The sequence below is a fragment of the Amblyomma americanum genome, chromosome 10, assembly GCF_052857255.1.
Source record: "Amblyomma americanum isolate KBUSLIRL-KWMA chromosome 10, ASM5285725v1, whole genome shotgun sequence".
Classification (NCBI taxonomy): domain Eukaryota; kingdom Metazoa; phylum Arthropoda; class Arachnida; order Ixodida; family Ixodidae; genus Amblyomma; species Amblyomma americanum.
Window position 1 is genome coordinate 94,418,878 of NC_135506.1, and position 127,434 is coordinate 94,546,311.

General features: G+C 48.0%; 2 protein-coding genes across 2 annotated transcripts; one reads left to right on the top strand and one right to left on the bottom strand.

Moving 5' to 3' along the window:
• Window positions 1–5,249: 5,249 nt before the first annotated feature.
• Window positions 5,250–45,476, bottom strand: LOC144108557 (uncharacterized). The gene is made up of 10 exons (XM_077641764.1): window positions 45,288–45,476; window positions 41,199–41,388; window positions 39,485–39,555; window positions 36,839–37,052; window positions 32,750–33,116; window positions 31,855–32,132; window positions 27,670–27,852; window positions 24,553–24,783; window positions 11,271–11,584; window positions 5,250–8,053 (listed from the first exon to the last, which is right to left on the bottom strand). The coding sequence occupies exons 1-10, from the start codon at window positions 45,413–45,415 to the stop codon at window positions 7,921–7,923; spliced, it is 2,109 nt and encodes a 702-aa protein (XP_077497890.1). The 5' UTR covers window positions 45,416–45,476; the 3' UTR covers window positions 5,250–7,920.
• Window positions 45,477–46,406: 930 nt separating this feature from the next.
• Window positions 46,407–112,533, top strand: LOC144108558 (uncharacterized). Its single transcript, XM_077641765.1, has 9 exons — window positions 46,407–46,588; window positions 58,004–58,136; window positions 59,851–59,906; window positions 60,996–61,347; window positions 76,341–76,707; window positions 78,604–78,899; window positions 104,406–104,636; window positions 109,588–109,901; window positions 112,323–112,533. The coding sequence occupies exons 1-9, from the start codon at window positions 46,479–46,481 to the stop codon at window positions 112,450–112,452; spliced, it is 1,989 nt and encodes a 662-aa protein (XP_077497891.1). The 5' UTR covers window positions 46,407–46,478; the 3' UTR covers window positions 112,453–112,533.
• Window positions 112,534–127,434: the final 14,901 nt, after the last annotated feature.

Here is a 127,434-nt window from a genome sequence, read left to right on the forward strand (position 1 = left end):
ACATACCAAGACGAGGGATTGGCCAGGGCTCAGTGGGGAGACCCCATAGAATAGGTTAAACTGGTTGAAAGCTAACGATTGTGCCTTGGGTGAAATTTCAGAGTAATTAAAATTAAAAGCAAAAATAAAATATCGCGAGAGAATATTTGAGAATTAAATGTATGAAAATATCCAAACGCTCTTTTAAATGCGAAAATTTTTGAAACAATGAGCAAGAGAATCTGCCGGTAGCTGTTATATAATTGGATTCGACTTAATCGATCGAGGGGTCCTCTTCACTTTGCGCTATGCATGAATTAGTTCTCACGCAATCCGCGGATTCTAGTTATAGCGTTGCTTGTTTCTTAATGGGACATATCTACATAAAGTAGGAAACAATTTTCCTATGCACATGACAAACTGAATTGAACTGCATGCCTGCTGTGGACGTTTTTTTGGGAAACTACCTGGAACGCTTCTGGCCAGTATGTTTAATTTGTATTTCTTTGACGGGGGTCTTTGACGTGCCACTGGAGGGCTGACCGCATGGTCTTTTTTTTTTTCCACCGGCACTTTGTCCTTCATTTCAATGTCACGGATAAACGCTTGCTAATTCATTTATAATTTATCAGCGGAGAGGGACTTTATCGCCTCTTTCATTGTTCTGTCTGGCACTGTTTCATAGCTGTTTTCTGATGCCTGTAATTTTCATGGATGGAAAAGTCGGTATCTTGAAGTTTGTTTCCCCTTTTTAATATTGATGTTCTGGCTCTAAAGCGTAGAAGCTTGAAAACTGAAACTTCTTAATCCAAGCTTAAATGCTTAGATATTCAAGCTGCTTTCGCTGATAGGTAAGAAACTCAAAGGCAAGCTTGCATACTGATTACCTTTGCCTGAACAAATACGTTCGCCAACTTGTCAGCGCTTTTGATCTAACTATTTCTCTCCCTCAACAGCATCGAACAGGACGCAGTTGCATGCGCAGGACTTTGGAGTGAAGGTGGACCCAACATGGCTTCTCAATGCAGGAAGGTGTCTGTGACGGTCGTTAATAGAAGGGCTCGCTGGGCCAATGAACAATTTTCAGCGAAGTAGCCAATTCTGTAAATCTCTGCGCATGCGCCCTGTAAAAAAGGCATGGTATGGCGAGTTACGTAGACTGTAATTTTCTGTCCGGCTTTAATGATACTGGAGCACTGTGGAGCCAACTTGCGAACGCGAGAAAAAAACGACTCGTCAGCCTACTTCATAACTTCATAAAGTACCAGCGAAATACGAGGACGTGGGCACAAGACAGAGGTAGCTGACATTCACGAGCGCAGAGAAATTTAAATGTTGTTTACTGAAACAAAAATAGCGAAACAAAGCACCCAAAACATGCAAATTTTTATCACATGCCACCAAATGACGTGCAATAATGTCATACTCTTTTAATGCAGCGAAAGCAGTTATAGCTTTGGCTTAGCAATGTAGCCCTGCATTCAACTGTGGAATCCACAGCATCAGGAGTAAGGGCTTAATTTGATTAGTGATGGAGGAAGAGGAAATGCCGGGAGGTTATCCGGAAGAATAACCGGTTTGCTATCATGCACGGGGGAGGATTAGTTAAAGGTTTTAATTAACCTAAAGGAATTTAATTCACAATGAAAGTCCCTGCATGTAGTTAACTATTAAAGTGCCGTACGTAGGCCATTTAAAATATATGACCGACGTTTTGAACCTGCTCCTGACAAGCTGCACCGTCTAGTTTACTATTACAACGCTATTTTTTTGGTTTCGGTTTTGTGTTTTGATTTTCTAACTGAGGACGCTACATAAAAAATGAAACTTTGCTCACTGAGGATGTTACGTAAAAAATGAAACTTTGACAGCACTTAGTCGCCCGGTCACCAATTATGGCGTCTATTTCGCGGCGCGCTCCTCTGAGGCTACACTGAGCACTTATGTCGATCGATTCTAAGTCTGTATATTTTAGAGCATTAGTGGTAAGTTACAACAACATACAATCGTTCCAGTTCTGTTTCGATATCGGCACTGTCCGAGAGGCCCGGGACATCAGCCCGTCCTCGCACTTGTTTCCTTTTACCATTCACGATGTGATTTGTGTAGTGCGCTCAGTTTGTAAATGATGTGAGAGGTTTTATTTGGTGCTTTAGGGTTTGAAACATGCTGCCAAAATACTTTAGCAAATGCGTAGGCAGATGCTTGATTATGATAATGTCGAGAAAGCCAAGTCCCTTTCCCGCGCCATAGACCATCGGTCTTTACGTGACCGACGATTTGGACCCGCCGTCAAAAAATGAAGTCTGCACTCCTGGGCAAGTTGTGCCGTCTAGTTAGCTTCTGTAACACCATCCTTTTGTTTTTAGTCTAGTTAAGTTTTTTCAGTTTAAAACGCGAGGAGGTTACGTGCAAAATGAAACTGACCGGACATAGTGGACCGGTCGGCAATAATGGTGTCCGTTGTGGCGCCCGCTTTTGGAAGGCGAAAATATACACTGAGCACTTGTTTTTTTGTATAGCAGCAGTGGTGGCTTAGAAAACCATGTGGATTGGTCGGATTTCGGTTCCGATTGCGAGACTTCATCTCAGAGGCTCGTGACAGCGGCTGCTCGTGCGTGTTTCGTTTTGCCGTTCAAGTTGTATTTTATGCGGTGCACTTCATTTGCAAATGATTAGAGTGGTTTTATTTGGTCGTTTAGGGTATTTGCAACCTACAACCAAGATATTTTACCCCATGCACCAGCAGAGTTTTGGTTATGATGATGTCAAGAATGGCCACGCTCCCGTTCACCCATCGAACACATTTACTACTGCTGTGTTTCTAACCTCCCCCCTCTTTATTTATTGCCGCCACAGCAGTCTTCAATTATCATCATCATCATCATCATCATCATCAGCAGCATCATCATCAGCCTGACTACAGCCACCGCAGGGCAAAGGCCTCTCCATGTGTCTCCAATTAACCCTGTCCTTTGCCAGCTGCGTCCACATTATGCCTGCAAACTACCTAACATCATCCACCCACCTAACCTTCTGCCGCCCCCTGCTACGCTTACCCTCTCTTGGAATCCACTCCGTTACCTTTAAGGACCAGCGGTTGCCTTGCCTTCGCCTTAAATGCCCTGCCCAAGCCCATTTCTTCCTCTTGATTTCGACTAGGATGTTAACGCGCGTTTGTTCCCTCACCCACTCTGCCCGCTTCCGGTCTCTTAACGTTACACCTATCATTTTTCTTTCCATGGCTCTCTGTGTTGTCCTTAACTTAAGCTGAACCCTTTTCGTTAGCCTACCCGTAGGTGAGTAGTGGTAAGATACAGCTGTTGTACACTTTTCTCTTCAGGTATATTGGTAAACTGCTATTTATGATCTGAGAACCTGCCATATGCGCTGCACCCAATTCTTATACTTCTAGTTGTTTTCCTCTCATGATCCGGATCAGCTGTCACTACTTGCCCTAAGTAGACATTACCACTTCCAGCACCTCGCTGGAAGCCAGTCCCAAAGGCAGTGCGGGGTATTGCTACAGTGGTGCTTCTCCGAATACGCGCTCCCATGCGACCACGTGACAAGAAAAATGCGGCGCCCGACACGGCTAGCGTTGACAATGAGTCCAGCCGACTTCTTCCAGTAGTAACGACCCTGCGACCATGCACTACCACGCCTGGCGCCACGCACGGGTACGAGAGGCTGTTAGCCATCCGCGCGTCGCTCTTCTGCCGACGGCGCGGGTGCCGCCGTTGCAGGTGCTGACCTTCGGGAGGCCATTGAACAAAGGCACGGGATCCCCCTAGTCGGCTTGTTGTACAGCCTTGTGCTCTTGATTAAATAAAAGCTAGCTGCGTTTGGATATCGGCGCCCACTTGCCGGAAAAGATACATTCGGGAGATTTATCCTTCTGACTCGGCCGAGGATGGAAATGAAGAGAGGAGACGAAGTCCCCTTGAATGGACGGAAAGGGCGCGAAGACGGCGGGAGAGGCTATTTAAAGCGCTCAACACGTCTATTGAGCAGCGGTCTCTGAGACATCTCAGTTTTTAATTTGTTTGCATTTGTTTGTAACCAATGTTGCAAATATGTGAATATAGTTTTCTCTTGCTTCTTCTACTCCCCGCCTCCGGCCCGCGTTCCTTCCTCAAACGGTACAGCGGCAGTGTTCCTGTACCCAACGCCTGGTGAAACACGCTACTAGCTCGGTGAGGCGTAACACTACTACCCAAAGTTGCTACAAACCGAATAATAAATAGAAAAATGTAGGAGATGCAAGTACTCTCTCTCTCTCTCTCTCTCTCTCTCTATATATATAACGAAACCAAGGTACATAGGGGAATGTTTCTAATCGTTTTTTGTATAATTTGAAGTGGCAATTAATCGGTGTTTAAAGAAAATTACTTATAAAGCAGCAGAAAAACAACCATGCCGCCGGTGGGATCCGAACCCACGACCTCCGAATATCAATTAGAAACGATTAGAAACATTCCCCTATGTACCTTGGTTTCGTTGACTGTTGGCTTCCTTAATATATATATATATATATATATATATATATATATATATATATATATATATATATATATATATATATATATATATATATATATATATATATATATATATATATATAAGCAAGAACAGAACGAACTGAGAATGAGTGTAATGTGCAGCACATCCCGCATCTACCTTCAGATCCTGTCCTCACGCGACTGCTTTCTCTAGTAACACAGCAAACATAATGCTTAACTTGAAAGGCCAAGGAAAGTGAGATTTATTATGTACGCAGCTGAAAATCGCAAGACTGCTAGCTAAAAACCTGTGAAGCATTTTGAGTATCTTATTTTTTTGTAATCAAGATTTCGCTCAATGAAAGGGCTAACTTTTGTTTTGCTTTTGATCTTGTTGTGTTAAAATGATACTTAACCGATAAATCGTGGAGATGTTTTGCACACACAATTTTGGCGTTTTTTTCGTTCGGAAGCATAATCAATTAGCTACAGTTTGATATATTACAATGCGCAGTGCATTTAGAATTTCTTCAGGACATAATTTTTATTTTGAGACAATCAAAATCGGCCATTTTTGTGCGGCGGGAAAAGTTAAATTGTCACCTGCCAACCGCTGCTGGTGACGACCAACTGGCGTGGTTGCCATCTGAAATAGAGGAGAGGAAAAACCCTTCTCCGCGTTTAGTTGAGGCGATAGTGAAGGCAAGTGCGAAAAAAGAGATTGAGAGAGAGGGAGGTGGCGACAGGTGGTGAGATCAGATTTCGTTTATTCGTATGGGCCCAGCTATCCTAGGATACAATGCAGCAGTGGGTAACAGTGCACGGGTCATAGGCCATGGCGTCCTGTATTGCTCCGCACTGGATTTTCAAAAGTTAGCAGGGTTAGCTTTTTAATCTTTCAACTGTACAAAACAAGCCGGAGGCATCGAGATTCTTGAGTTTATGTATTCGCCCCGTGATTAGCTTCTTGTTTAAGTAACAATAAGAGCGGCCCAAAATGCGGGCGGAGCTTCTCTACAGACCTCAGTTGTTTTATTTTCTTTACCACATAGTGTGAACCAAACACGGTCCAAGCAAAAGAGGCAGATACAGAAAATGCACAACGCATACTTATAGGAAGCCAGATGAGATGGAGTCACGCACAAATACTCCATACAAGAAAGAAACCAATATACAAAGTCAACAACAAAGCGCATCATCGACATCGCCAACTGGTGGTTCATATCACTGATCGTGGGCAAGCAGAACACAGGCAGAAGTTCGTTCCAGCCTCTGTTCGTGTTAGGAAAGAATGAGTAATTATAGACACACGTACGAGCAAATATTGGTGAACATAGTGTTCATGCTTATGACTAAACTTTCTAGATGAGTGTTTAATTTTGTATTTTTGCGGATCTATGCCTATTTTCGAAAAATATAAGCGGCTAGTAAGTTCCATTCAAGCAGTTTGCCTCCTTTCTTTTAAGCACTCCAGCTGTTTTAAGAACCCAACCAGGCGGACTTACATCGTTTTCGTTAAAAAAAAATTATCGCACGACAGCCTTAAGGCGGAGTGCCGATGGCGCTAAAAGCTGGAAACCTGTGATCATATCTCATGGGAGAGTAGCATAGCCCTGCCGGCGGCGGATATTATGCATGACTCTTCTCTTTATCAATGGGAGGCCATGTTAGCCAGCCGAGACCCTGTCGTCCAGACCAGGGCCGTGGAGTGGGCCACCCAGGTCGCCATCAGCCATGGGGTGATGGCCATCTAATACGAAATCGTCCGCACGTGCTTTTTAACGAAATATTTCAATTCATCCATCTGGAATAGCTCAGTCCTCCTTGGGATATTAAACGTGTACTGAAACGCACAGCACACGAGAGCCATTGCGTTTGGCCTCCAACCAAACGCGGCCGCCATGTCCGTGTTCGAAGCCGGATACTACGACATGAAGTTTAATATGCAGAGAATCGAGCTTGCTCTGAAGAACGGAGGTACCCTAAAGATTAGGTGGGCGGATGATACTAAAATTATGCGGGCACACGGTGGATGCAGATGGCAAAGTACACGGTTAATTGGAGAGAAATCGAAGAGGCCTTTGCCCGGCAGTGGGCGTTGTCAGGCTGATGATGATGATTGCTCCGGCTAAGCAGCAGAGTGCGCGGCGTGTCTTTCGTTTCCTCAAAAACAAATTACCGCGCCGTGGAAGACGGGATAACAGAAGGAGGGAAAGGAGGGAGAGAGATAGATGCGCCGTAGTGAAGAGGCCTTGATTAATTTTGATACTGACATCGCAGAAGCAAGGGCGCTCTTTGAACTTCGCCTTCATTGAAACGTTGCCACTGGCTAGAGTTTAATTATGCGTCCTCAAACACCCCATTAGAAACTGCCACAGAGGTGGCGAAAACCAGGGTGAAATTTCGCGTCCTTTTGTTCAGCAGCCAATAGCTGTAGAAGTTGGTGCACGGCAGCAGCGAAAGTAATGTCCAAAAGTCGTAATTTATTCCAACATCCCCACGCTCACCAGAAGACGTTGCCCTGAGATAAGGCTGGTTTCTTTAACGATGTTATGGCGGGAAAGTATCGAGCGCCGACCAACCTTGTTAGCCCCCTACTCGTCTTGCTGTTAGGATGCTACCTTCGGCATGCACTTTGTAATTTTTTACCACTCTGATCGGTGGCTCACTGTTTTCTCTGCACCGTTTTACAATTAATGCTAAACAGTCTCCCCGAAGTAAGTTGATTTATTCCGAGATAATACGTTTACTGCCTGTGATTGGAAGTTCACCTTCGTATCTTATCTTGCTACTTTAATGTTAACTTGCAGACAACAGTAAACAGTTTTCCTGCATCGGTGCTACTAAAGTGGAGGTTCCTACACCACCCCACCTTGTGATAAGAAATGAATTTCTGATTCGATCTGAACGAAATACACGTATTGGTTGCCAGTCAATGAGTCTTTAAAAGCTGCCATTCTACGCATACGTACGAAACCCACTCTACTAGGTGCCTGTAAATAGTATGTTGTCACTCATTACTGCGCTTGACATGCTTAGTACGCGGATGCTTGCCATGCTGAACGATATTGTAACATGGGTCCAACAAGACGCTGTGAAAATCGGCTACCCTACAGGTGGTCCCTACGTTGAACTCAGTGCATTCGTCTTCTCCGCCATACTTCTCCAGATGTCTCCTGTGCCTTTCCAGACATACACCGGCCTTGTCAGGAAGAATAAATAATTTTCAGAAACACAGGTGCAGAAGCGACAAAAGTGGCCTATGTGAGCTCCTAATGTTAGACGCTTACCACCAACACTTAAAATTACATCAGGAGCGTGAGAACAATTGAATTTTGGCTTTTATGAAGCGTCGAAAGCCGCCTAGACGTTGGCCGCTCAGGGACAGCCAGAGAGGCACCGCCGTCATGAAACACGCACAGACATCGGCGCACAGTCCTCATCCCAGTAGGTTTGCTAACTCGTCGCATAATTTCACGCTGCCCGTGACCTCGGTGCCGTTGGTGAAGAGGAAGCGTGACCCTTCTTTGGCTGGCGGCCACGCGTGGCCTTCCTTCAGGCTGGGCACCTTCCTGGGAAAGAGAGGCGAAGGTTAGTTTTCAGCAAATGATTTATACAGCTTTATTGGGCATCTGAATAAATTAGCGCTGTAATCTGATCGCTGAGATTAGGCGTCCATTGTTTAAGGCGCTGTTCGCGCGTTTGAAATTTCTCCAGATTCTTTTTCCTCTAGCATAATATAAGCATTGCAGATTGGTCGAGCTCTCCTGTTGTTCAGCGTGAAATCGCTCTCGGATTTCAATTAAGAGGGTTGCTGGTTCACGATTCCTCTAGCCTCACAACTAGTGTTGAGTCTGTGGACGCGCGCAGTGGTCATGATCCGCGTAGAAATATGACGATGGGTAAACACGGACGATGATGATTAATAATTTTTTCTAGGCGGCCGCGATGGATCAGTGGTTACGGCACTCGTCTGCTGGTCCGAAAAACGCGGCTTCTACCCCAGCTGCGACGGTCACATTTTGATTGAGGTGATATGCTATAAGCCCGTCTACCGTGCGATGTCAGTGCACGTTAAAGAACCCCTGATGGTCGAAATTTCCCGAGCCCTTAACGACGGCGCCTCTGATAGCCTGAGTCGCTTCGAGACGTACGTTGAACCTAAAAAAAAACCATATGCCTTTTTCGGCACCAATGAGTTGAGTTCCCGTATCTGTCGTTCCAAGTAGTCAGGGGGAGTGCAGATAACTGTGCAACACCTGACGTGCCGCGTTGTACAAAGGTCTCGAACATAAGAATAATCATCATTAATGGCCTTGCACAAGTATATGTTATCCTTGCACTACTGGAGAAATGGGCCTTTTCAGGGTGTTTATAAACGCAAGGTCAAAGCGCCAGACGCGAAAGATAATGCATAAGGCGTGTTGGTAGATGGCTCACTGCGAAACCGAGGCCTAGGGACCACACTATAAGACTATTTGTTTATTATTTATTTGTTTATTTATTTAATGTACCATCAGGGTCCCAGACATTACGCAGGGGAGTGGGCTACATAGGATAAAACAAAGCAATGAATACGATACAGCTAATGTTAGTGGAGCACAAATTTAACTTTCTCTTGAATATACAAAGTTAGCTAGTGCATCGCGAAAACGTAGCTTGTCTTCAATGGCTGCAATATCGAGGGGAATGCGGTCCCACTCGACGGAAGTCCGAGGGAGGTGGGACTGAAAATAGCCGTTGGTACGGAATTTTGCAATGCCGTCCTTGTGACGATGGTCAATGCCACGGGAAATCAATTCGGGTGGCGAAATGAAACCTTCATGCAGCGCAACGTGGTGATACACATTGTGAAGAGTGGAAAGGGTGGGACAGAAAGGTAAGCTTTCATAGCTGCAGTAATACTTGCGGTGCGGTTAAAATTGGAAAGTGTGGAGAGAATGGAATTATTTTGGATACGTTCGAGAAAAGTTATAAGGTTTTCATACATAGGGTTTTACGTGGATGCTGCGTATTTAGAAGATTTAGGTACGATGGAGCGGCTCAGAAGTTGGCACATAAATACCCTAACATGGGATTAGCTTGATCAGTCACGTATACGATATGGGTACGCCATGGTAAGCTTCGTGTGATATGAACGCCCAGATAGTTATAGGCTGGGACAGAATCAAGAGGAATGCAATATTTAGGGGTTGACGGTAGCTGCGCATCTCGGCGGAGGGCGCGTGTAGATAGTGTTCGGGAATTTACATGCGCCCATAGCAGCGGCGCAGGGGAGCTCCGGCGTGCGGACGGACCAATTGTGGAGCGTTTTTTCCCGCTACTTTTAAAGACTTGTGTCGTGAAGACAAGAAATGACTCCGTGACCACCATTTGGAAGGGAATATCTAAGCACGCTAGCATCAAAGATATGCGAAGAAAATTGAGCTCGACTTTCCTGCAGTCTGCTCGTAAAAACGGCCGAAGGCGACGGTACATGCATTTCATGTCTTGTTCTGTTCTAGCTGATTAGGACAGCATTTTCCCACAAACTAAATCTCTATCTCCTTATAGAGTACAGCAATCTAGAGATATACGCTACCATGAATTTCGCTTTTGTGCCCCACTTCAGGGCAAGAGCCTCTCCACGCATACCGCTTCAGTTAACCCTGCCTGTTGGTTGCCGCAGCTGGCACAGGATAGGGTTGATTGTAGAGATATGGGAGGGGCCCCTTCCCTGCAGAGGGTACAGTCAGGCTGATTATAATATTGTCCCTCTAATTAGCCTATTCGGGGGCATTGATGAATTTGAGAGTTAAAAAAGACCCAGGGAAGGTACGAGAGTCTTCGTAGATATAGCGGATTGGTTTCTGAGAGGCGGCTGTGAATACGAAATAAGAGCGAGTTTTGTTATCATGTCCCGCTCATGACATTGAAGATGTGAGGCCCGGGGGACCTCTTTCATTACCCGGAGCTATTCGTGTGAACCTTAATACGTTGAAGCAAATTGAAACTGAGACAGACAGACCATATCCGTGGCCTTTACCGGAAGGAGGCTGCACAAGATATTATAGGAATATTCCGAAACGATGAACACCATGGGCATGTTAGAGCAATCTAAGACAAGAAAAGAGAAACTATGGTTAGAGATTCACTGTGTCCACTTTAGGAAAATGGCCTCTCCCATATCTCTCAAATTAACACTGCCCTGTACCAGCTGCAGCCACTTTTCCTCTGCAAACTTCCTAATCTCAATCACCCTTCTGACTTGCTGCAGCACTCTGCTATACTTGCCTTTACTTGGAATACATCCGGTTACCCTATTGGACTATCGTTATCTTGCCTTCGCAGTGCATACCTTGCCCAAGCCTATTTATTTTTGATTTCGATCATGCTACCTTTACCTCGTGTTTGGTCTCTGACCCACTGCGATATTTCCTCTGCCTCAATGCGTTGTGCAGTTTCCTTCTCAGAGATCTCAATGGAACTTTAGTGGGCGAGAGGTGAATGGGAGAGGGTGCTCTAGAGTGGACACTTAGTCGAGCTGACGATTATTATATTCTGATGTTAGAACTTGAAGCGCGTTGTGATGGAATAGTGGAAAATACTTGAAAGGACTCTGAATTCTGAATCGAAGGGGGAAGTATTCTTAAACCAACACTTTTGCATCTCACTAAAGCCGAAAGGTGGAAGTGACGGCCAGCATCGAACATGCTATCTTTTCCTCATTAGTAGAGCACATCAGCAACTGAATTATGGCACCATCGGGGTGACTGCGACCTTTTGGGTGAAACCCCGGACTGTTCTCACCCTTGTGAAAGGAACTGGGCGACCTCTGCGGTGCTCAGAATTGGCTCGAAGAGCGGCCGTGAGCCGCTGTCGACCATGTAGTGGTAGCCGTGGGAGGCTTGCCTTGCAGCTTTGCGCGTGCCGCAGCCCGAAACGGCAGCGGCCAGCTGCAACATGGTGTCGTCGAAACTTCCGCCTTTAAGGTGTTTCTCCACATCTTTAGCGAAGCTCCCGGCCAGGTATCTCGCGGTGAAAGACAACAGCGCATCATTTGTTGAAGCGCTGCCGTTGGCCTCGGCTTTTGGTCTTATGTACTCCTCGATGAGAGTCCTGGCCTGCAAACCCATAAAATATCGCGCAGTGGAAATCTGAATTGTGGTTTCTTTTACAAAACCCAGAACGTCCTGTTTCGATATCCTGTAGCTGATTTTTCTAAAACGAAACACACTGGGTTTCATGTGTCGTAAAGATGGTATGAAAAAATTGCGAGCGCGTTAAACCAATAAACGCCGTCGCAGCTCAGTTCGTAGAAAACTTAAGGACAGGAACGACGCGACCGGAGACAGAGTAACATGAGCCGTAGGTAGCTGCAAAGAAGACTGTATAAATTAATTTGCATTTCTACAGTCATTAGTTCCGCCCGTGAGAGCACAAAAGAAAAAAACAAGCAGTAAGCAGTAAGTAATACGGTACTACGCTCCTCGGTACACACGATGTCCGGCTGCTTAAATAGTCCGAGATACCGAGATGCCAAGCTAGGAAACCTCTGAACTATATCAATGTCCAATCAAGGAGTCACTGAAGATTACTTGAGGAGCCATCCACTGCAGCAGGCAGCACTGTTGCCACCAGGCGGTGGTTCCGGTGGCGAGGGCTCGCTATTCCGATGGCAATGTCGATGATGGTACCATGACGCAGCACTTGTTGCAGCGACAATGATTCCCTACCAGCTTGAGCAGACTCCGCTGAAGATGGGCCTTAACCAGGGTTAACTTTGAACGCCCATTTAATTGTAGGTCAGCATGTCAGAGGACGCCATCCTCTTCTGCCTGCGGCTACTCGTGGGAAAACACAGCTTGCTTCGCCCGCCGTCGCGATTCTCCGTCCAGGGAAGACTGAGTGACTGTCTTCCGAGGCGACGTTAAGCTCGTGCAGCCCAGAGCCACTGCTGGATTATAGCTTCCACAGGGATGAAAGTGTGCTGGGGGCATAAAGAGGTTGGTTGTTCGCAGTTGTCCACGCGTCGCATTTTCTTAGGCCTTCAGACTGCGTGGGTGGGTGCAAGTAAGGTGCTCTACAACAGCAGGTTCACGTCCAGGAGGACTTGGGACGTCTCGTTAAGTCCCAGAACAGCGGCGTGCAGCATCTTAGGGTACCATCTGACCTAGAGCACTGCACAGGCCTACTTTTCGAGGGCCGACCAGGCCCGGGCCTGCTAACTCCTTACGTTATCTGGCGCGGGCTCTACCCTAGAAAAGGTCTGTGTAAACCCGGCCCGGCACGGCCCAGCGTGGTCTTATACAGCTGGCTCAGGCGCCCAAACGCGCCTGTGCAGGTAGGGACATTGCTCCCGCGACGCCATCAGCTCAAGGGTGAAAGTACAAAAGACGGTAGGATATTTCACGTAGGATCAAGACACGGCGGCATCGGGGAAGTTGCCTTTATTCTAGTCAGCCACGAAAGTGTTTGAATGCACACATATATCAAACAAGTGAAGTATGATTATTAATTTTATTTCTCTAGAAAGGAGAGGGAAGCCGCACAGAGCTCCTGTCAAAAAGCTTGATGAGGCGACTGCCTCTGTTTGGTCAGCAAGGCGTTTTCTGTAAAATCGGTCTCACATTTGGAAAATACCACATGCATGCAATACACACAGAAAAGAAATCCTACGTGCAGTGAACATAATAAATCCGACGAGTGCAAAGTAGTTTATCTACGACCATTATATGGTCACGAAGGGGTGACTGCACTCCGGAGAGCAGAAAGGCTGCGAAAATGGTGTCTAAACAAAACTCTTTATTTGGGCTGACTTGCGCCCACAATGGACTGAATCACTCGGCGGCGGCGTAGCAACAAGACTGCTCGGCGGTCGTCGAACAGGATGTCCGCCGCTATCGGCCGTACCTAATTTAAAGCTGATAGCGAACTTTCTAGATAAAGCGTGCAAAGTTACAAGAACATTATGGAACAACGTAGAATCAGCTCTGCCTGGCTCCGATCAACCGAGATAAATCTAGTAGCGTCTTGCGTCGCAAACAAAGCGATAAAGTTGTGTGGAGGCAGATTTGAAGAATGAAGAAACACTGCAAATGTTAGCAGCATTACTCCCCTCTCAAAGAAGAATCGGACCCGAACGCATTAAAACAAATAATGCGACTACTAAGAGATAAGACTGATCTTGCTAAAATAGAGTATGGGAATGCAGCGTCCTTTAGCGCGCATAATTACGGCTTCAGACGGACTACATGGACAACTTCTGGTCGTACGCGGCGTCGCTGAGATGCAGTCATTGCGTCAGGAATGAGTTCATAATCCAGTTCACCTAGCCGACGAAGAACCTTGTTAGGGCCGGAATAGCGGCGCAAAAGCTTTTCACTCAATCCACGGCGGCGAATGGGCTTCCAAACCAGGACTTTGTCTCCTGGCTTGTATTCCGCGTTGCGCTTTCGTAGGTTGCAGCGTCAGGTGTCGGTCCGCTGCTGGTCTTTGATCCGCAATCGGGCAAGCCTTCGAGCTTCTTCTACGCGTTGAAGGTAAGCGGCGATGGTCGACGTTCTCTTCTTCAGTAACGTTGGGCAGCATGGGCGTCTAGCGTGGTCGTTACCTCACTGCCAATGAACGAGCCTAAAAGGCGTCATGTGGGCGGTCTCCTGCACTGCGGGTGTTGTAGGCGAAGACGACGTAAGGCAGGATGGCGTCCTAGGTCCTGTTTTTCGGCATCGATATACATGGCGAGCATATAGGCGATGGTTTTTGTTCTGCGGATGGTATGCAGTTGTCCTCCGGTGGATGGTTTTGGCTGTAACGCAAGATGGCTTGCGTTAGTTCCTACGTGAATGCTGTTTCCTCTGTCCGTGATGAGCCCATCGGGGGCGTCGTGTGTCGCAGAGAATGCACTCCAGAAAAAATTTGTCGACTTTTGCTGTTCCGTTCGGTAGGGGTTATGCCTCGGCGTGGCGGGCAGGTAGTCAGTCGCTATGGTGATCCACTTATTTCCAGACACTGACTTTGGGAAAGGATCAAGAAAGTCCATGCCGATCTGCTGAAAGGGCCTTGAGGGGGGCTCAATGAAATCCTGCTGTTCGGGTGTGAGGGGTTTTTCGTAGCTGACAATCTCGGCAGGTTTTCACATAATGTGCGACATCAACAGACGTCGCGGCCAGTAATACTTCTCTTGAATGCGGCAGAGAGTGCGAGTAAACCCGATATGTCCAGCTGTCGGCTCGTCGTGTTAAACCTGTATAACTTCTTCGCGGAGACAAGCAGGTACAGCAAGGAGGCAGGCTGTTTTGTTCGCTGCGAAGTTCTTTATGAGGACATCATTCTGTACACAAAAGGAATAAAGTCCTCGCTTGAATGTGGCAGGGGTGTAGAAACTTTGCCTTACAAGCACTCGATTAGGTGTTTTAGGTCGGGTTCCGACGTTACTGCTGGGAAAAAGAGCTGGAGCTGATGAGTCCCAGGAAGGCGTCCTCATCGTCGTCCGGCGGCGGCGCATCTACACGGGCGCATTAGAGGCAATCAGCGTCAAGGTGTTTGCGTGCCGACTTGTAAACGACGGTGACGTCAAACTTCTGGAGGCGCAGACTCCACCGAGCGAGGCGGCCAAAGGCGTCCTTCAACTTGGCAAGCCAACACTGCGCGTGGTGATCGCAGACTCCCTTGAACGGTCGTGCGCACAGGTAGGGGCGGAATTTCGACGCAGCCCAGATTATGGCAAGGCACTCCTTCTCAGTCGTCGAATAGTTAGCATCGGCCTTAGAAAGGGAGCGGCTAGCGTATGCGATGATTTTCTCCAGCCCGTCACTTCTTTCAACGAGGACGGCGCCTAGGCCAACGCTACTTGCGTCGGTATGAACTTCAGTATCGGCCGTTTCATCAAAATGCGCAAGGATCGGTGGGGACTGTTAACAATGCTGAAGTTCTTTGCAGGCTTCCTATTTAAATGGCACTTCTGCCTTCGTCAGTTTTGTCAGGGTCTGGGCGATGCGCGATGAGATTCTCCCAAATCGTCGGTAATATGCGCCCAGTCCGAGGAATATGCGCGCTGCTTTCTTATCGGCCGGCGGTGGAAACTGTTCAATAGCAGCTGATTTCTCCGGGTGTGGGCGTACTCTTCCTTGATAAAGATGTGGCCTAGTAACAGCAGCTCTTCATAAGCAAAGTGGCACTTCTCTGCTTTCAAGGTTAGGCCAGACGATTCGATGGCGTCTAGTACTGTTCGAGGTCTATTGAGGTGATCGAAGTTCGAGGCGAAGACAACCACGTCATCTAAAATATACCAGACAAATTTGCCACTTCAGGCCTGTCATTACTGTAGCCATTACTCGCTGAAACGTCGCTGGTGTGGGACAGAAACCAAATGGAATCACCTTGAACTCGAAGAACCAAACCGGACAGATGAATGCCGTCTTCTCGCGATCTCTTTCATCGACCTATAATTGCCAGTAGCCGCTCTTGATGCCCATCGATGAGAAATACTTCGCGTTGCTGAGCCGGTCCAGTGTGTCGTCGATGCGGGGGAGGGGGTAGACGCCCTTCTTTTTTATGTTGTTCAGGCGGCGGCAATCAACGCGAAATCGAAGCGCACCGTCTTCCTTTCTCACTAGTATAACCGGTCTCGCCCATAGACTGTTTGATGGCTGGATGACGTCGTCGCGAAGCATTTATTCTACTTGATCCCGAATTGCTTATCGTTCTTTGACGGAGAGGTCGGGCGTGCTGGTCGGTTATAATGCGCTGCTTGGCAATCACCGTTTGTCGGACCTTCGGCGATGACGAAAAACACTCGCTGTAGCTTTGAAGCAGATTGCAGATCTGGCATTTTCTGTTCCGGGGCAGGGCTGGGTTCATGTCCAAAGTGGGCGAGTTCTCATGGTCAGGCGAATCTTCTACGAAGGGGCCGGGAGGGCGAAGGAGTCTCGTACGTCGAATATTTCGTCGACGAAGACAATCGTCGTTCCTCTGTTAATGTGGCGGTATTCTTCGCTGAAGTTAGCAGTACTTCGGCCTGGCCACTGCGGAAATGTTCGATGCCTCTTGCGATGCTGATTGCATGGTCTAGAAGCAACTGCATGTTCTCCTCGATGATTGCTTCAGCGTTAATGGCGTCCGTGGCACCTACCGTCTAGATAACGCTTAAACGGGGTGGAACGCTCACTTCTTCCTCCAGGACACTCAGGACAACGTGATTTTTGAGAGTTTTGATTGAAGGGATGGTCTCGTCCGGCGAAAGCGTGATCAGCTTGGATCGCAGGTCGTTGATCGCCTGATGCACATTAAGGAAATATATGCCCAATATGACTTCGCGGGAGCATTGCGGTAACACAACAAAGGACGCAGGATAGGTATGTCCTTTGAAAGTCATTCGCGCTGTGCATCGCTTTGATGGCGCAATGAGGTGGCCCCCTGCATTGCGATTTTTGGGCCGTCCCAAGCGCTCATGACTTTCCTCAGCTGCGCAACGAAGGTTCCATTCATCACCGAGTAATCGGCTCATGTGTCGACAAGAGCGGTAACTTCCCGGCCATCGATAGTCACTTCTAAGCCGGATGTCCTGGCTCTTGCATTGCATTTCGGCCTCCGCGTCGGGTCAAGACTTCGTCGCGTATGCGAATCATGGCTGGGGCGTGTCGTCAAAACTTTTCTGTGTGGCTGCGTCGTTTTGAATGCTGGTCGCGTCGTGGTTGGGATTGCGATTGTGTGCGGCGTCGGTGCAGCGAGTGTAGCGTGTTCATGCGGCGTAGCGGGTGCAGCGTCTTCATGGGGCGTGGTCGGTGGAGGATCTTCGGCGTTTCGCTCATAAGCAACTTCACCTAAAGACGTTGCTGTCTTTAGTTTCCCCTACGGGGGCTGAGAGACGTTCCTCGTAACGCGGCTGCGTAGTTGCGGCGTGGCGGCGCAAAGCGCTTGGTTGACTGTAATGGTGAGCGCGAAAGGCGGTTCGGCGTGTACTCCTCTCGACGCAGGTACTCTTCGATTTCCTGCAGACGTTGGCCGAAGCTTGGTCGTAAGACGTCAACAGCAAATTCTCGAAGACCGATACGTCGGTACGGGCAGTGACGAAGAATATCGCCGGCCTCACTGCAATGGAAGCACAACGGCCGGTTGCCGGAAGTCCTCCAGGCGTCGCATTTCCTGGCGCTTCAGCATCGCTCATAGGCTGGGCGGGCGGTGGCAGGGAGGCGGTGTTCGGGAACAAGTGGTTCATATCGGAGAGGACGTAGGTGTTGTCGTTGGGACTGAGGAGTGCGTACTACAGCGGCGTAGGTCATGGCCTCGGGCTCTGTGGCCGTCTGGGTTCCAAGTGCCTGTTGCACTTCTTGCCGTACCACGTCCATCAGAGTCGCTGCTTGTGGCTGTGGGGAGGATGGCAGTATTCGGCGTAGCTCCTCTCGGACGATTTCGCGGATAACTTCCCGCAAGCTGTTGCTGGTGGTGGCCGGCGTGTCCGAACGGATTGCACAGACAGGAAGGGCGGCTGCACTGCCGAGCCTGGACGTCGACGGTCTTTTCGATCGTGCAGGCTTCTCGCATGAATTCGTCGACTGGTTTTGACGACTGGCGGACGAGGCTGCCAAAGTTTTGTTCCTTTACGCCCCGCATTAAAAGCTGAACTTTCTTTTCCACGGTCATATCAGAGTCGGCGCGGCGAAAGAGGCGATTCATTTCTTCCATGTAACCGCGGACGGGCACATTCGGAAGCTGGATCCTGGACTCGAGGAGTCGTTCGGCTCTTTCTTTCCTCGCAAGTCTGGTGAATACCTTTACGAGTTCCTTTTGAATAGCTCCCACGTCGTTAAGGAAGACTCGTGGTTTTCATACCACTTGCGTGCTGAGCCATCCAGTGCTAAAATGACGCGCCAGAGTTTCGTGCCATCAAATCAATTGTTGAATGATGTCTTGCGCTCATATTGGTTCAACCATTCACGGGGTCTTCACCTAGGGACCCATTGAAAGTTGCGGCACCCGCGGCTGCTGCAGCATGACCTGGGTCGACATCTTTGGCGAATTAGTGGTGTTTGTTGCTGTGTCCTTGCACTGACTGGTATGGTCCGGCAGGGTCCCGAACTCAGGCTCCTCTCCCTGGAGACGTTAGCTGGCCCGCTGAGCTGCTGGCTCCTCCTAAGGTGCGAAGCGCAGAGGGCTGGCGTCACGACTTGAAGGGGGCGTCCGGAACATGGAATGCTTCCCAGCGCCTCCACCAGATGTCACCAAGTGGTGACTGCACTCCAGAGAGAAGAAAGACAGCGAAAATGGTGTCTAAACAAAACTCTTTATTTGGGCTGACTTGCGCCCACAATGGACTGAATCACTCGGCGGTGGCGTAGGATCAGGCGTGCTCGGCGGTCGTCGAACGGAATGCCCGCCGCTGTCGGCCGTGCTCAATTTAAAGCTGATAGCGAACTTCCCAGATAAAGCATGCGAAGTTACTTGAACAATTCGGAACAACGTAGAATCAGCTCTGCCTGGCTGCGACCAGTCGAGATAAATCTAGTCGCGTCTTGCGTCGCAAACAAAGCGATAAAGTGGCGTGGTGGCAGATTTCAAGAAGGAACAAACACTGGAAAGATTCACGGCAATACCAAAACCACAAAAAGTTAAAACATAGCGACTTATACAGATGCATGCTGTTATAAAATTTAATGATAAAGCAAGATAATTCTGTAAAGCTATATTCCTCGCATACTGTACAAGCTGCAACAGAGTAACTTATACAGGTACACGCTACCAGATATTTCAGGGATAAACCAAAAAAATTCTATCCAACTATATCCCTCGCTTAGTGTACAAGGGCACCAATCTGCAACACTATCTACAATCTACAGGGTAGCGCCGCGTTGGCTCAGTGGTTATGGTGCTCGGCTGCTGGCCCGAAATATGCGGGTTCCTTCCCAGCCGCGGCGGTCGGATTTTGATGGAGGCAATATGCTAGAGACCTCTGCAGTGTGCCATGTCAGCGCACGTTAAAGAACCTCAGGTGGTCGAAATTATGCAAATCCCTCTACTACGGCGTGCCTCGTAGCCTTAGTCGCTTCGAAACATTAAACCCCATAAACCACCACCGTTAAACAGAGCGACTATTGCATATGCATGCCATCAGAAAAATCAGATGCTAAGCAGGGAAATTCTATTCAGCTAAACTCCTCTCGCACTGTGGCCACATGACGGATAAGTGCCATGAAATGACGACAGGAGACGTACAAAAACTTCTTGTCAAACGTATAGCAGGTACTATAAAAAGAACACATTTTAAGTGGAAAGGTACACCTTTTGTTTTGAAACAGTACAACGCAAAATATTACACTGATATGTAACAAAAGCGATGAAATATTATAACATTTAAATCAAGACCGGAACACTGCTCGACAATCACATACTTTTGTGAAAAATCAAGATATTGTCCAGGGACTCCGCCTTCAACCATGTGCGCCTCTCGTTTATCACATACCCTGCTGCAATTAAATTTCTTTCACTGCTGTCGCTGGCATGCATAACGCCTTTCTGAGACGAGCGCTGCAAGTTTAGGCAAAATGTTCTGATGAGACCTCCACCATTGCAGTACGTCAGTGGTGTCCCCACCGCCGTGGCACTGGGTAGATAGATATTGCTCTAGTTCGTCGATTGGTTCCGGCACTGCTTCTATGTCGCACCATTCTTGGAACTCGTCCACACACGCACGCTTTGATGGAGGGGCTAAGTTGTCTTTCGCGTCAGCTCATTCTCTCGTCGTCTCGTTCGCCAGCCTTTCTCGGACACAATCAAACACTGCGCTCTTCTCCTTACCAGGAAGCATGAAAAGCTGTAGAAATTGTGGCCACAAGAATGTTGCCGTCTTGTGCACTTCTTCGCGGTGCAGCTTGTCTTCGAAACATGTCTTTGCCCTGTCCTCAAGTTTCACAATAAATGAGGTGTCACTAGGATTCACACTGAGGTGTCTCGCAAGGTTCAGTCATTTCTGTAATTCCTTGCAAGGTTCAGTTATTCCTGTCATTTGCCGACGTATCTCTTTTTTTTCGCTTTTCATTTTTATCTCCTCCTCCACTACTGTCGCAGCTCGCGTCCACCCTTCAGAATTTATTACAACCACAAGTGAAAACTTCTACGTACGTGGTCAAGCCGGTCGTTACGACAGAACTGACCCTTCCCCCATTTGTTTCCCCAAAGCTTCCCTCGTGCAGCCGCACGAAGGCCGATTCACGTGCCGCATATTTTCGAGAACGGCGCGGTTTGCTCTAGCTAGCTTAACTAGCAGTGTTTCCTTATTGTAAGAAAACAGAAGTAAAGGAAATGCGCGCAAATGCCACAGGCTTCCAAGAACCGGGAACGAAATATATATAGAACACCCCCGACTAACTTCACAAAAGAGTGCCCACGAAATCCACGACCCTCTTAATGACCAGCGGCCCAGCAGGGAACCGCAGACTTGGACACCAAGCGTCCTGGTACTGAAAGTTGCCGCCACAGCCACCATGCATCTGCGAGTAAGAGTGCCTCACACCCGCGATGCACGCTCCGAAAGCGTAACCTTATACAAGCTGGCAGGCACCCGTACCGGGCCTTTGGAGGGGTGGGAGCAGGATGGAGGCGGGAAAAGGGAGGTTGGCTTTGAAAGAATACGTTGGAAAGGTCTCCTGAACATAGTTCTTGTTCTGTTTGTTGAGTCCCCGCGTGCTGGCTTTCGCGGAATAAATATTCGCGGAGTACGAGAAACACAAAGGAAGGCCCGAGCAGCCTGCATGTGTGGTATCGACAATAAATCATTGGGATTGAAACGTGACAGTGTCTCCATAGCTAGCGCTCATTATCCGCGTTACCGCGTGTAATCGCGATTTCATGCTCCCGTTTCTCCTTTTTATCTCCAGTAATGGCATTGCGAAATGCGGAGATAAAGCCCAACAACGGCACTTGCTGCCTTAAAGCTGCACCCATAGGCACGCGCACGCAGACCGGATGGACAAACAAACAAAAGCACTCGAAGTATTCGCCTTCTGTAACCTCCCTCACACTCTAATAGTCGTCGGTTCCTTGAGCATCTTCGGCCGTACCAGTAAATACTTCCTCCCCTCTGCTGTCAGAGAACCAGAAGGGGAAAAATAAACCCGAAATGGACAGAGTCGTCCCGATACCCGGGTAAGTTTAGTGGGGTAAGGAGCGCGTGGTCGACTGATTTCCTCCCGGAACCCTTGAATAGGCCTCTGACACGAATGATAGTGGCACGTTATCTGTTGCGGCGAGAGAGACTTAAACGAGTGGTTACTCAACCGGGCCCGCAGGAAAACTGCGTTGCTTGAACCACGGGCTGCGTCGGGCTTCTGGATGGGCCTTGGCCCTGCCCGGGCCCGAAGAAAATCTACTTTGCCCGGCCCGGGCTTTCGTGTTAGCCTGGGACGAGCATTGCTCTAGTCTAGCCAAATGGGCTGCAGCCTTCGATGACGAGAGACTAACAGCATGCTAGACTCTACCCATCATGCTCATGAGTGTCGGTGCTTTTGGCTGCGGTGAAGAAAATCGGAGGGAGCGCCGTTCTTCGTAAGAACCTCGTGGATTCGGTTCAGGAAGTTGCATTTATCAACAGACGTGCCCGGGTTGGTTGCGGTGACTTAAGCCCAGCGCTGAAATTTTACTTGCTTGCCAGAGAGAGCTCGCCGTTCGGCTGAAGCTTGGAAGGCGTAGAGTATGCCTCATTTTGACTGATATATACACCCCAATTGCTAAACCCATTCTTCAGCGGCTTCTCGCGGCAGTCTACAAAAAGTAGGCAGCTCGTGGTGCTACCGAAAGCTCCGTGGCTATCATTAGTTACAGAATTATGGTAGGGTTCAATGCTTCAGTCTTGTGGTGGGCGTCCTCCGGCCAGAGTCAAAACCGGTGGTTGAGGCAGTGCTATCGACAGTTAGCTTGATGTCCTGATGTTGTTAAGTGGCGGCCAGCCGAAGAATGAGGCGCGATGAACGATGGACAACAGATGATTTATTGGCGGATGACATTGCGCGAGCACTGCACAGTTCTTCGTCGTCGTCGCACTACCCGGGGCCACCGAGCGATCGTCTCGATCGGTGACAAAGAGGCGTACGAAATGGCGATGACCTTGACGGTACGGTTGCACAGTAAGGAGAAAGTGGTGGGGTGCTGGCCGCCGTGATGAAGGAGATGGCCGAATAATTACTGGTCCGCGAAGATACAGGTCCGCAGGTTGCCAGCCGAGGCCCCAGGGCGCGCCGAACTGCCTGGGCAGGGGAACGGTGTCTTCAGATGCAAGCGGCGTCTCGAGTCGGAGGGTTCGCTATGTCGGGTCCTTCTGTCGGGTTCAGTTGGTCGTGTCGAGTAGTCAGGCCGGAGTAGGGGGGGGGGGGGGGGGGGGGGGGGAGGGGACAACGGCGGGGGCGATTCAGGTATGAAGAACTGGGGCACGGCTGGGCGATGCCGACCAAGAACTCACGGCCGACAACCACAGCAGACGCAGGAAGCCGATGCTGCACGACCAGGATGCCGATGATCGCACACAGCACCTCCACCAAATATTACGTGTCGGCCAGCCGAAGGATGAGGCGCAATGAACGATGAACAACAGATGATGTAATGGCGGACGGCCTGGCGCGATCACTCCTGCCCGGGCCACTGCACAGTTATTTGTCCTCGTCACGATATTAAGTCGTCAAGGCACGCCCGAAGAGAACTTTCGTAACATACTTCGAGGAGATATCGGTATTTGAACGCCCATCCCGCGCCTCTACCATATGTTGAGTGGGGGTGAAAGAGACGGGTGAATAAAGAACTCTGTGTTTCTTAAGCGAACTTTTTCAGCAAAAGCAGCGTAATGATGGGTGATGAAATTAGGGCTGAGCCTGTAACAAACTACCCATGGCACTCGGTCGCATTCAATGTGAGAATTTTATATAACTTTTAAAACAAATAGTGCAAAACGCCGACCACAGTCTCGAGCATTGAATGTGTTATAAGTGCCCGTGACCGCTCATCAACGATCAGGTTGCATCTGGCGTTGGAAACGAACTGACAGAGCTGCTTGCGGTGGGCGATGAACAAATCAAATTTCAAAGAGTGAGAGTTTAGTCGTAAATATATGAAATAAATTCCACACAAGCTTCCACATAAACACCATCCAGCATTAACACGTTTTGGCGGGCTAGTTGGTTATGCATCTTGAACAAACAGCGCGAACAAAGACGAGCACAAAAGACAAGAAAGCGCCGTGTCGTTCGCTTTCTTGTCTTTTGTGCTCGTCTTTGTTCGCGCTGTTTGTTCAAGAACCATCCAGCAGAGTTCCTACTTCGAGTAATTGTTCAATCCGCAATTGCCCTATCATACCCTAGCCGTCAAATTTTCTCAGTTGGTAGAGCAATTCCTCCGACGAAGCGGTGGTCCTGGGTTCGAACCCTGGACCACAAAGAGTTTTCTTTAACTACGAAGTTCTTGCGGAAGTTGTATAGCTTCCTTTTGTAGCCGTATGGCGGCGCTTAGGTGGATGGAAAGGAGTAATTGCTTCCTAATTATTGAAAAACGCGTATGGGCAGTCTAAAGAACATCTAAAGAAATTTCCATGCCCGTTGCAGCGCTCTACAAAAGACAGCAAGCAATGCCGCTTGCTCGATCACGCAGAAATGTTCAGCGCTAACGTCGTTTATAAGATGCGTGGAGGATAGAGAACTGCCAGCGTGTGCGAAGAGGAAGTGGTTCGCGAAAGTTGGGCACCAAGTCTGATAGCACTAAGGATGGCCGAACAGACAAACAAGAACAAGTTTTGTGTCAGGTGGTTCCTAACCAACTACAATATAAATTCCGTTTCTTCAACCTGCAGTTTAGGCCGAGTAGTACGGCATATCGCCACTTCCCTTTTGTGCAACTGCAAAAAGGAATCCCTGGATAACATATAGCACTGCTAGCATGATATGGCCTTCTGAAAGCTGCAGAGTACTTTTTAACGGGCACTACGATTAATTAATCACTCAACTGGGAATATTTGCGGCTATTCTGAAGTTTCAACGATGAGATCGCTGGTTCCGCCTTGCGAGTACAGTCCAGTGTTAATTGTCTAGACGGCAGTTATGACACAACTGCTCACCTGAGATACATCGCCGCCGGCGATAGCGTCGTTAATACTGGGGAGCTTCTTGTTGCTAAAACCTATCAGGGCGAAGGCATCCCACGTCGTTGCAAAACGTAGCTCCATTGCCGCCGCGGTGGACAGGAGCTTCTCCAGGCTTGCGTCAGAGAAGCATTTCAACCAGGTGTCAGGGTCGCTCTCGTTGCAGCCTAGCTTGGTAGCAAGTTCCTTGGACGGTTCTTGACTACCCTGCGTTGCAACGCAAGAAGAAATATTTCAGGTATGCTCGGCGAGGTGCTCAACGTGTTCTCTGCATGACAAATTTAACATGGCGTGGAAATGATTCATAGCTTTTTTGGAAGAGACGCCACATTTAAGCCACAATTATTTGAAAAATGAGCGACATGAAATTAATCGCATCTCTTACTACATGTCGCGAAAAACTCAAGACCACAAGTCACACTCAATGCCTGAGTTTTTATCGAAAAAAAAAGCTTAGTTAGGAGCGATGCTGCGTGGAAGTCCGTACGATATTGAGTGGGCGTGCGGCACAGAATCATGTTCGGGGTTACGATAAACCAACGATACCAAAACGCTAGAGCTGCTTCAAATAATTTGGCCTGCTTCTGAAATGGAACGGTAGTTCAGTTTTAATCGAGGCGAGACGAGACAATCCAGCGAAAGCCTGAAAGATACCCGTGCATTGATTTTGCCCTGGCAGCTTTTTGTTAGGGGGTGCAGTGCGCTGTATCTTTGCTTAGGGCGATGACTTACTTATAAAAAGAAAGGTTTGCCCGGTGAATTGTACTAGGGGAATCTTCAAAGGTGTAGTAGATTTTAAACAAAGCAGCAACTTATTCATATTCTACACAAGCGCAAGTACATGGGAACATAGGAAAGCTATGCAGCTCTCACACAAAGTGAGTAGCTTAATAATACACATTCTTGTGCGAGCATGGCTCTACCAATTATGCAAAGCACCAGGAGAATAATTAGTTTGCAGGGTGAAACTCAATTTAGCCTACAGCTTCCTTAGAAGATAAGTCGTTTGCACGAATCCCTAAGCCTGCCACGTAGATTGCGAAACGCATGTTTAGGAAATAAGCTTAGAACAAGATTTGAAGTCTTCTACCCGACGTAGGCTGATTTTTGATGTTCTTCGCGCTGTGTGAACATGGCTGACGCGTGGCTGGTTCGTCTGGAAAAGATTGTCAAATTCCTGACACAGCGCGAACGTCTGTTCTTGGATCGCAATTATATCTTTAAATTTTCGGCGAGAATGAGTTTGAGATGTGATTTCTATTTGGTCGCAATCGCATCGCGTACGTCACCGAACTACTGCGCGACTACCTCCAACATTTAACCTTAAAGAGCTTCGCGCTTTGAGACTTGAGCAATAAGTGTTGCTCAGTTCTTCGCGACTGGCTGTTAAAGCGAACCTCTTAGAACCAAAAAGAGGAGCCTGCACCTTCCAATTTTGCCCTTCAGAGAGACCACCCACCTTCCCGCCGCTTGCCCTGAGTTCCACCGGCCACCCTAGATCAACTGCGCCACCACCTTACCGCCCTAGTCGGATCCTATGTTTTGTATTGACAATTTCGACTATGCCTCTGGCCATTCCTGTTGGGGCATTTTTCTCAAGACAGAGGATTTAAATTCAATTTTTTTTTAATAATGGTGTTCTTCGCTCGCCTATTAAATTTATCAAATTCCACTTCTTGTTTTCCGTTCAATGCCGAATTTTGACGAGCTTTATTGAAGGTTGGCTACACATATTTGACATTCCGTGCACGGGAAAGCGCCGACACAAATCGCATCGCCTTGCCAGTATATTGACATCCAGAGGCGGCCACCAAATGCTCAGCGCAAAGCGATATAGGTGAGAAACGCCGCGACCGACTTTCTGCTCATTCCCCGCTTCTTTACATGCCAGTGGCGAGGTTTCCCAATTAGGTACAAATAGTCCCTACAGTCTAGAATAAGGATGTACTAATGTTCGATCTTGATGCCTTTCCAAAGCGGGCTTCGGGGGAAATAAGCTCAATCTCTTTGAAAATTTCAATGAGAATAGACTTGGATACTAATCTGGACTTAGGGTTGTTCGTGTAAGTGGTCCCTTATCTCTCCCCCCCCCCCCCCCCCCCCCGTAAGAACATCTGTGCCTGTCTCATCTCCTGCAACAAGAACCCACAACCTTATGCACTTCTAGCACCATTTGAAGTCATTACTACGTGTCTATTGCATCGACCGCAATGAGACGCTACAGCTGCTATCAGAAATGCAAGGTCATTCCTCCAAGAGCTTAGTTATCTTGTTGTATCTTTCACTGGGTTTTCATTTCGGCCTTTACTTAATCCTGCGCTGTATTCAACTATCGAAACATCAAACTCTTTTTGAGTAATAAATCACCATTTGCAAGAGTCTCTGAGCCAAAGCCTCCATGACTGAAACGAGCATAAGGGTGCACTATGTTATAAATACCACTATTGCTGGTTGTTACAGGAGATGAGCAGAAGGGCTTCTCTTTTCTTTAGTTTTCGCTGATGGATAAATAAAGAAGCGTGAGAATCTTCTTTGACCGCTGGTGCATTGGCCCTTGCACTTTTCGGCTGCTTTGAGATTATTGCTAGCAGAGGTGCGTTTGAAAGTCGAGGTGGTCTTGATTTTTTTTTTCTAAAGAACTTTGTTGAGCTCTCGAGCCTAAAGGCCTGTGCACCTCAGATTCCCCGTGTTGCGATAATCCCTCCAGTATCACACTAAAAATATCTTTGCGCAAAGGCACTACTTCACGAGGTCGAACCGGCTCGTGGACTTTGCGTGAAGCTTGACATGGCCTTGATGGTGGCCTTAGACAAACCTTAAATAAACAGATAAACTAAATATTGCCGCGACTGGGGTTGAAACCCGTGGTGGCGCGAACAGATCAGTTTCGCTAGCCACTGCACGATAGCACTGAGCTATCACCGCAGCCGATCACGCCACTCAAACACAGCACACTCTCGCGTTCTGCATTGCACATCCTAGTGTTCATCAACTAATACCAGTATCGAACGAATATCGACGTGCCGACGACCCAGTAAACTGAAACCATGAGCCAACCAAGCTAAACGAATGCTTTGCACCATCACTTCATACGTTGGCTTGTTGGCCTTTGCGACCCTTCCGGTCGATTAGCTCGTTGGGCATTATGCCTCCAAGAATACCACTTTTCTTTGTCTTATAAGAGTGGTCGCCGCCATGCTGACGCTGAATGTTTGTCTCGGCATCATTTTCTTTGGACAGCAGCAGGTGGCCACGATCTACATAGCTGCCTCGCATCTGTGACGAAGACATAGCCAGATCACGTAACGCTTCAGCACGAGCAATGCCAAGATCCCGCTCTGATTTCATTGTTTGATAATGCCCGAAAGTCAGCGTTTACAACATCCTTCGTTATTCGGGGTGGTGTGCTCTTCATCCTCTTCATCAAGGACTACTCAGCTGATGGTGCCCGGCTTCTCTCCGCGGCACTGTCCTACATTCCATGCACGACGACATCAACTCAGGACATCTCGGATTTGCCCCAACTCTCTCGAGAGTCCGACTGCGTTTTTTATTGACCCAGGTGGTACACAACAACCATACGCTGCGTCGCAAGTTGTACCCCCTGCCAGCGCCTGAAGCGATGCATCACGCCATCGGCTGGTCCTCTTCAGTCGCTCAAGACCCCTGTAAAACCTTTTGAGAAAATTGAAAATGACGTGAAAGGCCCTTTCCCAAAGTCCTCTGATGGTCGCCGCTGGATTATCGTGACTGGGGACTACTTCACTCGATATATGGAAGCGGCTGCGCTCGTTTCTACCAAAGCAGCTAGCGTATCCCACTTCCTGCTTGACCGAAGCATTCTTCGCCTCGTCGCGCCCCGAGTGATGTTCAGTGGCCGCAGTCGACAGTTTACTGTTAATGTTGCGGAAGAACTTTTCCGGTTATGCGGCTCAGAATACCGCCATCAAACAATTGGCCTTACACAGCGCCTCATCTGTACACTCAACAACGTGATGTCGATGTTTGTCGCGTCCTACCATAAGAACTGGGACGTCGACCTTCCATTTGTGACGTACGCCTATAACACTGCTAAGCATCAAGTAAATGGATATTCTCCTTTCTTTCTTCCCTACGAGCGCTTGTCACAAGCCTTCCTTTTTCTGTACACGATGACCTTTCCGTCTTGCAACATTTCTGCCTCGCTGAGGAAGACCTTTGTCTTGCTCGTATGCGCACCATCGCATCTCAAGACCGTTCCAAGGTCGGATACGACGCAGCTCATGTTAAAGTCACCTACGAACCGCGAGATCTAGTTTCGGCTAGTTTGGCTTTGAACGCAAGTAGGACGCTGATGCTTGTATCAGAAGTTCTGCCAATGCGCCGGACCCTTTGTCGTCATCCGTCGACAGAGTGACGTCACCTATGTCGTCGCAAAAGTGACCTCGACCAAACACTGCTAACAGAAGACGCAGCTCGCTCACGTGGCTCGATTGAAACGCTGCAATCCTAGGTCTTCAGGACTCGCTCGAGAATGAGCTTCGTGCATATAGGGACAAATGTTTACGTAGATTCCGCTTAGTGGCACGGCGCTGCGCGCAGGGTATATACAAGAGGCCGAGGTTGAATAGTGAGGACTCGGACTGTGGTTAGCCTAGCGTTGTGCGTTCTCTGCTTTCGCCCATTTTCCCGTTCATCTTGTAAATAAACCCATACATGTCGGCAGAGAGCAACTGTCTCAAAGAGTAAATGTCTCAGACTCGGCGGAAACCTCGGACGCAACGTGAGAAAAGGGATGAAGGAGGGAGATATAGATGGAAGAGGGAAAAATGTGTCGTTATGGCGGGCTCCGATTAATTTAGACAACCGTTTATTATTGAACTCCACGCGGCCGAAATTATTCAAGAGCCCTGCACTAGCGGGTCCAGAAAGATGAGATGCTACGCCATACTCGAACGCGCAATGTGCGCATAGAAAAAACAGAAAAGAAATAAAAGAAACGTGCGATGCGTACTCGTTGGCGGGGAGTCTGAGAATTATCGGAGGCAAGAGGAAGCAGACAATAGCGTTTAAACCCGGAGGCGCCTTCGACGCTTCTACCCTACTCTGCACAGTAGGCACAATCCAGAGCTCAGCGGTAAAATCACTGGAAGACTCTACTCAGCGCACGGGTCGACGGCTGGACTTTCCCTACGGCGCCAAACTGAAGATCCTGAAAGTGACTAGAACCAGGCGAGAGAGCGCCCCGCCTGCCCCATCTCGCCAGAGCACACAACGCAGAACACTGTGGCGGACAACGCCGCTGGACATGGTAGGGGCAATTTGAATGATACACATTCGAGTTCTGGTTTTGTGCTTCTGCAGCAGAGATGCAGGTTATGACCGACTGAAAAATCGAAAAGTTGAGGGTGCTCGTGACTGCAGAAAATGTTTTCACGCGAAAGCGGTAATTGTAATGCCCCGCCGCGGTGGCTCAGTGGTTAGGGCGCTCGACTACTGATCCGGAGTTCCCGGGTTCGAACCCGACCGCGGCGGCTGCTTTTTTATGGAAGAAAAACGCTAAGGCGCCCGTGTGATGTGCGTTGTCAGTGCACGTTAAAGATCCCCAGGTGGTCGAAATTATTCCGGAGCCCTCCACTACGGCAAGTCTCTCTTCCTTTCTTCTTTCACTCCCTCCTTTACCCTTCCCTTACGGCGCGGTTCAGGTGTCTAACGATATATGAGACAGATACTGCGCCATTTCCTTTCCTTCCAAAACCAATTATTATTATTATGTTCCGCGGAGGAACCGCCGCAGGTCTCGGCGCTGGCGTGTCGAAAAAATCGGCACTGGTGGAAAAAGTGCTAACGTCGCAACCACATGACCTCACGAGGGTAATTCAGACTCCTCACAGTAATCACACAATGCAACAGTGTTGACGCCATTACACAGTTCCTCATTTGTCTACAGGGTCGCGACATCATTCCACCGTCATTAGGCAGTGCTTCTGAAGGAAGAGAAGCAAATGCGATGACAAGAGAAATCGCAGAGCTGGGACTCGAACCGCTGCCCCTTGGTTCGTGAGCGGGGCACGCTACTCCTCGACCACTCGGGCACGTTCGTTCTGCTTGGTCGAGTGTGTCTGGTGCTAAGTAAAAAATAAATAAATAATGGTCGATTTCAGTAGTTAGGCAGGATGCGAATTAGGTGTGCTAAAAATTCGCTTTTTAATTGTTTCAGTGCTCAGATCAACTGCGCATGGATGGCACTTGCTCTGATAGCGATAATGGGTTAATGTCCGTATTGCTCACTCTCTCCTTTACATTCATGGATCCGTGGCAGTCCTCATGCCCCTCCTTGCGAAGTTAAGATGCGCGACTGCCGTTCGATGGCAGGTGTGGCCATTGGCGGGACTTGGGTTGCTTGGTTTGAGTTGCGACCCAGGTTGCTCTTTCAGAGCAGCCTGTCGCGATTAACTGCTACGACATGCCACGGTGGGCCGGTTTAGACACATGCACAAGGCTAATGCTAGCACACAAAAAAATGGTGAGGACACTTAAGCTCTGCTCTAAAGGTGTGACGTGGTAGCGTAAGAGGTTAGTTCCCATATATGCAAATTGGTCATTTTCTATAGTCATAGATAGCTTGAAGTCTTCCCAGCACTCCTGGCACAATGATGCAGCAGTTAAACTGTGCAGCACTCTCTAGGTATGGCAAGTGCTGCAACCGGTGCGTCTTGTGCGACCCAGGTTGCTCTTTCCGAGCAACCAATCATTAATTTAATTGCCAACTCTCACAGTGGGCAGTTTGCTCAAACTCCGGTGGGCAGGTTGTGATGTTGCCGCAACATCCCGTGACTAAGGAGGCCCCATGCTTCTAGGTTGCTTCTCTAGAAATATTTATTGGATTTTTCACTCACGCGTGGCCAACGACACCGACGTAAGATTTTCTGCGACAGGAGCTCCTTAACGTTATCGCGCTAATAGAAGATTAAAAATACGATTAAAAGAGAACAAAGACTAGTGGCCGCGTCCGCGGAGTCATATGCAAACAGGGTGCCCGGCCGCTGAAGCGACCTAACAATGCTATCGCTTCATCTCCTTATGGTGAAGCTTAAGCCCAATCTCCTCCTTCCCTGGAACTTTTTCTCCCACTTTAGGCCGAGGTGCGAATGCATAATGAAGTGCGCACTACTCAGCACTGCCAATAAAAGCAGCAGGTGACAGATGCCGCAACCCAGTTCCAGAGATACACAACTGTTTGCTCTCCCCATGCACTTAGCAATAACCGTGGGACTTGCCCGTATTCGTGGGCACCACCGACGTGTAGAGAGAACCCTCGAAGACAGCGCGGGAGACATTGAGTTTGAGCTTCCCGGCGGCCTGTGCGAGCAGGTAGCCTCCCGTGCCGTTGCCCACCAGCATCAGGGCCGAAGGGTCTGCGCCGAAGGCGGCCGCGTTGTCCTGAGCCCATTGAATCGCGGCCATGGTGTCGTCCTCGCCCACGTCTTTATCGATGCCCTTAGGTCCCTTATTTCCGAGGTGCAGAAAGCCGAGTACCCCTAGCCGCGTGTTGGGGGCCATAACCACCATGCCGGCTGCGAGGAATATTGAGAGCCGTGTTCGTGCTGTTTTTGGTGCAGTGTATGCTCGTTGTGGGGTGAGTAGTGCGGATGTCTGAGGGTAGTACCATCCGGCCACATAGGTCTAAGAAAAATAAGAAGTACAGTACCAAACATAATGCCTATAAAGCACTACGTTAGAGCCGAGTTCAGTATGACTTTATCATGCAATATGTTGGTGAGCCTTCAGCTCAAACAGAAGAGTACAAAGAATTCAACCACGATTACGATGCTTCCTAACGCCTGTTTTGTTAGCTGCGGCGACGTCGTTTTTCTGTGCTTTCGAGGAGTCAGTAAAGTCATATGCGGACGGTTTTTGGCGCGTTCCTTCCAAACGTCACAGATCCCTATTATGTGATAAAAAAATTGCATGAAATGCTGCTTATTGGCCATGCTTGTTCTCAGGTTTATTTGATAAGTATCTTGAGAACGATTATTTAAATAAGCGAATCTAAGTTCGTAAAAAGTAGGAGCCCGTAAACTCTGGTACCAACTCTGGTGTTACTTTCAAGCATGCGCTCGACCTTCACGCTTTGCCCTTTCTGATTCGTGGTGTGTTTACTAAACATTCAGTGCGTGGCGTAGTACATTACCTTTCGCCGCCAGTTCCTCCCACTGGGGCACGTGATTGGTGCCCCTCTGGAACCAGTCTCCCGTGGCCGCCAGCACCAGGCTTCTCATGGCGGCCCCGGAAGCCATGTCCGCGGGAGCCCAGATGTTGAGGCGAAGGCAATCCTCGTTGCCCACGACTCCCCTGCCTGGGACCCACTGGGCGCATGGTGGGCGGGGCTTCACGGCATCGACCACCACGCTTCGGTCAGACACGTTGAGCGGCACAGGCTTCTTGAATCGTCGCTCGCCTGCGGTGCTCTCAGCGTACGCCACGCCCAACCATTGGGACAGCTTTACTCCGTCCACTGATACCGTGCTGCCTTCCAGTTTCCCCACAGTGGTGGTGACCTGCGGGTAACGAGGTGAAGAGTGGTCTAAGGGGTGGGCTTGGTGGAGGTGTGGTATTTGCGGGTTAACCTCCCCAACTATAGATGTGCTATGAGAGACGCCGCAGTGTGGAGGAGTGTGCGCCTTATGTTTCACCACCTGTAGTTTCTAAACATGCGGTGATATCGCGCAGGCCGCAGGCACCTTTTGCATTCCAATCTCCATCGAAATACAGCCGCTGTGGCCGATATTATATTGCGCATCCATGGCTTCTCAAGCAGAGCACCGTAGCCTCCCACACTGCCGTTAGTTACTGCGGCGACAACTCTACAAGACACAATTTGCCCCGTTTATTTTTCGACCGTAGGCGATGTGAGATAAGCAGAGAAAATGTAGAGAAAACAGCGACAGCTGCAGTAGTAATAGCGCAGCAGCAACAGGAAGCTGCTAGTGTAATAGTACCAAAGCGACTATATTCGCCGATGCATGTCCATTGTTTCCAACGATTGTATTTTAGTAAACCTCCTGCCCATATTTGTTCCGTAGCCACTACTTCCAGAACGCGGAATCAAATCGAGTTGGAGCGAATCAACGAATCACAGGTTCTGACGTATACCTAAAACTTTGAATTTATTCTCTAGTCTACTTTTGGTCCGGTTTCAAAAAAAAAACATGGCGCGTATGGCGGCTCAGGCTTAGCTACCAAATTTTCCATAGTGTCCATGTATGAAAAAAGTGCGGCTTGACTTTGCCAAATTTAAGGTGTACACTGATCGCCACGCCTTAACGGTGAGTAGTGTAAACTGTGTTCAAGTTGCAAGCTTCGAGATATTTAACCCTCCACCGGCCGCCAATAAAATGAATGAAACACAGGCATTAACAAAAATCAATTGATATATCAGTTTCAGAGATAAAATAGAAGATGAAATAATTAAAAAAGAGCTTTTCAGAACACAATGGTCATATACGGAAATAGATTTTATTTGCCACTTCAAGATGGCGCCGCCATCAGTTAGCACCCGCAGAAGGGGCTATGAAACTAGGCACTTTCTGAAGCCAAGTATCGCGGGATCTAATAGCTCTCGTCACAGGTGCATTGCAGTTCATGTGAAGCACAGAGGACCTGCGAACTAAAAGGTTAGAACGTGTAAATCGTGCCCACGTGGCGTTAACTAACACAAAGTTGCATTTCGGCTGTCATTCACGGTTAAGCGATATTTCCGGCCGTGCATTTACCTTGCATCACGGAAAAGCCAGTAGACAGTTCGCAAGGAGCGGCTTATCGTCACGGGTTCGCACCTACTGCCTTTCCGCGCATAAGGAATAACATAGCGGCAAAGATATAAGCGGCATTCGTCGAAAGCCCGATGGTTTCCACTGCTTATACAAAGCTGCTTAGAAACGAGGTTAGGACGTTTGTCGCTGCGCAGATAATCTGTTCTGGGCACACAGCTCTGCTTAGTGCGTTTTAGGAGACTAAATGAATAAAAAATAATCGTGTAGACTTACCGTCAGTGGACGGCTAGTTGGATTTAGTTGAAAACGTAATCCACGAGCGAACACGGTGACGACACCGACACATCCGTGCACAAAGTCGTTTGGAGCGCGAATGATTTTCCGCCGTATCGCGGTAAAATGGGTAAAACGGAAAACAAACCCATTTCACGGTCGTGTCTTTACCATTAGCACTCTTGCCCTGCGTAGCTTGATGAGGTATTTAAGACCACAGAGGGCAACTGGCTTATCAACTTAAATTATCCACTTACCCTTTAAAAACCGTATTAATTTCGCGAAAACAAAACTGAAAGCTTACAGCTTTGTCAATATGCGCCGACTGAATATTATGTGGCCCACTTTTCGAATAATAATTAAAAACGTTGCATAGAATATTCTTTTTTGAGTGTGCGTTTATGAAACTAGTATGGGCGACATCAGCGTGTCATCGGCTCCGAAGCAACAGGAACACGTGTAGGAACAAAAAATACTGGCTTTATGATTATCGCGTCGCAGAAATTTTTCACCTGAATGCAAACGGTAAAAGTATAAATGGCAAATGTTAATCGCGCAGTGGATCATGCTCTATGAGATTCTTCTAATGGTGCTTCTAAGAAATGGGCACATCCTTGAATTCTCACACCCGTCACAGCCCATTGGTTTTCTATGGTAGCCCTAACTCGTAAGCTTGCAAGAAAGCTAAGCTCATCACATCCCGCAAGAAAGAATACGTCAAGGACTTCAAAAATTACATATCAATCCGCTTACTGTCCTTTGTCTGCAAGGTATTTACTAAGGTAATCACTAATAGAGTAAGGAGAACCTTACAGTTCAATATGATCAGGGAGGATTTCATAAAGGCTACTCGACAATATATCATATTTACACTTTGTCGGATGACAGAGAAATGACCAGAATATAACCAGCCCCTGTATATAGCCTTCATAGATCACGAGAGAGAAGCCGAGTCATTCGAAACAGCACCAGTCATGCCGGCATTACGGAATCATGGTGTAGATCACTGTTGTGTACAAATACTGCATATTATCTATGGCGACTGTACAACCTCCATAGTCCTCCATAAAGTCAGCAATAAAATTGCTATACTGAAAGGTGTCAGGCAAGGAGGCACGATGTTGCGAAAGTTATTCATCGCCATTTTACAGGAGGTATTCAGAGGCCTGGATTGAAATAAAATTTAATGGAGAGTACCTTAGTAATCTGCGATTCGCTGATGACACTGCATTGCATAATCACGCAGATCAACTGCAAAGCATGATCAATGAGTTAGACTCGCAGAGCCGAACAGTTGGTCTCAAATGGAAAATCCAGAAAACCGAAGTAATGTTAACAATATCGGTAGGGAACAGCCGTTTACAATTGGCAGCGAGGAGCCGCAAGCGGCAAAGTGGTAAGGGAATATGTCTACTTAGGGCAGGTAGTGACCGCTGATCTGGATCCGTATAGGGGTGGCTCGGTGGCTACTCAGCCGAAGTTTCCGGGTTAGGCTCAGTAGCCACCGAGCCACCCATATACGGACCCAGATCAGCGGTCATTACCTACCCTAAGTAGACACTTACCATCCGAAGTTTCCGGCCTCGAACCTAGCCGCGGTGGTCGTGTTTTGACGGACGCGGAACGCAAAGGCGCCCGTGTGCTGTACGATGTGAGTACACGATAAAGATACCCAGGTGTTCGAAACTATCCTGAAGCCCTTCTTCTTCTTCTCCTCCGTAGTAAGCATGGCACATTTCCCACGCAAGGGGACTGGCCAAGGTTCAGTAGATAAACCAAACGAGGTGTTTGCGCGGGGAAAAATAGGCATGTGAAGACTAAATCAATATAAAAATTGGAATAGTCAAATTAAAGAAATATGAATTACCAGGAACAGAATCGAGCATTTTTGGACATGCGACAAAATTTTGTATACAGCTAACAAGGTAATCGATCAGTTGCACTATTGCACCTCTTTCTATGTTTCTTCTCTCACTCCTAAATTCCTCCCTTCGCTTAAGGCGCTGTTTGGGTGTCCACGGAGATCTGAGACAATCACTGGGCTGTTTCCTTTCTTCAAAAGCCAGTTTTTCACGACGCTACCCCTCTCTGGGTCATAGATTTATCGGTCAGCCATTGGAAATGGAAACGCGGTAGAGATTTTCAGCGGTAATATTTGCGCACAAGTATGCTTTGTCCGATTCTGGATTCATTAGCCAATCTTGGAGCACCCGACCGCCAACAACAAAACTTACCGATGTTGCGCCGGGTTTAAACGTCGGCATGGGAGGAGACAGTGTGGTCTCTTCGGTCATTCCTGAGGGCGCACTTCCACTTGAGGCCACGATGGAGGGCGAGGCGGTGGTCCGGGCGGTGGTGCGGTCGCTGCCACCCCAGATCAGGGAGCTGACCACGACGGAAACTATTAGGAGGACCACTGCAGCGGCCACCAGGGCTGGCACGAGGGCGCTGCGGTTTGATGGAGACGTGACGCCCTTCTGCAGTTCAGAGCTGCGCAGCCTGAACGAACTTTATCGCTGCCGTTATTTTGTTCCTTTCCATGTCAGAAATGGCACACTTGAATCAATCAACTTCGAAGGTCACGCTTGTCCCTAAATATGTTGGAATGAATAAAAACGATTAGGACGGCAAACTGGGCTAGTTAGAAAGGATTCGTACTGATATAATATTTCAGCATGCAACGTTTGCAATGCAAATAATGCGATGTCTGTCCTTTGTCTTGCGCTCCAGTTTATTTGAAAAACAGTGAGGGAAATCTGGGGGGGGGGGGGGGGGGGGGCGAAAGCTGCAGCCACGGCAATCAAGGCCGAGATGAAAGAACCAACGCGGATGATATTGCCTCGCATAACTCGTGGTCCTGTGCACTTAGACGGCTTTGTTGTCTGTGACCACGCGACTGAACCAGAAGAGCAACAACAGCTGCGCGTTCCTGATGTCCAGTCTCTCTTACCGTCCCTTTTAAGCAGTGCTATCGCTGCTTGCTGAACGAAAACCACGCGACATAAGCACCTGCCTGAGATTAAAGTTCTTATCTGCAAACAGGATCACTACCGAGTACAAATGCCACATATCTGCCTGAGCAGCATTCTGTAGCCTTGCACTGTATTGCACATGCGATATGGAGCTGTAACAGATGGTTCGAAACCACCTGGATGCGAGCATGCGCAGCTACACTCATGGGAGTCAAGCTTCTTTTCTTGCTATATATGTTGCTTTGTTGCTTAATTCCGTTGAGTGGTGACAAGGACGAAGCGAGACAACAAATCGATGTGGCTCAACTATCAACTGAAATTTCATTTGAAAATAGGCGCATTAAGGAAAATACGATCTATCAGGAGCTATGCCAGTTGGCATGGTTTTGGCAGCTACTTTCGCTGTCTTATAATGATAGCGCAGGCGCTCTAGGCAAGTTTTGCCGTCTCTACGTAACTGTTACACACTTGAGTGATACCCTTGGCGAAGAAAAAAAAGTTCGACAGCTTTCCTAAATATTTGAAAGCACGAACTTGTTTGATTCATGAGGGTTTAACGTTGCAAAGCGACTCATTCTATGAGGGACGCCGTAGTGAACGGGTTCAGAAATTTCGACCTGCAGGGATTCTTTAACGTGCACTGACATCGCACAGTACACGGGACTTTACAGTTTCGCTTCCATCAAAATTCGACCACCGCGGCCGGGATCAAACCCGCGTGTTTCGGGTCAGCAGCCGAGCGCCATAACCACTGTGTCGCTGCGGCGGCTAAAAGCACGAACTGTTGGGCGAGGTGGTTTTGCATGACGCACGTCATGCAGCGCAGCAATCCTGGAAAAATTTCCGAGTGCGCAAAACAATGGCCGAGTGCACGATAAACCAATGATCAGAAATCTGTGATGTACCGCAAAAAAAAAAAAATAAACTTGCGTATTTGATTCCTCTCCAACGTAACAGTTTTTATATTTGCGAGACGGTGCAGTGCCTCAGTAGTAGGCTCAGGGAGCACTTTAACAATGTTTTTTAATGCTGATTGTCGGAACCTTATTATCCATTGTCCTGATTGCAAGTGCATCCTGCAGCTCGAAAAGTGCAGAGTTGTTGCAAGAAACAAAGAGCGGCTGTGCCGAGAAACTGAAGCCACAGAGATTAAGAAGCTGGGTGATAGCTGTGGTAGTGCTCCGTCGATAGCTTTATCGGTAAAAGAATTCCGTTTCTTGAACTATATGAGCTAGCGGCTGTTGTTTTGTTCGGTTCTTGGTGCATGAGTGGGCTCATTGCGTTGGTTGACATTAATTTTTTGGTTGACTTGCGTGTATTTATATGAGCAGCGCACCAAATAAAACCCTCTTGTTAATTCAGCACTGTGTTCCGTCCGTTTCTACTCTTCTCTCTACTCTCTTCTGAGACCAGGTCCCGTTGGGCTGCTTCACATGCATTCTAAATATTTGTACTGCTACGGATGAACCTCTTCTTCCTCATAGCCGCACGCTCTCATGGCGAGGTCGTCCCCAAGGGCCATGGAAGATAACAGAAAATTCGCGGTGGTGTAGCTCTGGTTAAACCTGGAGTGACGTGATAGCTACAGCTTGCCGAGTGGAGCTTGGTCACGTGACCAACCACGTGATCAGCCACGGCGCCGCACCGCCCGCAGCTGCTCCGCACCACTTGACCAACCACGTGACAGCGTGGCGGCGCAGCCACAGGGTGGCAGCACCTCCACGCTGAAGGCTCGAAATGCTACCGTAATGTAGTTGTCGCTACAAAAGGCAATCGAAGATAAAAGCAAACCAATGGCTGCGCTTTGAGAAATATATTTTTGTAACCGTATGGTTTTATTGATAATCAAGATTAAAGAACTTTTATCACTTACTACCCTTCGACTGACGAAAAGGAAGTCCCACTCACCTCGTAGGGCTTCTCTGTTCGGCGACAGGAAGAGCAGGAGCCCCTTCAGATGCCGCGGGCGCTGTCCCTCGCTGCAATGCGCGGTAAAAAGCAAGGTTTAGACCGCAGGACTGATAATATCTGCGGTAAGTGTTAGAAAACAGGATCTCTCATAGTGTATAGCAGCTAACGGCTGTACATATCTATTGGCTTTCCTGCCTGGAACCGTATGCAGTTGAGCCGTCACTCGAAATCTGGCTCTGATTGCCTGAAAAAAGGTTCAGCGTTACATGAAAATTTCTAGTAATAACGTTTTTTTTTTTTGACAGCAGATGTTCTAATGCCTTAAGAAGGGCTAGTGAAAGTGAAAAATGTAATGACAAGGACCAAAATATTGTTATTTTAAGCCATACTAGGGCACAGTGAAACTATGTCCTTGTGCTGCGGCCCATGGGTTACAACAAAAGGTCCGGAAGTGACATTTGAATGTATCGAAAGATGACCGACTAATTTGTAGGCACAATGTTTTCTGCATTGGCGTCTATGTCACAGCTCTAATGTAGGCATTTTCAATTGTGAGTCTGCTGAGCAAGAAAATAAGAAAAAATATGCGCAAATAGGTGTTCAGGCACTGCTGCCTTTCTGTTCCGCCATTCTGAAAGAAATGGTGATCGTGGTTAGGCGTAGGGTTGCCTGAAACCTCATGCTGCTATGGCGCTAAGGGGGTGGGGACTGCATTTCATATTCGGGGTTCGCGCGCTTTCATATTGACTTCGGCAATATTTTTATCGATGACTTCAAGCAAAACACAGAAAACGATTGGTCTACTCTCAGGCGAACCATTATCCGTATAATCGCGGCCGGCTTGCATGTGTTTCTGCTATTAACGTTCTTGCTATCGTCAAAACCGTTCCCGATTGATTTTATGTGGCAGTCTTAACTGCTCGTTGCGAGTGAAGCAAAAACACTAAAAGAAGCATTTTGCTACCCAAATGGACCATTACCTTCAATATTTCCATAACAGAACCTTAGTATTTTACGAAATTCAAAATTTTTGCCCAAGAGTGATGGACATACGTTGAAGGCAAAGTGACAAGAAAGCACTGTTTCCTTCGATAGAGTTTGATTTGTACTCTCTCTCCCTCTCTTGGGGATCCCCATAATATTTCCGGGCTGCGCTGTCGAATCAAAAGGTGTCTGAGAATTTTAACTTCTGTGATAACCACTGGGGATTTTGAAGAATCTTGTCGCCCTTGAAGAGTTCCGTCTGTTCCAGGAAGTTCACTTTTTTTATATGCGAACACCCCGTTTAGGAAGTAAATAAAAATAAAAGTGTTTTATTGCTGCTTAAGGTCCCAAAGCGACTGAGGCTATGAGGGACGCTACGGTGAAATGCTCTAGAAATTTCGACCAACTGGCGTTCTGTAACGTCCATTGACATCACACAGAAGACGGCCCTCTAAGATCTCGCCTGCATCGAAATGCAACCTCCCCAGCCGCAATCGAAACCGCGCCTTTCGGGTCAGCAGCCGAGCACATTGACCACTAAGCCACCGCAGCTGACCGTAAATATAACTAATATCATCAGAGGCGATAAAAAACCTAACTGGTTATGCTTCTTTTTGCTCTTTGTTCCTGATTTTTTTATCTTTTTTTCCCATGTTTAAGTAATGTTATGGTTCACTATAAAATGCTACAGTACTCAAAATAAAAAAAAAATAATTGCCCCGCCTACCGCAGCCGTCCGATCGGGAGCGCCGCCTGGTGGTAGATCCGATTTGGAGCTCGAAGGTGGAGCCATCCGCTGACGGGGAGCACCACCTGCGTTGTCAGCAGCCGGCGGCCCCGCGTTGCTCGGGCCCTGCGCCTTTCTCTCGGACTCTGGTCGCTTAGAAGGCAGCGAGTCGGCGTCGTCTCTTAGTGACCTGCACGCGGCACGCTCTGCTGTGAATAGGCGGGATGAGAAATGGCGTTTCGCCTTATAAGCGGTTTTCACGACCAAGAGGGGGAGCCTCAGTTGATCCAATATTGCGGTGTTAAGGAAGACTCCTCTCTGACTCAGCCTTTATGGAATCGCGTTCGTTTAACAGTTTAGTGATAGACTTGCACCTTATTACCGATGGTATCAACCTGGCGGGAGTCAGCTTTTTTTTTTCCTTTCGGAAAGGACTAAATTTGAAACAACGAAGAAATCCCTCCCGGCCGTTTGAAAAAGCCGGTGCGAATGTGGAGTGGTGAGCGGTCGACGCACGCTTTGCATTAAGTTTATAATGAGGGACATTAACGATGAAGACTTTTGTACAAGGGGTGAATGAGAAAATGAGAAAATGGAGCTAGCATTACTCAGCGAATGTAAATTTCTCACTATGCACGCCACAAAAGAAACCTGAAAAATTCTCCAATCACTGCCGCTTGCGCTTCAACCAGTAAGGTTTTTTTCTTTTATCGTCTTTTTCTTCATAATAGGTTTTAATATTCGTGTTCTGAATCAAAAGAGCACAGCTTTCTAAACGTATCTACAGATGGAAAGAGAGAACACTGAGTTCACCTTTCTCCGCGCGCTGTTTCTTCTCGGAAGAATTAGCCGCCATTTATGTTAAACTTTGTTCGTATTCACTGAATGGAAAGCAGGTAATAAATCTAAGGCTACTGTGGTATAATCTTCTTCGCTTGATGGTATTTGACCTTGGCCTCCCATTCGCCTATGTGGCTCATTCTAGTGACCGAAAGCTCATCACTAGGCAAGTGCGATTCACAGAAATTTAGAATGGCATATAATTCAAAGGCAAATATTACACGTACACCCCTCCTCCCTGCGTGAATAAGGATGTATCATGCCACCACACGCACATTCCTAACTAAGGCGTTCAGTAGCAGAGGCAGTCGGGCAAACAGCTCCAAATAGCTCTTGGCATTTACATAGCTTCTTCTAAAGACAATCGTGTCACAGAAAAACTACGCCGTCATGGTCCTGCAAGAGTGTTCACTCTGGCGTCGAAACCTCCTCTCTGCATGCTCTCTGTATTGCTAGCTGCAGAAAAAAATTTCAGCGCACACTTAAGCTACGCCTTAAAGGTTCGGCGCGATAACGTAGACACGTGAGGTCTTGCCCTCGCGTCTTCATAACTGAAGTTTTCGTGTCATCTTTCGTTTGGTTTTTATTTTGTTTTTCGTGGTCACGTGGCCTGTTAGGGCACTTCCTAAATACTGGCCCGCCTCGTCTTTCAAATCAAAAGTTGATAGTTAGGTGCCTTGTGCCGTCGTACCTCTTGTTCTTGTGCCTGGTCGTTAGTGCGCTGCTAGCATGGATAACGTTAATGTGTCCGCTCAGCCAGTTGGGTACTCTTTACGCATCACTTCACACAGGCGGACTCGTTTGCCATCACTTAACGCTTAACCTACCTTTAAGAGTACAATGCGATAGTATTGGAGATCACTCCCGCGCAAGTACTCCACCGTCACCTATAGGTTCTACCTCAGTGAAGAACTGGTCATGCTCTACTTTACATACATATATTTCGAGAAGTCCTCATACCCCTATTGGTGCAGTGAGCAGCGATTAAGTGATACCCCGGCTTGTGGCTGTTTCAGACACAGCCACGGTGGGGCTTGTGAAACCCAGGTTGCTCTGCCGGAGCCCCCTAAAGTTTCATGCTCAGCAGAGCAGTGGGCAGGTGGCAACTGCATTGAATCCATTTCAAATACTTTCAGTGCGACGGGCCAAGAGGGGCAGGCAGCTAGCATGTTGATGGGCAGGTTGTAACCTGCCTCACCGACCAGGTTGCGATGACCTCGGAAGGTGACGTGACCTCTCATGACAGATCAATAATTTAACTGCCACCTGTAATGACACTAATACTGTGGTGCTCCTTTTGACACGATAGCTTTAACTGTCTCATTCAGCAAAAAACCAGGTGCGGTCGTCGTCGCAGTCGTCCACGACGGCATGAGCTAAAATTCCCCACAGAAGAAGAGGCCCACCTTCCACCTAGGTCAAGTGACATTGTGACGTCATGACAACCTGCCCATCGGAATGTGAGCAGACTCTCCACCGTGGCAGGTGGCAGTCAAAAGGTGGCAGACACATCGCGAGAGGTTCCTTGGGAAGAGCAACTGGGGTCACACAAGCCCCGCCGGTGACCCTGTTTGAAAAAGCCACCTGCTAGGCTGTGGCACATTGCTTAACGACCGCACTAGTCCGCCAGGAGTGGTATGAAGACCCCAAGTGATCTGTGAATGTAAAGTAGAAAGTGACCAATTCCGTATATATGGGCATTTACGCATTAGTGCTATCGCGTTATACCCTTCAGGCCGTGCTTATGTGTGCCCTGCTGATTTTACTGTTTTGGTCGTTGTTTTTCCATGTCTAAAATTTTGTTAAGAGTGCATCTCAGCGGAATACCTAGACCAAGAATAGTAACGCCTTATATACATATATTCTCGTTTCCAAAGTGTTTTCTATATATTACTTCTCTGTAACTGACGCTAAATGTCGGTGCTGATTTACATTTTTCTCCACAAGCCTTAGTTAAACACTTAATTTACAATATTTCCTGCTTTAATGGAGAGCACGTGTACAATACAAAGGAAGAACAGCAGGAGTGGTCCGGAATAAAAAAAAACAAAACACAGGAACAACCTCTTGCTATTGGGAAAAAAGGAGGCAGTCAAGAGTTCATCGAAGAGCGCTCATTGTCTTGATAAGTGTGCGGCTAAATGTTCGCTGATAAGTGTTAACAACACTCTTAGCACATTAGCCATCCTGTAAAGTGCTTTCCAAACCCTTGTGCATATTCACTGTGCTACCCTTAAAAAATTATCCTATGTTCGTCAACTCGAAAGTGTTACAGGTCAGCGCGTTGTCAAACATGGAATGGGCAAGAGGACGCGACATCGAGTCAGTCAAGAATCACGAGCGAACCAACGCTGTACGTTCGCACTAGCGCTAGCTCATAAGCAGGATGGGAGCACAAGGCTCTATTGTGGCTGAAAGCGCCGCAGTAGGGTCTCGGACAGCACACTTTTGTCAGCGCTGCCACTAAGAGCTTAAATTGGGAATTATCTGGGCGCCGTCACGAGCCAACACCGCTTAGGCTATACACTCGGAGACAGCATTCTCCTGCACTGGCGTAGAACCCACAATAGCTATGCGACGGCTACCATAGGCATTCCGTGCAGCGCGATGAAGCTGAAGGACAGCGCTCGAAGCTTCTCCTGCAGTGCCAAATAAACTTGCTCCAGACAATGGTGCAGCTGTTGGCCTTAGAGAGGTATGTCAAAAACTGCTATTGTCAGGAACAACTTAAGAGCACAGCCGCTTTTCCCTGTCAAAGGACCCCATTGCTGTCAATGGCGTCCGCAAATTCTCATAGCCCTGCTAGAGTGACAAAGCAGGAAGTGGTTGATGAAAAGGGATAATCCTTTCCCTCTATGGTCGGGGACAAGGCCCTCTCTCCTTTGTGGCGCCGCTGCCTGCACTGTCACCCTAGCAGACTCATGACAATCGGCCAACGCCATTGGTTGGAAGAGGATCCTTTCATAAGGAAAAGACGCTGCGTTCTTGAGTCGGATCCCGCTATAGGACTAGAAGTGAAAACTGCGAGTCCGCGCTCCGAGATCACGGCCGCAGAGCGCCATTATAGCTGTTCTTGCATAAGACGCAGCACACTGACAAATGTTTAGGCAGGAACTACGAACGTCCATCCATCTGCACTATATTCGCACCCTCTCCCTCCACTTGCTCTATGAGCGTGTTAGCAGCGCGCAGAAGGCAGCAAAATCTTTCGCAGTCGGCGCTGCTTCAGCGGAATGGTTCCCTACTTACTTTGCTCTGTCCCGTCTGGCGTTTGTCTTGCTGCGGTCTGTCTGCTCATGTTCCGTGCGGTGTGTCTCGCTATGCGGGGGCTTTGCTGACTGGGTAGCGGTGGGGTTCACGGTTGGGCCGGGATCCATGGCGCCTGATATCTGAGGCAGATCTTCGATGCTAGCGCAAGCTTCTCCACCGCTACCTCGAGGCCTGATCACGTGCGACTTCAGCTTTCTTTTTCCTTCTTTGCTTCCTTCGTGGTGGTGGAAACAATTATTGATTCTTGAGCTTTATGATTACAGACTACTCATGGGTCGCCTCCGTATTACGTAGGTGTGCTGGAAGCTTGGGGCTCCCAGCGACTCTTAGAGCCTAGCCCACCAGCTGCTTTTGTGCAGTCGGGTCCGAACTGGACTCCGCGATCTTCCATCGCTCTATGTCGGTGAAGTGTCATCCGGAGGGTGGCTGTATGGAAGAGAGTATATCACTCGACTTACTACGAAGGTTTTTTTAAGGTGACAGAGGTCGTGTTTTCAGGTTTTACACACTACTTTGTCCATTACGGAGAAGTTCTCGCTTTCACCCCGAGTGCGGCAGCTGCTGCTTCTTTGCTTCCCTCACTACACCCCACCGTCGCCGCAGCTGTCTGCGTTTTTCTTCCTGTTAATGTTCTCAGCAGACATGACACATACCTACGCGAGGCAATCGGGCAGTATTTTGGGAAGATTGTCATAGAAAATCACGTAGGGGACTGCGATGAAAAGAGAGGTATGAGAAGGAGAAGTATAACTCTTTCTGCGTGCAATATCTTATTGGAGTAGAAAAGTCTTTCATGATTTCCACGTGATTCGACAAGTTGAGTTGTTTTTGTGCAACGAAAGTCCCTGAACTATATTCTATCTTGTGCTAATACGATAGGATTAACCAGATATAAACTATAAGTATTGCTGCTGAAGGCGCGACCAAATTGAGTATGAACCTCGTGGTTGGCATCCATATTTCAGAATTCAATTTATCGAAGCTGCTAAATGACTCGTAAACAGTCGGTGCCATTTAGAAAGCGTCTTGGAGCGAGGAAATTGGTCCGCGCACCGAGGAAGCAATGGGAGGAAAGAGAAAGCTAAAGTTGCACGTGATCAGGCCTCGAGGTCGCAGTGGAGAAGCGTGCATTAGCGTCGAACGCGAACTCCGCCCCAAGCACCAGCCGCCATGGACCCCGCCGCTACCGAGTCAGCACAGCCCCCGCACAGCGAGACGTCCCACAGGGAACTAGACCAGGCGGAAGGCAGCGAGACATCCGCCACACGGGACAGCGCAAAGTAGGTTGAAACCATTGCGCTGAGGCAGCGCCAACTCCGAAAGATTTTCTTGCTTTCTCCGCGCTGCGACAACTGAAAGAGGGGAGGAGGTGCTAGTATTGTGCAGATGGGTGAGCTTTCGTCATCCCCGCCCAGCCATATCTCACTGTGTTGCGCCATGAAAGGACAGCTAAAATGGCACTCCGAGGCAGTGATCTCGGTGCGCTGACTCGCGATTTTCACTGTAGCCCTATAGTCGGATACAACTCAAGAACGCAGCGTCTTTTCCCCATTAAAGGATCCCCCCAACCAATGGCGGCTTGCTATTCTCAGCCCTGCTAGCGTGACAATACAAGGCGCGGCGCCACAAAGAAGGGAGGGTCATGTCCCCCACCATATAGGAAAGGGGTTATCCCCTTTGATCTACCACTCTCTAGCTGCTTTTGTAGATCCCCTTTCATGTCCATTTACACTGTTGTCTGGAGGTGGTGGTGGTGGTAAAAACATTTATTAATTATAGAGAGAGGTGTTGGGGTCCGTGACCTAAAGGGTCACGCCCTTACAACCACTAGGTGGGGATGCCTAGTCAGGCACCCCATTGGCGGTTGCCGCAGCCCGGGCACGCTGCGTTAAGGCCCTTTGGGCCTGGAGGGTGCAGCAGCCGGACAGGGTCGCCTCCCAGTCCTCTCGGGTGGGGTTTGGGATAGGGGGTAGGGATGGGTTCTGCTGGCAGGCCCACACCATGTGGTAGGTGTCCGACACCTCCCCACAGTGTGAGCACCGCCCGTCGAATTGAGGATTGAAATGCTTGAGCGTTGCCGGGCACAGCATCGTGTTAGTGAGCAGGCGCAGGAGTACCCGCTCGTTGGCCTTCCCCAGCCCTTTGCAAGGAGTGGGAAGAGTTTGGTGGGTGGATTTGTAGTAATCGCATATTTCCTTAAAAGTGTAAACCGGATTGAAATCGGAGTCCTGGTCATCGTGGGGTCCCGAGGGAAACGCCCGGAGAGAGAGCGCGCGGGCGGCGGCGTCGGCTGCTTCGTTTCCGTGGAGGCCTTGGTGACCTGGAGCCCAAATAATAGATCGGTGCGCAGGATCGGAGTCTCGGCTACAATTTTGATAGATGCGATAAGCCAGGGGAGTAGCCCACCCTTGCTCGACGTTTCGACAAGCCCCTCGCGAGTCGGTGATTATGTATTTGGAGGAGGAGTCGGAGTTTCTGTGGCACTCTAGGCCAAGCTACGAGCGCCATCTTTCATCTTATTCGCGTTGCAGGGTGCGCTTATGAAAGCCGTCGCCTAGGTGCTGGCGATTCTGCGCCAGTGCCGAAGAATGCTGTCTCAGAGTGCAGCATGAGTGGAGTTGGCATTTTCCGGCGCCCACAGTCTGTCTATTTTCACAAAAAGCTCTTCGTGGCAGTGTAGGGGGAATGCGGCGTTGTCCGAGGCCTTGCTCCGGCGCTTGTACCCACAGCAGAGCTTCGCACTTTCACACCTCTTACACTCTAGCCTGAACGTACAGTGTTGGTTGGCTTGTCGTGCTTGGCGAACACTATATGCCGTACTGTTTTTTGTTTGTTTGGGGGATTGAAATGGCGCAGTAATTGTCACAGATCTAGGTGGACACCCCAACTGTGTTGTAAGGGAAGGGAGGAAGGTGGGAGTGAAAGAAGAGAGAAATAAGGTACCGTAGTGGAGGGCTCCGGAATGATTTCGATCACCTGGGGATCTTTAACGTGCACTGACATCGCACAGCACACGGGCGCCTTAGCGTCTCGCCTCCATCGAAACGTGGCCTCCGCGGCCGGGTTCGAATGAGGAACTCTGGCCCATTGACCGAGCGCTCTAACCACTGAGCTGGTGCCTACTGCTTTTTGTGGACTCACCGAGTTGTACCGCTTTTCAGTTGATGAACATTACGATGATTGTTTTGAGGGTTGCGTAATGAATATTTAGCTATTGTTGCAAAGCGCCTTACCCGAAGGCATGTGTGTCTAGAGCATTGATAACACATATCAGCGCACTTCTAGCCAGCGACTAATAAAGTCAAAATGAAGCTCTTCTAGGAACTTTGACTGCATCCTCTTTTTTTACTGGCTACAAAGGGGTGAGTAGAACTTGCCAAACCAGTTTGTCCATTATAGATGCATAAGAAAGAACTGCGCGCAAACGAGACACGGAAGGCGAAGAGGCAAAGACGCATACAAATGCAGATTAACAACTTCATTACGCGAAGTTACATAAGCCGTATGTAAAGCGGTGTCAGCATCTTATCAAAAACTCGAGAACGTGAAGACTGCGAAGGAAAGAAAACAAATAATTGCTGGTAAGAATGATAGGACGCTGAGGTCACTTTATATATAGGTTCGGTTATATATATATATTAGCAGACAAGGTAAAGGAAATGAGGGGCTCGTTTGACAAACATATTAAGGAAGCCAACAGTCACCGAAACCAAGGTGCATAGGGGAATGTTTTCTTAATTTTTTTTAATCTGTAGTACCAATCAATCGGTTTAAAGAAAATTGCTTATAAAGCAGCAGAAAAAACAACCATGCCGCTGGTGGGATCCGAACCCACGACCTCCGAGTATCGCGTCCGGTGCTCTTACCAACTGAGCTACGGCGACGGCTGTCCAATCTGCTGCTCTCGTGGGTATTTATGTTTACTGGGTGTAAGCGAGCCTTGAGAGTGTTCACCAGCGCCACCCTCGACCGTAGCGGCGGACGTAGCACGTCCTGTAATACCGCGAGCGTGACGTAGAACGTCATCTAACGGCGAGGGCGGAAACTGTGCGATAGCCCTCTTAAGCAACCTGTGGCATCAGGACTGCCAGAACCGAGGCCCTCGTTAAGCTATTAGCAGACAAGTTAAAGGAACTGAGGGGCCCGTTTGACAAACATATTAAGGAAGCCAACAGTCACCGAAACCAAGGTGCATAGGGGAATGTTTTCTTAATTTTTTTTAATTTGTAGTGCAAATCAATCGGAATAAACAAAATTACTTGGCTTCGGTGACTGTTGGCTTCCTTAATATATATATATATATATATATATATATATATATATATATATATATATATAGGTAGGTAGGTTATATATAGGTTCGTTATGATTCTTATACAGCTAATATTCATTCAAACTGTCTTTGTCTAATTGTGCTGCCGCTCCCAGCGAAGTTGCGCGAATGTTTGCTTTTTATGTGGTGTCGTGTTGTGCTTATGCTGTGCGGTGACATTAAAACTAATCCGGGCCCAACAACAGAGGCTATGCTTCAGCTTATTTTAGACAAACAAACCCAAGTTGAAGCTCGGCTGGCTGACATTGAAAGCAAGTCAGAGTCCTTTAGAGACCAGTTCTCTAAATTTCTAACCCTTGAATGTGCTGTTTGTGACCTTGAGCGCACTGTGCAACTCCAGCAACAAAAGTTAAACGACATGGAAGACAGAGCCAGACGCAATAATATCATTGTATTTGGTGTGTCAGAGGACGCGAATGAAACAAAAGCAGATATTGAAATTAAAGTTATAAAATAAATTTTTTTCCCAGCAGCTGGGCGTGTCTGTGACATCACTGGAAAGAATACACAGACTTGGGCAAAGGAAGGTTGGCCGAAACAGGCCCGTTATCATGAGGCTGTATGATTTCAATGAATAAGTCGCCATATCTAAGAATTAGAGCAAGCTGAAAGGTACTAGTGTAAGTGTTTCCGACTAGTCACAGACAACTTTGCGCAAAAGAAAACTTTGGGAATCCGCTCAGGCCGATAAGGATGCAGGGGAGAAAGTTAAGCTCGTGCATGATAAACTGCTTATCAATAGGACTGCCTATGTTTGGGACCTGAAAACAAATACCCGTGTAAAGCTGCTAGCCACCCAAGCGAAACCACCTACTTCTAATAACTGACAGAAGCAAAAACATCAACTAAGAATACCAAACATCAATGCGAGAAGTATCTTAAATAAATCAGGACCCCTCGAATGTTTAACGATACTGCACAATCCTCATGTAATTGCCGTGACTGAGACGTGGCTGCACGACAATGTTCAGAATTAAGAAGTTTTTCCTAATTCGTATAATGTGATCCGCACAAATAGATCAAACAGATATGGAGGACTGGCACTGTTAATCAAGAACACAATGCAGTGTGAACTTTTGCCCTTTATTAGTGATCATGAAAGCCTATGGTGTGAACTAATTTTAAACGATTTTATAATAATAATTGGGGCCATTTATAGGCCACCAGCCAGCCCTGTTGAGTATCTCCAGAAGATTGATGAACGTTTAAGCGCTGTTACTAACAATAGAAGCAGAATTATACTTTTAGGAGACTTTAATTTACCAGGTGTAAATTGGGAAGAACGAGTTCCCGGGCCTACAGATAGGTATCACGCTGACATTATATGAGAGATTATGACGTAATATGGTCTTATTCAAATGGTTGATAAGCCCACGCGAACTCGAGGAAACTCTCATTCGCTTTTGGATTTAATATTTCTTTCTGCAGAGGCTTTTGATTGTACGATAGATATTGAAGATGGTATTTCCTACCATAAAAGTGTACTTGCTACCATTAATGTTAGCAAGAAGTGCGCCTCTAAGCAGAAGACGATGAACGTTTACAATTTCCACGCAGCTGATGACGCTTCAGTTATTGACTACTCCGAAGCTTCCTTTGATATGATGCCACAAAATGATAGCGTTGAAATCCTGTGGAATTACTTCATCTCAACTGTGAGGCATTGTTTGAGGTGGTATATACAGCTGAAAAAAAAGCGGTCACGAAAACCGAATCCTTGGATTACCCGAAATATTATCCATTTAAAACGCCGTCTACAACGTGCGCGGTGAAAGAAGCCTAAGCAAAGCAATGTAATTGCCACTCTCAGTGCGCACGTACGAAAAGAACTGAGAAAAGCCAAAATGCACTTCCTTTCTACAACACTGGCAGAATATATGCACAGCGCTGCCCAAAAATTTTGGAGGTATCTCTGTGGTTGTTATTCAACGAAAAACGGATTAGTATTAAATGGTACGTTATTTTACGAACCGAAACTAGTCGCTGAAGCCTTTAATAGACCCTTTGTGTCGGTATTTACTCCTAAATAGCATTTACATCCAAATAAATCGCCAAGCACCCAGCAGCATGTTGGCATAGTCATATCACGAGAAGGTATTTTTTCATTACTCTTAAAACTGAATTTCAAGAAGTCACCTGGTCTTGATAACAAACCTAAAAAATTTTTGAAACGTTACTGCGAATGGGTTTCATAATTTTAGAGATAATATTTATAGCATCATTACATGACAGCTCTGTACCGGGTGACTGGCTGTTAGCACGAGTTGTGCCAGTTTTTGAATCTGGTGATATATTTGAGGTTTCAAATTACCGTCCTATATCTATCTCATGTTCTGTGTGCAAAATGTTAGAGCATATAATATCTAAAAACCTTGTAGAATACATTGAAAGTAATCACCTTTTTTATAGTAAACAGCATGGCTTCCGTAGCTGCCTCTCGACAATAACACAACTCTTTTACATTATTCATGGTTTTGCGACAGCCATAAACTCAAAAGATCAAATTGATGTCATTGCGATAGATCTCTCCAAAGCATTCGACAGAGTGTGTCATGGCAAGCTTTTACACAAGTTGTATGAGATGGGTATTGATGTACAAATAATTAATTGGATTCAGGATTACCTAAATAACAGAGAACAATTTGTACAAATAGATGAAGAACGCTCATCGACTTTACCAATATCATCTGGTTTTCCGCAAGGGTCCGTTCTGGGCCGATATTGTTTTTATTATATAATAATGATATTGCGAAAGACGTACACCTTCTCGTCTAAGCACGCTTGTTTGCTGATGACAATGTGTTATTTTGTCGCATAAAATGCCTGCAAGACCAGGTTCTCTTGAATGGCTCTTTGAAGCTTGTGTAAGATTGGTGTGTAAACTGGGACATGAGAATTAATTACCAAAAGTCAACTTCTATGATTGTGTCGAACAAGAAGAAGCCATTAGCGTTCCCGTACATAATTATTGACAGAGCACTAAAGCGTACTAATAAATTAAAATATTTAGGTATCACGATTTGTCATGACTTAAACTGGAGGGATCATGTAAAAAACATTTGTGGAGCAGCTCAACGGAAACTTGGATTCCTAAGGCGGAAGCTAAAAGATGCACCATCGGATGTCAAACTACAAGCGTATAAATCAATAGTAAGACCAACTCTGGAGTACGCAAGCATAATTTGGGATCCGAATCAGCAATATCTTGTAGACAAAATTGAACGTGTTCAAAGATTGCCAGTAAGGTTTATATTTTCGTCTTACCAAGGAACGCAGTCTGTATCTGAACTTCTTTTACGAGCGCAGTTACCAACATTGGTTATCCGCAGAAAAATTGCTAGGCTAAAGTTTTTTTATCAGCGTTATCACAAAATGTTCAATCTGGATTCCAGCTTGTATTTCCTGCCAACCGGAAGATTGTCGTCGCGTACTAACCATCCTTTTGCACTTATGCCGTACATGCCGAGAGTTGATGTGTATAAACTTTTGTTTCTACCTAAAACATGTATAGAATGTAATAACCTTGACCGACGCGTATTTGACAAAACATATTCACTTGAAACCTTTGTAAAACAGCTGGAAATGTGTTGTATTGGCTGATTTTCCCATTCCCACCTTGTAACATCCCGCAAGGTCTAACAATATTTGAAAATAAATAAATAAATAAATTTTTTAATATACGCCTTGTGCTCTTACGCGTAATGAAGTTGTTAGTCTTCCTTTGTGTGCGTCTTTGCCTCTTCACCGTCCGTGTCCCGTTTGCGTAGTTCTCTCCTTGTAAAAAGGGTGGTCCCATGTTTTGTTTGTTGCATTCCAGACCACCCCTGCTATTCCTAGTTTGTACGCGTGCTCTCCATTATAACAGCTTTATAAACTTACTCGGTAATGAAAATTTTAAAAGGCAACAGAGGTCCAGCTTTCCTAAAAAAATCAGGTACCTGCGATAAACTTTCATCAGACACCTTCGCGAGACTATAGTGCACGACATTTCGCGAAGTAATGACAAACGTTTGTAACTAAGTTTATTAAGCAGCACCGAGACTTAGCGTCTGCTTCAGAGAAGTAGTATAGCACTCGCTTTGGAAAAGCTACTATTCTGGATATAGCTTCTTCTTGAGAGGCACAGTAATACACGCAAAATATCTCGACCAAAATAGACAAAAACTGACGGGTGCGCATAAGCTCCCAATTAATGTTAACCTATTGGCGTTAATAGGCAAATGCCCATATATGCGCAATTGCTTAGTTTCGAATTTACATTCAGAAATCGCTGGAAATACTCGTACCTCTCCAGGTGCAGTAGTGCCGAGTTAAGCTATGCGCACACGACCACTGGCGGGGCTTGTGTGGCCCAAGTTGCTGTTCCCAAGCAACCTCTCTCGATCAGTCATTGATTTAACTGCCACCTACCGCGGTGAAGAATTTGCTCACAATCCAATGGGCAGGTTGTGGTGACGTCACAATGTCACTTCACCAAGCGGCAGGTGGACTCCCAGCTTCTCGGGAGAATTTTCGCTAACGCCGTCGTCGACAACTGCGACGACCACAGCGCCTGGTTTTCTGCTGAATGGGACTATCGCGTGGAAAGGAGCACAACAGTAGTAGTGACTCGACACCATTATTTGCCGTTCCGAGTCTTTAATTCGGTTTTGGGCTCGTCAGCGCTAATTTTCAAGGTGTTCTGGAATAGCGTAAATAGCGTAAATCTTGAGGCGTAGCCTATCTGACGCTGAAGGTTGACTATAGACATAGACTAATGGGCGGATTCCTATTTTGTAGTTATGCACTTCGATGGCCACTCATTAACCAAGAGATAAGATCGGCGCGAAGGGCCCGGAAGCTCCAAATAAGTAAAAACAAATTTTAAAGTCATGCTTTTGTACTTTATGGGTTGTGTGCTGTGATTTCCGAGATAGCGTTTGACAAGTGCTCCGCATTTAACACGATAGCGTTACTAGCCCGCTGTCGGAAAAAAATGCTAAGGCGTCGGCGCCATTGTTGGCATCGGTGTTGGCGACTATTCGAAACCTCGCAGCCAAAGCGGCCGAAGCAACCAGCCGCTCCGGCAACATATGTGAGCCACCTAGATCACGTGATCTTGTGGCGTCATCAAAACCTGCCCGTCGGATCGCTAGCAAACTGACCACCGCGGCAGGCCGCAATTAGATTAATGATTGGTCACATGAGGCTTTTCGGGAAGAGCGACCAGGGTTGCACAAGCCCACCGGCGGCAGCACCTGCCATCGAAGGGCAGTGGCGCATCGCTTAACCGCTGCAAAACTGCGAAACGCTGCAAAGGAGCGGCATAACGAATCCTAGGGATCTTGGAACGTAAACTGGAGTTCGAAGATAAAAGGAGCCAACGTACCGACTGGCCCCGAACTTCGCCGTGCAAAGTAAAGGATGACCAGTTACGAACATACGGGCATTCACCTATTAACTCTATCGCTCCGTGCCCTTGAGGAGGAAATTAAGTGTGTCCTCCAATCTTATTTTTTATAGCAAGCGGAAGTTTCTTTCAAGACCAGCCTGAAAGGCATGCCGCAGTGCAGCAAGTGACGGTACTCTGGAACAGTTTGAGTTTCTTCTGTTTGTTTGGCTAAACGCCACTTTTTTTGGGGGGGGGGGGGGAGGGGCGGGGGGGGGGGGGCAGTCATCGCTTGGCCCTGTGCTATGTTTAAAACAACCATTTAGAATGATTCTTTTGACGCGAAAGGCGCTTGAAGTCATATGCAGCCAAACCAGCTCTGTAATGCGAGATGAATAACGCTTCATGTTTGTCATGTTCGCAGTTATTTACGCATCGTTCTGTAAATTTAAACAAATTAAAAACGAGGGCTTGATATGTCCGCATAAAAGCACCTCCGCTATGAGGGCAGGCACTTAAAGCGCTGCACTGAAATGAGGCTAAAGAAGGTAAAATTTAGAATGTGGAGAAAACAGACGAGCGTCAGTTAACAAACAACAAATTATAAAAAGTCATAATGAATACGTATGTACAATTAAAATCTCGGTTTCTGCAGTTCTCTAGACACTATTTAAAGCCAATGGGGATAAAACCGGAAAACGTCATAACAGTTCCGTCAGATCGACAGCAAATGATCCCTTAAGGCTCGTACACTGATTTTGCAGGTTGATCCTTTAAGAGGGGAAGGCTAAATTCCTTTTCAAATGAGCGTGCTCTGCCGAGTGCTCCTTCTGAAGGCCAAGTTGCGATCGACCTTTGAGCGATAGAGTGTATTCGATTGCTCAGCAGTTCTTAATATTTAACAATCTTACAAACTAAGATCAAGGAATCAAGGCAGTGTGCTGGTGATTTTCAGGGGATCCATGCTCACCTTCAGGGGAGTTGCGAACTTATAGATGAAATATTGGCGCGCGCGGAACTAAAATGCTTGCTCTGTTCCCTGAATGGCTCACCGCCGCATTATATTGTGTTTTTACAGTTTTGCTGTAAACATATTTCTTGGGAACTATCCGACAGTGTTGTCTCGAAGCTAACGCTATAGAAGAGCCGCTAGGTGTCATTATGTGGTTTTAACGCGGAAGCGTTAAGGGTCGTGTTAACAACAAAACCCGGGGTCAGCTACGCCAGGAGTCTTGAGAAGAGCAGGCGGCCACCTGCGACCAAGGTCACGACCTCCTGACGCCATAAAAACCTGTCCAACAGTTTTCCAGGAAGCTTCCCACTATGGCATTTTGCAGTTACAATATTGATCGGTCAAGAGATGTGACGTGACATTGCAACGTCATCATAACCTGGTCAGCGAGGCAAATACCGGACTGCAAGCGACTTGCCCCTCTTGGCACTGGCAATGAAATTATTTCAAACCAGTTCAATGCAACTGCCACCTGCCCACTGTTCTGCTGAGCATGGCCTTTACGCGGGCTCGGGAAAAGCAACCCGGGTCTCACAAGCCGCTACGTTGCTGTGTTTGAAACAACAAAGAGGCGGGGAATCGCTTAAACGCTTCTCACTGCGCCAGTAGGGGTATGAGGACTTCTCACTCTACATGAATATTAAGTAGAGAATGACCAATTCCGCGTATATGCGCATGTCGGCAGATATCAGGTGAAAGAGAAGTGTTTGCACGGGAGTGATCCCCTATACTATGGCATCTTACTCTTAAGGGTAGCCCAAGCGTTAAGTGATGGCAAACGAGTCCGTCTCTGGGAAATGATACGTAAATAGCACCTCAGACGGCTCTGAGTACCGATTAACGTTATCACGCCGAACCCTTAGTGCGTAGGTTAAGTGTCCGCTGCTTTGTTTCTGCTGCCAGCAATACAGAGAGCATGCAGAGGGAATTCCGCGCTCTTGCAGGATCATAACGGCGCAGTTCTTCTGATGCACTCGGCCTATTTTGCTAGAGAAGATTTGTATTTAGAGAAGACTACGTGAATACCAGGAGCTATTTGCAGTTTCGTGCACGACTGTCTCTGCTACTGAACGCCTTAGTGCGGTATGCGCGTGTGGCGAGATGATACTTTCTTATCCACGCAGAGATGAAGGGGTATATGTAATATTGTCCTTTGAATTATATACCATTGTACATTTTTGTGCACCTGAATTGCCTAGTGATGAACTTGCGGTCGTTAGAACGAGTGACACAGGCGAGAGGTTGGCCAAACTCAGATGCCATCGAACGAAACAGATTTTGTCTTAGCGGCCTCACTTTCTTTAGCTGCATTCCATTCTCTGAATAAAGGGCGGTTAATTGTTCACAGAAGAAGTAGCACGCAGAAAAAGCTCACTTCATTGGTGACCGTTTGTAGATACATTTACAAACCTATAATCTTTTAATTCAGCACGACAATAATAATATTTATGATATAGAAAAACGATAAAGGAAAGAGGCTTACCAGTTAAAACGCAAGCGACAGTGTTTGAAAAATTTTTCAGGTTTGTTTTGGGGAATGCAGAATTACAAATTTACACTCGCTTAGTACTGGTCAATATTCCAATTTTCGCATTCACCCATTGTACAAAAGTCTTCGTCATGCAGTGTCACTGATTTTAAATTCCCTCGAAAGCGCGCGTCGACCACTCACTCACTGCTCCACCTTCGCGCCGGCGTTTTCAGACAGATTTCTTCGTTATTTTAAATTTAGTCGTTTCCGAAAGTAAAAAAAAAAAATTCCCTCCTGCCAGGTTGATCCCATCAATAGTGAGGCTCAAGTCTACCACCAAGTTTTTAAACAGGTTCGATTTCATATAGGCTGACCCAGGGAGCAGTCCTCCTTAACACCGCCATATTGGATCAACTGAGGCTCCCCCTCTTGGTTGTGAAAATTGCCTAGTCACAGCACAGCATGCTGCACGCAGGCCAATTATAGAAAACGCCGACTCTCTGCCTTCCAGGCCAGCACAGTCTGAAGGAGGGGCGCCTGCGGCTGCGGACGACTCAGGTGGCGCTTCCCGTCAAAAGAGGGCGTCACATTCGAGCTCGGATTCGGATGCACCAGAAGGCGGTGCTGCCGATGACGATGCTGCGGTAAGCGAGGCAATTTTTTATTATCTCTTGTAGTGTATGTAGCCTTTTGCGGTTTCATTACATGGTTCATACCGAAAAAAAACAAGATAAAAATGTCAGCTATAAAAAAAAACAATCAATTACAATTCGTTATTGCCTGTGAAGATTTCCTTTATTTTATTTATTTCTTAAACGAGGTATTGCCGTATCAGAATACAGAACTTCCTGGACTAGACCAAATAAGAATATGTAAACGCCCCTACGCCCCTATGATTCCCATAGAGGCTAAAACTCTTAGACATTTTTTTTTATTCGACTTCACAGCCCGGAAATATGAAACGGAGACCCTCAAGAAAGAGTGCAAAGTAAGCACCAACGCAAAAACATCACTCACGTGTCAACTGTTGCTTTTCAGTAACTGTGACACCATAGGCAGGCACAAAGGCTGCTATTAGGACGGTGTACAGAAGTCTGTCTTTGATAGGAACTGACAGACGGCCGTCGCCTGATGAAAGCAGCCCGTCGAGTCATCATCGGGTTGGGCTGGTGACCAATGTTTACCGTCCTCACTGTGCCAAACAGGCATGCGAACGTGATTCGCGCCCTAACAAACCGGTAGTAATGGTCCACTTGAGAGTAGTCGAATCACTTTCTGCGCGTGGCTTGAAGCTTCGAAAATAATTGTATAAAATACTTATTGTTTTAAATATTCTTTTTTTTTCGCAGAACAGTAACTGACTGGAATAACTTAAATAATGCGACAGTCATTCAGCCTTCCCTTTCTTTGTTTACCGCCAGTCTCTGCTGATGGCGCAGAAGCTCAGATATGCCTTTATTGCTTTTTTTCTCAATGTTTTTTGCCTCTTTCTGCAGTGCATTGCGTTGAAAAATGACATTTGTTGTAGTGCCCTGGAAGTGCATTTTTGTCTGTACTTTGCTCTGTTGCCTGCGATTTTTTTTTTTGTGCTGTGTGTTATTCCCACCCTGCTAAAATCCCTTGAGGATTACAGTATCTGTGAAATAAATGAAATAAAATGGTTGCCGAAGCCAAAATCACAACGCGCGAACCGCGAATATGGAATGCAGTCGCCACCCCCTTAGCACCAGCATGAGGTTACCAACGTTTCTAAGCCTAACCACGATTACCATTTCTTTGAGAATGGTGGCACAGAAAGAAAGCATTGTCAAAACAGAGATTCGCACACCTTTTTGTTCCCTCTTTTCTTGCTCAAAAAGACTCACACTTCAAAATGCTTACACTAGAGCTCTGACATAGACACAAATGAAGAAAACATTCTGTGTACTAACTACTCCGTTATCTTTCGATACATCTAAATTTCTTCTTTTCACTTCCGGACCTTTTGTTCTAACCCACGGGGCACCGCATAAGCACCTCGTTTTGCTGCGCCCTAGTATGGCTTAAAATAAGAATATTCTGCTCCTTGCCATTACATGCACACTTTACATAGGCCTTCCTAAAGCATTAGAGTAATCTCTGCTGTAAAGAGAACGTGATTATTAAAAAAAATTCAAGTATACGCTGATCCCTCTTTAACACAGTAAGAGTCAGATTTTGAGCGACGGCTCCACCAATGCAGAGAGTTCCAGCCAAGAAAGGCAATAGATACATGCAGCCTTGGAGCACTATCCACTATTGGAGACGCTGGTTTCTAACACTTAACATGGATGTTGTCAGCACTCCGATATAAACAGTGCTTTTTACCGCCCATTGCAGCGAGAGCCAGAAGAGGCTGCTGGTGTTCCAGAAGCCGAACAGAGGAGCCCTAAGAGGTGAGTAGGGCTCCCTTTTCGTCAGTCGAAGGGTACTGAGTAAAAACTGTGCCTTGACATTGATTAGCACTAAGACCGCACTGTCATAAATAATATTCCTCTAAGCAAAACCACATGCGCCTTGCTGTTATCTTCAATATCTCAAAAATGTCTTTACGCTGCACACTCCAGCAGGGACGACTTCCTCAACAGAGGGAGTGGCTCTATAGGTTAAGCTATGAGCAATAAGAGCAGCAATAAAAATATTTAGCAAAGCTGCATAACCTTCTTAGCCAACAGAAAGCCACTCAAGTGTATAACAGTTACTTAGAGATGGCAAAACAACTTGTCTAGAGCGCTTGCGCTCTCATTATAAGAAATGAAAGTAGCTGCCAAAACCACGCCGACCAGCATAGCCCTTAATATTGTTCATTTCCTTTCTCACCACCCAGCGCGGTCAGGCACCAGAACAAGATATATAGCAAGAAAAAAACCGGAATGCCATGAGTTCAGTTGCGCATGCGCACATACAGCCTGTTTCGAACCATGCGTTACAGATACTTGTCGCGTGTGCAATGGGGTGCAAATCTGCAGAACACTGCTCCGGGAATAGAGAAGATAAGTTTCTTTTGTACTCGTTAGTGATCCCATTTGCAGATAAGCACTTGAATTTTAGGAAGATATTAATGTTGCGTGGTTTTCCTTAAGAAAGCAGTGATGGCGCTGCTGAAAAGGACGGTAAGAAAGACTGGACATCAGGAACGCACAGTTGTTGTTGCTCTTCGGGTGCAGTCGCGTGGTAGCAGACAACAAAGACGTTTAAGTTCACAGGACCATGAGTTCTGCGAGGCAGTATCATCCGTTGCAGTGCAAGCGTTGCACGCTGAAATATTATATCAGTATGAATTCTTTCTAACTAGCCCAGTTGGCCGTCCTAATCGTTTTTATTCATGCCAACATATTTAGGGACAAGCGTGTCCTTTGAAGTTTATTGGCTCGAGTGTGCCACTCCTGTGGTGGCTGTTTTTTGGCTGCACATGGAACCAAATAACGGCAATGATTAAGTTCGTGCAGGCAGTGCGGTTTTTCACTGTGGCCATCAAAACGCAGCGTCGTCGTGCCAGCCTTGGTGGCCGCTGCAGTGGTGCTCATAATAGTGTCCGTCGTGGTGAGCTCCCTGATCTGGAGCGGCACCAACCGGACCACCAATCAGACAACCGCTCCGACCACAGCTTGGACCACCACTGAAACCACCGCTTGGACCACTACTGGAACCACAGCTTGGACCACCGCCTGGACCACCGCTCACACCACTGCCCGGACCACCGCCCGGACCACTGCCTCGCCCTCCATCACGGACTCGTCCTCTATCACGCCCTCAAGTGGAAGTGCGACGTCGGTAACGACCGACACTACCACACTGACGTCTCCCATTCCGACCCTTAGTCCAGTCCCAGTGGAGGTACGTTGTAGTGTTCGCGTTCTTCTTAATCGGGTGCGCCTGCATTGGTAAAGAATACAAAATCAAACAAACCACACTTGTGTATTAACGCCGAAAGTCTTCAGCACCTTTCCAGCGCCGATGGCTGACCGACAAATCCATGAAAAAGGGAGGGGTAGCATCCTAGTAAACCCGAGAAGCTGTATCTCAGTCACTATTTCCTCAATTGAGATGTGTGAGTTGAAAAAAAAATTGTCAACTCGTCTAAGTAGTTACTGACGCCTTAACGTTGACTTCTGGCTCAACAGTAGAAGCAGAACGCAGTTTTGTGCAATTCATACCCACCGACAACTCTTGAAAAGTACGCGTCGTTTCGGTCTGCGTTTGTTTGCCTTTCTCTTCGACACCCGTGTCAGCATGTCTATCCCGCTCACCAGTCTCAATGTCGCGTCGCTTATTGATGACACTCAAGCCTGCACTTTACGTGCAGGCCAAGTCTCATTTCCGGGTTCGTTTGGGTGAATGTGTGTTTGTCGGAACAGCATTCATGTGCCACAGCTCTGAATCCTGCTTTCGTACACGGAGAGGTGGGGATAGAGCGAGGGGGGGGGGGGGGGGAAGGCGGAGCGAAGCTTGCTCGAGGAAGTGAAAGTGAACGAGTCTTGTACACGGACAGAAAACGAGTAACCGACTACGACGAAAATTACTTGGCCTCAAATAAAACCTATTTATGTGGTCAATTACGTCCGATTAGCACTAACTGCAACTACAGAAAACAAATCGACATGCTATTGCGTTATATTTCATTCGTCTTTTTTAAGTAAAGCGCTATAAGGCACAGATTGGAATGAGCTGGTACGGATTGCCTTATCTGTATTCTTTTCCAGTGAATATTTTGGTAATTTCACCTGCAGCTGCTTTTCGAATTTTTTTTACATGTTTTCCAAGCTTTGTTTAAGCACAGCAGCGACAGTGAAGAGCATCTGTATACATACGCGTCGCAGAGAAGTGAGTTTCTTTAACATGTAAAGACCTTGCGCACCACTTCGAAGAAGCCCACGCTTAGCTGTGGCTAGCACTCTAAAGGGACAAAGCCCAAGCTCACTAAACACAACAATCCGTCGTGCCCTCTTGGAGAAATGCGATATACAAAGCACGCAACACAGGGCCTGTGAAATGGAAGCCGCTCGGGCATATTCCGACACCCATGCGCACTTCGGCTTCTACGCAGTTTGACCGTTAGCGCTTTAACGTGGCGGGATTCAGTGCTACATCAGCGTTTGCATCCGAGTTCAGATTAAGTTATACTACTAGTTGCTACTTGATTTTGAAAAAAAAAATATGTACCGGATTACTAGACATCGATCAGGCAAAAAAGTAATGAATTACCAAGAACGTGGCACAAAAAGTAATTAATGCATTACTGATTACAATCCGCCGCGGTGGCTCAGTGGCTAGGGCGCTCGGCTACTGTTCCTGAGTACCCGTTCAAACCCGATCGCCGCGGCCGCGTTTCGATGGAAGCAAAACGCTAAGGCGCCCGCGTGCTGTGCGATGTCAGTGCATGTTAAAGATCCCCAAGTGGTCTAAATTATTCCGTAGCCCTCCACTATGGCACCTCTTTCTTCCTTTCTTCTCCTAGTTCCTCCTTTATCCCTTCCTTTACTGCGTGGTTCAGGTGCCGGCCGATATGTGAGACAGATACTGCGCCATTTCCTTTCCCAAAAACCCGATTTTCCTTTTTGCTAAACTCGATGAAAATGTAATTTATTACAAGTAATGGATGTTCGTAACGTGTTCCGTGCAAAGTAGATTGCTGTAAATTTATCTCACGGCATTATGCGATGCCTAGCGCAAAAGTTGTCAAAAATGTTGGCAGCGACGCAGACGGAACAATGAAGATACCTACGTACATGCCCAGTGTGTGTCTTTTTCTGCTGTGTCCCCACAATAGCAGAGCCGTCATTTTGTGTCACATACCATATGACCCAGCCAATCGCTCTCTTGAGTCCTTCGCACAAAGCAGGCTCTCACTCAATTCCTGCGCAGAGCCGCTGCTGTTTTATCGTCGCTCATATTCTGTGAGAAATTCCGCCATCTGGTAGAGGTGGTGCGCACTGGTCTTCAGCCAGCAGTCGCCATTCTTTGCGACTGCTGGCTTGCACGTAGTTTTTCTTTTCGCTTAATAAATACATTATTATTTTTATTACTGGCTGTAAAAATTGATTCGCAAGTCGTCAAAAATTATTCAGTAAAACGCATGACAGCACGGACAGTCAAAGCTATGATCCTGCAGACGTTGGAATAAATTACGCTAGAAAAGACGGTTGCTTTAATAAACCGGAATTGTAACATGTCATCACCAGCACCAGCATGACTACGCCCACTGCACCACAGAGAGTTTTCGCATATCTCCAATTAACCTTGACCTGCGCCGGCTGTCGCCACCTTTTGCCCGCAACCTTCTTAATCTCATCGGCCCACCTATCCTTTTACCGCCCCTGCTACGCTTGCCTTCTCTTCGGATGCAGACCATTGTCCTTAACTGCTTATCGGTTTCGCATTACATGCAATGTTGAAGCCCATTTCTACTTCTTGATTTCGGACAGGATGTCATTTACCTGGGCTTTTTCTATGTCCCATTCTGCCTTCTTCCTGTACCATAAGGGCACAGGGTAAGGTAAAATTAGAAAAAAATCGTTTTTTTTTTCTTTTGGAATTTTAGAAGTTCAATTCTTTCTACACATGTTCCATGATCGCACTTTCCTCAGAAAGCCATATTTACGGCTGAAAAACGCTTTTTCCGAAACCAAGTAGTGAGCGGCCACGCCCCCTTTCAGGATTAACGTCAATTTTTTCAGCCAAAAAGTCCACCACCTGATTTCAAAACTTGTCTAAAATCAGCTACATATAAAAAATTGTCTGGCAACTATTGTACAGCTCCTCTTTTTTAGCCAAGACAATCCTGAGACGCTTTGCACGTTTTTTCCACGTTTCTGCAACCTTCATGCAGCTGCGTCCGAGTGCTATCCCTTTCGATCAGTATTGTAAATTGTGCCGGTGTTGGTTGCTGCTGATAAGTTGAGATGCCCAGGGCAAAGAAGGCCTTCGTCAGGCGTGAATTTCACGGCAACCGCTACGCTCATCGTGAAAAAGCAAAAGGATGTCCACGACCGAATGAGATCCCGAACGCCGAACACGCCAGCTCCTCGACATCGAAGCTTTCAAGATTTTCTCTGTGCTTCCAGGAAGAGGATGTGCTACAGAGCAGCAGCCAATATGCCTTAATGGACATGGACGGCATTTGTGCCGCAATTACACAGATTTGTGTGTGCAGAGAGTGCGGTGGAAGTGTTGAGCTCATCGTAATTGTGACAAAACGGGTAGGTGTTGCAAGCGTTTACAGTTTGAACTGTGAAGTGTGTAGTGCCGCACAACGATTTGAGACGTCGAAGAAAACTACTTCTGGCCTCTATGAAGCCAACCTCAGGTTAGTGTATGCCTTGAGGTCCATTGGTAAGGGAATGGCTGCAGGAAATATACTCTGTGCTATGCTAAACCTTCCTAAGCCGCCGACAAAGTTTGCGAAATACAATCAAGAGCTTCTAGGTCACATCGAAGCTGCTGCTCAGGAGTCGATGAAAAGGACAGCTGACGAAGCTGTGCAGCTGAATGAGGGCGATAAAGACATCGCAGTTGCTCTTGATGGAAGCTGGCAGAAGCGAGGCCATACTTCCAATAACGGCATAGTCTCTGCGACCAGTGTAGACTCTGGGAAAGTGCTGGATGTGGAGGTTTTGTCTAAACGTTGTCCAAAGTGCAGCATCAAGGGTACAAACAGTGATCCCCTTCATAGAGAGGTGTGCCAAAGCAACTACCAAGGCACCAGCGGTGGAATGGAAGTCGCAGGAGCACTGAAAATTTTCGGCAGGAGTGAGGAGCTTCACGGCGTTCGATACGTCAAATACCTTGAGGATAGTGACAGCAAGGCTTTTATGGCTGTGAAGGCACAAATGCCATATGGTGATTCCGTTGAAATATCCAAGGTTGAGTGCATAGGGCACGTGCAAAAAAGGATGGGCACAAGGTTACGAAGACTAAGAAAAGGAAACAAAGCAGGAAAACTCTCTGATGGAAAGAGCCTCTCGGGCCGAGGCCGACTGACTGATGCAGTAATAGACAAGCTCCAGACGTACTATGGTTTGGCCATCAGAAGAAATGTAGGAAACCTGGATGAAATGCGAAAGGCCGTTTGGGCAACCTTCTTCCACTTATCGGCCACAGACGATGACCCATGCCATGGACTTTGCCCAAAGGGACCTGATACGTGGTGTGCCTTCAACAGAAGTCAGTCAGAGGGCAAGCCATTTTTCCACAAGGAGAGTTTGCCTGCATCTGCCTTGGAGGCTATCAAACCCATTTATAGGGAGCTATCGAAGGCTGAGCTCCTAGAGAAGTGCCTGCATGGGCGAACTCAAAATGCAAATGAGTCGTTCAACCATGTTGTTTGGGAACGCGCGCCAAAGAATGTGTTTGTTAGGCTTCGGACCCTACGGATGGCAACACTGGATGCTGTTCTTTCATTTAATGATGGTAGCATCGCACGGGCCAACGTTTTGAAGGCGTGTGGATTGAACCCAGGGAGCAACACCATCAAGTGGCTGAGGGAAGATGACCATAAGCGCATGTACTTTGCGGACCGAGCAACACGACAGCTTACAAAAGAGGCCCGACAGTCAAAACGACAAGCCGAAAAGCAAAAAAATGACGGCGACAGTGACTACGAAGCAGGGGGCTATTAAACCAATTACTATGGAGGCGTTTCTGCGAATAAAGAATGGTTTTTCACATCTTTTTTCTCTTTACGCTCTATTATCACAAAACTGTTTTTTCTTACAAAGGTACCATTATTTCCAATGCCTTTCAAGACAGACGACTGATTTTTTTTGCAATCATCTACATAAGTGTTGCCAACTACTGAACTAGAATTAAGCAATTTCACTGAGCAGTTATTCTGTTATGAATTTTGAAATGCGCAAAGAAAGGCCAGATTTGTGTACTACCGGAAAAAATTTTATTAAAAATCGAATTTTCAACACATTTCAAATATTCTAGTTCAGTTAATAGAGCACAAAATTTGGCAAACAATGATATATGTATTATTAGGCTACTGTTATTAGTTAGTGAGAAACATGTACCTCAACATGGCCTAAAATGCATGGGAAGTATAGGGCTTACCCTGTGCCCTTAACGTTACACCGACCATTTTACGTTCCATGTCTCGCTGCGTTGCGCACAATTACGTTGACGCCTTTTCGTTACTCTCCACGTTTCTGCCCCACACACTGAACACGAATCAGCCTATATTGAAGTAAACAGGAAATAAGCTGTGCTCTAACGCACCCTCTTTCTTAAAGGAGCGTGTGCTAAAGGACAGCTTATTTCATTTTTACTCCTTTCTGTTTAGAGTAGATAGGTCAGTGCGTGTAAGATACCGGTTATATATTTTTCTCTAGAGGTATATTGGTAAACTTCCATTCATGACCTGAGAGAACCTGCGAAATTCTCCACGCGTTTGTTATTCTACTTATTCTCGCGACTCGAATTGCGGTTATTACCTGCCCTAACTACACGTATTCCCTTTCCAGTTCAAGCGCCTCGCTGCCATTTGTGAACTGCTGTTCCCAACCGAGATTGTTCAACATTAATTTGGTTTTACGCATATTAATTTTTAGACCTACTACTATGATCTGCCTGCCTAAGTCATTGGTCATGCTTTGCAGCTCATATCCTCACTGATTTAGGAAGGCAATGTCGTCAGCGAATCGCAGATCACTAAGGAACACTGCAATAAATCTCGTCCCCAAATGGTTGCAATCTAGACCTCAGAATAGCTCCTGTAATATGGCGGTGACTAACATTTGCGAGATTGTGTGAGGCTGCCTGACACCTTTCCTTATCGCAATTATATTGCTGATTTTATGGAGGCTATGATGGCAGTTACAGATATCTTGCAATGTTTTTGCACAGTATTTTTATATTCCGTAATGCTAGCATGGTTGCTGTGGTTCCGACTGAGTCAAGTGCTCTCTCGTAACCTATGAGGGCTATATATACATAGGGGCTGGTTATATTTTGTGCTTTTCTCTATCACCTGACTGACAGTGCGAATATGGTCTATTGTCGAGTAGCCTTTAGGAAATCCTTCCTGATCGTTTGGTTGATTGAAGTCTAAGGCTGTCCTGACTCAATAAGAGATCACTTTAGTAAATACCTTGTAGGCAACGGACAGCAAGCTGGTCGATCTGTAATTTTTTAACCCGTTGACCTTCCCATTCCTATAGATTACGATGTGATAGTTCTTGCAAGCTTCGGTACGCTCGAGGATATAAGGCATTGCCTATACAGGGTGGCTATTTTTTCTAGCACAATCTTCCTACCGTCCGTCAACAGATCTGCTGTTACCTGATCCACACCAGCTGCTTTTCGCGCTGCGGTCGTAAGGCTTTGTTTATTTCCTGTTTCGCACCTGCCGGTATGCCCCATGCTGTGCTCTCCCTCTCTCATTTCCGTCCCGACTACATCGGCTTCTCTATAGGTTCGCGTAGAACTCTTCGGCAACTGTATCTTTTACGTATTTGAAATGACACTGCCGTCTTCACATCTTAACGCGTACATTTGATCTTTGCCTATGCGAATTTCCCGGTCCCCGTTTCAGACTTCCTCCTTTTTTTCTAGCATGCTCGACACCCTCCATAATAAACTTCCATATGTCAGTTGTCTCGCGCCTATTGATTAACTTTGATAGCTCTTCCAGTTCTAATATTTTGTGGGGTTTGATAATTCCATGCTACTGCGCCCGCCGTAATGATGGCTCTTATATTATCGTTCATTGCTTGAACATCAAGATCGTCTTCCTCAGTCAAAGCCGAATATCTATTCTCCAGTGAAGTCCTAAATTCCTCTGCTTACTGTCGTACAACCAACTTGTTGATGGGCTTCCGCTTCACTAGTTTCATGCGTTCCCTCTTCAAGTCTAGGCTAATTCGAGACCTTACCATTCTGTGGTCGCAACAGCGCACCTTTCCGATGACGACCAAAGCTTCAACGATGCCAGGGTGAGCGCATAGTATGAAGTCTATTTCATTTTTAGTCTCATCATTGGTGCTCTTCCATCTCCACCCTCGTCCATAGCGGCGGACGTAGCACGTCCTGTAATACCGCGAGTGTGACGTAGAACGTCATCGAACGGCGAGAGCGGAAACTGTGCGAGAGCCCTCTTATGCTACCTATGGCATCAAGACTGCCAGAACCGAGACCCGTGCTAAGCTATTAGCAGACAACGCAAATGAAATGAGGGGCTCGTTTGACAAACATATTAATGAAGCCAACAGTCACCGAAACCAAGGTGCTTAGGGGAATGTTTGTAATTTTTTGTTTCTAGTGCCAATCAATTGGTTTAAAGAAAACTACTTATAAAGCAGCAGAGAAACAACGATTCCGCCGGTGAGATTCGAACCCACGACCTCCGAATATCGCGTCCGGTGCTCTACCAACTGAGCTACGGCGACGGCTGTCCAATCTGCTGCTTTCGTAGGTATTTATGTTTTGAGGGTGGCGCTGGTGAACACTCTCAAGGTTCGCTTACACGCAAAAACATAAATACCCACAAAAGCAGCAGATTGGACAGCCGCCGCCATAGCTCAGTTGGTAGAGCACCAGACGCGATATTCGGAGGTCGTGGAGGTCCAGGGAATTAAAATTAAACATGCTAGACCCCACGCAATCCAAATCTCAGACGCGCCGTAGCTTTCGCCGCCTCGCTCACATCCGTCGACAGGACACCGACGCCTTCCTCGCCCAGGTGAAATGCACCTATACAACCCCCGGTCTCCCTTGCAAGTATCCTGATTATGCGGGCCCGCCCCAGCCCAAGCTTGACGCCCTTATTACAGAATCAGAATTTTGCGCCGCCCTATTGAAATTACGAAATACCGCTCCCGGAGACGATCAAATTACCAATACAGCTATCAGATATCTTGACGATGCTTCCATCTCTGACTTAGTCAACTACTTTAACGAATGTTGGGAGGCAGGTACTCTCCCTGCCTCGTGGAAGCACGGAAAAATTATTTTTATTCCAAAACCCCACAAGCCTATCACCCTAGAAAACGTCCACCCCATTTCTCTTACATCATGTCTAGGCAAGGTCTTCGAGCACATAATTCTTGCTCGGCTAACAATATAACGTACATGGAAGGCAACCACCTTTTCCCCCACAGTATGTTCAGCTTTCATGCGCATCTATCCGCGCAGGACGCCCTACTTCAAATTACGCATGACGTGCTTGATGATACCATCCCCTAACACACTAAAGCTATCCTGGCAGTTGACCTCACCAAGGCATTTGACCGAATTCGACACGATGCTACCTTCCGGGAACTTCAGGCTCTACAGGTAGGCCCTAAAACCTACAACTACGCTCGCGCGTTTCTGTCGGGCCGCACTGCCTCCCTGCACATAGATCAGATTACCACATTCCCTTATACACTCGGAGAGCTCGGAACCCCTCAAGGGGCGGTCATTTCTCCCCTTTTCTTTAACGTTGCTCTCATCCCCCTAGCTCACACACTGGCTCTAACGCCACACCTAAAGCATACCCTGTACGCTGATGATATTACTACATGGACCACTCATGGCTCTGACGGGGAAATTGAGGAAACTCTTCAGTTAGCAGCAGACACCATTTCCTCTCACGCGTCATCCATCGGGCTCGAATGTTCCCCATCTAAGTCCGCGCTCTTCCTAATTAGGCCAAAATCTAGCGCTAACTCGCTCATCCAAATCAATTTAAAAGAATCCCCTATCCCCATCACATCCACCCTCCGCATCCTTGGCCTCCACTTGCAGGATTCTGGTCGAAATGAACATACCCTTAAAAGACTCAAGGCCTCCACGCAATCCGCGTTGCACCTTCTACAACGAGTGTCCTCCCTTAACAAGGGTTTAGACGAAGCGGACAACATGAAAGTAGTGCACGCATTTACGCTTAGCCGCATTCTATACGCAACCCCATATCTCAAATTGAACCGCACGGAAACCGAACGCGTGAACGCAATGATCCGCCTTGCGACTAAGGCAGGCCTAAACCTACCTCGTAGCACTAGCACAGTCAAACTTCTTGCACTAGGCGTGCATAACACCATTCAGGAACTAGTTTACGCGCAATCAGACTCAGTACCATAGACTTGCCACGAGCGCCACTGGCCGCCATATACTCTCTTCCATTCGCATCAACATACCCACTAACCAGTCAACCCTTATAGCCATCCTTCGACACATCCATACACCTCTCGTTGTGAAACCCCTTCCTCGAAACGTCCATCCCCAATATCACATCCCTAGCCGCGTAGCTCGCGCTAATGCCCTCCAGAAGTATTATGGGCAAGCCCACGATGCCGTTTGGGTAGACGCCGCATGTACAGCGCATGAAGCGGTAGCAGTTGCCTACAACCCAACCCTACCTCACCCCCTAACTCACCGTCTTCCCTCGGGCTCTACGCCTGACGAGGCAGAGGAGACCGCCATTGCCCTAGCCCTTGCACATTCGGACGCCCAATACATCTTCAGTGACTCCAAAACGGCTCTGTACAACTTTGCCAGGGGCAGGATTCACGCCCCTGCCTGGCAATTGTTGAACACCCCTACCCAAAATTTACCGCGCAGGGTAGAGCTTCCGTGGGTGCCGGCTCACTATGGGAACCCTGCAAACGAGGCTGCCGATAAATTGGTCTGAGGTTTGATTTGCCGGGCTCAGGACAGTCTCGATCCAGGATTCTCGAGGAAGCGGGCGCACACCTTTGCAGAGCTCACGCAAATACCCCGTTTGGACCGTCGGACTTACCCTCCTCCCCACCCCTCTGTTACGCACTCCCAACAGATCCGCTTCAGACGCCTCCAGACCCGCTCTCTGTCATCCCCTCAGCTTTTATCCCACTATTGCGGCACATCCCCTGCATGATCCCTATGTGGTGACCCCCCCGCCACACTCTCCCATATCTTTTTCGGCTGCCCTGCTGACCCTCCTCCGCGGGTACAGCACGCCATCTCGATCTGGGAGGACTGGGAGGTCCTGCTCATGTCTGCAGACCCGACATCGCAGCTTGCTGCGGTGACGCGGGCTGCCGACGTCATGTCCCGGCATGACCTACTTGATGCAGTGCGGTACCGCGCAGTGGCCCAGGGACCCAGCGGGGTCTAAAACTCACTTGCTCAATAAAGTTTTTCCGTCTGTCTGTCTGTCTGCCAACATGTCGCCTTTGTCTTCTCAAAAGCGTTTTCGTTTTTGCTTATTTTATCTCTTAATTTACCTCTTGGAGTGCTATATCTATAGATTTTCGTGAAGCCATCTTTTTCTTTGATTTTGTCGGCAGGCGATGGTGCTTTTATAAATAATAACCAAGTTTGCAACTTGAGCACACTTTACATCATACATCCCGAGCGCCGCGGCAATCTGTACTCAACCCAAAATTTAATAATACAGATCATCGATGTGTGCAAAACATTAAACGAGTCACGTACCCGAGAGAAACAACACAAGGACGGACGCAACACTAACAACTTTTATTTTGTTCAAACCAACGCATATATATATCGAAGTATACGCTTCATTTAAGGAAACATTTTTATTTGACTCGACGCTTCGATCGGAGGACCGATCTTTTTCAAGAGTGACCATACAGTGCATGGGCGCGTGTTCTTATAGCATGGGACTTGACACACAGAAGGCTTAAAAAGAAAAGAAATAAAGAAAAGTAAAGAAAAAAGGGGGAAGAGGCGGCCGGGAGAACGGAACACAACTGACACCTATGGCATATTAGGGAAGCAAAGGTGGCGCGTCGCGTACCCGTGAACTCACTGCACACACACACACACGCACACACGAAACGAAAGAGGGAGGCCGGGCTGGGTGCGCACGCGGCTACTGCGAAAAGAAGAAAAAAAATGAAAAAGAGAGAGAGAGAAGCAAAAGCAGAGAAAAAGGGGAAAGCAAAGAAGAAATGTGGTGGGGCTTAACAAAAGAAGGGATGCGTCCGCCAATTGTGGGTTTCGGTATGCCTCTGTCCGCGTATGTGCGGCCCCGAGCGGCTCCGAAAGATGGCCCGGACGAGGCAGAACAGGTTGAGACCGCCCAAAGTGGCTCCACATGGGGACACGCGAGCCGCTAAAACCAGATGAGCTTCCCATGGGAGGACCAGATGAAAATGCTTGTTGACAGGAATGCAAAAAAAAACAACAAGAGATATAGCACAGAGAAATTTTAAAAATTAAAAAATATATAAAATATATAATGACCAAAAAAGAAGAAAGAAAAGGGGACATATGGCCCTCGCGGGACCAAAGAATGAGTTGAACGGCAGATGGAAACAAGCCGAAACTGACATGCAACAGGGGTATGACCTCAGACGACTCAGTCAGTGGTGGTACTTTGTCTATTAGGGTTGAAATTCTCTTTGGTTTCTGCCATCGAAAGAGACGATAGCGTGCCATGGTTTTCGTTGATGCCCTTTTGCACTGTGTTCAATCCGCCATTTTCACGACGCGACTGCGCATGCGCCCATCCCCTGGCGGCGGTGTCGCGAAACATATTGGAAGGGTCGCTCGCTCCACTCGAGACCGGCTTCCTACGGGGGGTGCGTTGTTGCAGCCGTCGGGCGTTCAGCGCGACGCATTTGGCGATACCTACGACATGTGTTGCATACGGCAGCAATGCCCAGTATGTAAAGGGAAGTAAACTCGGATTTTTTCGCTTTCCGAGCGCTTCCCGGGACAGCCTTCGACGCGAAGCGTGGATAAAAGCAGTTCGCCGGCTCGACGATCGTGCCGCCCTTGGGCACCGTCAAACACGTCAAGACTGTGCGGGAATCACTTTGTGACAGGTACGGATGAGGTACTGTGTTTAAATGCGTGTGCAGTCTATCACGAAGTGTTTTATTCATGGGCAGGAAGGCCTCGAATGTCACCGCGGCACCCAGACTTTAGCCCCGCCGCGGTGGCTCAGTGGTTAGGCGCTCGACTACTGATCCGGAGTTCCCGGGTTCGAACCCGACCGCGGCGGCTGCGTTTTTATGGAGGAAAAACGCTAAAGCGCCCGTGTGCTGTGCGATGTCAGTGCACGTTAAAGATCCCCAGGTGGTCGAAATTATTCCTACGGCACCTATTCTTCCTTTCTTTCACTCCCTCCTTTATCCCTTCCCTTACGGCGCGGTTCTGGTGTCCAAAGATATATGAGACAGATACTGCGCCATTTCCTTTCCCCAAAAACCAATTATTATTATTCACCCAGACTTCGTTCCGACGCTTTGTGCTTTCTCAAGCAAGAAGGCCAAATGGGCAAGTGCTGTGAGCCGCTTTCAACGCGCGATGGAGCGGGCAACGAAAAAGAAGCTACGAGAGCATTCACGCATGGTGTTAAAATTTTGTCATAATCTCCTATGGAAATTTCCTTGTTTATGCCACTACACCCTGGCCAATCCCCCCGTGTGGGTATGTGCCATGTATTAAGAGGCAAAAGAAGAAGAAGAAGGTGCGTTATGCGTGTGTTCGAATCATATCCATGATGAAGAGCTCTGCGTGGTATCGCCGGAATGGATTAATGTGCGCCTCTCGCGCTCGTCTTTAGGGACGCGCATGCTTGTTTAACCTATGCAGTGGTGTGCTGTGGGAAAATACAGTGAAATGCTAGCAGAGCTGCTTTGTTGCGAGTACGCTTGTGCTTTTATAGCTCGTGTAGCTATTCTGCAGCGCTTGAGCACAACGATTGCTTGTGAAAACTGTTGTCCCCAGTCGTTTTCTGTACTACGGTGTGCACGATGTAGTATCCACCTTTCATGAATGGCAGGCATATACAGCGGAAAACGCCAACCTCACTGATCGGGGATATTTCATTGAACATTATGTTCCGAATGTAGCCTTCATCTCTGAAGCGGCGGCCCTTGCTAGCTGGTGTTCGCATCGCATGCCGGATGATCGGAGATACTGAAGAATTTGCTTTTCAGTGGGCACTACAGCCTGCCTCGGACTTCGCACCCAGCCATCTGTCAACCCTAGAAATCCTCCAGGTACCAGGTGCTGCCCAGGACGCGCCATCGTTGACAGATTCCAACAAAACGTGCTCCGCAGCGGCACTCAGTCCGGCCGGGTTGGGCGCGCAGTACCCTACCAGTGAGCTTCCAGCGTTGTACGCGAGGTGGCAGCACAGGAAAATGAAAAAGGCGGATTTGAAAATAAAGTATGATTCGCGTTGTTCGCGCTCCCGGGTGTTTTTAAAGCTACTCTGCAATATCGTTACTTTTAGTTTGTCAAACTCGTGGCCTTTTCGCCGAGGTGTCTCGATAGTGGGAGGCCATGGAGTGATTGAGTATGTCAGAGGTGGTTATTAAATCTTAATCGGAAGGAATTGTCTTTTTGGCCAATGTACTGCATCTGACATTCGCCACACTCGAGCATGTAAACAACATTACTGGAATCGCAGTTTAAGTCCTCTCGGATAACATGTTTGAAATCTGAATGGGTACTTTTAGTCAGTGCTGTGGTTTGCATGTGTTTGCAAATATGGCATCTGCTCTTTCCGCAAGGTGTGCAACCCACCGGCCTCGGTTTATTAACCGTTGAGTGCACAAGGTGATTTTGTAAATTTTTTGGCCTTCTGTATGTTACCCGGGGGACCAATGGAAAAAGTTTTGAGAGCCGTTCTATGATATTGAAGTGTTTTTGAAGATTTTGTTAATATTCGGTAGGTTGTCTGTGAATGTCGGTACTAGATTAGAGCGATGCGGTGTTGGCGGGGATTCCGCAGGGATGTGATTACGGTTAGTAACTTCCGCCCTTTTAATGGCATCGTCGATGATTGAAGGCGGGTAGCGCTGTTTCTTTAGAATTTCGCCCATGTGTTTAGCATTTTTTTTGAAAATCTTCTGCTCGAGAGCAAATGCGTTTGAATCGAATAGCCTGTGAGTACGGAATTGAAGTTTTGCAATGGCGTGGGTGGCAACTGTTGAAATGAAGATACTGTTGTCTGTCTGTGGGTTTTTTATAAACGCTAGTGATTAATGCACCCCTGTCAACCCGAACAAGCACATCAAGGAAATTAATGCTATTAGTTGTGTACGTGTGTGTGAAAGAGATATTTGGATGTATGTTGCTGAATGAGGTGATAAACTGAATTAGTTTTTCCTCTGCCTGTGCCCAAATTATGAATATGTCATCAAGAAAACATTTGTAAAAAGCCGGTTTGGTTGGATATGAGGAAAAGAAGTCTGATTCAATTTTGTTCATAAATATGTTGGCGTAATTTGGTGCCATTTTTGTGCCCATAGCCTTACCACTCGTTTGAAGATATGAGTTATTGAAGTAGTGGCTAAAGAAGAAATATGGGCCCGATGTTTACTAAGAAATAATCGTTTGAAACAATAGGCATGCGATGGAGAATTGGGTCCCTGCCCGTCAGAAAAGGCTGTATTTTTGTTACTATTACAACTGCAGCTGCCTATCGCTGTTGTACTATCATTATACTGCAGCTGTAATAATGCAATATTGTTTTCCTTATAATTTCTCTGCTTATCTTACATCGCCTATGGTGGAAGCACGAACGCTGCAACTTGTGTCTCGTACAGCTGTCGCGGCAGCAACTGACGTTTGAAACGAACGTTGACATTACTGACGGTCCTGCCCCGGCAGAGTGGGAGGCTACAACGTTCTGCTTCAGATACCATAGATGCGCAATTTCATATCAAACGCAGCGGTCATATTTCAATCGAGAGTGGAATACAAAGGGTGCCTGTGGCCTGTGCGATATCTACGCTTGTTTAGAAACTGCAGGTGGTAAAACATAAGGCGCAGCTCTACACTGTGGCGTCTCTCATAGCCCATCTGTAGTTGGAGACGTTGACCTGTAAACACTATACGGCCACCAAGACCACTTCTTAGACCCCTACCCACCTCGTTACCTGCAGGTAAACACCACTGTGGGGAGGCTGCTGGGTAACACGGTGTCCGTTGGCAGAGCAAGGGTGTCGCGATGGTTCGGCGTGCCGTACGCTGAGAGCACCGCAGGTGACCGGCGGTTCAAGAAGACTGTGCCGCTCAACGTGTCCGACCGAAGCGTGGTGATCGATGCCGTGAACCCTAGACCACCATGCGCCCAGTGGGTGCCAGGCACGGGAGTCGTGGGCAACGAGGATTGCCTTCGCCTCAACATCTGGGCTCCCGCGGACACGGCTTCAGGGGCCGCCTTGAGAAGCCTGGTGCTGGCGGCCACGGGAGACTGGTTCCAGAGGGGCACCAATCACGTGCCCCAGTGGGCGGAACTGGCGGCGCTAGGTAACATACTACGCCACGCGCTGAATGTTACATAAAAACACCACGAATCAGAAAGGTCAGAGTGAAGATCGAGCGCTTGCCTGAAAGTAACACCAGAGTTTGTACCATAGTTTACGGAGTTATCGATTTTACGAACTTATATTCGCTGATTAAAATTATCGTTCTCAACAAGCTTGTCAAATAAACCTAAGAAAAGGCATGACCAATAAACAGCATTTCTTGAAAATTTTTGACATAATAATAGGCTGTGACGTTTGGAACAAACGCACCAAAAACCTCCGCGTATGACTTCACTGACCCCTAGGAAGCACATAAAAACAATGTCGTCAGAGCAAGCAAAAACGAAATTTCAGCCTTTGGAGGTTTAAATTCTGTAGAAAAAACAAAGCTATGAAAATAAACTCTAATCGTTCACTCATAACTAATTAAGGCAAACTTGCGCCTGATGAGAGACGCCAGAGATCAGTTTTGGAGACAGTACAGGCACCAGTTAGACCGAAATGATGATGGTATCTCAGGCATTTATAAACACATTGAATTTGTTATTGCTTTTATTTTTATTTTATTCTAGCTATGGACGCTGTGAACGATATCAGGCACTAACTATACGGCGTGACGGCTGTGGACAAAATCCCGGCGTTTTGCTGATTCTCGTGCGCAGGTTAAAGTTACCGGAAGAAAGCAGTCTTACAAAAGCTTGTCAAATGAATCGTGTGCTGCACATCGCTTAATCTTGTATTCTCATAAAAACTACTGCTTTCGTAACGCTGCGTTCAAAATATAGCCCTGACTGAACGTATTCAGCCCCGAATAACTTCTTAAAGAAAAGAAAACGTCCCATTTAGTTTGATGACAGCCGTTCAGAAACATACTGTAGAAAATGTAGTTCCATGGGACAAGAGAGTTTTTCAGTTCTTGAATACATTTGTTCTAAAGATCGTCCAATAAGGCTAACATGATACTTTCCGGTTCAAGCAATTCTTGCAGATACCGCTTTTCTGCTTACCGGAGAAAGCTACATTCTGAATCTTGCGTTAAATCTTATGCAGGGCGTTTCAATTAAGACTTCACCTGATTTTTAGGACTACGTTTTTTTACTTCAGCGATTTTTCCGGCGTAGCATTCTCAGCGGTCTAGTAGATCAGAATACGGCTAAGACGCGCTAAATAGCAGGACAGTTAGCTAATACTGAATAGTTAACTTTTAAGTATTACTCCTCGGCTCAGCAATGGCAACGCGAGCATCAGCGGGAGGGTGAAAGTCCGATTGTACTGTAGACGCTATGTATTTGCCCTCTAGCTAAGAACAGCTTTCTCAGGCGAAAATTTCGAAAAGTGGAAAATTGAAAGACACTGGTGTGGAAATATTGAAGGTAATGATCGCCGCACCCAGCGCGGAGATCTCTCTTTTCTGCCGTCGGGTGATCTGCGCATATATTGATTGTTTTAGTGAAATCTTACTTTATATGAAAACATTGCGTTCATAAACGGTTTCCCGCTCAAACATGCTTCTGTACAGAACTGCTGCGCGTGAGTATATCAAGGATGTTTACGTCTTTGGTCAGCCCGAGCCGTATAACTACGAACAAGCATGCGCAAAATCAAAACACCAAAAGAACAGTACTGAAATTTCGCATTAGGAAGTATCCTAATCCTCGGTGAACGTTTGTCCTCCTCTGTTTGAGCTGAAGGTTCGCCCATATAATGCATGCTGAAGACGCACTGAGCTCGCCTCCAACGTACCGCTTTATCAGCATTATGTTCGGAGCCGGACTGCTTATTTTTCCTAGACCTATGTGGCAGGACAGTATTGCCCTCGCACATGCGCACTACTCACCCCACAGGGAGCATACACTATGCTCCACTATGCAGCACGAACACGGCTCTTTCCTCGCAGCCGGCATGGTGGTCATTGCCCCCAACACGCGGCTAGGCGTACTGGGCTTTCTGCACCCCGGAAGTAAGGGACCTCAGGGCGTCGATAACGACGTGGCCGAGGACGATGCCATGGCCGCGATTCAATGGGCTCAGAACAACGCGGCCGCCTTCGGCGCAGACCCTTCGAGACTGATGCTGGTGGGCAACGGCACTGGAGGCTACCTGCTCACACAGGCCGCCGGGAGGCTCAAAGCCAACGTCTCCCGAGCTGTCTTGGAGGGCTCTCTCTACACGTCGGCGGTGCCCACGAATAAGGCAAGTTACGGTTGTGTATTTGGGGATAGCAAACAGTTGCGCATCTCCGGAACTGGGACGCCGCATCTGTCACCTGCTGCTTTATTGGCAGTGTTGGGTACCGGCTGCTTCATTGCAATTAGGTACCTTCAGCGGCCGGACGCCCTCTTTGCATATGCCTTCGTAGACACGGCAACCGGCCTTTTCCTGTTTATTGCTTTTTTAATATCTCATTTTGTTTTCCGTTCGGCACGAGTCACACACGACCTCGAAGAATGAACTTCCCCAGTGGTCGAGGAGTATAGCGCTTAACTCGCGATCCAAAGAGCAGCGGTCCGAGCCCCAGCGCGGCGATCTCCCTTTCAGCGCATTTGCTTCTCTTCCTTCAGGTGCACTGCCTAATCACGATGGAATGACGTCGCTACCCTCTAGACAAATGATGAATTGTGTAGTGACGTCATCAGTGTTGTGTTCTCTGATCCTTGTGAGGTGTTCGAATTACCGGCGTGAGGTCATGTGGTTGTGACGTTACGACCTTTGCTACCAGTGTCGATATTCTCGACATTCGAACGCAAAAATCTACGGTGGCTCCTCAGCGGAACATAACAATTAACGCTTTCGCGTGAAAACATATCTGTTGCAGTCACGAGCATCCAGAACTGTTGGATTGCTCAGTGATCGCACCTGGGAAGCGCAAGTGATCGCTTCCTAGGTGCTGTTCGGTATTTTTTCAAATGGCGCTGTTTATGTTCTTGGTGAATGTCAGGTCTGGACACGTATCTCTACTACCACTGTTTCCCAGCCTCGTTGGGTAAATGGGATCGGTGAGGGTCGATAACACTTCTTCATCACTACTTCCAGATTTCTGCCTTTTGGTGTCACCGCCGGGTAGCCCCATGAAGGGTGTGGTGCGTGGAAGTCGCCCCCAATCACGCAGGGGGCATGGCCCGCTAAGCTCAGAAATTTCTTTATGAGGGAACCCAATCTTGCGTGCCTGCCTTTAGGAGGACTGTAGACATTCAATAGATGCGTGCTTGTCGCTCCTCTTTAGAGAGGAAGAATAGTAATATAGCAGTGCGCAATATCCGGCTGTAAAGGGTCGTGCAGTATGACAGTGTATTATTTGTGCACTAACGTGGCAGTTAAATGATCGTGCTGATACGTCACATAGCCTTGGATTTTAATAGGTATTAGGTGGTCCTCTTGAATGAGGATAGCTGCTGGTGGGTAAGCTTCCTGAGATAGAAGGAGATTAAGAGCCGACTACTTTCTCCTGTAGCCCCGGCAGGTTCACTGTCAGATTTTTACTCTAGGTTTGGCTGGCATGTTGAATACGTATCGGAGGGCTCGTCCACTTGCATTGTACGAGCGAATTGGCAGCGAGGTCTGCTGCAAGTGGTAAGGGAATACGTGTACTTTAGGCAGGTAGTGGCTGCTTATCCGGATTGTGCGGGAGAGGGAAAAAATTTGGGAGTGGCTTAGCTCGGCTATGCCAGGATATACATAGCGGGAGGTACGTTTCAATGGCTGCGCTTGTTGTTCTGGTAATTCCAAACGCCAAGTGTCGTACATTGGATTACTCACTGGTTTCAAGTCCTTTTAGTACCACAGTCTTTCGCACACGCTACAAATGGGTCCAAGCGGATTGTTCACAGTCTGTTTCAAATGTCCGGGTCGCAGATGCACCTTCGGAAACTCGAATCGTGTGATCAGTCACACGACGGCCCTTCACATCCTCTTCGGTTAGTTCCCGTTGACTGAAGCCTTCCATAGGCACCATCTCGGCGGCTAAGCGGCGTCTATTACGCTCGGCAGTCTGGCGTCTCCGTTTGGCAAGGCGTTCCTCTCTCTATTCGGGCGTCTCCGGTGCTCTTTCCGTCTTCTGACGCTCATTATCTGTTTGTTGAGTAGCCAACTGCCAGGTGACAATCTCAGGATCGGAAGAGTTATTGTTTTCTTGTCCATACCGCCGTTTAGCAGCGGCTGGACTCTCCTTCTGTGCATCCATATTAAGCGTTGCGATACAGCCGCCGATTACATCGCCTTTTATACGCAATGCTGCGCATGCGACGACGCGCGGTTCGGGTGATAGAGCGGCGTGCGGCGAGGCGGTGGTGACGAACATGCGAAGATATGGGTCTCTCTGGTTACGATAGTATCGGCGCATGCGCACAACTGCCCATCCGTGTGACGTCACATTCACCTTCGACGGTGCATGCGCACAACTGCCCTCTCCCATGTACCGGAAAGCACGCGGCGCACCCACTGCTCCTCTCTTGTTGCCATGGTAACGGCGCATGCGCACAACTGTCCTCTCCCATGTACCGGAAAGCACGAGGCGCACCCACTGCTCCTCTCTTGTTGCCATGGTAACGGCGCATGCGCACAACTGTCCTCTCCCATGTACCGGAAAGCACGAGGCGCACCCACTGCTCCTCTCTTGTTGACATGGTAACGGCGCATGCGCACAACTGTCCTCTCCCATGTACCGGAAAGCACGCGGCGCACCCACTGCTCCTCTCTTGTTGCCATGGTAACGGCGCATGCGCACAACTTGCCTCTCGCATGTACCGCGAAGTGCTCGACTGGTATCCTAGTGTAGCTCCCACTACAATAACTAGGACAATAAGAATGTGTAAAGCGCATATGGCCGTTCTGTCTGATCATCAATAGCAATTTAACAACATCCCTAAATAAACTATACAACACCTGTATTTTACCGGCACTAAATTTTGAGGCACAAACGTGGAGGCTAATGAAACGGGATCAGCTTAAGGTAAGGACAATGCACCGAGCTATGGAATGAAAAATCTGTAACCTTAAGAGACCGTTAGCGGGAAGAGTGGGCGAGAGAACAAAAGCGGGTCAATGACATCCTATTCGAAATAAAGAGGAAGAAATGGGCTTGGGCAGGGCATGTAATGCGAAGGCAAGATAAGCGCTGGTTCCTAAGTGTAACGGAGTGTAGAAAAAGCGCGGCACCTGCCACACGCGATTTTGCACATGCGACGCGCATCCCGTTAGAGGTCCAATCCAAGGGCCAGATCACCTCCAGGCTCTCGAATGGAAGGAGTAGAGCTGCGCCCTTTCAAAAGAAGTTGTGAGCTTGCGACAACATGCGCATTACCGTCATGATAGAATGCATCTAAAAATCATTTAGGCTTCCCTTTAAGTGTACCGCAAGCAGCTCAGTAAGGAGATATTTCTTGCATGCAGTTGGCCTGACCTAAGGCAGCTAAAAATGTAAAAGGAGGCAACGAACGCGCTCCAGATAGGAACAATCCCAGCATAACAGCTCACGCGTTCAACAGCAGGCAGAGCCTTAGCAGCAGCGCGAAACCGAATTGAATTGAATAATTCGAAAGAAAAATGATACGTGTAACGTTAAGAGACCGGAAGTGGGCAGAGCGGGCGAGGGAATTAACGTGGGTTAATGACATTCTAGTTGAACTCAAGAAGAATAAATAGGCTTGGGCAGGACATGTGATGTGGAGGGAAGATAACCTCTGCTCCTTAAGGAGTGCATTCCAAGAGTAGGCAAGCGTAGCAGGGAAAAGTAGAAAGTTAGGTGGGAAGACGAGATTACGAAGTTTGCGGGGATATGGCGGCCCCAGGTACCATTGGCCTGGGTTAATTGGACAGACATAAGAGAGGCACTTCCACTGCAGTGGGTGTAGTCAGGGTGATGATGATGATGATGATGATGATGATGACATGGCACAGCACATGGGAGCCTTTTGCGTTTGGTCTCCATGAAATGCGGCCATCGTGGTAGGGTTCCAACCGTGTATTATAATGGTCATTCCCGGCATTAAGCCTTTCTGTCTGTCTGTCTGTCTGTCTGTCTGTCTGTCTGTCTGTCTGTCTGTCTGTCTGTCTGTCTGTCTGTCTGTCTGTCTGTCTGTCTGTCTGTCTGTCTGTCTGTCTGTCTGTCTGTCTGTCTGTCTGTCCGTCCGTCTGTCCGTCCGTCCGTCCGTCCGTCCGTCTGTCCGTCTGTCTGTCTGTCTGTCTGTCTGTCTTTGAAACCCGTTTTGTGGCAGGCTGCTCCCCTCCGCACGGACAGGTGGGCAGGTGACTAGGTTGCCCATCATTTCAGGCAGTAGCTCAATTAATCATGAGAGGCTGCTCGCGAAGAGCAACCTGGATCGCGACCGAACCCAAAGAACCCAAGTCCCATCCAGTACAGCACCTACCATAGAGAGGCAGTGGAGCATTGCTTGGCCGCTGCACCATTGCGCTGGAATTGGTAGGAAGATTCGGCCGCGGTGGCCGTGTTTCGATGGAGGCGAAATGTAAAGGCGCCCGTGTGCTGTGCGACGTCAGTGCACGTTAAATATCCTCAGGTGGTCAAAATTATTCCGGAGCCCTCCGCTACGGTACCTTTCTTTCTTCTTTCGCTCCCTCCTTAATCCCTCCACACACGACGCGGTTCGGGTCTCAGCCGAGATGTGATTCAATTGCTGCGCCATTTCATCTCCTTAGGAACCAATTTTCTTGGGAATCTATAAATGTAGACAATGATCAATTGCTCATATATGAACCTTAACCCGTTATCGCTATGCAAACAACTGCCATCCGTGAACACTGAGCCTGGACACCAGAATCGAAGTGAAAACCGAAATGCAAGCGCACCGTATTAGCATTTAACCTAACTATGCAAATCGACCATCATTTTTTTACATTTATCGTGGCAACCGCGCGTTGCACGCCCTTGCGTACACTTCGCGTTCGAGTATTGCTTAGCAAACCATCTATCTAGGCGCCCTAGTGCTGAACTCTTGAGTAATTTGGGCCTCATGGGGTTAAAAAATTATGACGTGCACTTAAGTCTTCTTACGTGCCAAAATGCGAAAGGTGTGCGTGGTCCGCCATCTGAATTTGCGTCTTGGGGCATGGCTAAGTGGCCGAGCTCGCATACGCTGCGTTACTACGCGCGCGCCATCTGCTGGGTCAGCGTCGTACATTGCAAAGGAGTTGTCAGTGGGTGCCGCATGATGGCACTACGACACGCCAAGCAAGGAGTCCTTTTTTTTTCCTCCATGAACATTACCGGAAGCGTACTTTTGTAATCTGTTCATTGCGACAATCTGTAAATTATCTGCTTATAATAAATCATGTATGTCTCGGTACATATCTCGAAGGCACTTTTCTATGACAGTTTTGCATTCACTAAACGCGCTTATTCGCTGCAAACGCCGAATCGTGGTGGCACAGTGCAATCATCCTCGTCTCGCACTTCGCAGGTGATGGGTGGTAAACTTTTATGGAACTATGCACAGAAAGGCTTTTGGAATACACGTTAAGGACTTGATCCTTACCAATTCAAGTGGGTGGGGGTCGTCATACGTGACCCCTGTTGCTTCAGCGGCGGCCCGGGCTCGAGCCGCAAGGGCTTGCTGGGCCTGGATTTCGGAGCAACCGAGCAGAGCAGCCTCCTAGTCCTCTCGGGTAGGGTGGGGATGGACAGGAAGGATTTTTTGGGTAAGCCTACACCATATGGTAGGTATCCGCAAACACCTCCCCACAATGTGGGCACTCCCCTGAGAATGCCGGATTGAAATACTTTAGTACTGCCGGGCGCAGCGCTCCACCGCCTTTTTGAGGCCTTTCCAGGGGAAAGGGGGAATGGTAGTGACCGTTGAGATTTTGGCATAGGAGAGAAATCTCTCGGAAAGTAATAGCGGGTTTGAGTATTTCGTCCAGCGCTGGTTGAAGGTGAGGCGATGCCCGGCGAGTGAGTGCGCGGGCGGCAGAATCTGCTGACTCATTGTCCTCAATGCCTACATGCACTGGTGCCCATACAATGGTCCGGTAAGTTAGAAAAACCTGGTACTTGCACGTTTTTAGAATTTTTGAAGACCCTGTGTGGGATGCGGCATTGTTCAATGTGGTTGTTCAATGCATTGTTCAGTGTTGTTCAATACCGAGCGAGCCGAAGAGGCCGCTGCCAGCGCCCATTTGACGGCATCTGGCACAGATGACTATACCACTGATCCCATCCTTTTGTTGCCGATGAATAACTTTTACGAGCGTTAGCTCTTACTCATAACGTTTTGAGATTTCGTGGGGTCTGCTACCACCCTGAAATCACAGCGCCATCAGTGGCAGCAGCTAGAAAACAGCACATCTCGCATTAAGACTTGCAGCGCCATCTTCCACACGGCAACTGGTTGTTTCTACAATAGCATTGTAGAAACAACCAGCTGCCGCGTGCCAACGATGATTTAATGGCCCAATATGGACATCAGGGGAAGAAATTCTTTTTCCAGAATTCAAGATGGCGGTCGTTAAATTTAATTGTGCCCTCCCATTCCTTTCCCCCTCCATCAAAAGTATCCTATTACGGGTAGGAAAACTGTCCCGTTACGGGCCCGCTATATGTGCATTCGTCCCGCCATATATACTCCGACAAACGGGGCATCCATCTGGGGACAGTTGTGTACCGAAATCTGTAGGCAAATAAAACCCTATGGGTTGTGGTATAGACACAAATCACGATTAAACAATAGGTAAACATTGTATACATGCAATCACAAATTGAAGCGTTACCATATCGCACCGCAAGCTGAATTCTAGGCCCAGGTGGCGCTGTGGCGCAAGCGAGGCGTGCGGACGTGTGTCGCATGGGCTCCGCGATTTTACGCAACTCCAACTCGACTAATCATCGGGCCACCCAAATTTTTGGGAGAATCGAGAACAAGTCACCAGGACCACGAGGACACCAAATTCATTCCGGTAGGCCCAAATTTTGGACTTTTATCGAGGATAGAAGCGGAGACCACGTGGCAAGGAGTTAGGCCTAACAGTTAGGCATAACCACCCCGGAGCCCACAGGGGCGCCCCGCCGGACCGGAAGCTCTCGGATCGGTGATAATGGCGACTCGGGCACACAATAACCCTACTGCAAATAACATGGAACCTGGATTTATCCAGGAACAAGACAATTACCAGGAAATGGAGATCGCGCCGACGACCACGTGCAACAGCGCGAGACCGGACGGCGGACCCATGGAAGCTAAAGAAGCAGAGGCCACGCAACAAGACAATGAGATGAGCGTTAGCAGGCGGGCCGTGGAAACAGAACCAGGATGGACAATATACCAATGCAGGAAAAAAAGAGGGCAAAGCAGATGGGAAAAGACAGCGCCCAACCCCTGCTGGGAATTCCCAACAACAACAGCAAAATGGCACCAGCCAACGGGACCGCAGACGGTGTGACGCAACCGGAGAGCGGCAAGGAAGGCATACAAAAGGGGTAGACGAGGAGGCAGACAAGGCAGAAGCTGCCCCCGCTGCCCAGGGACGATATGAACATCATCATCAGGCCACGAGGCGGAAATAAAGTGCAAGGAATGAAGCCCTATCAAGCTACAAGAGCCATCCTAGATGCGAGCAATAGAAGTATCAAGGCAGAAGACTTCATGGTCAGACTCATGCCAGGATCGAATATCATAATAGCAAGTACTTCAGACGACAACACAGCGAAGAAAATAACAAAACATCGAGTGCATTCCGCATGAAGGCACAACGTACCATGTACAAGCCTACATCACCCTACCCAGCGATATCGCACGGGCAGTCATACACGGATTACCGTCAGGCATGGCGGAAGAAGAATTCCAATCGCAGCTCAGATTGAGAACGCAGAACAACAAGGTATGTAGCGGCACGAATGCTAGGTAATTCAGAGACGCATTACTCTCCTTTGAGAAACCCAACATTCCTAAATGGGTCCTCTTTTGTTCGGGAGAGTACCAAACCTACCCCTACAGGCCCACAAGGCAGTGCTGCTTCGTATGCGGCATGCAAGGACATCGCTCGGATGTATGCCCGACACCGAGCGCAAAAACGTGCAGGCGCTGCGGAGCAAGCAACCCGAAGGAAGAACATCAATGTCAAGTCAAGTGCACGGCCTGTGGAGACGAGCACCTGACCGGCGCAAGGGAATGCAAAGAAAGACTCATGTCAGCGGCAGAGCTGAGAGGGCGCCCGCCACAAAGGGCGCAGCAGCAGAGAAGGAGTCGTAGCCGCTGCAAGAGACGCCTGCCGAGATGGTTCAGCTCGGAGCGGGACAGGAGTGGCAGTCATCCTCGCAACCAGGACGAGGGAGCCTTTCGCCAGCGCAGCCAGAGCCGGCGCCGGGGTCGCAGCTGCAGCAGCGGAGGACCCAGGGACGAGTCCTTCCCGCCCCTAGGCCAAAAACACGGGACAGCACCCAAACAACAACAGCAGAAACAGACCAAGGGCGGCGTTAAGGTGAGCTGGGGAGCAGGCCCTCCCAAATCACCTTTTCCGCAAAATGGGCAAAACAATAATGATGACAAAGAGGGAATCTAAAAGGTTAACAAAGAGCTAGAGCTCCTTAGAGAGGAAAACAAGCAGCTCAAAGAAAGACTAAGGGAATACATAAGTGAGCAGCCGGCTCTTAGAACAGGCGCTCAGGTGCGCGTGCCAACGCCACCACGGAGTCCAACTCCCCCACCAGTCGTAATGGAAGGTAATGCAGAGAACGGCATGGAAAGCCTTCTACGCAGCGTACAAAATCAAATATCACAAATGCAGTCGCAAATGCAGCAGCAACAGTAGGAAAATCAGTATTTCCGTAGGTATATCAAAAGCTAAACTGTTCAAAAAATTACAAACGAAGCCCGGGATAGGCTTTTCAACGAAAGAAGATTTGGGAACGAAAACCAAACTAGTAACAATAAGACAACGACATGGCAGGCAACAGCAAACTAAATATATGGCAGTGGAACTTTCGGGGTTACCGGCGCAAGCAGGGACTACTGCAGCAATTCATATACACGCAGGGTTCACCGCCTGATTTAATTCTCTTGCAAGAAACTAATATAACTACGGTTTTAAAAGGATACCAGTGCCAGGAAAATGGACGCACGGCAACTCTAATTAACAACCACCTAGTCACCACAACGCATGACAAAATTGAGGAAATGGGGATAGAGCACGTTATAACGGAGATTATTCCCAAAAAGAAGCATAAAGCCAAACGCACTTTCATTATAAATCTATATAGCCCACCCAGACAGAAGAGATGCAGTTTCAATAAGCTTTTCATGGAGGTGGGAAGACTAGCCAAATCCAACACTCTGCTTATTGCGGGAGACTTCAACGCGAGAGACACCACCTGGGGCTTCCAGAAAGGAGAGAAAAAAGGACAACTAATTTGTATAGCAGCGGAAAATGCAAACTGCACCTTACTAACAGACGAGAACCAACCAACGCGACTAGGGAACAGCGTTAGCCCAGACACGTACCCAGAGCTGAATTTTGTCAGAGGAGCGCGGCAGGTCGAATGGGAGAACTTGCTGGAGAACCTGGGAAGTGACCACTACGTAATCAAGGTCACTCTTGAAGCAGAGAATACTAAAAGAAAAATTGGAACCGCCCACATAACAGACTGGGACGCTTTCCGGGGCGATTGTGGGCAGATGCAAGGCGCAATCACCTTAATACTGGAATGGAGCAAGCAGCTGAAAGAGTTGCAGGAACAAAACACGCAAGAGATAGACAGAACGGAGTGTACACCGGAAGTGGATCCGAGGCTGCTTAGGCTATGGAAGCAAGGCGAGGGCTCACAAAGAGATGGAAAAGACAGAAGCTTAACAGGAAGCTACGGCTCGAGATCGCAGAGGTCACCATGAATGCAGAGGAGTATGCGGCACACCTGGCCATACAGGGGTGGGAGCAGTTTAGCAGCTCTCTGAACGGCACCCTTAGCATGGCCAGAACGTGGAGGATACTCAAAGCCCTCATGGATCCAACAAAGACCAAAACAGAAAATGGGAAAGCAATCCAGAGGCTGGCCCACAACAGCAAAGAGTCAGATGAAGAGATCCTGGAGGCGGTCAAGAAGTGCTATGGCACAGACAAGACGCAAGGATACCAAGGAGAATATCAAGGGGAGGAGAACCCGCACCTCGACAGGCCGATAACCAAAGAAGAGGTCTATATACATCAGAGCGGTTACCAGAAACACAGCAGCAGGAGCCGATAAAATCAGAAACTCGCTAATTCGCAACCTCAGCGATGAAGCGGTGATGCAACTCAGACTACCTCAATACACTGTGGACAGAAGGCACACTGCCACGGGAATGGAAGCATGCAGAAGTTGTGATGATTCCCAAGCCAGGGACGAAGTTGGAGATAAACAATTTGCGCCCTATCTCGCTCACATCGTGCCTAGGAAAGCTTTTTGAGAGAGTCATCACAAGGAGAATACAACAATACCTGGAAGATGAAGATCTCTACCCGCACAGTATGTTCGGCTTCAGAACAAATCTATCGACGCAGGACATCCTCTTATAGATAAAGGAGGAAGTCGCAGAAGCCGCCCCAATTAACAGGGGAGAACATCATCATCGCACTGGACATCAAAGGCGCGTTCGATAACGATACCCATGACGCCATCATGGAAGGGCTAACCACCACCAACTGCGGAAGAGGAGTACACGACTACGTAAGGGCCTTCCTGTCAAACCACACAGCTATGGTTGGACTGGGGGACCTACGCAGCAAGGTCTTCGAAACACCAAACAAAGCCACCCCGCAAAGCTCAGTGATCTGGCCGGTCCTCTTCAACATAGCCATGATTGGGCTAGGCAGACAGCTTTGCCAGATAGAGGGGATACAGCACGCTATGTACGCCGATGATATAACGATCTGAATCAGCCAGGGCTCCCCAGGGCAAAAACAAGATATCTTGTAGCAGGCAGCCACATGCGTGGATAACTACGTCCGAGAGAAATGCCTGGCATGCTCCACCGGGAAGTCAGAAATTCTACGAGTGGGCAAGAGACCATCCAAATAAATATACAACATAAAAATTGCAGGGGAGGTCCTCCGGGAACGCAACATGATCAGTGTTGGGAATGTGGATCCAAAGCAGCGGGAAGTGCAGCCACACCCTAGGCCTTCTCCAACAATCAATGCAACAGGTCAGCAGAATGATCACCAGAGTATCACAGGGAAGATTTGGCATGAAGGAGAGTGACACGATCAAGTTAGTCAAGAGCCTGATGATCAGCCGCATAACATACTCACTCCCCTACCACAAGATGACACAGCACGAAAAAGAACAAGCAGACACTTTAATCAGGAAGGCTATCCAGACGGCCCTAAATCTACCAAAAAATACGTCAAACGAGAAGCTCCTCAAGTTGGGAGTCCACAATACGTTTGACGTGCTAAAGGAAGCTCAAATAGGGGCCCAAATGTACAGGCTCCAGCAGACAACCACCGGCCGAGAGCTCCTCCGAAGGCTGGGCTACTTAAGTAAAGGAGTGGAAGATGAGGTTGCGGGCACACCTGATAACATTCGCCAAACACTAGGGGTGTGCCCAATCCCTCGCAACATGGACCATAATCTGCACGCCGGGAAAAGGGCTGCGAGAGCAGTGTTTGTAGAAAAGCACTTAGCTGAAAAAACAAATGTAGTATACACAGATGCGGCTTTGCATCGATGGAACCGAAACACGAAGGGACACAGAGCAGTATTGGTGGTGGTGAACCATCAAGGGGACCTAGTCACCAGTATATCACAGAGCGGCTGCAGAGTATACGAGGGGGAAGAAGCTGCTGTTGCGCTAGCAATAACTCAAGGATACCGCAGAAATAAACCACTCACAATAATCACTGACTCAAAAGAAGCATGCAGGCACTACACTAATGGTAGGATCAGCAAGGGAGCGCTACGCATCATCCTCGAGGCAGGACCCCCGAACAAAGAAATTCAGCACAAAATTTTCTGGGTGCCGGGCCACACCGGGGTGACTGGGAATCAGAGGGCCGACGATCTAGTTCGCGAGCTTACCAACCGAGCAGATACATCAAGTGACCCTGAGCCCACCACAACGGTGGAACCATCGTACGCGGGAATCCTAAATCACTACCGAAGACAGAGGATAGCGTATCCTCCACCACTTTCTCCGCCTGCCCCTTCATTTTTTTTCGTGGAGCAAACAGTCTGTGCACGGCTGACGACATCGATATTCCTTCGACCACGTCTGTCCTTATTCCTGCCGCCTGCATGTCTGCACCTGATGGCGCCGTCGTCTTCACACCGTCCGACGACTACAACTCTCGTCACGGCGTGCCCCTGCCATTCGCTGGGCTCACTGTGCTCAGCCCCTGCTTGATTCTCCATGGCAAATATCTTGGCCATATCCAACTCATAGATGCCTTGTTCGTATAGACCGTGTCACCGACTCCTATTCTCTTCCTACCCGTTCTCTGACTCTGCCAGAGTCTCCCGCTCTATACGCAGTCGATTCCTTCGCTGGTTGCGTCGACGCCAGACCTTCCACTCCGCAACGCCCCAGATTCTTCACTTACTGGACAAGCTTCGCTCCTCTTTTAACGTTGCTCAAAGCCTCCTGGGTCGCACGTCAACCGCGGCCCACGGGTTCGACCCCGGAGCCCACATCCCATTGCGTGAATGCGCGTACCGCGTATCATTGGCTGAATGACAGATTATTGACAACCAGGTGGACGACATGCTTCAGCGTGGCGTAATACTACATTCCAGCAGTCCGTGTGCCTCTCCGGTCGTCCTAGTGATAAAAAAAAGATGGCACAATACGATTTTGCGTCGAATATCGGCGTCTTAACGAGATCACTCGACTAGACGTTTACCCGCTGCACCGAATCGATGGCGCCCTTGACTGCTCACAGGAAGCGAAATCCTTTTCATCCTTAGACCTGCGATCGGAGTATTGCTAGGTTCCTGTGGCAGGCGCTGGAAATGTCAAGACGACTTCTGTGACAAAAAATGGCGTGTACGAAATCAGCGTCACGCATTTCGGCCTTCGTAATGCCCCAGCGACCTTCGAGCTCATGATTAACTTCATTTTACGCTACCTGAGATGGAAAAAGTCGAGAGTGGAATGTGAATTGGGAAGTGATTTGGAAACATTGTCTTCTACGCCAATTCTCCGCTTGGAGCAAGCGTTGACACGTTTAACTGAAGCGGGGCTCCAACTTACTCTAAAAATGTTGGTTTGGCGCCTGCGAATTCACAACATTAGGTCTCGTCGACTCTAAGGACGACGTGCATCCTGACCCTACCAAACTTCGTGCCTTCACTGAGTTCTCCTAGCCGTCAATTCTGAAAGCACTTCATAGTTTTCTTGGCCGGTGTTCTTACTTCCGACATTTTGGCCGATATTGCGGCTGTATCATCGCGCTATTGGAGAATCATCTTCTTGGACGGTAACGCACTCGTCGGTTGTTCACCTGACTGCGACGACGTGTTCATTATCTTTCACGGCAGCTCACAGCGCCTCCTATTTTAAGACTGAAATTCACTCCGGTTCTAGTTGCGTTGGTCTCGGTGCTATACTTAAGCAATGTAAAGCCGGGCTTGACGAGTATGTCGTTGCTTGCGCGAGCCGTGTCCTGACAAATCCGGAATCCAACTACACCGTATCCAAAAAAAATGCTTGGCCATTGCTTGGGCGATCGGAAAGTTTCCCCTTTACGTTTAAGGCCTTTCGATGTCGCCACAGACCGTCATTCCCAGCGTTGACTGTGCTGCTTGAAAGACCCTACAGGCAGCCTCGCTAGCTGGACCCTACGCCTACTAGAATATTGCCGCGAACCTTTGCAGTGTTTGCTCATTCTTCAAATCTGCCACCACACCACTTTATCACTTTGTTTGCGACGCAAGACGCGACTAGATTTATCTCGATTGAGCGCAGCGAAGCAGAGCTGAATCTACGTTGTTCCGGAATGTTCTAGTAGCTTTGCACGCTTTATCTCGAAAGTTCGCTATCGGCTTTAAATTGAGCATGACCGACAGGGGCAGCCATTCTATTCGACGGCCGCCGAACGCGCTTGTCGCTTCGCCTCCGCCGAGTGGTTCAGTCTATTGTGGGCGCAAGTCAGCCCAATAAGCAGTCACTTTAGAAGAACTTTTGTCCGTCTTCATCACTCCTTCGACTACCGTTACCACTACGTGACAATATGATATACGCGTAATCAATCTTTCAGACCGAAAACACAATGACGCCACCGCTTTGTCCCGCTCTCCGCTGCCGCCCGACAGTGTCTGCCACTCTCAAGTCGCTGTCGTTTGCGATGGATAACACGGGCAACGAGGAATAAAAGAACCCCTGCATAGCTTCTCTTATACTATTCCTCTACAATCCCTCAGCTGCAACAGTGATCTTTTCCATACGCCACCAGGCTGCACACTTCTTCGTTTGGGATGGGCTCCTGCACCGCAAATACATATCTGCCAGCCGGAAGCGGTTACTTGTCATCCCTGCCCATTTACGGTCGATATTATGCATCATATTTCACTTCAACTCCCAGTCTCCTCATGCCGCCGCCTTTAAAACATACACACGACTCCACCTCCTCTATTATTGTCGCTGTATGTTCACCTACGTCCGCAAGCAAGTCCACTCGTGTTCTCAATGACAATGTCTCAAGCCCGGTCCTCACCACTCAGTCGGTCTGATGCAGCCTCTCGCTTGCCTTTCCCGACCTTCTGTCCGCTTTGTAATTGACATCACCAGACCGCTTCCTTAGACTGCTGCTGGCAACCGCTGGGTTATTGTAGGCGTTGACCAACTAACACGTTACGCTGAACCCGCGACCATGCGTGCCGTTACGGCACCACACGTTGCATCTTTCATCTTGCATCACTTCACTCTTCGCCATGGTGCACCCCGGGAACTTCTGAGCTACCACGGACGCGTATTTATGTCCGAGGTCACGGAATCTCTTCTGCAGCAATATAGGATCATCGACCATACCGCGATGGCCTACCGCGCACAACCTAACGGCTTGACCGAACCGTTTAACCACACTTTGGCCGACATGCTGTCCATGTACGTTAATTCCGACTATGCCGATCAGGACAGGGTCCTGCCCTTCATAACCAACGCCGACAACACCGACATTCAGAGAACCACTGGCTTGTAATCGTTTTTTTTCTTCACGGGTGAGAGCCTTCGTCACCGCTCGACCGCTCGATGCTGTACTTCCACCGGTCAGATGAGTCTGAGTGCACAATCTTAAGAATCTTTTAAGCAGACCGAGGAGCGTAGTCAACACACTCGGTCGCTAACGTTCGGCTAGCAGGGTCGTCAAAAATTACCCTTCGATACCACCCACACTACTGAGAGGTTTCTACCCTGCTTACTCGTCTGACTTTGCGTGTCTTCTATACCACACCCGGCCGCTCTTGAAAATTTGCCAATATCACGGAACTTACTGCATCGTAGACCACATTTACCCGGTTAACTACACTGTGGACCCGGCGACAGATCTACGGTGACATAACTGCGAGTCTGAACATGTGTCCCACCTGAAGTTGTGCTGTGACCCGTGTGTGTTGTCTCCCTCGCTTGACAAACATCGGCTCGAATTCATCCGCGGGTGATTAATCGTAAAAGGGAAGTTGGGGCAGCGGCGGCCACCGCACCGCCAACACACGGCGCGAGATCGTTGTATTGATGTCTGCAGCTCGGACCGCCATTTTGAATAGCTCTTATTCAGGCTGTTTTGCCTGTAAATCCCGTTGCAGAAAATAATTTTAAAGCGAGCAGTATAACGTCCCGAAGCGACGCATGGACTATGAGGGCTGCCGTAGCGTGGGTCTGCACAATAATTTAGACCACCGGCAGTGCTTCAACGCGCGCTGACAACGCACAGTTATTACTTGCAAAAGCAATGGCATGAATTTTATTGCGAAAGCATTAGTAGTCCCACTAACAGAAAACCCGGCGGAGTGTGCGTGTGTGTGTATGTCTGTGCGTGGACTCGCAGATGGTACAGAAAATCTCAGCGATGGCAAGCAAGCAGGGTGCAGTCAAGCGGCCGCATGACGGACCCAACAAGTCGTATACCGCCGCTTCCGGCAATCCTACACATGTCGTTCCTTCGTCTGTATATACTCCCCACAAGCAGACCTCCATGTGGCGTCACTTTCCACCAAAAAATTCGTATCAAAATTCTGATGCAACCTTTTTTCTTACAGCGTGCCGGGTGGTGTCATACGATTCCTCGTATTTATAGCCTACATGTGCTAGTCACATGTACCACATATGCATACCAAATATGCACATGATGTGCACCTCTAAATGTATGCCTTCCCAGGCTCTCGTACGAGCATGGGGCTGCCCCACTGCACCTCTACAGAAAGTCTTCTCAAACTGGGGGTCTACAACACGACCACGAAACTACGCGAGGCACATATATTTGCACAATTAAGGAGGCTCGCAACCAAACCCGTGGGGTGGAAGACCCTGAGCAACTTGGGAGTACATTAAAAAATCCCTGAAAGAAACGCGCAGGCAGAATTACCGACCGAAGTGAGAAAAATTACTCACTATTAAACCAATTCCAAAGAACATACGCCTTGCTTTTCACGAAGGCAGGAGGAGAGCAAGAGTTAAAGCTTTTGAAGCCAAGCTAGAAGGCTCTGAATACACAGTCTACGTAGACGCGGCGGAATACGAAAGAGGCGACTCCTTTGAGGTCGTTGGCGCGAACGACTCGGTCTAATAACGGCCGGTTTGGTCAAAACTATATGAAGTCGAGGACAGCGCATAAGGAGACTATCATCATGGCAATGGTCAGCACCAAAGCAGGAACCATAATTAGTGACTCCAAGGTCACTAATGCGATGCCACCATATCCTTTCATGACTACACCAATCAGTTTAAACTAGAAAGCAGGATCTATCCGCCATCTGACAAAAAGCTCGACAAAAGCCAGGAGGTAACGGGGTGTCGGCTTCACGCGCGAACCTTCTTTAGCCCGTCGAGACTAGCACTTATGTATCCAACGCAATACAATCCGACTTGCAAAGAAGGCGGCGAGATAGCCGGATACGACCACATTCTATGGAGCTGCTAAAAGGCGCCGCCACCGGCGGACCTACTACCAGTTCCTTCTGTAGAGTGGTGGGCGGCTCTACTGGCCAGCCCAGAGCCGTTGACGCAAGTCCTGGCCACTGAGTGGGCTCCCCAGGTCGCCGAGAGCCATAGTCTCGAAGCCATCTAGTATAGTGCCCAGTAATTAAGGTTCAGTGCGGACAATAAACGTTTTTCAATTCAAGCTTACCGAAACCGTGATGCAACTGTTCGTCGTACACCTTTCCGCGTGGTGTCATATTCTTGTGTGTGGGTTGGGTGTCATACATCGCGCCGCATGCACGCAGTGTGTGGTCGTGCAATAAATAGTGAACGATCAGCGCTTTCGCATTTTCACATGTAAGCAGTCCTAAGTCTGTCTGCTGAATTTTTCTCTTTCCGTACCTTGCGAACTTACATGACATTTCAAAGAACGGGGGTGTTTATTTGTAGCTATTATTAGTGACTCTATAGAAAATATCTTTAAACATGTAACAAACAATATCTTTATTTTTTTCAAGTAATGTGAAAAACTTGGGCCGCCTATTCAATCCTATTCCATTATATTTAATCCGCCTTTCATTGCCTGAGTCAATTTTGGACAATAAACCCCATAATACCAAACCTTTATAGGTGTGAACTAGAAGGATGAAAAGCATTTTTTACGTGATCTTTGAGGATTCTTGCAGCATGGGTAATTTGAGGCGCACGGGCCTTGAGGCTCGAGAGGGCAACAAGGTTCTTTGAAAAGAAACAAGAGACCACTTGGACTTGGAAAGGCATCAGTGCTAGGATTATACTCTAAGCAGTGCAAAAGTACCTTAGGCAATGGGAACTAGTGGTCAGAGAAAATTCGCACAGTTAGAAAAGAGCATAAAAAGTTGAAGCCCTTCTTCAGCTCATTTTTTGGAAAAACCATCGACATTGGTTTCTCTATCACACTGCTGCCTGACGGCAGTTCGAATCACGGAGGCTTTTGCTTGGATACTTTTGCGGCTGGTGACTTGTCACTCAAAGACGGTTTGACGTTGTGAAAGTTGGCTTCAGCGCCAGGAGTAAATAAAGGCCAGTGAAAGATGCAGCGAAAATACCCATGCTCATGGAGGAATGACTTTGAATTACTGACAGCAGCTGTAGCGTCACATTACGGTCGAAGCGTTAGGCACACTGTAGCGAAATGAATTGGTGCTAGAAGTATGAAAGGTTGTGGCGTCTTGTTGGAGGAGATGAGATAGGTACAGCCTGTTCCTGCATTCAGGAGATCAGGGACAGTTTGCACATACAGCCCTAAATCCAGACTAGTATCCAAATATATTCTCATTGAAATCTACAAAAAGATTGAACTTATTCCCCCCACCAGCCCGATTTCAAAAGACTGAAAGATTTAACCTTAGTACAGTCTTATTCTAGACTGTAGGAACTATTTGTACCTAGCTAGGGATCCTCGCCGCTGATAGGGAAATGAAACCGCGAATGCACAGGAAGTCTGTTGAGGCGCTTATTCCACCTATATCACATTGGACTGAGAAGTTAGTGGCAGTCTTTGGAAGTAAATATACAGGCAAGACACTGCTATTTTCCTCGGCGCTTTCCCGTGCACGGAACGGAAAACATGTGCAGCCAACCTGCAATAAAGCTCGTCAAAATTCAGCATTGAACGGACGACGAAAAAGAGAAGTTGATACACGTATCAGGCGAGTGAAGAACGCCATTATGGAAGAAGAGAGAGAGAGAGAGAAATAACATTTATTAGCACCCGTCAAAAGGATGATGGGTATCCGAGGCGCCGCTCGGTCCCAGCCATGTCCTCCCCCTCAGCCGTCGACCGGGATCTCTTGGATCTCAGCAGCGGCAAGGGCGAGACGGATGACTTCACGTTGTTTAGTTTCGTCCTCGTTGTGAAGCAGTGCCTCCCAGGACTCATCTGTTCTGTCAAGTTGTCCAAAGCTCGGACATGTCCATACCATATGGATCATGTCCGCTATGCCATCGCAACGTTTGCACATGGGGCTGAAAATCTCAGGGTGCCACTTGCTATAAAGCTGAGGGTTAGGGTGAGGAATAAATTTTAAATTCAAATCCGCTGTCACGAGACGATTGCTCCAACAGGAATGGGCAGAGGCCAAGGTGGAATTCACAATTCAAAACAGAGGATCCGACGAGGGCGAGACAACCTTGCTGAATGGTACGGCTGGCTTTCGACTCGTGCTCGTTATCTTCGGCCGTTAACGAAACGCCGTGGCCGTGATCGAAATTTACAGGACCATCAGACATCTGATTCGACTATTCTGCGAAAGCATGAGATGAAGACTTTGATGCTTCGCCTCTAAGCTCAGGCTTCACACACGCGACACTATTTTTGCTGTAAATGAAGGTGGGAAGAGGTGAATTGAGGGTGGAGATTATTTGGTGGGCACCCCTAGATACGGCGGCGGGCTAGACTGAGGAGATGGTTGATTGGCGATGCTTTTGTGGGTAAGCCAGATGTCCCACTGCGTTTTGAAATTGATATCGCCGTAGATTTTTTCGTTCCGCGCCTGCATGAGCTTCTATTGTGGAATGGAGGTAGAGGCAGTTGTAGTGGTAGTACATGGTGCTTCTGAAGGGTAGAGTTTGATGAACGTGTTGTGTATGGCGTTTCTTGAGTGTGAAGGAAGGCAGGGTTGGAGTGGGGCGATGGATCGATCTTGGGTGGATGGCAGCCCACCAGCCAGGGCAAGCGGCGGGAGCGTGGGAGGTGTTTCTGAAAGGTGAAGCTGGAGATTTCATTCAGATTTTCCCCTTCAAACTAATAATCGTCCTGGTGCTTTTTCTGTTTGGTAGAGCGATGCTTGCTGCATTTTTCTGCAACAACACAGTTTGTGTTAAGGCTTCGGTGGTTTCCTATGTTCCCAAGTGCCAGCGCTTGTGTAGATAATGAATAAATTGCTTCCTTGTTTAAAATCTACTACACCTTTGAAGATTCCCTTAGCAAAACTCAGCAGGCACAATCTCTCTCGTTATAAGTAAGCCGTCGCCCAAAGCGAAGACGCAGAGCACTGCGCCACATATTACAAAGCTGCCAGGGCGAAGTCAATGCGGGGGTATCTTTCAGGCTTTAGCTGATGTGTCTCGTCTCGCCTCTATTAAAACTGCACTAACATTTCATATCAGGCACCGGACAAATGATCTCAAACGGCTCTAGCATTTTTTGTAGTTGTTGGTTTACCGTAACTCCCGACGTAACTCTGTGTGGCGCACGTCCACTCAATGTCGTGCCAACTTCCACGCAGCAACGCTAATAACTATGATTTATTTTTCTATTGATACTCAGGCGTTGACTCTGACTTGCTCTCTTGAGTTTCCCGTTACCAGAGGTGGGCAAATGCCTTCATTTTTATTTTTCCTCCCTCACCCTCTCTTTTGAATCCATCACCCGCCCTAACCCTCACCCTCATTTTGAAAAGTTATACGGCCCTCCCTCACCCTAACCCTCACTTCGAAAAATTTATTGGCCCTCCCTCGCCCTCGCCCTCACATCGTCGGCCCTCCCTCAACCTCACTAACAGACATTTTAAAAGTCGATATATATTTTCTATGCGGCAACTTCTAGCGATATTACTGAGTAATATGCATACAAGACAAGCCCTGAAGGCACTTTCGGACGACAGGCTAGATGCTTATACTATTGTGTGTGTGCGGGTACGTGTGTGTGGGCTGTTTACTAATGCGTGAGACAAAACCGATGCAGTTACGAGTTGGGCCCTAAAATATCCACTGCCTTTACTTCTGGTACGCACTGCATGCATACATGTGCCCTGCACTTATAACATGTCATTGTTATTCATATTTATTTGGCTTATACTGCAATCCATACTGGGGATTTTAGCAGGGTGCGATACAGATAAGTAAGCACAGCGTAATAACACAGGCAATCAACACAAGAACAAAGTAGAATAACGCAGCTTGAAAATTTTGAAAAATAAGCATACACATTTTTAAACAATATTGGAAAGAAATGTTGACATAGATGATTTCGAAACTTGTTCATTGGTTAAGAGGTTCTCTTCAATTACTGTTCGTGGAAAGAGTACTTAAAACGGTTATTACGCGTGGCAAATGACGTTTCTGTGCGACTGTCTTTGCCTAGTGGCGTAACCAGATGAAAAAGAAATTATTCTTGTGAGATCTGTCTTATAGCAGCCGTTAATAAATTGAAAGACGAAGTTTAGTCGTGACACACGGTTTCTTTCATTAATGGGGGAAGTCCGCTTTGGTTAACAGTTCTGTCACTTACGTACGTCCAATTATGTTTTAAATGAAACCAGCTGCTTTTCTTGCACCATTTCTATCTTAATATTGTAAGTTATAGTGAAAGTGTCCCAAATAACGCATGCATAGTCTGTGTAGTATCGGCAGAATTATGTTTTTGTATGCGAGCACTCGGACAAAAGGAGTAGGAAGTCTCAAAGCACTCCTCAGAAAGAAGAACTTGTGCTTAAAATTAGCCATTATGTAGTCAATGGGCTTAGTCCAGGTGAAGTCATTAGTAACCAAGAGTCAGATATACTTATAAGGTATCTCGAGAAAAGCTTTAGTAGGATGAATGTTTAGGTTTCTTATCTAAAGCGGCGCCTGTAGTAGTGAGCAGCACAGCTTTTTGGTCCGATATACTATCTACTATCTGGCTATTTATTTTGGCAGTAATTGATCCGCTAACAAAAATAGGTCGAACATTCATTGAGAATTGCCCTGAAATATGGTATTTTCATCTACAATCTGCAATAAGTCGAAGCCAAAAGAAATATCCAACATAGCTTCACCTTGGGTGTCGTGAAAAATTTGACCAGTCTAGTTCAGGCAAATTAAAATATCCTAACAGTATAATACGATTATCGGGTTTAACATTCGTGCACAAATATTGCTTCAGTTCCTATAATACGACAACGGTAGAGTTTGGGGGGGGGGGGGGGGCTGTACATTGCTCCAATAATATATCTAACGTTTCCTTGATACGTTGTGCAAAAAATGCACTCCACGTTGGGTACATCAGGCATTGCGAAAATTCTCAGGGATGATTTAAACCGAATTCTTACAACTCCACTTCTACGATCACAATTCGTTCTGTACGAACTGTAGCCAGTGGTAAAGAACTCACTGTCAAACACTGTAATGTTTAGCCAAGTTTCTGTCAAAACCGCCATTTCATGGTCGTGAAAAAGCAGAAGGACGTCCAACTCAGTTGTCTTGTTTATGACGCATCTGCAATTTAACGTTTAGTATTTTCAAGGTCTGAAGTCTCTTAGTCCGGAGTCAGTTCGATTTCTTTCTAAGCCTAAAGAGAGGAGCTCTTTTTTCATCACAACCATACAGTACGTGATTAACGCTTAGCTTATCATAGATTAGCTTTAAAGCTTGACGTCCTCTTTCCCCTCTTCTTCACTGCTTTTCCAGTGTTGTTTCCATATTTCCCTAACTCGTTTCCCTAATTCGCGAAGTTAAACCGGAAAGTTAATTTTCACTAATGCACCCCCCCCCCCCCCATTGTTAAATTAATCTTGCACTGGCCTTCTACCAATTCCAATAGCATTTGTGTTTCAATCCGGTCCGGATTGGTTTCAAAACCGCCACAAGACAACAGATCTTTTGATAATGCGATCACGCAAGAAAGGAAACGCTGAACGCACAGTGGGCAGAGCAGCAGCACTAGAAAGCAATAGCCATTCCTGCAGAAATGTGCAGATTTGGAATCACTAACCTGAATGGCAAAGCAAAAATGATTGTTTACCATGTTGCCTCGTTTGCTGCTGTCATGTCCGCCGTGCTAAAATGGACTGCTAAAATCATTCAGCGCGTTGTTGTGTATGTGTACAAAAACTAATGTACACCATGAGTAGTTAGAAAACAATTCAGTAGCGCTTACCACGATACTTACAATAAGTGCTAACACAGCATAGACTCAGAAGGAAAATTTGTAGTTCGCCTAATTACCATTACCCGATGAGATTGCGATTGCACTCAGTCTTTTCAGTTTCAGTGCTACTAATCTTCTGCTATTTCATGCGGTTTGCTACATTCTCGTGTGATGACGCTTCCACGCGCACGGATGGAAGATGATGAAGACCACATTTTCAAACTACAGCATAAGAGACTGACACATTCAACAACTCTCGTGAACGCGGCTACGTGACGAAAATGATGACATTGCAAGCACACCACGAGAGCTTGGCAGTTCGTACAGGCAGGTTGATAGGATTGCTCGCGACTGATTGTTCAAATTGGAAAAATGTATGAACCGACCGACTTAATACCGGAGTGGCAATCGTTCATAGTGATGCGCTCAGCCTATACCACGCGTCTACTGATCTGTTGCCGTCTTTTTGCGATGTGTTTCGTGGCGTATTCTAAAAGCTTTGTAATTTAGTTAATGTAAATAGAACACATTTTCAATCTTATAAATGTCATCCTTAAAGAAAAGTTGTGGCGACGGCGTAGTGGCATGAAGTAGCGGCCAGTGGAACTGATTTTTTAGTGCCGCCGCGAGTTCGTATCCCGCTCCCTAGCTTTTAAATTTTTTCTCTCTTTATTGTCTTTCCCCGGTGCGGTGCCGGCTTTCCGCTGCAGTGAAGCCCTTATGCGGTCGCTTGAAATAAAAGATTATTTAGGCCACTTGAAAATCAAACGGCTAGCTAAAATGCAGCATTTGGGCGGAATGATAGTAATCGCTAACTCCGCGAGTCTGGAGTCACGATTCCTGTGGTTGCCATTTCAGTGCTCTATTGCTTCCAATCCGCCGAAAAGTGGTTGTCTGTTTGTCTGAAGCCTGCTTCTAGCACGTGGGCCACCTTGGTCACGTGACGTTATGACGTCATCACATGCTGTCCATCGGATTGCGAGAAAACTGCCCACCGTGGCAGTTCAATTTAATGATTAGTCGCGAGAGATTCCTCAGGAACAACATAGGTCTCACAAGCCCCATCTATGGCAGCACCTGCCATCGCAGGGCAGTGGCGCGTAGCTTAACCGCTGCGCCTCTGCGCCTGGAGCGGAACCAAGACTCCTAGATATCTGTGAATGTAAACAATGACCAATTATGCCGCCGTACAGGTCTAAAATTATGCAATAACACGCAAACTTACATAATATCATCATAAACCAAAGTAAGCATGTTCAGGCCAAGAAACAGCATAGAAAGTCAAGATAAACCATGCGAAACAGCACTAACGGGGCTAGCGCACGATAATTCATAGTTAACCCCAAGCGAAACCGCCCATGATTTTTTTGCTTGCACGTCTACGCCTTACTCAAGTGCTGAGTATCAATTACCTGCCATGTCTGCTAGAAATTTGCTTCATAAAATCAGGCGCGCGATTACGCGACCACAGGTCTTACCAGGGACAGAAATAAGCCAAGAGATGTTGACGTTATTTGGAGAACAGTAAAACTTTCTTTTTTAGCACATCGTACAATTCAAGGCGGAGCGAGCGATGATTCAGACCAAGGTGGTTAAGGTGCTGCTTTATTTTCATGGCAAGACTACAGGGGTCGACCTTGCCCACCACATTGCTGCACCGCTTTACTAAACAGCAGCTCCAGAGAAAACAGAATATAGAAAGAGGATATGACAGTAATGAACTACTCACAGAGTGAAAATCAAAATTCCACACCAATGCCGCCAATAGGCTTTGATTTCACAGTGAAATTTGTCAAAAGCATTTTTTGTGCTACAGCCAATTCTGTGAAACCTCGCTGTGCTGAAATCTGACTTTGTTCCGGCAAAGAAGGCCTTGAACTTAGGAATTCAACAGCCTTACTAGGTATAATTTCTACGTATTTTACTCTACAATCTCATCATCCCACAGATTTGGGGCTGATAAAGAAATTGTTGACTGCGGTACCATGGTACCCGTTCGACTGGCGGCCACCCGTACGGCCAAGCCAGTGACCCCTCATTGTCACACTATACAGGGCGTTTCACTGAATACTTTAAACAATTTTAAAAAGAGTTCTTCAGTTAGAAGAGCACTTTTTTCGGCGGTGTAGTGCATCACGAGGAGGGAGAAGGTGTGCAGCACCCACGTTTCGTGTTCACCTCGTGTACCTCCAGAAAGCAGAAACTACGTCTTCCCCGAGATCTTCACCGCAAAAAGTAGCGCTTTAAAGTGGGAATTGATAACGGGCGGCACAGGGGAAAGCGTTAGCCCGGAGTACGCTTTGGGCCACCACTCTCGCCCTCGAATAGTGAATTCTTCCCTCCCTCACCCTCACCTCATCATGTCTTTCCTCCATCGCCCTCACCTCACTATGTCTTCCCTCCCTCGCCCTCACCTCACCATGTCTTTCCTCCGTCACCCTCGTCCTCAGGTATTTTCATCCGCCCATCCTCCCTCACCCTCACCTCACCAATTTAAATCCTCATGAGGTGAGGGTGAGGACGCCCTCATGAGGGTTCGCCCTCGTGAAGATGCCCATCTGTGCTCGTGACACGTATTAAGAGATGCGATTAATTTCAAGCCACACTTATTTGAACTACTTGCGGCCTAAATGTGGCGTTCGTTCCGAAAAAACCATGAATAGCTTCCACGTCGTGCTAAATTTGTCAATCAGAGAAATCGTGGAGCATCTCACCGAGTATACCCGAAATATTTCTTCCTGCGTTACAACGCAGGGTGGTCTCGAGCCGTCCAAGGAACTTGCTACCAGGCTTGGCTGCAACGAGAGTGACCCTGACACCTGGTTGAAATGCTTCTCTGACGCAAGCCTCGAGGCGCTCCTGTCCACCGCGGCAGCAATGGAGCTGCGTTTTGCGCCAGCATGGGATGCCTACGTCCTCTTTGGCTTTAACAACAAGGAGCTCCCTAATATTAACGAAACTATCACCGGGGCAGACATCGCTCAGGTGCGCAGTTGTGTCATAGTTGTGTCAGGATTCGTGCCAATCATTCGCAAAACTCTTACAATGGACACATGCTGGCAGCTCTCTGCACTCTACGCACTTTACAAGCGATGTTATCGCTGTAGTTTTCTGTGCAATGGGGCAAGCAGTAATAGGTGGCTGCCTTTTGCAGAGCACTGCAAAGGCTTTAAAAATTTCCTTCGACCATCTACAGACTATCCATAGAATTTGTCAATAATTAGTAATTACTCATTACGTCCACATAAGCGGAGCCACACGGCTGCAAAGGTAGGCTATATATCTTCAAGAGAAACTTGGTAGTTAAAACTCGTCTTGGTCCGGGGCTCGAACTCAGGACCTCTTCGGAGCAGTCGCTCTACCAACTGAGCCAATCGAAACGGCTAGGATATGGAAGGGGGGACAGCGGATTGATCAGTACCTCGAATTTGAAGCACTGCTGGTTGGTGTTTATATGGAAGCTTCTGTGGAATTTATTTCATATATTTGCCCCCGAGGTCTCACTTTTCTTAAATGCGACTTGCTCATCGCCAACAGCAAGCTGCTTTACCGATTCGTTTCCTACGAAAGATGCAACCAGATAGTAAAGGAGCTGTCTTGATAACGGACGACTCCTATAGGCTCGAGATTCTTGTCGAAGTTTTGCACTCTTTGTTTTGAAAGCTATACAACATCCACACACTGACTGCGACCGAGTACAACAGGCAATTTGTTTCAGACGCCTGAGTTGTGCATTTAGGCCTGATGCAATAGCCAATTAGTGCTCTATTTAAGGGGATAAGTTTGTCAAATAAACATTTCCTCGCCGAGATCTTTATTCCCCCCCCCCCCTATTTTTTACGATCATACGGCATCTGGTGGAAATGCGGAATGGACGCTCATGTATCAAACTCTCCCCAAAATAGTATAGTATAGAGTTCAGGCGTGATAGAAATGAAATTGAAGGTCACTGGCCGTGTTGAGGTTGCGAGTGACGTTTCGGAAACTTTACTGGTTACTTCTTCACTGAGGTAATCAAGAATAAGTCGTCCTTAAGGTATGTATCACGTTCGTAATGCACGTAAGTTGACTGCCGGCAGATTTTCATTTGTACTATTCATAGAGTTAGCGGCTGCATGAATGATAAATGAGTCCAATACCAGCTTTGATTACACTTTCCTTTAGCTCTGGTGGTGGCGTTGTCCCAGTCCATATATTGATGTTTCAGCGTGTTCAACAACAACGTTCGATGTTTCATTGCCAATCGCTACGTCATGTTTTTGCTCCTTCAGGCGTCGTGGAAACTTGCCGGAAATGTCTTTGCAGCCAGCGGAGGGAATTATTTATATCGCTCCCGAATACAGTCGTGATAAAGATTAGTACACTGACGTCACCGGAGCGGTAAGAATCGCACCGCGCGGCTGGCGCGCGCCGTGCTTTGTGAACACATGCGATACTTGTTATCGCCGTTTTCATAACCGTTGTACGGAACGTTGCTATCTGCCGCTTCTGTTGCGCGTCCCTAGTGCTGATCTTTTTCACTCGCGACTGTACATGTCGTCGGGCCAGCGATCCTTCACGTTAATCAACTTTCTTCGAAGTTTGGTTGAAGGGATAGTGCGAAACGTCTGTTATACGTTAAAAATAAGTAGGCTAGTGCTTCGCTCACTCCGGAACGTACGGGATTGCCACTTGGATTTTAATGGGAGAGCATTTCTTGTCTCATGACTGGCATGTACAGGACCCGTCGGCAGAGCGTGTCGGCAGAGCATGCCCATGAGAGTGTGCGCACGAAAAGGACCATTAAAAAAACGAAATTAGCCGGAATTGCGGTTCGAAACGAGGCCCTCTGAGTGCCAGACGGGCGCGCAACGGGTACACCACGAAGGGCCGTTGGTTCAAGCGTGTTAGAGGGGCCAGAAGTGAACGTGTTGTGGTGTTTACGACGCTAGACTGTGTTGGAGCTGTGTAAAGATGTCAGACAACGAAGACTTGCAAAAAAAAATTGCCGACGTACTCTCAAGGGTTACTTGATAAGTATCACGTGAGAACGGTGACTTGAAAAAAAAAGTTGCTAACGTTAAATTGAACGCAAATGCTACCGCATGTCTCCATGCGTCTTGTGCCAGAAAACGCCCTGGATAGCGTTGACGAAATACGTAACGAAAGTTCTCTTCGGGCGTACCTTGACGACGTAATATCTGGACACCAAGCTAGCTGTCGACAGAACTGCCTCAACCACCAGTTCCGACTCCTGCCGGAGGACCCTACCACAACACTGTCACCAGCGATAGCCACTGGGCTTTCTGGTAGCACCGCGAGCCGCCTACGTTTTGTGGACTACCCCGAGAAGCTGCCGATGAATTGCTTAAGCAATTTGCACATAGAGCCATGGGTTGTATCAGTCAAAATGAGGCATCTTCTACGCCTTCCAAGCTTCAGCCCAACCGCGAGCTCTCTAGCAAGCGAGTAAAATTTCAGCGCTTGGATTATAAAAAAATATGTGAACTCATCCGTAAGGTTTTCCAGGAGCCGCTGAATATGTCTCGTATGCAGCGGTCACAGGAGACAGTCATGTTGTACGCAGGGAGAACGACATGCGAACTTGTTGCGCACTGACTGCACCCCGACGGAAAACCCGACTGGATAACGGTCCTGCCGAGACGTCCCAAGCCCTCCTGGTCGAGAACCTGCTGTTGTAGAACACCCTACTACACCCACCACACAGCCTGAAGGCCTAAAAAAATTTGACAGTGGCTCAGCTCAGCTGTGAAAGGATATACGTAGCGAGAGCTGCAGTAGCCCCCTGGTTACGCATGTTGTCGAGCTTGTTGTTACGCTCCGCCTCTAGGCGTCTCCGCTTGGCAAGACGTTCTTCTCTTTGTTCAGGCGTCTCCGCCGCTCGTTTTGCCTTCTCATGCTCATTCTTTATGTGCAGAGCGCCCAAGTGCCAGGCGACGACATCTGGGTCCGAAGAATTGGTCTTCTCCAGACGATACCGCCGGATAGCGGCGGCTGGAGTCTCCTTTTCGTCACCCATACGAAGCGATTGTGATAAACCGAGTCTTATCACCTCAGCTTTTATACACACAGGTTGCACGTACGCAGTTTATCCACACGACCCCACGCGCGGCCGCGGCAGTGGGCGAGCTCTGACGTCATGCGCGCGCACCTGCTACCCTTCTCCGGTTCCCGCGCATGCGCATTCACGCGCGGCAGCGGCGCGAGCTATGACGTCATGCACCGCGTACCTGCTGTTCCTCTATGGTTTCGTGCATGCGCACTATCGGCCTCCGAGCCTCACGGCGAAATGCTCGACTGGGTAGCGTAGTGCAGCTCTAGGTACAAAATGTGACGCGTGGCCGACTGCCGAAAACCAACCCATGTATTTCCATTGCGGGCGAGACTCGCCACGCCCTTAGTCACCGCCCAGGCAGATGTATTAGCCTTTGTGTTTTCGGCTGCTTCTGATGCCAAGTCTTACCTGTCTTCAGCCTGTCTTGCCTGTCTTCAGCCCTCTAGCACACTTCGAGCCCTATGGGTACTCTAGGCACATTCGAAACCGAGAACCCGATTCGGTTAGCCATGGAATCCCAACACATAGAACAATGCCTCTTAAGCCCCTATGTCAATACTTACGCGAACGTCACCCCACATTTTGTTGGTGCTGGAATACCTACGCTAGAAATGTTTTTAAAAACAAGACACGTCCTCCGATCGGCAGATCCTTGCCTTATTGCTTCTTGGAAATATTTGTCGATGCTCATCTCTGGTTCTCTCTGCGTTCCGTTTGGAACTGTTGAGCTCCAGTTACTAGGTGACACCTGAAGGAAAGACAGTGGCTGTGGCCGCAGCACTAAGTGCGTTTTTTCTGCGCACGCATGCGTTCTGGGCTAATTGTTCCTTCCCTCTATATTCGGCCTTGCATGATACGGCATCGACCTCCCGCCTAAGTGGATTAACCGGCGGAATCATCCGCCGATGAGTCAGGAAAGTGTCTTCGCGGGGTTGACTCCTGGCGTAGCCACGGCGGCAGCGGCGACGGGTAGAAAGGGGGACCTGCCCCACCTCTCGGACACGCCAAGCTCGACAGTGCGCCAACAACGGCTCGGGGCAGCGCCAGCCAGCCAGAGCCGTGCAAGACGAACGCCCCGTCTTTCCTGAACGAAGAACGGCTGCAGCGGGCGAAGCAAGACGTTTTTTGCTAGCTGCGGACAGAAGAGCTTGGCGGTCCTCCGATGTGATGACCTTCAAAAAAAGGATTTCAGAATTGAAAGGCCAGATCAGCGCACTCTGTTGAACCTGGTCGAGAGCTGGTAGAGAATCACCGTTGCTGCATGAAAGTGATGCGTCATGGAGCCATCGTCAACATCGCCATAGAAGTGCGGGCCCTCGCCACCGTAACCACTGCGGAGGGGGGGGGGGGGGGGGGGGGGGACAGTGCCGCCTTCTGCGGTGGGTAGCTCCTCAAGTCATCTTAAGTGATTCCTTGATTGGACATTGATCAAGTGTACAGGTTCCCTAGTTAAGGATCTCAGGCTGTATTTAAGCAGCAGGCTGCGTGTGTGCGCATGAGCGTAGTAGTCTATTGCTCAGTGCTTGCTGCTTCTCTCTTCTCACGTGCTCTCATGTGTGGAACTGAACTGCAATAAAAATGCAAATTGATTTCTACAGTTTTCTTCGTCACATGCACCTGGATCAGACTACTCCGTTCCTGGTTGCGTCCTTCCTGTCCCTAACTTGGTCTACAAACTTGGGCCAGAACTGCGTTCATTGGTTTAAAGCGCTAGCAATTGTGACAGCATCTTTACAATGCAACAAACCTGCGCACTCTCGCGCTGATCCATCGTCTTTCGAGTATAGACAAATCAGTTATAGGATGAAAGAACATGACAATTTAAGTTTATAATGCAAACGATATTAGATTTTCACTGCGCGCTCTTTCTTGGGTTTGCAGGCCAGGACTCTCTTCGAGGATTACGTGAGACCAAAAGCCGAGGCCAACGGCAGCGCTTCGACAGATAAGGATCTGTTGGCTTTCACTGCGAGATACCTGGCCGGGGGCTTCGCTAAAGAAGTGGAGAAACACATTAAAGGCTCAGGTTTCGAGAACAGCATTCTGCAGCTGGCCGCGGCCATTTCGGGTTGCGGTACGCGCACATTTGCCAGGAAAGCCGAGCGCGGTTTCCACTACATGGTCGACAGTGGCTCACGGCCGCTCTTCGAGCCAATGCTGAGCACCGCAGAGGTCGTACAGTTCCTTTCACAAGGGTGAGCACAGTCAGGGACTTCGCCCAAAAGTTCGACCTTGTCCCGAGGGTGCCTTATTGCTGCTGCTGCTGCGCTCGGCCGTAGAGGAAAAGGTCGTGTGTGTGATGTTGGTCGTCGCTTCCACCTTTCGGCAGCAGTGAGATGCAAAAACGTTGGTTTACGAATACCTTAATTGCCGCCGGCTGAGAATTCAGAGTCGTTGCAAGTGTTCCTGACTCTCACATTGCTGTGTGCTTCATGTTACATGAGAGTTTATATCATCTTCTGCCTAACTAAGCGTTCATTGTAGGACACCTATTGACAACAGCCCTCAGAAGGAAACAGAAAACATTGAGGGGCAGGAGAGCCCAGTGGGTCAGAGACCAAACGCGAATGATAGCATGATAGAAATCAAGAATGGGCTTGGGTAGGGTGTTCACTGCGAAGGCAAGATAACAGATCGTCCAATAGGGCAACGTGATGTGTTTCAAGAGAAGGCAAGTATAGCACAGTGCTGCAGCAAGTCAGAAGGGCGTATGAGATTAGGACGTTTGCAGAAGAAAGGTGGACGCAGCTGGCACAGGGAAGGATTAATTGGAGAGATATAGGAGAGTCCATTATCCTACCGCGTACACGGTCAAGCTGATGACCATAGTTTTTCTTTCGTTTTGTCTTAGATTGCTGTAACATGCCAATGGTGTTGATTGTTTTAGAAAATTTCGAAAATATATTGCTCAGCCTTCTTCCGGTGAAGGCCACGAATATGGCCTGTCCGTCTCAGTTTCAATTTGCTTCACCGTATTATGGTTCACTAGAACAGCTCCTGGAGATAGAGGAGGTCCCCCAGGGGCTCACATCTTCAAAGTCATGAGCAAGACACGATAGCGAATTGTACGCTTATTTCTTATTCACAGCCGCCTCTCACAAACCAATCTGCTATATCTATGAAAACCCTCGTGCCTGGCCTTAGTGTTTCGCTGCGCTCAAATACATCAATGCCTCCGAATCGGCTCGTTAAAGGGAAAATATTATAATCACCCTGACTATACCGACCGCAGGGCAAAGGCCTCTCCCTTGCATATATCTCCTATTAACCTTGTCCTATGCCAGCTGCGGCAACCCACAGGACAGGGTCAATTTAGAGATATGTATGGAGTGGCTTTTTTCCATTCACGCAGAGAGAACAGACCAAGTCGTGAAGTGCGTGTACCGCCACCTCAAGTCGTTTTTACGAGCAGTCTGCAGGCACGTCTACGATTTTATGCCCGGATCTGTGAGCCCGTAGCCTGCTTCGGTATTCCCTTCCAAATGGTGGTCACAGTGTCATTCTTGGTCTTGACGTCGCAAGTTCGAAGCAAGTAGCGGGAAAAACGCACCACAATTGGTACCCCTACACGCCGCATCTACCCCGCGCCGCTGCCATAGACGCATGCAAAGGATATTAACATTATCTGTGTGCGCTCGACGACATGGCGGGCGGTGGCCGTCAACATCTGAATACGTTCTTGCACCGTGGTCCCTAGCGCTAGGGTTTGCAATGAGTCATCATCCAAAAGGTCGCCTGCATCTCTCTTGCGTCTGGCCCTTTGAGTTTACAAACATGCTGAAAAGGCCTGTTTCTATGCAAGGATAAGATAGATGTCCAACATTCTCCGAAAAAATTTTTCAAAATTGGAAAATTGTACTACGCTGTTATAGAAATATTGGAGGCACTGGTTCATTCTTGTGATCTGTAGCAAAAGCTTTCTTTTAAAGGGCTTACATCGATCGCATAGAACAGTTCAGGCTGTCATAGAAAACCAATGAGAAGGGCTCTTGACGCAAGCAAAGACGTTAATAGGAAAAAAATGCAAGACTGCGGTCGGCTGATGTGCGGATATATTGATTGTTATATTTAAATGCTTCATTATATGGATAAATTGCGTTCATAAATGTTTCCTGCCCAGAAACGTCTTTGTTCAGAAAATTGTCGGTATGTAGGTGGTGATTTACATTTATTCACTTGTTTAAGCATCTGGGCAGCGTGTTGCGCCAGGTGGTAGACGGTTAACTGCGCTCTTCGTGGCTACGTGAAAAAACGGGTAGCGCTGCGTATCGCACTGGCGCAAGAAAAAGTGTTAATGTTCATCTTCAGAGGTCACTCGTTGTCTCATATTTTTTCGCGCATCGCGACCATTGCGCGCGTTCGCAGACTCAGTGCTAGTGGACAGGCTATAGAGGAATCATGAACCAGCCACTTTCACAATTAAAATCCAGCGATTTTACGCTGAACAACAGGCAGGCTCGATCAATCCGCAACGCCTGTATTATGCTAGAGAAAGAAGTGGCTGGAGAAACAAAAACTCCTCTCAATAATTAGATATACAGCGCTAGTTTAGTTAGATAGGCAAGCCTCCTGCATAAATCGTTTTCTTAAAACTACCTCGTGCTTCTCTTTCCCAGGACGGTGCCCACCCTGAGGAACGGCAAAGCGTGGCCGCTTGCCAAACACGTCTCACGCTACATCTTCGCCAACGGCACCGAGACCACGGGAAGCGTGACTTTATGCATTAAGTTAGGAAAGATAGGATGAGGACTCTGCGCTGATGGCTGTGCGTGTTCCATGACGGCGGTGCCTTTGACCGTCCATGTATGGACAACTCTGTATAGGCTGCTGCGGAAGCTTCATAAAAACCAAAATTAAGTGTTCTCACCCTCCTGATGCAATTTTAAAGGTTTGTGAAAAGCGTTTAACATGGTGAGCCCACGCCGGCCACTTTGGTTACTTCTGCGCCTGTAGTTTCAAAAATACTTATTTCTTCCTGCCAAGACTCCCGCAGCTTGCACAGAGACTTAAGCAGCGTCCACAGGAACGAAGCAAAGGTGAGGCAGCGAAGCGTGTCTGGGGCTGGAGTCACCAACCATGAGCCGGGTGACACTCGTGCACCCAGACCATCCACCGGGTAGACAATTAGTGGGAAATGCTTCATCCTCAGCCACTACCCATGCTGTGCCTGCTGTCAGTGCGATAGCGTCAAGAACTCGGATAAACGGCAGCTCGCGGATGGAGCTATAAGGTCAAGAACCCTTGGGATTAGAGCCCTGTGGTACGAGGCTGTGACGAAGCCAGGTGACTAAGCTTCCTAGTGTAGGACTTACGCAACGCTCAGTAAAGGTCGTGGCATGACGAGGCTACGCTCAACTTACAGAGCGAAGTCTCTAGTCCTCCCGTACGAACCTGAAGTTCCTGCCAAGGCATGTCTGTCTCTGGAAAGGTTCAGGAGACAATTGGAGAAGTGCGGCGGAGAAGGCGAAAGCGCTGAGTTCAACGCAGGGATCTCCTAAGGAGTATCCCATTTTCACTGCGTCTTGTTGGGCAGATATAGCAATATCGTAAGCATGGAAAGCATCGGGGTGGTGTGTCATGCTCGGTAGAGAGCGAAGGCAAGGAAGGCACTGGTCCTTAAGGGTAACGAATTTGATTCCAAGAGAAGACAAGCGTTGTAGGGGGCGACAGAAAGTTAGATGGGCGCATGCGCAAAATGGCATCATTTAAGGGCTCATTGACTGGCAGCCAATACGTGCATTCTATTCGAGTGAAATCAAATTCATTCCTTATCCCAAGGTTGGGCAGCGCGGGGACCTTTGATTCAGTAGCACAAATGTGTAAAAGCTGCGTGCTGTCGACTACAAGTTTACAGTAGCAAGATAAGATACGAAGGCGAACTTCCATTCAGAAGCAGTAAACGTATTACCTCAGAGTAAATGAAATTTCTGCAGGATAACTGTTTAATTCAGGAACAGTGCAGACATAACAAAAACGGTCAGCCACCAATTTGAAGGGTAAAGAGTAGCAATGTGTCCGTCGAAGGCAATATCGTAACAAGACTGATCGGGGTTAACAAGATTGGTCAGCGCTTGATACTTTGCCGCCGTAGGATTGCAAAAAAAGAAAAGCCTTGCCTCCGGGCAACGTCCCCTGCTGAGCACGTGGGTATTTCATTAAATCCCGGCTTTCTGGCGGTATTAAGGCGAAATCTTTTAAAGGCTCATCGTTGTCCGTCCGTCCCTGAAATCTGTCGCACTATAGCTGTCAATCAAGTGACACCAACTCGATAAGAGAAACAAACCCTTGTGCACGGCGGGATCCGAACCAGCATCCTTCCGTTCCGCATCCCAGCGTGCTAACGACTACTCTACATCCTGCCAGCGCATTCGGAGTTCTCTTTGTCTTATTTTTCTTTGCCCACACTAGTGTCTTATTTCTTTACCTCTGTCCACACTAATATATGTCTAGCGTAAGGACGCTGAATAGTGTTGTGCACAAATGTTTGCGAATCTTAAATGCTGGAGACACTGGAGGGCATTTGGGAGGCATCCGTCTGATTCGACGCCTTTCCGCAAACATACTTCAGTGTCTACGCTAGACATAGATGTTGATTAAGTGCAAAACTGTTTGTGAATATTAAATTTGTTTTTGAGGAAGCGAAAGACACGTCGCACGCTCTGCTACTGACGGAGTGCCCGCATTCTAGCCCGGCTGCACCGACCGCGTTTTTATGGAGGCGAAACTCAAAGGCACCCGTGTGCTGTGTGATGTCAGTGCAAATTAAAGATCTCTTTCCGTTTCTTTGCCCACTCTAAAATATGTGTAGGGTAAGGACGCGCTAGTGTGTGTTTGCGGAAAGGCGTCGTATCGAATCGGATGGATGCCTCCCAATTGCCCTCCAGTGTCTCCAGCATTAAAGATTCACAAACAATTGTGTCCTTAATCAACATCTTAACCACACATCACTGACACAAGCAGCCACACCGCGCTAAAGGCTTTCGCCTCACCGCCTCACGGGGGGCCCACCTCATGAACCAGTATACGCGACTCGCAAACGGCGTCCGGGCGCCGCCTTCTAGACCGCCTGCACATTCAACACGAGTGGACTCCAGAGGACACGTGTCGGATTCCGGAGATATGGCGTCCCACGCTATCGGTCGTTCCACTCCCGCGCAACATGGACGCGCAGACACACGAAGGCAATCGAGTTGTGTGCGCTCGGTCCCTCGAACACCAACACGGATCCAACCAGGGTATATACCACGTTGACGGGGCAGGGCCGTCGCCCATTGGATTCTATACGGCCGCCGTAGTTCGCTAGGACCAAGGTGTTAACGACCTATCATATCGAATTCCAAATTCAGCGTAGACCTAGCAGGTAGCCATTGCACTTGCTGCCTCGGACCCGAATTCGAAGGTAATCACAGATTCGCGTTGAGCCTGTGAACACTACCTGGCTGGCGGGGTTTCACCTTTAGCCGACCATATTTTAAAGCTGACAGTAAGAAAATCGGACCCTTTTCCCAGAGTAATAATTTGTACTCCGGGCCATCAGGCTCCTAGAGCTAGCGCGGCTGCGGACGCGAACGCCCGAGCGCATACCCACCGGGAACCTCATCCAGGCTCCTGCGGCTCAAAGTTTAGGCAACTTCTTCTGTGGTTCAGGGAAATGCGGAATTATTGCGAACGACACCGGCTTTTCCCTGTCCCTGCTAAAGGAATTAGTAAAACCGATGAGTAAACTCTGAGGCACCTGCAGACCAACACTCTGTTGTGTCCTGCAATAGCGAAACATTTTTACCCTTAAATTGGTGGGTGGTGCCCTCACTTCTGGGGAAGTGTCTAATAACTTCCACATGATTTGGGCCTGTCAGGAGAATCCTCTTCCCCCAAACCCTTCCCTTCCCGAGAGGCATGGGAGGCAGCCGTGCTCAACTGCTCTGAATTGGAGTCTCAAAGGGCCCAAGTCCAACGGGCGTGAGTAGCGGCCTCGTCCAGCGGGATACCGTGCTTAGGACTCCACCTATATAATGGGTCTTTTTGGCCTGAAAATGTTCCCTTTTCAGTGAACAAAAAGTTTCCGCTACCACTACCACCACCTACTCGGCTGACAAAACCTCCAGCATTCACGTGAGCCGTCTCGTTGTCAGGCTTCCCAGATTTAGCAATCGTGCCACTGTGACTTATTCTGCCCTTCGCCAAATTTCGGATAGCTGTTTCTGAGTCGCTGATAATCAAGTCAGCTTTAGTATTAGAGCCTTCCACTACGACACGTCTTTTTTCGCTCCCACCTTCCATCCCTAACGGCGCTGTTTCCACCTCAGAAGTGACACACTAAGTGTGAATTTCATTTCCTAACTAAAAATTTCGGCTCAGCTTTCTCAGCCTCTGTTAATTTACAGAGCGCTTGACTACTAAAAGATTCTCGTCGTTTAGACAAACTTTCCGCGAATTAAAACGAAACTTTAGTGAAATATAAGTAAAGTGCATCGGTAATCTGGAGTCCCGTAATAGCAAATAAGTCAATCAAAAAAGCACAGATAATCCAGAAAAAGCACGAAAAAGAAGCACACGTGCGCTATCACTTGAGGGTTCCTGCAACAGCGCCTCGCTACAATTCGATGGTCGCTTTCTCGTACAGGGCTATTTCGACGTCAGTGGGCAAGTACTGTCCGAGTATTTGCCCAATACCCACTGAATGCCCACTGAATGGGTACAAATTTTCGCCTGCCTGGTGCTCGGCTTCTTTATGGTGAATGCTTGGGAAATGGGTCTTGGACCTTACCGTGGATAGACGAAACAACCTTGTGCCATGGCGCTCTTTGGCCCCAGATGCCCTTGCGCCGTAATAATTCATCATCATCATCATCATCATCATCACCAATTTTAAAACAGAGGCGCGGTGCAACACTTATTGACTTGTGACGAGACTTTTACTTTTTAATAACGCGGGAATTGTGGCTAGCATCTCTACAACGCTTTTTGGCGCAGCTGGGAGGGTCTAGCGCAATATTCGCAATATTCTGTGCCGCATCTGCAGGGCTGCATTGTTCATGTGATCAAATTTGAATAAGATGCGCCTTAACCATTGTGTCTATAGAGAGCAACTCTGCACCGGGTGACCGCAGCTATGAATAGAGCCCTCCAGCTACTTCGCTCTTTCGGGAATTAAAAAAAAAAATATTTTCGGGGAGGACATTGCAACAACCTCCAGCCTATTGTTTTTAAGGAGTTTTGAAAGGCCCCTTTTCGCTTTATAGGAGCGTACATATTGTACGCACAAATAAAGAATAATTAATGCTAACAGTTAAAGCGAGAAGAGGAAATCATTCATGTTTTCCGGCGACCTTACAACTGCATTGCATTACGTGAAAACGTTCTCACTTAAACAAATCGCCCGAGACAATTCCTTTCAATCTTTCTATTGCTACTGTCCAACACGCTCAGAAACTATTCTTCAGCGATTCCGCATTTTCCCTAAAAAATTCCTGAAAATAAAGGGGCTAAGACTGATGTGAGAATACAAGGATGTGCACATCTCTTACAAACAAAGATGGGCAGATTCCTGTATTCTCACATCAGTCTTTCCCCCTTTATTTTCAGGATTTTTGAGGAAATATTCCTTCTCCTTCCTCTCTTACAAACAAGAAGAGTCTCAAAGAGCATCGTATTGCGCGCGATTAACATCGACCTTTTGTGCATTTGCCGTTTGCACCCACGTGTACAAGTGCTGCGACTCAGCATTCACACAGCCAGTATTTTCTCCCTCCTCCTCTTATGCATGTAGCTTCGGAGCCGATGACTCACTGACGACATCATTACTAATTTGCTACAGCACAAAACGAACTAAAAAAATTATTCGAAAAGTCTGCCGCGCACAGGTCAGCCAGATTTTTTTTCGCGAAAACTCTACTCTTTTTATAACGTGAGTAAGGAATTTAAGCTCATAAACAAATTGTAGACTAATGAGAACCGAATAATGGTAAAATTACGCCGGTGAAATTGCGGAATAGCATTGCAGAAACAGCTACCTGCCGCGTGCCAATGATGACGTCATGGTCTAATATGGTGGAAAGAAGTGTAACGTCAAGGACTAAATGGAGGCATAGCTTCGGTTTCTCGAATCCAACAAGGCGGCTATTAAAATTGGCACGTATCTTTGGGACGTATCTTGAGGGGGTGCAACTCGACCATGGGCAGACGTGCATCGTAATTTCCCTGATAGATGGCGCTAGGTGGCGATCGTTCCGCTATCCGGCGTGCGTGCACGCGTAGCCAAGCATGGTGGCAATCCACCTCGTTTCAAGGGGTTCCGTTTCTCGAGACGAGCGCCATGCTGTTCTTCGCTTTCTTCATCTAGTATATCAAACAGCTAACGCTCGTTACTCCGTCTTCCAGACGGTGGCGGCGTTTTTTCATGTTTCAAGATATAGGCGCGGCAACAAAAATCCCTGTGTGAGCTCGAGTTATCTCGTGTCTTAGGAAGCACACACTTTCTGTCTGTTTAGAAATACTAAGACATGTGCATCGCTCCTTAACTGTAAATGCTCGCTCAGCGCGCATCACGGACAGCGACGTTTTGACCAAAGCTTTTTTCAACCCTATAGAATGCAGCTTGGGACGTTTGTGGAAGTTGCAGTTATGTGACGCGGGACAGATGTTAATGGTGTGGCGGCTGAATAGAACCCGGTGCCGGCGCGAACGAACTGAGTGTAGAAGCATCCTTTCGTTGTACCCCTATGGACTCGTCCATCCTTGTTACCCGAGCCGCTGCCCGCCACTTTTGGCCTGCCCGCTCTTCGTTTTGACAGCTCAGTAAAGGTTGCATAGACGAACAGATGGTTGGCATTTCGTTTCGAAAGGCTCCTTCATGAGCTCGGCTCACGTGTGCACTAATTTCTCCAACAGCATTTGCGCTAGAGGCAGAGTATGCGTTTATGATCGCAGACGGATACATTACGGAGATGCTAGAGGGTTTGACTCGGCGCTGATTTCAGCAAACCAGTGCCATTCAGCTCGAACTCTGTTGTAATGGCTCTGCCTGCTCTTGAAAGTGTGCGTTGTTTTATTGCACTAGTTCCTATTTGGAGCGCGTTCGTGGCCTTCTTTGACATTTCTAGCAGCCTTACGTGGGGCTAACAGCACGCAAGAAACATCTATTCACTGCCCAGCGCGGGTTATACTTAAAGGGAAACCGAGTGGATTTTTTGACGTGTTATATCATGGCGGTACTGGGCATATTGTCTCAAGGTCACATCCACTTTTGAAATGGCACAGTTCGGCTGCAATATGCTGCCAGACTTTTTCCGAATGATGCCCGTGGCTCGGAAGCACTGCTGCCAGAATTCTATCTAAGAGCGTGCGCTTATGCATATTAGTGATTTTCCCTCTTAGAGCGAAAAGCTATACTCCTCTCATGCTAAGCCTGAAGGTCATCTGGCTCATGGATTTCACCTCTAACGAGAGCCGCGCCGCATGTGCAAAATCACAATTGGCAGGTGCCTCGATCGTTTTCATTACGCCATAGCTGCGCGCTTGGCCGTGTTGTGCCCGCGCTTCCTTCCTGCTGTGGAATTCGGCGAACTTGGGCATGGGGAGGATTCTCTGAGGACCACCGCGAGGGTGGGTGAGCCCTCTGGAAGAAACGTGGCTGCAAGAACACCGGGTGCACAGACAATAGCGTCCCCACGTGTTTAATCAGGAATGCCGGAAGCAGCGACAACCATCAGCGTATTCGTTCCGGTCCTCAGACAACGAAGTGCGGTATCAGTGTGGTCCCCTTCGGTCACGCTGGGGTTGAACAATTGCCCGAGTGCCGAACCTTCGACAGAGCCTCCGCGTTCCGGTCACCAGTACAAGATCTTTCATCCCCTGCTGGGAGAGAGCCTGCATTCCTGTGTCATGCAGGCGCCTTCCGGGTCAACCAGGGCGCGGTCCGGACACACGTGCGTGCCCACCCGGAGGGCGCGTTGACGACAACGTGACCGGGTCCTGTTCCCTTTCCCTCGACCGAGCTGCGAGGAAGTATCAGGACCGCCCTGCCGTGGGTGGAACCATCAGTGCCATCGTGTGATTGGACATCATTCTTCGAAATGTATTCCCCCGCTAGGGATCTGGGGAATACGATGAGTATTTAAGGAGCGGCTGGTTTGGTACCAGGAGAGAACCCCTTCTTGAGAGATACCAGAGACTCCCGGCTGCTAAGAAGCTTTCTTTAGTGAGAAGCACTCTCGTTGCCCGTACTTGCACATAAAGTAAATAGTCCTTGTATAAAGTTTTCCATGTTTCTTCCTCCGATCGTCCTCGTCTCTTCTCCGGCCCAGTCACGCTACCTGAATCCCAACAACTGATGGCAGCGGTGGGATGCTGTTACCTGAATCCCAACAAATTGATGGCAGCTGTGGGACGTCCACGTGAAGTTACCGGCTCCAAGGGACCTCGGTAGCTACGGGACTGAGGGGCGTCAGCTGTACCTTGGCAGGGTGAGTGCCCAATGTTTTCCGTTCATTTCGCCAGGCCGTACTAGCACAGGCAGATGCTAGGTGCGGATTCCTGTAGTCTGGGAAATTGATTTAGGGAAACTGTTTTGTCCACTTCAAGCTAGGGCTTTTGTTTTATTGGGCTTGCTAACGCATGGTGGAATTCCCGATGGAGGAGTAAAATGTGCAGGAGCTGCTCGAAATTTGCCAGGAGCTCGGGATTTCGTTACGTTCCGCGAAAAGAAAAAAAGAAATTCTCGAGGTTATGTGGCAGGAGGAGGTGACTACTGAGGAGGTCGACGAGGTTTGGGAAACGATTTTTGGACCCACAGAAGAGCAGTAAAGACGGGAGTTGTGCGAGCAGAAAGAAAAAGAAGAGCTTCGGTAGGCATAAGAGAGACGGGAGATCCGTGAACATGCTCGAAAAATGTAGGAGCTCGAAATAGCGTCGAACGGAGGGAATATGGCGCGTCTTGGCCCTGTAGCTTCGGTAGAGGAGCAAAGGAGGCAGCGATTGCAGGATCTCGTCTCACCATACCGCGTGGGAGGAGATATTGCACTCTTTTTGGTAAATTTCGAACATGCATGCGGGAAGGTGCACATCGACAAGAGCGCTTGGTCGGAGAAGTTACTTTCTCTCCTTCCGTGCGAGGCGGCCAAAGTGGTGGCTCGTCTCTCACGGGAAGATTGGGACGACTACGAGAAGGTAAAGAACGCACTGCTTAGAAAGTACCGGCTTTCTGCTGAAGCCTTTAGGCAGCGATTCAGGCAAAGAAAGAAAGGCGGAGAGTCGCATACTGACTTCGCGTACCGGCTTAAAGTCAACTAAAAAGTGGCTTAAGACCGCTGAGGTGCACGGAAATCATGACAAGGTACTGAAGTGCATCGCACTAGAGCAGTACTATAGCGCGATTCCAGATCTGAGGATATGGCTGCAAGATAGGCTAACAGATATAGACCTACACAAAGCGGCACAGCTCGCAGACGAGTATTATGTTCGCCGAAACGTCCAAAGCAAGGCAGGGTACGATAACAGGTTTAGAAAGGGAGAAACCTATTTAAAGAGAATCCCTGACCGAAGGGTGCCACCAGCACGCCGGGATCAGCGAACAGAGGAAGCGGGATCAAAAGGAGGAGGTAGCGAAAACAAGATGGAGTCACCGAAATCTGCCGATTCGCCTAAACAGCAGGCACCTGGAGCTCGCGCGTTTGAAGCGCGAAAGCCCATTGTCTGCTATAATTGCAACAAGGAGGGTCACATCTTAGTGAACGGCAAACAGCAAAAGATGGCGTTAGCATGCATGCGAGAGTCGGAGGAAACCCTTAAATTGCTGGAAACATACATGCGTCACGTGGTGATAAATGGCAAGAAATTCAGGGCAGTGCGGGATTCAGCGGCTACCATGAATGTTGCTCACCTGTCCTGTGTTTCCTCCACGAACTACACCGGCGAATGCGCCTGGATTAAGCAGGTAGCCGAAAAACAGAGTGCATGCTTGCCTATAGCGAAGGTGACTCCAGAGGGGACTTTTGGCAGGCTAGACACAGAAGCGGCAGTTAGCGCAAACTTGCCGACACACTTGCCCTACCTGTTTTCGAGGAAATCCGTACAGCTGCTGAAAGAGAAAGGTCTCTCTTTCAACTCTGGCTTGGCTTGCATGACGCCAACACTTTCTCGAGCGCGAGGGCTCGCCAAGACACTCGACTACGCTCCGATAAATGAGCAGGCACCGAACCATTCTCCCGACAAGCCGGGGATTCTTGTAAATAAACTGATGCGTCTGAACCGCCTGAGCATGACGATGAAGGTGTTTCCGAAACAGCGGTAGCTCAAGAAATCCAAGGAATTGCCGATTTCGTAGAGAATTGGGCAACAGGAAGCAACGCGAGGAGTTGGGAGGAGTTGACTAAGGTTGATAGGAAAGCACTTATTGCAGAGCAGAAAAGCGACCCATCGTTAAGAGCTCTAAACAATAATATCAGAGCAGCGCAGCCACTGTCTAAAGTGTGCCACGACAAACCTGCACGCAAGCGCACCTTTCAATCTGGCGACCAGGTGATGTTGCTGCGTCCATCAAAAAGGAACAAGCTTGAGGTGCAATGGGAAGGGCCAGCTAAGGTTGTGTCCAAGCTTTCGGACACCAACTATATGGACCAATTAAAGAACAACCACAATCAGATAATCCACTGTAATTTGATGAAGCCTTATGTGCAGCGTCAGGCGATGGTTAACATGGCGCTGAACATGCCAGAGGAAGAGATCTCAGACATACCTTATGCCCCACATAAGGACGAGCAAGCAGCGAATGAGCTGCTAAATTCAATCGACAGAAAGCCACGTTTGACGGAAAGTCACCTAGGAGTACGTTTTCCTCATTTTGACCGAGGATAAGTAAGAGCGAGTGGTGCAACGTGCCTTGAATATGAGGTACTCGGGCGGGCAAAATTGAACGCCACGTCGGCCGAATCCAGTGACCTATTCCTGTCCGCGTGACCTCTAAGAACTAACCTGTTTTCATTTAGCGTAGTTTTTTTCCTATCCAAGTGAGCCTCGAGCGGGAGCACACGACTTGGACAGGTGCCCTGTCTAAACTCCTCGTCGGGAGACACCATGTGTTCATTCAGGCAAAACATTTGATCTCTTCAAGTTTTAGTCGTTTTTTGCTAAGTGCAGTTTTGGCCCTGAGTTTTGGTCTGGCGGGATGAGTCGGTTCTGAGGGCACTTGCTTTTGTCTGGTGTGGTTTGGCGTCTGTGATTCCTTTTGGCTAGCATTGCAGAAAATTTCCCAAGATGGCCATCTGACGAGGGGAAGCGATGCGGAGCTTCGGCAGAGAGCATCTGGTTCCTGGAACGCCCAGTCAGCCGAGCTACGTGCGAGCAGTTCGTCTTCCAGGCGCAATATCGGGCGGCGGGGGTGCTGTTGTGCCCGCGATTCCTTCCTGCTGTGGAGTTCGGCAATTTTGGGCATGAGGAGGATTCCCTTTGGACCACCGCGAGGGTGGGTGGGCCCTCTAGAAGAAACGTGGCTGCAGGAACATCGGGTGCAGAGACAATAGCGTCCCCACGTGTTCGATCAGGAATGCCGGAAGCAGCGACGACCATGAGCGTGTTGGTTCCGGTCCTCAGACGACGAAGTGCGGTATCAGTGTGGTCCCCTTCGGTCACGCTGGGGTTGAACAATTGGCCGAGTGCCACACCTTCGACAGAGACTCCGCGTTCCGGTCACCAGTACAAGATCTTTCAACCCCTGCTGGGAGACAGCCTGCATTCCTGTGTCATGCAGGCGCCTTCCGGGTCAACATGGGCGCGGTCCGGACACACGTGCGTGCCCACCTGGAGGGCGCGTGGACGACAACGTGACCGGGTCCCGTTCCCTTTCTCTCGACCGAGCTGCGAGAGAACATCAGGACCGCCCTGCCGTGGGTGGTACCATCAGTGCCATCGTGTGATTGGACATCATTCTTCGAACTGTATTCCCCCTCTAGGGATCTGGGGAATACGAAGAGTATTCAAGGAGCGGCTGGATTGGTACCAGAAGAGATCCCCCCTCTTGTGAGATACCAGAGGCTCCCGATTGCTAAGACGCTCTCTTTACTGAGAAGCACTCTCGTCGCCTTTACTTGTACGTAATGTAAATGTTCCTTGTATAAAGTTTTCCAAGTTTTCTTCCTCCGATCGTCCTCGTCTCTTCTCCGGCCGAGTCACGCTACCTGAATCCCAACAGCCGTCACATCAGCTGCTGCGATGGCTGCTCCTCGGCCACTCCTCCTCGCCAGTTGTGGCAAGTGATTTGTCACGTGATTCGCTCTTCCGCTTAGCAGTCACGTCCGCCGCTGCTCAGACCGCCACTGTGCATTCTCGCAAGCCACTCTGCTCTGCAGGTTGCAGACGCACTCAATTCTTAGCCACTCCGGGCTGTCTTTAATCACCAGCGAGGAATATGACCACAGATGCCCGAATTGCTGCCACTGAGAACCCGCCACGCATATCCTCTGGGGATGCGAAAATAACCGGCCGTCCCCACAGGCCCTCCTGCCAGCTCCCTCTGCGGAAAGCTGGGACCGACTCCTCACCCAGCCACACAAGGCCACTCAATTAGTACTCATTTCACGGGCCCAGGACTCCGCCCCCACCTGGAAGCCACGCAGGATCCATCTGCCCCAAATTTTTGACAGACACGTTGCAAATAAAGTTCTCTCTCTCTTTCTCTCTAGGCGCTCGCTCTTGCACTGGCTGCACGTGATGCGTCAGGCGATGTGCTCGCGCTGAAGTCGTTATAAAATAAAGATGAACCAAAGCTAAACAGTGTCTAGCCATGCTAAACAGAGCTCACGCCCTGTATATCCTGCCTGAGATGAGTTTAGCAACAACCACTTTTTGTTCTGCTTGGAAGTTGTGGGTGCAATACTGCGGTGAACAGGTTCGCGGACTGTTTAGTAGGTTTTTCACGGCTTGTGCCCTTTTGAGAGTGTACGTACGAGGTTTCACGCAGGGTAGTATTGAATGTGCGTGTTTAAAAGCGCGAGTATAGGAGGGTGCTGCAATATTCTCCTTTTGGGATCCCTGTGTTAGGAGCTTTGAGTGAATTTTATGGGGATGCCATTCTCAATTGCTCTTAGTGAGTGAATGCTGGCATGTGGCTTATTTTTGCGTAGTCTCCTGTTCAAATAAAAAGGAATGCCCTACAGAGGTCAGTCTTGGTAGCGGATGTTCAATGCAGAGGGAGAGTACAACATAAACTGGTGGGCGAGTTGGTCAGACATGGTTCTTTTAAACCAGCGCAACGGCTCGAAGCCAAACAAGGAAGGGACAAAACACAGCGCTGAACTAACTACACAATGGTTTTATTCAGAACACCAGTGCTAAAATACACGCTAGGATCGCAGAAAAGAGACATATACAGGGAAAACATGTTCCAAAAGCTAATCATTCTGATCGTGCGAAAACTTTGCCGATGCACGACATCTAAGTCATCAAGTATTCGTGCTTTTTCTTCGAGATAGCAACAAAATGGGTGCTTATGCATTCCGTGCCTATCCTAATAATCTGTCATGCCTCAATTACCTCCCTCAAGATGTGGTCTTGCGTTTTGCTACAATTCTGCTGTTATCCAACTTTGGTCGGCATGAACAATCACAACAATGAATCCCGAAAAAGCGGACGGCATTCTCGACATTATTCTTGTGGTCCTTATGCCTTTCACTTAAACAACCACCAGTATGGCCGACGTACGATCCACCACAGGATAAAGGATTTGAATACGCCAAGTTGTCTCGGCAAAAAACATATTTCTTTGCACGCTTCTTCGTGCACACAGGAACATCGCGACATGTTTCTCCAGGCCGGTTTACACGCGCGCATAATGTCCTCAATTTTACAGGGGCTGAAAAAACAAGATCTACTCCAGCTCGTTTTGCTATTCTTTTCAGATTGTGGGATAAGAAATGAATGTATGGAATTATGGATACATTTGTTCCTCGGCTAACTTGGTTGAAAGCAGCGCCAGGTTTCAGCTTCTTCGACATACCCTCAGCTACCGAATATAACATGCGAATAGGGTATCCTGCAGCAACATGCCTTTCAACCTGGCATAAAAAACTGTCCCTTGTGTTATGCCTACAAAATTTTTTCATGGCATTGCCGAAAAAACACGCGGCAATGCCTCGTTTCACTGGCTTAGTGTGTGAAGAGCCTTATGAATGTAGAGGCTTCCTGCCCAGCATACATGAGTATCATTAAAAAGCAGGGTCAAGTCTAGGAAATTAATGGAGTCATTAACAGGCACTTTATTAATTTCCAGTGGCGAAAGAACGTCTGCGAAAACAGAACAATGTTTAGTCACCTCTGCAGGAAGATTTGCCGCTCCACATTCAAGTACAATAAGATAATCATCTACACAACGGAACACTTTTGTAACATTTGGTCCCTTAAGGCGAACATCGAGCCCCGGTCATTCCTAGCTAAATAAAAATCGGTGAGCGATTTCGCAATACATGCTCCTATGCATATCCCTTTCTTCTGAATGAAAACATGGCCATCCCATTCTGCACAGGAAGACTCCAGGTAGGTTTGTGTCGGTCCTAAAAAGTTTCCTACAGAAATGTCAGAGGCATACTGAAAGGCAATAGCACCATAATCGTCTATGATTTCACTAATGCACTTTAACAGTTTGTGATGAGGAATCCAGTAATGCAGGTCTTTGATGTCAATTGAAAAAGCGTGCACCTGCTTGCTTCCATGGTTAGTTCTTAGAAATTCGATTACATCGTCCGATTTCTTCACCTGATAAGGATCTTCAACAGTTAGGAGAGTCAGGCACTATTGTAAAAACCTACCCAGGCACTTTTTTGCACACGCGCCATTTTATGAAATGATCACCCGTAAAAGGTACGTCTACTTTATTTGTTTTTGCTGTGAAAAACATGTCCGAGCTCGATTTATGGCATTTGTCTATTGAGGATACCAACGGCTCTAAGTTGAGCCTTTTGCACAACGTTTTTGCCTTCCTTTTGGCTTTTACGAGGCAGCTCTTGTTCTCTCTTTGAATACCGTGCTAATTGCTACGCCTGCTAGTTCACCGCTGTCTTTTGTTCCTTCCATGTTTGGTTTCGAGCCGTTGCGCTGGTTTACAAGAAGAGGTAGAGTGTTCCAGAGAATATGGGTATTTTTCACAATGTATAATGAAAACCATTAATAATTTTTCATTCACAGCTACTAAAACGCTGAAGACTGAGCGGCAGCAAATGGTCGATCATGAACAAAACCGGTCTTTGGACAGATTCCGAAGGCAAAGAAGGATCACAACAAGCTCAACAGAAATGCAAAAAAGAGAGGGCCAGCGTAAGTCAGCCCATCCAGTGGCTATAGCGAGGCGGCAAGCCGAAGCAGAGCGGCGAAGGCAATAATTATTGGGGGACAATAGAAAGAATGAAAAATAAAGTGTGCCTGCCCGTGCCACTAAGAAACGGCGAAGACAGTATAATCTGGGTAAACGAAACGCATAAACAGGTGAAGTGGGAAATGCTAATAAGAACGAAAAAGAAGAGGTGAATGTTTAAATCGAAAAAGGAACGTGCAGTGTACAGGCATTTAGAAGTGTCTTCAGGGACAGCCGAACCGAGGGCACGACGGCTGGAATGCCAACGGGTGGCTCAGGCGGCTTATAACAAGAAATCCGAAGAAGGACAAAAAGAACATATAATTGCAGCTATATTTAAGCTTGTAATCAGCCAAAGAAAGATAAGCAAAGCTAAACAATGGAAAACG

Coding starts and splice junctions, on each gene's coding strand:
- LOC144108558 (XM_077641765.1), top strand. CDS start 46,479: ATGGACCCCGCCGCTACCGAGTCAGCACAGCCCCCGCACAGCGAGACG. Junction 58,137..59,850: donor CTGCCGATGACGATGCTGCG/GTAAGCGAGGCA, acceptor CGCCCATTGCAG/CGAGAGCCAGAAGAGGCTGC. Junction 109,902..112,322: donor GTACAGTTCCTTTCACAAGG/GTGAGCACAGTC, acceptor TCTCTTTCCCAG/GACGGTGCCCACCCTGAGGA.
- LOC144108557 (XM_077641764.1), bottom strand. CDS start 45,415: ATGGATCCCGGCCCAACCGTGAACCCCACCGCTACCCAGTCAGCAAAG. Junction 39,556..41,198: donor CTCCCGATCGGACGGCTGCG/GTAGGCGGGGCA, acceptor CGCGCATTGCAG/CGAGGGACAGCGCCCGCGGC. Junction 24,784..27,669: donor GCAAAGGCCAACAAGCCAAC/GTATGAAGTGAT, acceptor GTTGCAACGCAG/GGTAGTCAAGAACCGTCCAA.